A 102,253-nucleotide genomic window follows, 5' to 3' on the forward strand; every position below is an offset into this window, starting at 1 on the left:
TGGATTAAAGCATTTCTTCACCAATGCCAGAAGTCTGCCAATCAAAACAGGTGAGTTGGAAGCTCTGGTGCATGAAGAGAACTATGATTTAATTGGTATTGCTGAATCTTGGCTTCATTCTTCACATGACTGGGCCATTAATATTCCTGGCTATGTTCTCTTTCGGAGCGACAGGGTAAATAGGAAAGGTGGTCGTGTCTGTATCTATGTGAGAAGTGATCTCAGAGTGAGTGTGAAAGAGGACCCAGTTGATGAGGCTGAAGTATTATGGGTGGAACTGCACATGGGGGTGCGTACTACAAAGGTAAACATTGGAGTTTGTTATAGGCCTCCCAGTGTTAATGAGGAGGTGGAAACTCAGCTCCTTGCACAGATCGAAAGGGCTGCAAGGGCTGGGACAGTGATAATAATGGGGGATTTTAACCACCTGGAAATTGACTGGAGTAATGGTACTGCAGGAACAGTTAAAGGGCAAACATTTTAAAACCTACTACAGGACAATTTTATGGTACAGTTCAGAGGCCCCAGCTAGAAATGATGCTCTGCTGGACCTGGTAATCTCAAACCATGCAGAGCTTATTACAAATGTCCACATAAAAGAACATCTGGGTAGCAGAGTCAATAACATGATTTCATTTATTGTTAGCTGTAAACAGCAAGCACATATGGGAAAAATAAAAATGCTCAATTTTAAGAGAGCTAATTTTCCAAGGCTGAGAGCTGCTCTCCAAGACTTAGACTGGGAGGGAATATTGGCATAAATGAACACAAAACAGAAATGGGAGTTCTTCAAAAAGACTGTATGTGAACACACTGCAAAATATATTCCCATGGGCAATAAGTTTAAAAGGCTAAAAAAATAAAACCTATGTGGCTTATGGTTAAAAAAATCTATAGAGAATAAGAAAAGAGCTTTATTAAATATAAAAATGAAGGAATGCTATAATTGTTTAACCATTACAAAGAATATAACAGAATATGCAAAAAGGAAATAAAGGCCACAAAAATTGAAAACGAACGACAGATTGCAAAAGATAGCAGAACCAACCCTAAAAAATTCTTCAAATATATTAATAGTAAAAAGGTCCGGTCCGAGCATGTAGGCCCTCTACAAGATAATCTAGAGTGGGTGACTGGGGACAAAGAGAAGGCACATTTATTAAATACCTTCTTCAGCTCTGTGTATAGAAAGGAGCACAAGGGAGGTCTTGTCCATAATGGGCGTGGTATTGACACAGCTCCAGATGATCCACATTGGCTCAATTGATATGCAAAAATATTTAGACAGAATAAAGGTGAATAAAGCACCTGGACCGGATGGCATACACCCACGGGGCCTTAAAGAATTGAGCTTTGTCATTTCAAAGCCATTGTTTTTCATTTTTAAGGTCTCTTTAATGACTGGCATAGTACCACTGGATTGGCATAAGGCCAATGTGGTGCCAATACTTAAAAAGGGGTCAAAATCTTTACCAAGTAATTATAGACCTATTAGTTAAACTTCTATAGTTGGGAAGATACTGGAGAGTTTAATAAAAGATCACATAGATGAGTTCTTGCTGGAAAAAAATATTTTAAGCAACAGACAGCATGGATTCATGAAAGACAAATGTTGTCAAACAAATTTGATTTCGTTTTATGAGGTGAGCAAAATCTTGGACAGAGGGGTGGCGGTGGACGTGGTATACTTGGACAGAGGGGTGGCGGTGGACGTGGTATACTTGGACAGAGGGGTGGCGGTGGACGTGATATACTTGGACAGAGGGGTGGCGGTGGACGTGGTATAATTGGACAGAGGGGTGGCGGTGGACGTGGTATACTTGGATTTTGCAAAAGCATTTGACACAGTTCCCCACACACAGCTAATGTGTAAGGTAAAGTCTACAGGTTTGGAAAAATCAGTATGTAAATGGATAGAAAACTGGCTAAAAGATTGTATTCAGAGAGTAGTGGTTAATGATTCATACTCTGAATGGTCTAGGGCTGTCAGTGGTGTACCCCAAGGTTCAGTGTTGGGACCCTTACTTATTAATACATTTATAAACGATATAAAGTCTGGGATTGAAAATCCCATTTCAGTCTTTGCAGATGACCCCAAGCTGTGCAGTGGAATAACGTCCTTACAGGATGTCTCCAATTTACAAGCCGACCTCAATGCACTGTGTATTTGGGCTACTATGAGGCAAATGAGGTTTAATATTGATAAATGTAAGGTTATGCACTTCGGGGCTAAGAATATGCATGCATCATACATACTAGGGGGGGTACAACTGGGGGAGTCAATGGTGGAGAAGGATCTGGGGGTTCTGGTAGATCACAAGCTTAATAATGACATGCAATGCCAAGCTGAGGTTTCTAAAGCAAGCAAAATCCTCTCTTGTATTAAAAGAGGTATAGACTCCAGAGAGAGAGATATCATATTACCCCGGTACAAATCATTAGTAAGACCTCATCTGGAATATGCATTTTGGGCACCAATTCACAAAAAGAACATTGGGGAACTGGAGAAAGTACAGAGAAGGGCAACCAAACTGAGAAGAGGCATGGAGGAGCTCAGCTATGAGGAAAGATTAGAGGAACTGAATTTATTCTCTCTTGAGAAGAGGAGATTAAGGAGGGATATGATCACCATGTACAGTCATGGCCGAAATTGTTGGCACCCTTGATATTTCTCCAGGAAATCATGTATTTCTCACGAAACGTATTGCATTAACACATGTTTTGCTATACACATGTTTATTCCCTTTGTGTGTATTGGGACAAAACAAAAAAAGGGAGGAAAGAAAGCAAATTCGACATAATGTCACACAAACCTCCAAAAATGGGCTGGACAAAAGTATTGGCACCCTTTCACAACTGCGGATAAATAAGAATGTTACAAGCATGTGATGCTCCTGTAAACTCACCTGGGGCAAGTAACAGGTGTGGGCAATATAGAAATCACACCTGAAAGCAGATAAAAAGGAGAGACGTTCACTTAACCTTTGCATTGTGTGTCTGTCTGTGCCACACTAAGCATGGACAACAGAAAGAGGAGACGAGAACTGTCTGAGGACCTGAGAACCAAAATTGTGGCAAAATATCAACAATCTCAAGGTTACAAGTCCATCTCCAGAGAACTAGATTTGCCTTTGTCCACAGTGCGCAACATTATCAAGAAGTTTGCAACCCATGGCACTGTAGCTAATCTCCCTGGTCGTGGACGGATGAGGAAAATTGATGAAAGATTGCAACGCAGAATAGTCCGGATGGTGGATAAGCAGCCCCAAACATGTTCCAAAGACATTCAAGCTGTCCTGCAGGCTCAGGGAGCATCAGTGTCAGCGCGAACTATCCGTCGACATTTAAATGAAATGAAACGCTATGGCAGGAGACCCAGGAGGACCCCACTGCTGACACAGAGACATAAAAAAGCAAGACTACAGTTTGCCAAAATGTACTTGAGTAAGCCAAAAGCCTTCTGGGAAAACGTCTTGTGGACAGATGAGACCAAGATAGAGCTTTTCGGTAAAGCACATCATTCTACTGTTTACCGAAAACGGAATGAGGCCTACAAAGAACAAAACACAGTACCTACGGTAAAATATGGTGGAGGTTCAATGATGTTTTGGGGTTGTTTTGCTGCCTCTGGCACTGGGTGCCTTGACTGTGTGCAAGGCATCATGAAATCTGAGGATTACCAAAGGATTTTGGGTCGCACTGTAGGGCCCAGTGTCAGAAAGCTGGGTTTGCGTCCAAGATCCTGGGTCTTCCAGCAGGACAATGACCCCAAACATACGTCAAAAAGCACTCAGAAATGGATGGCAAAGAAGCGCTGGAGAGTTCTGAAGTGGCCAGCAATGAGCCCAGATCTAAATCCCATTGAACACCTGTGGAGAGATCTTAAAATTGCTGTTGGGAAAAGGTGTCCTTCCAATAAGAGAGACCTGGAGCTGTTTGCAAAGGAAGAGTGGTCCAAAATTCCGGGTGAGAGGTGTCAGAAGCTTATTGATGGTTATAGGAAGCGACTGATTTCAGTTATGTTTTCCAAAGGGTGTGCAACCAAATATTAAGTTAAGGGTGCCAATACTTTTGTCCAGCCCATTTTTGGGGTTTTGTGTGACATTATGTCATATTTGCTTTTCTGCCTCTGTTTTATATTTGTTCCAATACATACAAAGGGAATAAACATGTGTATAGCAAAACATGTGTTAATGCAATACCTTTTTTGTGTGAAATACTTGATTTTCAGGAAAAATATCAAGGGTGCCAACAATTTCGGCCATGACTGTATAATACATAAGGGGGGATATGATCTCCATGTATAATACATAAGGGGGGATATGATCTCCATGTATAATACATAAGGGGGGGATATGATCACCATGTATAATACATAAGGGGGGATATGATCTCCATGTATAATACATAAGGGGGGATATGATCTCCATGTATAATACATAAGGGGGGATATGATCTCCATGTATAATACATAAGGGGGGATATGATCATCATGTATAATACATAAGGGGGGATATGATCTCCATGTATAATACATAAGGGGGGATATGATCTCCATGTATAATACATAAGGGGGGATATGATCTCCATGTATAATACATAAGGGGGGATATGATCACCATGTATAATACATAAGGGAGGATATGATCTCCATGTATAATACATAAGGGGGGATATGATCACCATGTATAATACATAAGGGGGGATATGATCACCATGTATAATACATAAGGGGGGATATGATCACCATGTATAATACATAAGGGGGGATATGATCTCCATGTATAATACATAAGGGGGGATATGATCACCATGTATAATACATAAGGGGGATATGATCTCCATGTATAATACATAAGGGGGGATATGATCTCCATGTATAAATACATCAGTGGTTCATATAGTGAACTCGGTGTAGAGTTATTCACCCTGAGATCATCACAGAGGACAAGAGGGAACGCTTTACATCTGGAGGAAAAGAAATTTAATCTCCAAATACAGAAAGGTATCTTCACAGTAAGAGCTGTGAAAATGTGGAATAGACTCCCTCAAGAGTTACTTCTGGCCAGCTCAGTGGATTGCTTTAAAAAAGTCCTGGATTCTTTCTTAGATACACAGAATATAACTGGATACTAACATTTAGAGGTAAAGTTGATCCAGGGAATATCCGATTGCCTGTCGGGGGATCAGGAAGGAATTTTGTTTCCCTGCAGAAGCAAACTGGATCATGCTTTTCTGGGTTTTTTGCCTTCCTCTAGATCAACTGTGGGTATAGGATTATGACTTTTTTTTTTTTAATGGTTGAACTGGATGGACTTTTGTCTTATTTCAGCCAGACTAACTATGTAACTATGTGGAGTAATACCAACTGCACTCCACCTCTTATTACGGTTAGCAGTCTCCAGGAGTGGTGCCATGAGAAAAAAAACAAGGGAGGCGCCACTAAGTGTAGTATTAATTTGCGGTTTATAAGCAAAGGTGTTTCACACACAAGAGGGTAGAGCTGTGATCGCTTGTCATCAGAGATGCACAGGTACTTTGCAGCCCAATGTCCAGGGAAGGAGTCCCATTGTAACGGATGATGAGATACGCCGTCACCGCAGTCCCAGCAAGGAAACGCCAACCGGAAGTGGAGGAACCAGCATGGAACACATCTGGGGGGAGAAAGTGATGTCACCGAACGAGGACCAGTACTAATTGAAATATCAAGAGAAAACAAGCGCTAGATCTATGTGACAGGAGAAGCTGGGATGAAAGGTAATAACCTCAAAAACCTTCTGTAACACACAAATATCCTACACCATGCAGCGCTTAAATGGATCAACAATGTCCTTAATGAATATCAGTATAGCGTCTTTGTTTAAAAGAAGAAACAGGTATTCCACAATATTACAGATAAGTGAAGAATCGTGATGATATAATAGATAATAGTATGGTGACTTCGGTGGTAAATATAGCTGTAGAATGCACTAACCAGATCGTGCTTAATATCGCACATATAATTGATGGGATGAGGTCATCTAAGGTTGGACATCTAGAGCTCGGATCCGTTGTTAAACACCACCAGGAATATTAGTATTTCAGCCAGTGTATAGGAGTGATGCGATCCAAATCCACCAGGGGGAGCCGGCAGTCAAGGTGTTATCCAAGATCCACAGCTCAAAATCACAAATGTGTGTGATGTAGATGGAATCTCCCAGAGGGTGCCAGTGGTTAGCATGTCATCCCAAGGGCTCTTAAAAAGGTGGGCTCAAAGAAAAAAGAGCCCAAGCACAAAAAGTTCCATAGTGCAACACTGCTTTATTTAAATTGTGTATAAAATATATATTATAGTAACACTTACACTTTAAATAGCCTATTGGCACCTGGCCAGGTGCAGTATCCACGTGGTCGAGTCACAGAGAGCAACTTCCTGACATGTTTCGTCATGATTCTTCACCTATCTGTAATATTGAGGAATACCGGTTTCTTCTTTTAAACAAAGACGCTATACTGATATTCATTACGGACATTGTTGATCCATTTAAGCGCTGCATGGTATAGGATATTTGTGAGGACCAGTACTAGCAAAGGCAGGCTACGTGCTCAGAACTTGTCCCATCATTTGTAGCTCCATTTGTACATGCGATGAATGGATGACTGCCGTTCAAAAATTTCACTTGTTTTTAATGGATAAGTTCACCTTTTGACCCAAAATAATAAATGCACATTTTTTGCAGGTAAAAAAAAGTACATTTATTATTTTTGGTTGCAGGAGCATTGTACCAGCTAACAGCAGATCACTGATGCTAGGCAGGCCCGTACGGGCAAACAGATATGCAGGAATATTCATTGAACTATCACAGTTCTCCACAGCACCGTGGTAGTTCAGTTAGAACTACAAGACGACAGCCACTAAGGCGGGCAGGACTTGTGTCATTCATTCACAGTGTTCTGTGATTGAATGAACTACAACAGAGTGGGCGGAGCCCCATGCGTCCTTTAAAAAGTGACAGCTTGCACGGGGAACTCTTCCATGTACTTCATGCATTTTCAAATTAATGTAATTTCTGAAAGAAAACCACTGTCCGAAATTGGTTCAATCAAGAAATGTTTTTTTATTCTGCCCCTTCGAATTTTCCTGTCAATGTGGAAGAAAACGAACTTCAAATTTGACCCCACTAATGATTAGAAAAAACATTCTTAAAACGATAATTTTCAAATGAAAATTAATTTGTGTATGGCCATCATAAGTGACAGCAGGCGCAGGTTGTATCAAGCTATCTGCCTATGACAAGGGAGTATGCCATGCATAATATTACATTACAGTCCTGTCGGAAATCTGTAAAACAGCGTTTTAGGTCTTTTAAAACATTTTTTTACTTTCAATCAAAATTTTGATCTCTGAGTCTAATATGTACCAGATTCAACCTCTAAAAGTAAATACAGTATATTTCTCCTGTCTGTTATCCTCGGGGTGGATTAGACAGTTTGTTCCCTAACCATACAGCTGGTTATTTGTATTTAGCATTGCATATAGATATTCAAGAATAAATTTTCTTTTTAAATTTTACATATTAAATAAATTATATACCACATTTTTTTTTTTTAGGATTTTATTCGATTAATCGAAACAATAAATTGGCCAGCTAATAGATTATGGAAATAATTGTTATTTGCAGCCCTAAATTAAACAAATAACAATAGCCATTTAAAAACACAGTTTGCACATAGTAATCATTTCAGTGACTTGTACATTACATATTTAACCCCATTTATATGCTCAACTACGCATTCTTTGCATCTAAAAATGGTCCCATTAAATTATGCCAATGACATTGTAAAAAAATATATATAAATTTTAGAGAAGACAAGTACAAGATCTCTGCACCGAGGGGGAAACAACAACAGGCTTTGAACTCCACACCCCCTATCTCCAAATCTTCAGCTGCAACCTCAAAACTGGCCAGCTGCTGCATGGGACACAGAGAACTGAAGATTGCTGGGATCTGAACCCTACAGCTGAATTATTGCAAAGCCAATCGCTTGTCCCATCTAGATATCTTGCAGCTCAAAGGTTCTTCTTTATAGCATACAGAAAATAAAGCTTCTCAGCTGAGGGAGGACACTGCCCACTGCCGGACATCAGTTGGACAATTGGGATACTTCTGAAGAGCTTCCAGTATTTGGCTGTTATCAAGAAGTAGTTTCATCAGCCTATATTCTTTTTGAGTCCGAACGGAAAGGCCTTCCATGGGCTTGATCAGTTCCAGCTGGTGCAAATGTTCAAAAGCCTAAAAGTGAAAGGAAATGCATCTAACCAAAGCTTGGCAAAAACACAAAGGTTTATTATTAGAGAGCAAACTATGCTGCTTAATAAATATAGGATCAGTATGCACATCGAAGACATGCAATAAGATGCAAAGAAAGTAAAAAGAATTGCTGATAAATTATAGCCTTTATGTGTTTTCTCCCTGCAGAGAGATCAGTCTAGTGACTGACAGGTACAGAAAACAATGCAAAAACACTTTAAATTAGAACACAGCAATAATGTTAACCATCACTGATCCACAGAAAGGCTCTATGTATCTTACCTACACAGCCCGCTTTTTCATTTCACAATCTCATGACCTCTGTGTCCAATGGACACAGCCAATCACGGTGCTTGGAACGGCCATGGTATCAAGCGATCACTATGATTGGTCATGTAAACAAACAGGCATGAATGGTTTTCATTCATGACTGCTTGCTTAGTGTTGTAACCCTGCGATTGATTCACAGCCATCACATGGTACCAGACTCCCTGTACCATGTGATAAACTGTAGCCAATCACAACATATCAACAGAAAGCAAGATGTCATGAATAGAAAGCCATTCATGACAGTTAACTATTGCTTATAACATTGAACATCACTGTTAAAAACTAGGACAGTGGTAAAAAAAAAAAAAAAAAAAAAAAGGTTTTCTTTAAAAAAAAAAATTTAACATACTGTAACCAGTCAGTGTTCCTGATAACCACCACACCAGTTATATGATGATGCTGTACTGCACTGTTGACAGTATGTAATAAAAAAAAAAAAAATAGTAAAAAAATAAAATCACAACTTCAAAAAAAAAAAAAAAAAACAACTCACCGTTGCTCTTACTAAATACCTTGGTCTACTTTCCAAAAAGGGGTAATTTGGGGGGGTATGTGTTCTGTCCTGGCATTTAAAGGCCCCAAAAAATGAAATAGGCAGTCTGTACATCTGGACTAATCCAGTTTCAAATACAAATACCATAGTTTACAGACACTATAATTTTCACACAGACTAAATAATATACACTGATTTGAGTTAATTTTTAACCAAAGAAATGTAGTAAAATACATTTTGGCCTATATTTATGAAGAATGATTATTCATTTGCAAAATTTTAAAACAAACTAACTTTTTTTTTTATTTTTTAAGTATTTGTTTATAAAGCAAAAAATAAAAAACCCAGTGGTGATTAAATACCACTAAAAGAAAGCTCTATTTGTGTGAAAAAAATCATATAAAAGTTCATTTGTGCTCAGTGTTGCATGACTAAGCAATTGCCAGTTAAGATAGTACAGTGCTAAAATCGCAAAAAATGCCCTGGTCCTGAAGGGGGCAAAACCTTCCGGAGGTCAAATTGTGAAAGCACAAGTTTCCTTTTGTTTTTAAATAAATAGCATAGCAATTCTAAAAATGAAAGATGTAACTCCCATTACAATACTCCTGCCCTTTCTCTCTGGTGCTACCTACCGCAGATTCAGTGCCAGTTCTCTTGAGTTTCATTCAACCCACTTTCTGTGAGTGCAGGGCACCATGGATGTGTCTCCTGGTGGGGAGGATCACTAAGGCGCCCTGTACTCAGTACAATGATGCCGAGAACAGTGCATCCCCATATCAGTTAAGATAGATGCTGGGGTGTGCACTTTATAGTGGTTTTTTACAAGTTTTCTTTTCTATACATGCATGTGTGATCGTCTTAGAGTTAATACAGTGTTTCAGGGTTTAAAAGCTGTGTCTGAGTACATACTGTTTAAACATATTTAATAATGAAAATAAACAACAGCAAGAGAGATGTGAGATTCACATCCAAAACAACTTTAACCACTTGCCGTCCACCTGCTGTTTATAAACGGCAGGTCGGTGGCAGTCCAGGGGCGGGTTGCCATTCATAAACGGCACCCGCCTTTTCTAGCTGTGCGCACTCCCTGGGAGCGCGCAGCACCGCGATCCAGTGCCCGCTGTGTCCTCCGGACACAGTGAAACACTGATCATCGGACGGGACCTCTGTACGAGGTCCCGATCATGTGATCACTGATTGGCCAATCAGTGATCACATGCAAAGTAGTAAGCAAGATGTCACTTGTGACATCATTGCTTACTACGTGTGAAATCTGTGAATGATCACAGAGGTCACATGGTACAAGGCTATTCACAACAGCCTTGTACCATGTGACAAGCTGTTACCAATCACAGCTCACTCAGTATTTCTCAATGACTGCAAGAATGCAGACAGAGAGAAAGAGAAATGATTGCTTTTACATCCTATATGGGTGTAAAAGCAATCAGTGTAAAAAAAAAAAAAAAAAAATCTTCATCACCCCCTACAAGTAGTAGTGTCACCATGGTGACACTGTACTGCTAGGGTGACAGTATGTAAAAAAAAAAATAAAAAAAAAATATAAAAAAATAAAATAAAAATGTAAAAAAAATGTTTAAAAATTATGATTTTTGGTTATAAACTAATTTGGATTTTTTTTTTTTTTACTAAAAAAATAACGGAATAAATTTTGGCCAAGATTTATGATGAAATATTTATTTGCAAAATTTTTATTAAAAAAACACTTTTTCAAAATGTTTGGACTTTTTCATTTACATAGTAAAAAAAAATAAAAATCCCAGTGGTGAATAAATACCACCAAAATAAAGCTTTATCTGTCTCAAAAAAATTATAAAAAATTCATATGAGTACAGTATTGCATGACCGCGCAATTGTCATTCAAAGTGTGATAGCGCTGAAAGCTGAAAATTGCCCTGGACAGGAAGGGGGTGAAAGTGTCCGGACTTGAAGTGGTTAAGAAAAAGGTTACTCACATCATTTTTTAACTATGCATCACAAAAAAACTAAAGCTATGCAGTCTATAATGTTTCCACTAGATGGCGATGTGTCCATACAGCTCAGGACTCATCTGCATGAACTACAAGGCAGCCCACCATCCTCAGTAGCCCAATCTTATCACAAATACAAAGAATGCTGGAAACATCCTACCTTCAGCACTACAGCCTTCTCAAAGTTATACACGGAATGTGCCTTCCTCTGAACAAACTTCTGGAATTCTGCAGCAACAGAAATGAATACAAATGAACATTCCAATACAAAACATGTCACATGGGACACAACCACTTTTTGTACTGTACTGAGAGACTAAATAAACTACAATGGTTGTCCTATCCTTATGACATACTAGTTGCCAGGCGATCATATTGAGCTGATAATATCAATATTTAAGTGATAAAGGACAAAAAAAAAAAAAAAAACCCAACAGATTTACAGCTGAAGAGTCTTCACTTTTAGTTTGTTGCTGGATGCCACTTCCCAGACTGTAGTTTAAAGCAGAGCTTCACCCAAAATAGGAAATTCCGCTTCAGGTCCTCCTCCCCAGCTCACATTTATGAAATGGCACGTTTGGGGAGGCTGTACCTGATTTTGACATGTCACAGGTCCCAGAAGACTGCAGGACCGTTCAGCATGCGCAGTGGGACCCAGGCTGTGAAGCCACAAGATGTGGACAAAAGACAGGAGGTGAAAGCAGCTGGGTTGATGCATGCTAACACATTATGACATTGCCTTGCAGGGGAAAAGTTTTTTTTTTTTTTTGATCATCAAATTTAATACCACTTTAACTGTAAACCCCATGGTTGCATCTACCACAGAAAAACAGATCTCACCATTGTGGACCATCTGGAAATTGAAAGGCTCCCCTTGGTAGGTATCTTGTAAGTGCTTCATAGCGATTACTAAACACATCTCCAAAACAGACAGCCCTGCAGACAAGACAGACCAGAGAAAAACACCATAATAAAAGGAATAAACCAGCAGTCAACCATTCACAAGCAGCTTTGTTTAATACATTTTCCAGTACGCAGTTCACCAGATAGCGAGGAGACCTCAATTAAAACCTGCTGCTAAAATCACAATAAAAACAGAAGTCTCTGGTGCTAAACGCTCTCAATTAGCATGAAGTATTTTGAATCCTTGTGCTTCCAGCATTAGTATATAGAAAGGAAGGTATATTATGTTTACTGATTTTAAACTTTTGTTTTTTTTACAGATGCTTCCTTTAAAGTGATACTAAAGGATACTACTTATACAGTACATTGCTCTGTATGCACATACACTCCCCCTCCAGTATTTATTATTTATTTCAGGTACTTCTATAGCGCCATCAATTTACGCAGCGCTTTACATATATATTGTACATTCACATCAGTCCCTAACCCTCAAGTAAGCCATGATCCCACTTCCTCTTCACAGGAGTTTGACTAACAGCTGCAGGAGTGTATGGCTTTGCTTTCAGTGTCTCCTGTGAAAGGAGGGAGTGAAGGGAGCACCTACATTTAGCCAGATAAGTGTTTAGGGCAGGGCTTGATAAATTTGCTTTGAATCTAGAAGCCAGTTAAAAAAAAGTTAGGAGCCAGATTTTTTTGTTTTTTTTTTTGTGTTGCGTAGTTGTCAGTGCCTGGGGCAAGGCAACCTTTGAGTGAGAAGCTTCACGCGATGTGATCTGCTGTGCGACAATCACGGCACCACGTTTTAAGTGCCATTAAAAATGATGGCTCCTGAACCTGCATTTTGCGATCACAGCGATTCTGCCACAATCCCAAAATGTCCAGGTGTGAATTTAGTCGTCCTGATTCACACATATACTATTCTGGATTTGTTTTCAAACTCACAGATTCACATGACAGGCTAGATATTACTGACACTGCTCAATCGACCCCAGGAGTCCAGAGCTCTGTGACCAAGCCCCCCCGGTGGGCGGGGTGAAAAGCATCAGAGGGCCCAGTACAGTGGCTGGGGCCATTCCTCAACATTGTACTCATGGGGTCGGTCGAGCAGTGTCCATCCCTTCACTTGTATTGACTGACACTGGAATCGCTCAGACTTGTATTTGACTATTTTTAGGCTGTGGCTCCCATCCTTCAACCCTCCTACCATCAATTGCATGGGAGCCACAGGTGATCGGTGTTGGTGGGGGGAGAATAGGGTTGGAGATGAGTGCTGCAGAGGAAGGGGACAGAGGGGGGAGTGGCGAACATTAAAACTGGAGAGTGTGTGCTAGAGAAGAGATACATAAGAAAGATAGGTGTGTGTTAGAGGTGGAATCCCACTAGGGAATGACCATTAAATGACCATTCTGTGTGCTGGAGCACAGATCTCATTGGGAAAGGACCAGAAAGAGGTTGATTTGCACAGAGGCAACGTGAACGTGAAACTTAGAAATTACTGTATTTAATATAGGAAGCTGAACATAACTTGATTTATGTTTTATAAATTAGCATTGGTCTGTTTTTGCTCAGAGATGTGAACATCCAAAACAAGGGGTTCATTTTATATAAGGGAGGGTTTAATCAGGGGGGGGCATTATGGTAGAGCATCACACGTATCACCAATATGAGATGCTATAGTGCATAGAACACTAACTGAAAAAGCAAAGAACAACATGTCAAGTGCTGTATCATAAGACAGCCGAGTGCACTTCTTAAGTGGTTCAACAACCCAGAAACTAATTTGTTGCCGTGGGTCACCACACACTGTGCATTTTCTCTACTCTTCGTAGAACAGAACTATCAAATGTTCAATAGTTCCAGATTCACATATCCTATATGTAGAGCTGTGAGGGAGAAGCTGTATTGTCTCCATCATGGTAGAACATGGCTTCATAATACCATAACTCTGCCCATACATAAAAAGTCATTTCTGTTGTGTCAAACCAGGGCAGTCGCACTATGATAGCCCTTGCCACCCACCATGACACCACAGTATGAAAGGAAGGGCTAAGTGGGATGATGCTTTTAAATGCTGTAAATTGGCTTACATATGAAAATGTCCAATACATCAAGTGTGCAAAGGTGTAGCAGTTCAGAGAAGCAAGAATGAAAGGTCACATGACATGTCACACATACACCATATGACCAAACATTAGTGGACACCTGACTATCAGGCCTACTATATGGCCAAATGTATGTGGAACCCTCCGAACTAATGAATTCAGTTGACTGGGTACTGCTAATGCTACAGCATACAAAGACATTTCATCTTTACAGATAATTCTAATGTTTTGGAAAGCAATTGGCAAAACCTCATATACGTGTGATGGCCAGGTGTCCACAAACTTTGGTAATAAAGTGTACCTACAGTATGTGTTTAACTGTATTGCAGGTACTGCAAGTGGAAATCATATTGGATGCATTCATACTTATTCCTCACTAAATATAAAGCTGCAATGTCTCTACATGTTCCCAACACAATCCATCAGAGAGCAGTATAAGCTCATTTTTGCAGTGCTGCAAGAGTCAGGAAATATTGCTCTTACCCAAGCAGCAATAGTCTATGCCAGCCTTTCTCAAAATTTTACCTTGGGAAACCTTTGAAATAATTTTCAGGTCTCTGGAAACCATTGCTAAAAACAATCCAATGGAGGTCAGTGGGAAGAATGCACCCTTAGATAGGTCATCAGAATGTCACCCTTAAAGATAGTTAAAAAGATCATTGGTATCATGCCGCTGATTCTGCCAGGTAGCGTTGGCCCTGGAAATTTATAGGCACCATCAAATGGGAGGTCATTTAGCCACAGCTCAAGGAAACCCCTAGTAACCTCTGGAGGAGTCCTAGGGTTCCATGGTACCCTGGCTGAGAATGCCTAGTCTATACAGATCCTCCTCACCATGCAGAATATTGGCTTTTGAGTCCACACTGCGAAGTCTGTTGGCCTCTACAAAGTCCACTGCATTCAGATGAGGGTGAGACACGCATACTCTACATACAGCCAGCAGCTGAATAAAAAAAAAAAAAAGCAGAAGTTAAACACTTTTAAAATTTACAGAAACAAAGAAAAAAAAAACACACACACAAAAATCTTAGAGAGGATCTGTGGTAAAGCTATGTATATCAAATAATTTATACAGTAATGTTATACATGGAAATACCTTTTGAATGAAGTATTGCTTGCTTACTAATCCAGAAGTTCAACTACACACATTTAATAATATGCTACTACTTTCTATATAAAATAGTCAGCTTACCCCCCCTTCCCTTCTCTACCCGCTACTTTCCCTGCGGATGTGGTGCTGGTACTAAAAAAAGAGTACACATACACAGTGAAACAGTTAAGGGCACTGCATCCTAATACTGATGTGGCATTAGTTTTATTACAGCAGTTACTATTCACCGTGCCCGTTTCACCTATTTATGGGCGATATAGAATATAGAACATCAATCTATCACAATGAATAGGTGAAACGGTGAACAGTCAGGACCAGTGCCAGCAACCAGGGCATCCTAATGTGTTTTTTTTTCTTCTCTCTCTCATACACACACATCTTTATCTATCTATCTTTTGTTTTTTTTGTAATGATAGGCCATAATTCTATTTTGATTACAACTTGTATACCAACTTACCAATAGCATGTGCAGCGATCGCAGATCCTTTGAAGAATTGAACTGTTTCTGCAGGATGTCTTCCACAGTCTTATTTTCATGGAGACTCTATAAAAAAAAGAGAAATTTGAAATATTAAATTTGAAATCAAAACATGCTAGGGCTGTAAGGGCCATCTGCCTCGATATTTATGCTGAATTCTAGACAAACAACTAAATACACATTAAAAATATATAAAGAAGCAGCATAGCCTGAAAACATTTGTATTTGTTCACCTATTCCTGAATTTTGCACAGCATTCCACATAACACAGTTCTGTCTAGCAGGGTGTGGGGCATGATTTTTTTTTCTGCTGAAGTTTCACTTTCACAAAGTATAGCTAAAGGCAAAACATTTCTTACGTTGGGTTTCTATTGCTTTCTGTGCCCCCAATAGGGAGAATCATCCTCTCTATTTGTCCTGTTTACCATCATCACTCACTGTATAGCTGAAAGAAGATTCCAAATTTTTAGTTGTCAACAGAACAGGAATAGAGAGGATATCTTCCAATGGGGACACTAGTTCTGGTAAACTTGGTGACAACCAGGGGTTCTTTAACTTTGGAGGGATTTCCTCTCACTTCCCGATTTGACAATAGGACAGGAGTGAAGAGAAATGGTTAAAAAAAAAAAACCCTGATATTTAAAAATGACTGATTACAGAGCTGGATTCAGTTGTGCCTATTAGCTTTTCATGATGTTCTGGTTTAAATGAAACAGGTTGCCTGGCTGTTAGACTGAGCCTGTCATGTCATATCTTTATCATCTCAAATCTAAGTTGTTGGCGCAACAAGGATGCATAAAGTAAAGTAAGACCAAAATCTGGTCTACTGATTTTCATGCTTGTTTTTAGGACAAAAGCATTAAAGCCATAATATCAGCACGGAAGACAGGCAACTAACAAAGAAATATGGAAGTTACCATTGCTGACTACTTATTAAAGCACAGCTTTCCTTATAAAGATATATGATCAAGAATGACATTCTGTTAGATATCTGACCTTGGGTTGCTGGGAACTACCATAGTCAGGGTTAATGTGGAGTAGATGTGTATTCATGGCCAATGCTGCCTGCTGTTCTCTACATTTTCCCACCACCAAAGCACCATGAAAAATTCCCCTGCTTTAAATATTACAGACTGGCAGAAAGCTTGTCACATACCATACCTGGATATACCAAGTTTGTATGGGGGTCCTGCTTTGGGGAGCCACTGAATTAAGGGCATATACCTGATGGTGCCTGCTACCAAAACGACGGCCTTTCTTTCTATAGTTGTACTTTGGTATACAATTGCTTTAAGAAGGCTCCATGGATTTGTGTGCTCACAATAAAATCCTTTTCTTGGATTCCATCAAGGGACACAAAGTCTTAAACCTTTGGAACATGCAAAAGCAGTCCAACGGAAGGGTATAAAACAAAGCAAACAACCTCTAACAACCCCAACATGAACAAAAGAAAAATTACCTTCAGCTCAAAATTCACCTGAATAACCTTAGTCCCGAAGCTGGCATGATAAAAGGATGAAAATGTCCACCTAATACATCTTAGAGAATGGGTGAACAGAAGACTAAGTAGCACCCTTGAAACAGGCCTGATGCTGAAAAGTCTAAGAGATGCTCACAGCCCACGTGGAGCAAGTCTTAACTGGAAAAGGGTGAACCTGACCCTTAAGACCAGAAAGCCTGAACAACGGGTCTGTCTTAGCCAACTAGAGATTGTTGATTAAGAAGAAACGGTGCGTTTCCTGCGCCAGTGAAGGATGACAAAATGGGAATCAGTTTTCGTGAAAGAAACCGTGACTGATAGATTTGTGCATTTCCTTTTGGTGAACAAGAGCCAGACAGAGATACAGAAGAACACCCTGATTAAGGTGGAAAATAGAGATCATCTTGACCTGGGTCCTCAATAACATCTTGTACTTGTGCAGGCCCAAGAAGGGTCCTTTGCAGCATAAAGCCGCTAGCCTAGTCACTTGCCTAACCAAGGTGATGGCCCACAAAAACACCCTGTGGGTCAGGACAGGGAGCTGAATGTCTCCAACAGGTTTAAAGCAGCAGTTTCTAAAGCAATAAAAGAACCAAAATTTAAATCCTATTAAAACCAAAGGGGATTGAACTGCACAAGGGTTTCTGCAACTGGCCTTTGACGATACTAAGAGCTAAAATGTTGGTCAACAAGGATATAAGCTACAAAGAAAACCAGGGTGAAAGTTCTTTGACTCATACCACATACTACGGTAAACCATGCTGGAAGTAGAGATTCCAGCCCTGAATATTGTAGTAATCCAACATATATATATCCCTATCCATTAGAACCTGGTCTTCAACAACCATGTCGTTAAAGCCAGCGGCCAATAAGCAAGGTGTTAAATCTGTCCTAACAACAGATTTGTTGGTCTGGCAATGCCCACATTATGTCAGAAATAAAGGAAAAATAAAAATAAAAAAAGGGTTCAAAAATCAACTCGCCAGCCAGCTTGCCAACAACCAAATTAACCTGTCTAACAGTATGCATTAAAAACAGGGGTTTAGTTAGCACACATTTGCAAATACATAAAGCCACATCACGGCACCCTGATATTCTGTGGTCCTAACTCTACAAATTTGAGAGTCCCCATAGTAGAGGCACATGCATTTAAAGGATAGACCAAGGGCAGGTGCACATAAAGGGAGCCCACCCCTCTTAAAAGGTATAGGAGTGCAAAAAACACCCAGCATTTTGTCTGCAAGAAGTCTTTCCAGGTCGTACCATATCCTCCCAGGACAATCTTGAACAATTAAGATAACCGAATGCCTTCCATTTCAAACCAGCAAAGCAGACAAGAAAAGTTTGAGAAAAAAAAAAGCATAGGGCCTCATACAGACAAAAAAGGTAAGGTGGCTTCTAGAATGAGGAACCCTGACCTGGGATTTTGACATTTCTCCAAGGGAAGGAATACATTGGCTTGAAAAGTGTCCAGCCCCAGCCCCAGATATCCCAAAGACAGCACGTCCCTGAACTCTCTGAAGACATTCAAGACACCATTAAAGCCCTCCTTGGCAGCAATTCTTCAGGCCCGGATGGTTTTACATACTACTACAAAACATTTCAACATATCTAAACCCCACCCCACATATGTGCAGCATTTTTAACAGCTTCTTACAAGGAATCTCTCCATCTATGAAACATTCATATCTTATGGCTATCCAAAAATTAAAAAAAGGGAAAAGATACCTTCAACTGTGCCAACTTCCTTGTCAACAGGCTCGTCCAGATTCTTCTAGCCCTAATCCACAAAGATCAAGTGGAAATCCTATCCTTTTGTCAGTTAGGAGACAACACTTGCAGAGCCATCAAACTAATGCACATTATCCAAAACAAGGAGGAAAAGGCGGTGTTGTCCTCAGCTAAGAAGCTGAAAGAGTGTTTAACTGCTTTAGATGGCCTTGTCTCTGTGACCCTAGAACATATAGGTGTCAAGTACTAACTTAACAGCTATTCAAGCCTTATACACTGTATTCTCCTCTTACAGTTGTGTTCAAAATAATAGCAGTCAGACATCACTAACCTGATCAATCACTGTTTTTGGTAGAAATGATATTTCTACATGGCAAATAATTTACTAGCAGGTGTAGTAGAGTAATAGAAATCCAACAGACCCAACAGTCATGACATGCATGCTGCTGATTCTGTGTAATTGAATCACTCATTGAAAGGGGCATGTTCAAAATAATAGTAGTGTGGAGTTCTATTAGTGAGGTCATTCATTCTTTGAAAAACAGGTGGCAATTATTGCCCTTATTTAAGGAAGGAAGGCAGCAAATGTTGTACATGCTGGTTACAGTGCATTTCTCTCTGAAATTCTGAGGAAAATGGGTCATTCCAGACATTGTTTAGAAGAACAGCGTACCTTGATTAAAAAGTTGATTGGAGAGGGGAAAACATATAAAGAAGTGCAGAAAATGATAGGCTGCTCAGCTAAAATGATCGCAAATGCTTTAAAATGGCAACCAAAACCTGAAAGACGTGGAAGAAAGCGAAAAACTACCATTCGAATGGAAAGAATAGCCAAAATGGCAAGGACTCAGCCAACAATCAGCTCCAGGAAGATCAAAGAAGATGTAAAGTTCCCTGTGAGTACTGTTACAATTAGAAGACGCCTATGTGAAGCCAAGCTATCTGCAAGAAGCCCCCGCAAAGTCCCACTGTTGAAAAAAAGACGTGCTGAAGAGGTTACAATTTGCCAAAGAGCACATTGACTGGCCAAAAGAGAAATGGCGCAACATTTTGTGGACTGATGAAAGTAAGATTGTTCTTTTTGGGTCTAGTGGCCGGAGACAGTTTGTCAGACGACCCCCAAACACTGAATTCAAGCCACAGGACACTGTGAAGACAGTGAAGCATGGTTGTGCAAGCATCATGATATGGGGATGTTTCTCATACTACGGTGTTGGGCATATTTATCGCATACCAGGGATCATGGATCAGTTTGAATACATCAGAATACTTGAAGAGGTCATGCTGCCTTATGCTGAAGAGGAAATGCCCTTGAAATGGGTGTTCCAACAAGACAACGACCCCAAACACATCAGTAAAACGTGCAACATCTTGGTTCCAGACCAACAAGATTGATGTTATGGAGTGGCCAGCCCAATACCCGGATCTTAATCCAATAGAAAACTTGTGGGGTGACATCAAAAATGCAGTTTCTGAGGCAAAACCAAGAAGAATAGTAAATAGCAAGAATAGTAAGAATAATGTAAAGAAGAATACAAACACCGCTATTTTTTTGAACAGTCTAATATTCACTTTTCTTAAATTTTTTTTAGAGGAACAACACAAATTTGATATATTTATCATCAGGTTTTGATTTGGAATAGAATGTGTAGTGTTCCCAATGCATTTGTGTGTATGGAAATAAAAGCTATTAGAAGGATTTTGAGCTTTATTCACTTTTTTCAAACACACTGCTATTATTTTGAACACAACTCTATGTGAACCTACCCTCGGCCACATCCACCTTATTTCTCTCTTATTTGTATCATACATAGAACCTTTGCAACTACAATTTGCAGCTTCTCAGATTGGAATATCTCCACGCAGATCATTTAAGCCTTCCCTTATCGCAGATAATATAATCCTCACACTTACCCAACAGTTGATTACTCTTGCAAACCTACATACCCCATTATAGAATTTACAGCTCTTCTGGGGTACAACATCAGCGACTTTAAATCAGAAGTTCTACCTATGAATTTAAAAATCACAAACCTTAGGCCTCTCTCCTCTTCATATCGCTACTCTTGGAACACCCAAGACAATTCACTATTTAGGCATCAACTTGACGCCCAACTCCAAAACTGTACGATGCCAACTATCCCCACTTGCAGGAAATAAGACAACTTTTACACTACTAGGTACTACATAACATCAAAATGATTATACCATCTAAGCTACTTTCCTATGTCACAAATGTCAGAGCTCCTAAGTCAAAACTCAAAATTTCCAACAAGATCTACTTTGTCACCTGGGAAGAATGCAGAAGGCAGCAACACTAAAGCAATTCTCACAGCACCTAAAACTTGTAGGGGACTAGCATTCCCTAACTGCATAAACTACTAGTACTACTCATCTTCCCTAAGATAAGTGATTCTCTGGTCATTTTTATACTCCAACAAGAAATGTTCTGAGCCTGAAAAATTAATAATTACCACAGGGCACAGCAGCACTTTACTTCAGGGCCCAGCTATCAACCTAAAGAACCTAGACCTCCTTTGCACAATGAAATTCACAAAAAGGATCTGGAACATATGCAAAATCAAATTCCATTTGACGACTACTACTTTCCCTATGATTTCCTCTCTCTATACACCAGTTATACCAGATAGTCACACTCATCACATGGTATTGCCATGGAAACTGAAACCTCTCTTTCACATAAGCGATGTCACAGACATGAGGACTAAAACTTTTACCAGTCTATACTCTTCAGGAACGATATCAATTAAACACCCAGATCCCTTTGAATTATGTCCAAATAAAACACTGTGCACATTCCATCGCGCCTATTTCTGTCCCCACACCTTTTAAAACCCTTTGCAACATGTAGAGCAGGGGTGTCAAACTGGCGGTTCTCCAGCTGTTGTGAAACTACAAGTCCCATCATGCCTCTGCATTTGGGAGTCATGCTTCTGTCAATCTTGCAATGCCTCATGGGACTTGTAGTTTGGCAACAGCTGGAGGGCCGCCAGTTTGACACCCGTGATGTAGAGAGCTAATTTCAAATATCTACAAAAATCCTAAAATTATCCATCATACATCCCCACCCTCGAAACAACTCAATGCCTAAATGGGAACACATATTAAACAGAGAATTTACTATGGCAGAGCGGGGTACATTCTGGGCCATAGCATGCAAAACTTCTGTAAACCCAGTTTAAAAGCCTCTACTGTTGCTACCATAGACCTCTTACAGACGTGCTGGCCACCGGAAAGGCTACTTTGCTGGCAAAAATCTCTAAGGGAATACACTTAATGGGTTCAAAGGGTGCTTTCTGCAACACAGAGAAAACATGTTAAGGTTCCAGGGAAGCACTGGGTACTGCAAAGGGGGCCTGATACAAGAAACACCTTGAATAAAAGGTTTTTATAATAGAATAGGAAGTCAAAGGCCTTTAGAAAAGGTTGTATAAGTCTGAAAATCCAGCGCTGGGCCGGATGGCAGCGTCTCTCCGCTGTCTTCCTCCTCACAGGGTGGACGGATAGCAGTGGGAGCCATTGACTACTGCTGCTGTCAATCAAATCCTGTAATGCTGCCAGTATCTATAGAGAAATCGCGCCCAAGCGAGTGCCCCCATAAAAAGCGGCTTCCTATTGGGGCACGCACCGAACAGGCAGAGCCAGAAGCACCAGAGGGGGACCACAGAAGAGAAATATCGGGGCTGCTCTGTGCAAAGACATTGCACACAGGAGGTAAGAATAACATGTTTAATGTTGAAAAAAATTTGAAAGTTTACAATAATTTTAAATAGACTGTGCTCACAAAAGGTGAAGTAAGATTTCCAGATATGACAATAAATCTTCCTGGAAGTATCCAACAGCCATAGGTTACATACAGTAGTCAGACAAAAAAAAAAAAATTAGAAACACTACATTATTTGCAGGTGTGAAAGTGACAACATGTTTTGCACTGAAAGCGGAAGTGATGCAACATTCTTTTGCTTTCCCTGTGTGGTGAGACACCTAGCTAACAGGTGGGAAGCCTCAATTTCGTCACTCAATGAGTGCGCTACTAGTAATACAGAGCCATGTCAGAGCTTACTGAGCTTCAGAGATGGCAAACTGTTGGTGCCCGCTTAGCTGGTGCCTCTGTAGCCAATTAATCTGTGGTGTCACGAGGTAGAGTATCAAAGTTTATGACGACATATACAGTTTCCAGGAAAACGTCGCCTGATTAGCAAAAGCGCAGTCGCAATGGTCAACTGACCGAAGGAGACAAAAAAGGACACTGCACAAGATTGTTACCCGGAATAATAAAACAACTTCTGCAAAAGTGACTGCAGAGCTCAATATCAGACTTCATGGTACGGAGATTGAGCTCTGCAGTTACTATATGGAACACTTACGTATTTATACATGTTGGTCATATACCTCCTTAATCTCTTTTCAAGAGAGAAGAAATTCAGCCGTTTCCTCACAGTTGATTTCTTCCGTGCCTCATTTTGGTTGCCCTTCTCAGCACTTTCTCCAGTTCTCTGATATCCTTTTTGTGAACTGGTGCCTAAAATTGAACTGCATATTTACAGTATCTCACAGAAGTGAGTACACCCCTCACATTTTTGTAAATATTTTATTCTATCTTTTCATGTGACAATACTGAAGAAATGACACTTTGCTACAATGTAAAGTATTGAGTGTACAGCTTTTATAACAGTGTAAATTTGCTGTCCCCTCAATATAACCCAACACACAGCCATGTCTAAACCGCTGGCAACAAAAGTGAGTACACCCCTAAGTGAAAATGTCCAAATTGGGCCCAATTAGCCATTTTCACAATGTGTCAATATTTTGTGTGGCCACCATTATGCTCCAGAACTGCCTTAACCCTCTTGGGCATGAGGTTTACCAGGGCTTCACAGGTTGCCACTGGAGTCCTCTTCCACTCCATGATGACATCACGGAGCTTGTGTATGTTAGAGACCTTGTGCTCCTCCACCTTCCCTTTCAGGATGCCCCACAGATGCTCAATAGGGTTTAGGTCTGGAGACATGCTTGGCCAGTCCATCACCTTTACCCTCAGCTTCTTTAGCAAGGCAGTGGTCGTCTTGGAGGTGTGTTTGGGGTCAGTATGTTGGAATACTGCCCTGCGGTCCAGTCTCCAAAGGGAGGCGATCATGCTCTGCTTCAGTATATCACAGTACATGTTGGCATTCATGGTTCCCTCAATGAACTGTAGCTCCCCAGTGCCGGTGGCACTCATGCAGCCCCAGACCATGACACTCCCTCCACCATGTTTGACTGGAGGAAGACGAACTTGTCATTGTACTCTTCACCTGGTTGCCGCCACACACTTGACACCATCTGAACCAAATCAGTCTATCTTGGTCTCATCAGACCACAGGACATGGTTCCAGTAACCCCATGTCTTTAGTCTGCTTGTCTGCAGCAAACTGTTTGCGGGCTTTCTTGTGCATCATCTTTAGAAGAGGCTTCCTTCTGGGACGACAGTCATGCAGACCAATTTGATGCAGTGTGCGGCGTATGGTCTGAGCACTGACAGGCTGAACCCCCACCCCTTCAACCTCTGCAGCAATCATACGTCTATTTATCAAAGACAACCTCTGGATATGACGCTGAGCACGTGCACTCAACTTCTTTGGTAGACCATGGCGAGGCCTGTTCTGAGTGGAACCCGTCTTGTTAAACCGCTGTATGGTCTTGGCCATCTTTATGTAGAGCAACAATTCTTTTTTTCAGATCCTCAGAGAGTTCTTTGCCATGACCAGTGACCAGTATGAAAGAGCGAGAGCAAAAACACCAAATTTAACACACCTGCTCCCCATTCACACCTGAGACCTTGTAACACTAATGAGTAACATGACACCGGGGAGGGGAGGGAAAATGGCTAATTGGGCCCAATTTGGACAATTTCACTTAGGGGTGTACTCATTTTTGTTGCCAGCGGTTTAGACATTAATGGCTGTGTGTTGAGTTATTTTGAGGGGACAGCAAATTTACACTGTTATACAAGCTGTACACTCACTACTTTACATTGTAGCAAAGTGTAATTTCTTCAGTGTCCTCGTGAATGGTACCGTGACATCACATGACGACATTGCGCATGTATGTGGCAGTTCCGTTCCTCTCGGCATGGCCGGCGACAGGTGTGATGACACCATCATGCCGCACGTGACATACAGGTACCGTGAGCATGGGTAATGGACCACAGCCATAGAGGACACAACCAATGTGGACGTCCACCTCACCTCACACACTGGACTGCCCAAGATTGTGCGGGAAGGCCAAAAAGGGGAAATCAACCGAAAATTACCAGAAGTTCCCCCATGTCTGCACTGGAGGGGACATATGGCCTAACCAAAAAGGAGAAAGGAAACCAGCAAGATAGTCTGCAAAGACCAGAGGACAAAAACAAAAAAGAAAAGGAGCAAATCAAAACATATTATACAATATTCATACAAATTTTTGACCCTATAACATACCAATTATTGTTACACTAACAAAATGCTAAACAATAAAGGATCAAAATATTCATAGAATCAAACTAACTAAACAAACGAAAATATATATTGATAGTACAAACAAAAAAACATGGCAGGGAGGGAGAAGTGTTGGGAAGAATAAAATTAATGATTTAATCTGTCTTCCCTAATAAAAAACCTTTTAAAATAATATCAACTGGTTCACTCTCTTGTAATTACATTCTTAATGACATTGAAAACAGACATCAAGGTCCCCCTTAAAGTAAAAAATCATTTCAGTAATTTTCTTCCACCAAGCACCAATCCTAACGTCTCTCTTTTCCTGAAACGTGTAAATCAGGATATTGAGAAACTACCTATAACAACTCCTTTACATACTGATCTGTCCAACATTGAGAAACAAGCACTACTCTCCCTTCAAAACAATAAATGTATCACAATAAAACCTTCCGATAAAGGAGGGAACGTAGTTATTATGGACAACACTCAGTACAAAACCATGTGCTAAAATATTCTAAAGAATAGACAATGGCATCAACCCATACCATATCCTGGAGTGGAAAAATTAAATCTCAAGTTTTACAAATTAGTTGACATGTCATTGGAGGCTGGTGCTATTCCTTAAGAGCTTTGGTAATGCATCAGAACGCCTCATCCAAGAACTCCCAACTTTTATAGTCTGCTTAAGCTACATAAGAAATCTGCCAATATCACTGGTAGACCCATTGTAACAGGCAAAGGTAGCTTAACAGAATATCTTAGTCCAGTTATGCCTACCTCCAACCTCATCTTAATGCTTTGCAATCCTTTGTGAAAGGCACAATCCATTTTTTTACAACTAATAGGAAATCTAATGGTTTCTGCTGATGATTTTTTAATAACTATCGATGTTGAAGTATTGTATAGTTCAGAGTTGGCTACCATTAAAAAGATACTTACTCAAAGAGGTACTCAGGATTGGCTTTTCAACTATTTCATTCTTTCAGGTCTAGAATTTATCCTCAACCACAACTTTTTCTTATTTGACGGCTCCCACTTTCTCCAGGTACAGGGCGTAGTGATGGGGACATGTTGTACCCCATCCTACTCCAATCTGTACCTGGGGGAGTGGGAGCGGTCTCTCCTCTCGTGAGAGCCTCTCAATGTACACCTGCCATATTTCTACCTAGCAGAGGTACATTGACATTTTTCTTGTGTGGGAGGAGCCAGAGGATTTGCTACTTCAGTAGTTCAAGACTCTAAACAAAAATTATTTGAACCTAAAATTGTCCCACAAATCCAAAATAGTAACCTTTTTGGATACTACTATATCTAAGGAGTCTGATGGATGCCTTATAAGTATTCTGTATCGCAAAAGTACATCTGGCAATACAATCCTCCAGGCAAACAGTTTTCATCCTCAGCCTCATATTAATTCGATTCCATATAGCCAATACCTTAGACTGCGGCGCAATTGCTCCCAGGAATTTACCTTTAAAGTAGAGGCAAATAGTCTGAGAAATAGACTATTACAAAGAGGCTACAGCAAGACATGTCTTCAAAAAGCTTATAATAGGGCCATCAAATCTTCTAGGGATCAACTACTAGGGATCAAAAAGCAAAATCCAATAAAGAAGGACCCACGCAAATTGTTTTACACTATACTAATCACCAATTAAACATTACAAAAATTCTTAAAAAACACTGGTCTTTCTTACCACAAGATCATTCAACTATTAACAAAACACCAGCTATAACATTTAGAAGAGCCACCTCTTTGAGGGACAGATTTGTAAAGAGTGGATTTAGAGGGGACAATCAAGGTGACCCCTGCCACTATCTTGGGACCTTTGCCTGCAGTAGATGTTCCTACCGCCCATACATGTTAGGCAAAAACAATATTGTGCTGCCAAATGGAGAACACCTTCAATTACAATATTTTGCAAACTGCCAGACGAAGGGGGTAGTATACATGCTCACATGTGAATGTGGAGCTATTTATATAGGAAAAATCAGGCAAGAATTTTGACGTCGTATGTACAGACATAGTACAGACATAGTCACAGTATGAAGGTCTGCAATCCAGATCTCCCTGTGGGAAGACATGCACCTCTTTTACTGTGCCTTGAAAAAGTATTCAAATCCCTTGAAATTTTCCACATTTTCCACATTTTGTCATGTTACAACCAAAAACATAAAATTAATTTTATTGGGATTTTATTTGATAGACCAACACAAAGTTGCACATAATTGTGAAGTGGAAGGAAAATGATAAATGGTTTTCAAAATGTTTTACAAAGAAATATCTGAAAACTGTGGTGTGTGTTTGTATTAAGCCCCCCTGAGTCAATACTTTGTAGAACCACCTTTCTCTGCAATTACAGCTGTAAGTCTTCTTGAGTATGTCTCTACCAGCTTTGCACATCTAGAGATTTAAATTTTTGCCCATTCTTCTTTTTGAAATAGCTCAAGCTCTGCCAGATTGGATGCAGAATGGCTGTGAACAGCAATTTTCAAGTCTTGCCACAGATTCTCAATTGGATTTAGGTCTGGACTTTGACTGGGGCCTTCCAACACATGAATATGCATTGATCTAAACCATTCCATTGTAGCTCTGGCTGTTTGTTTACAGTCTTCAATGTCGTTCTTTTTAATGCACACATGCTATGTAAATCATGCAATGTACTGCTCAAACAGATGATACATTATAATGGTATGATGCAAACAATGAAGAACAAAAAGTCTCAGGGGGAGTTTTTTTTTTTGTTTACTGTGGGGGTGGGGGTGATGTGAAGGGCAGTAGAGGACACGGATATGGGGGTAGAGAGGACACTGATATGGGTAGGCCTGGTGCCAGCACGGGGCTGCTTAGGCAGCTGCCTTAGGGCACCAGGGTGGGGGTGGTGGGGGGATGGGGCGTAAAACCCGAATCCCCAGCCACTTGCTGGAAATTCAGATTTTTAAAATGCCTGTCTTCTGACGATCCCCTGTATTTTCCTACTGCAGAAGCTGACAGCCAGCTTCTCCTCCTTTACCTCCCACCAGCATACATTGGTTGCAGTAAATGCCCCCCCTTCCTCGCTGCCCCTCCTGTCCTGGTTCCTCTCTTTTCTGCTGCCTATTTTTTGCCCCCCCCCCACCCCTTGTGCTCCCCTTTTCACCAAAGCCCTCTAACAGGGCTTCTAAAATTAAACTATAAAAATAAATATAAAAACTACTGACACCATCAACTGCCCTCCTGGCACTGTCCACACACTGTTCACTGCCCTGCTGACTGACACGGTCCACTTTGGGGGTAAGTCAAATTTATATTTTTACAGGGACATTTGTTTTATTATATTTATCTAGGTTTGCCTTACTATTTAGTTAGGCCTTGCTAGTTAATTTCTTTAAAAAAAGAAAAAGAAAAAAAAAAAAAAAAAAAAGACAATTTACCCCCTGATTATCTTTGATCTCTTCCATGTTGTTCAGGCAGATCACGTCTTAAAAGGCTGCCTACCCCTGATCTATCAGAACACCCACATGTTCTTAGCTCCTCAGTGTGTAACTTTACATTTATCAATATTTACCCTCATTTTCCACTTAGATGTCCAATTAAATAGTGCATTGATATTGGCTTGCAAGTTGGAGACAACAGCCATGCCATTAAAGAAACTGTGAAGCAGGGTGGAACAGGGGGCCTTGAGATAGTAGATCTGGCCTGTTGGGAAGAGGCCAGTGGTTTTCTTCAAGAAGTCAGTATGTATTTTCCAGGTTCTTCCATGCCAATTCAGTGCCAGAAGAATCATCTTCCTCTCTTGCTCTATTTTGTGGAGCAGGCAAGGCAGAGCGTACAGAGGACAGGAGGCATAGATTAGCCTGAACTGAGTCTAGGTGATAACTAGGGCATCCGGGACCAGAGCTGGAGGATTCCTGGTTTTGGATAAAGAGGTAGTTTGTTGTATTTGGTGGATTGATGACTACATCCAGAGGCCCTCATTTTTCACGTATCGTATTGAAAATATCTGGATGAAGAGACCATTCCCTTTGGTCCAAAGGTGGCAGCTAAGATAATCTGCCTGCCTGTCATCCACTCCTGGGATGTGGACAGCAGGAAATCTCAGGCCAGCAAGTTTCTGTCCACAAGAGGATTTGCTTTGCTTCGTTCGAGGAAGTAAGGCTCTTTGTGCCTCTTTGATGGTACATATAGACTACTGTGGTGGCATTGGCTGACGGTTCTTAAATTGGGTGTCTCTAGAAGGGGGGGGGGGTCTAGTGCTGGAGGGACACACTGATAGCTATTATTTCCAAGATGTTGATGGGGAGTTTTGCTTCTTGATATGTACATATTCTCTGAACTGTAAAGGATTGGAATACCCCTCTCCAACCTCACACATTTGTGTTTGTCTTAGGAACCTTCCAACTGTGGGGAAGGAAGGATTTGCCCACTGTTAAGAATTGAAGTGGTAACCCAGTAGAACAAGGAAGAGGGGGAGAGAGAAGGGGGAGAACAGATCCAGTGAGAAAGCCAGAGGTAACCATTAGATCCAGGACTCTGATGGCAAATCTCACTGTGTTATCTCACTTATTGAGCATGAGCACTTTTCCTGGTAGAAAAGACCTTTGCCTGTGACGCATCCAGGTCCAGACCTAGATAGATAGTCTAGGCACATGGAAGGCTGCAGATTTTTTTTTTAACCACTCAAAAGGTCTGACAAAGCTGAATTGTCTTTTGGACATTCACCGAGCACTTTAAGGGAGATTATGCTTCAGAAGAAGATAGCCAATCACCTGGATGCCCTGAGTTCTGAGAGTGGAAAGCAAGGGTGCCAAGATCTTTGTGAACACCCTGGAAGCAGAGGACAGGCCAAAGGCAAATGCAACAAACTGGTAGTGTTTGCCTGCTACTGCAACCTAAAAACTGCTGATGAGGAGGGCATAGGGAACATGATTGAAATCTTGTAGATCTATGGTTGCCATGTGTTTTCCTCATCTCAGAGAGGCAATTAGTGACCCTGCAGATTCCATTTGAAACTTTGGAATGTAAAAGAATGGGATAACTCCATTGGACTTTGGTACTGTGAACAGGTTTGAGTAGAATTCCTCAAACTTGTCTCTTGGTGGTACTGGTACAATGGCTTCCTGGGATAAGAGGTGGTTAAGGGCATTCAGAAAATCGGACTGTGTGTGTTTGGATGAAATGAGGGAAGAACAGAATGAAACAGTAGAGTTTTGAACTAATTCTCGTATCCTTTTGAAACCACTAATTGAACCCACAGGTCTGGGACATCCGTGACCCAAAAGAGATGCAAACTGCAACTGCTTCTTCATTGTGCAGAGGGGTTTGGGGAGGGTATGGTTGCCTTTTTTGGCCAAGCATTGTGCCTAAGAGAAGGGCTGAACTTACATTTTGAAGTTGAAGCCTGGGAAGAGCGTGACGGAGCGCTACATTAAGAAAGCTAGAAGTTAATTTGGGGGGGGGGGGGGGGAATAGGGCTTGGCACCTTTGGCAACTCTGAGGAAGCAAAACTATCCCACCTGTGTCCTCTTTTATGAATTGGTCAAGTGCTTCACCAAATAGGCATCTTATTTGAAAAGGCATATGTGTGAGGTAGCTCTTACTGGCAGCTTTTGCTGTCCAAGCCTTTAGCTAGAGGATTCTGTGCATATGAACAGAGGTTAGAGCCATTTTGGATATCTCTCTCATGGTGTGATTCAGGGCATCTACACAAAAGAAGAACAGAGAGAAGCTGTTGTAATTGCTCTATGACCCACCACACAATCCTGAAAAGCAGGGTCATGCTGGTTGTTCATTGTTCTAGTCCAGTTAGCTGTGGTCTGACATACAGAAATAGCAACAAGAGCTGGAAGGGCTGGGCCTGCCAGGTTGAAGAGCGCTTTCAAGAGTGTCTTGTATTTCCAGAAAACTCTTTAAAAGATGGAACAGTGAGATATTTGTTTAGGACAGAGATGGCAGGGTCAACAGCAGGAATAGCCCACTTGTTTGTGATCACTTTCCCCAGTGGGAAGAGTTCAGCTAATGCAGCCATAGATGGGACGTTTATCGGCCATTTTTTTGTCTGATAAACGAAACATCGTTTGTTTGTTAAACCGACATATCCACCAATGATTACGAAAATCGGCCGACCAAGTCATAAAAATCATGACATATAAAAGGAAATTATGTCATTTTTTTTACCTTTCAGACCCTCCCCCACTATACAGAGAGCCTGACGGAACGAATATCACAATCGTTTTGTACACACGAAAAATCTGTACATCTTGTAAGAAAATGCCTGGCAACATCTCAAAAAGAAAAATTGCAAATGCATGTGCTGTACATCACACACAGGAAGCTGTACATTTATTCACACACAGGAAGCCATCTAATAATGTTTTGTTGACATTAAACAGCTTTGAATTTTGTCTCGGAAAATAATTTTCGTACAGGCGAAACTTTTCCTTCCAGGTCACGGCTCATGCGCATATTCCTCTCGTAAAAACGAACAATTTCACCATCAGTGCCACGAAAATCAGTCGTTTTCCAACATGACTGATAATCCAAGAGAGGACAAATCGCGAAAACGGCCGACAATATTAAACACACAAAAAGTGCGAAAATCGGCTGATTATTCTTTCGGCCGAAGAATCGGCCGATTTTCGACCCATTTATGGCCGGCATAAGAGTAAAAATCCTTTCAGGTGTGACCCCCATTGTCTTAGATCATTGTAAGTCTCTTGTGCACAAAGTGGCCTGGGGAGACTGAGGGAGTCAATCTGAACAATGCCAGGGCTTTATCAGACAATGAGCTTTGCAACATTCGCATGCATGTTGCCTTGAAGCTCCCTCTTCAATATAGTGACAGTCCAGGGGACATTTATCTACTGCAGCTTCCACCAACATTACCTTTAACATCCTCTTCATTCCTTTCTGATTCAGCGTCCTCTAGGACAGGGGTGTCAAACTGGCGGCCCTCCAGCTGTTGCTAAACGACAAGCCCCATTATGCCTCTGCCTTTGGGAGTCACGCTTGTAACTGTCAGCCTTGCAAAGCCTCATGGGACTTGTAGTTTGGCAACAGCTGGAGGGCCGCCAGTTTGACACCCCTGCTCTAGGACCAGTTTATCAGGGTTCAAATCCGCTCAAGAAATGACAATGGGAGAAGAGGTGGGCTGTTTTTGAGCTCTGGATACAGAGGATGTAATCTGTCCAAAGAATCAAATTTTGATACCAGTATTAAGACCAATTCCTAGCCCAGTGCAAGGGATACATCATCACATTGAGGCAGAATGTTGCACAGGCTCTTGGCAGAGCAACAGCCTGTGCAACATGTTTGCTTGCTGTTCAGAGTTGGCTCCCTTTCACCTGGTCTCCATCAAAACTACAAGTGAGGGTATTTCCCTGTGGGGTACTCACAGAGCAGGGTGGATAAAAATCAATGATTTTTAAAAAAAATAAAAAATAAAAAAAAAAAAAAAAAAAAAAAAATCAGATTTTTTTTATTTAAATCGGATTTTTTTTAATAAAATGCTTTTTGAGGAAAATATATTACCATCCAAAGGTTATTCCATCATGAAATAAAGATTAGATTTTTAATTCTGTAGAATAAGGCTGTATATGTTTAATTGTTTTGGTAAATAAATTCCATGAATCCATTCACAATTTCATGCTCTTCCAGAGGTTTTTGTAAGATTATTGGGCAGTTTCTCTGCCTACAAGATATTATCACAGATGCTCGGTTTACTTTTGCAGTTCTCAAAACTGAATTTGACTCAGCGGAGATCACATGCCTCTTCTTCACAGCAAAAATGTTATAACATGAACAGAGTTAAGAAAAAGACCTTCATCCTAACTTCTACAAACCTATGAATACAGAATCAACCCCTTCAGTGCTAAGTTTCAAGAGGTTCAGTGAATAGAATAGAAACAATATTTTTCTGATTGTTTGGAGTGGAATAGATCTGCACTAGAAGAAAGTGAAACTAAGTGTGAGGAGGAGGGGCTGACAGTCTAAGTTTCTTAAAATATATATATTTTGTTTAGCCAAATTAGTTAACAAACATGGATGTTTAAGCAAATCACATATGCTGGAATGTTATTGTTTCAGTTGAATAAATCTATTTACATTGTTATTATTAAGGTAATGATTATTTTTCTCCTTCCTAAGTACAACAGAAAAGTTGTCCAAATATGAATGATTAACCTATTAAACTGGGGATAAAAAAACTAATATGAAGAGTTGTTATTCTAAAAATCTTCATCTACTTGCATATTAAAGTTATACCAGCAAGAATTAGTCTTTATGTAGAAAACTAGGATTTAAATCAAGCCTTACTGACTAGGGATTTAAATCAAATCCACCCTGTCACAGAGTAGAACTCGGGAGATAGGATAGGCGAGTCCGGTAGAAGTAACCTGTAACCCAGGTGTAGACTGTCCTGCAATGAATCCTTGTGAAGAAAGGGTGGGAGGAAGCACCTGAATACTTTATAAAGACTCTAGGCAGAAGTGGCATTAAAGTCTGAAAAGCTCACTGTGAAGTAAATACATCCCAAACATAGCCACATTTACACAGTAAATGGTCAGAGATACAGGGTGTCCCTGTCTTACCTGCTCACAATACTGTACTTTATATATAGTCCAGGCTTCCACCATCGGTGGGTATACCCTCAAGGGGGTTTTCAAGGATTGGATTCCACAGCAATGGAACATGACCCTGACATGTATAGCACCCTGCGGCTAACAACAAGTTTTACAAAGTGTCAAGGTGAGAACCCCTGCAAGATCCAGTGTCCAAAGCAATAATACAGGCAGATAGACTGCTTCTGTGTAGACATTAGAACACAGTGATGTTGTCTGACAAATTCTTAAAGTGTTACTAAACCCAGGACCCTGCATTCACTCTATCTGGTCTCCCACAGTACAGAGATGTGCAATTATTTTAGTAAATATAAACTGCTAAATACTTTTTTTCATCAGAAGTTAGAGCAGTCTTGTGGCTTCTATCAGTGTTCAGCCAAGCACTAGCTAAAGCTTGTAGGAGTTTTCTTTCTGCTCTAGGAGGATGCAAAACCCCTGACATCTGTGATGATTGGCCCTGTGCTGATCACATGAATTTAGAATGAAAAAAAAAAAAAAAAAAACTTCTTTAGCAATACATACCAAACTGAGCATGCGTAAAATGCCTACCGTTCAGTCTGTCTTATCAGGAAATAAGAGGTGGTCGCTTAAACAAGAGGAGGAACAGAGCAATCAGGAACAAACGGCCTATTTACACAATGCAGGGGTTTAACCCCTTAGGTTCCACAGTGAGTATAACAAGCATGCTTTACTACATATACAGACTGATTTTACTGTTGTGGGTTTAGTAACACTTTAAGCAAATAACAAAAGAAAAATAATAAAACAAGTCAAGTAGATTTATCTGGGAAGGAGATGATGTCCAATGCCTACAGATAACAGCAAAAAGCTGAGGACTCATGGAGTGAGGTAGGGATATAGTGGAGGCACCTTAGGCATGTCCTCAAAAGTATATAATATACAGTACTGCAAACACAGTTGAGTAGCATGGAGGATAACATATGTAGTCCAATGCATACAGCCAAGCAGGAAAAATATAAAAATGTACAGCGCAGTGCACACATCTGGGTAGTGCAAAGTATATATCATGCAGCCCAATGCATTTAGTCATGCTCTGTGAAGTATAAAATGTATAGCCCAATTTATACAGCCCTGGCCAAATGTTTTGAGAATGACACAAATATTAATTTGCCTGCAAGGAAATGTGCAGTCATCATTGCTTTGCACAAAAAAGGATTCGCAGGCAAGGATATTGCTGCTACTAAGATTGCACCATTTATCGGATCATCAAGAACTTCAAAGAGAGGTTTAATTGTTGTGAAGAAGGCTTCAGGGCATCTGAGAAAGTCCAGCAAGAACCAGGACTGTCTCAAAGTTGATTCATCGGTGTGATCTGGGCACCACCAGTACAGAGCTTGTTCAAGAACGGCAACAGGCGGGTGTGAGTGCATCTACATGCAAAGTGAGGCGAAGACATTTGGAGGATGTCCTGGTGTCAAGAAGGGCAGCAAAGAAGTCACATCTCTCCAGGAAAAACATCATCAGGGACAGACTGATATTCTGCAAAAGGTACAGGGATTGGACTGCTGAGGACTGGGGTAAAGTCATTTTTTCTGATGAATCCCCTTTCCAATTGTTTGGAGAAACCAGAAAAAACCTTGTCTGGAGAAGAAAAGGTGAACGCTACCATCAGTCCCGTGTCATGCCAACAGTAAGGCATCCTGAGACCATTCATGTGTGGGTTTGCGTCTCATCTCAAATTTTGCCTAAGAACACAGCCATGAATAAAGAATGGTACAAAAACATCCTCCAAAAGCAACTTGTCCTGACCAACCAAGAACAGTTTGGTGACAAACAATGCCTTTTCCAGCATGATGGAGGACCTTGCCATAAGGCAAAAGTGACACTAAGGGGTTTATTTACTAAAGCTGGAGAGTCCAAAAGCAGACTCCCTTCTGCACAGAAACCAATCAGCTTCTAACCTCAGCTTGTTCAATGAAGCTTTGGCAATGAAACCTGGAAGCTGATTGGTTTCTATGCAGAAGTGAGTCTGATTTTGCACTCTCCAGCTTTAGTAAATAAACCCCTAAGTGGCTTGGAAAACAAAACATTGAAATTTTGGGTCCAAGGTCAGCAAACTCCCCAGACCTTACTCCCATTAAGAACTGGCCAATCTTCAAGAGGAGGGTGAACAAAAAAATAACAAAAATACCCACAAATTCTGACAAACTCCAAGCATTGATTATGCAAGAATGGGCTGCCATCAGTAAGGATGTGCCCCAGAAGTTGATTGAGAACATGCCAGGGCGAATTGCAGGGGTCTTGAAAAGAAGGGTCAACACTGCAAATAATGACTTTTTGTATAAACTTAATGTAGTTGTCAATAAAAGCCTTTGACAATTATGAAATGATTGTAATTATACTGTAGTAACATCTGACAAAAAGATCTGAAAACAATGAAGCAGCAGACTTTGTGAAAATTAATATTTGTGTAATTCTCAAAACTTCTGGATAGGGCTGTACGGTCAAGTGGTGCAGAATATATATTTAACAGTCCAGCACATACAGTGCTGTGAAAAAGAAGTATCTGGCCCTTTCCTGATTTTTTTTTTTGCATATGTCACAATTAAAAGATTCAGATCATAAAACAACTTTTAATATTTACACAAAGATAACCCAATTAAATACAAATTGCAAATGATGCATTAAAAATTTCCACGGTGCCGTACCACCGGCTGGAACATGGTGATGTCATATAGGACTCTGGAGTCTTCTGTGACATCACCATGTTCCGACCGGTGGTATGACACCGCGGGAATTTTGAATTTGTATACTACCTTTATGCACCTTATCTATGTAAGTGCAATATTTTACTGAATAAAATTTTGAGTTTTATCGGGTTGCACTATGAAGTCTTTTCTGTTTTAATCCCTCTTTACATTGTATGGAGAGTGGTTCGATGTAAGAAATTTGTTTGGGTGAGCCCACAGCCGTCCATCCATCTCCTTGGATATTGCTAGCATGGGTGTCAGTGTGGAATCTGAACACCGTCTGCTCATTTGATCTCTTGATTGGAGATCAATGTGTCTGGTAAAAGGCTGATCTGTCTGTTGTGGCGAGCACTTACGGACACCATAGCACTTTGTTGGATTGGATTTTTTTCAGCACACAGCACTTTCACATTGGATTTGGGACTTTTTGATAATTTAGATCATGCACATGGACTATTAAGCACTTTAGATGCATTTTATTTGCACATTTTGTAAATGCACATTTATGGTCTGTTTTTGGTATTTTGTGCTTAGTTCTTGTTTTAGATAGGTTTGTTGTACAGAGCACTCATTTATATTTTATTTTTTTGTTCAGGCAGTCATTGCCAGTAAAGGACTCTCAACAAAATATTAACATTTTAGGTTATATTCATTTGTCGAATTATATCTGAGCTCCTGAAAATGGAGGGTCTGTGTATAAAAATGGTTGCAGTTCCTAAAATTTGTACATGATATTTATGTTCAACATCTTGAATTAAAACTGAAAGTCTGCACTTCAAATTAATTTGGATTGTTTTTGTTTTAATTTATTCTGGTGGCATACAGAGCCAAAAGTATGAAAATTGTGCCTGTGTCTAAATATATATGGACCTGTGTGTATCTCTATCTCTATATCTATCTACAGTCAGGTCCATAAATATTGGGACATTGACACAATTCTAACATTTTTGGCTCTATACACCACCACAATGGATTTGAAATGAAACAAACTAGATGTGCTTTAACTGCAGACTGTCAGCTTTCATTTGAGGGTATTTACATCCAAATCAGGTGAACAGTGTAGGAATTACAACAGTTTGCATATGTGCCTCCCACTTGTTAAGGGACCAAAAGTAATGGGACAATTGGCTTCTCAGCTGTTCCATGGCCAGGTGTGTGTTATTCCCTCATTAGCCCAATTACAATGAGCAGATAAAAGGTCCAGAGTTCATTTCAAGTGTGCTATTTGCAATTGGAATCTGTTGCTGTCAACTCTCAAGATGAGATCCAAAGAGCTGTCACTATCAGTGAAGCAAGCCATCATTAGGCTGAAAAACAAAACAAACCCATCAGAGAGATAGCAAAAACATTAGGCGTGGCTAAAACAACTGTTTGGAACATTCTTAAAAAGAAGGAACGCACCAGTGAGCTCAGCAACACCAAAAGACCCGGAAGACCACGGAAAACAACTGTGGTGGATGACCGAAGAATTCTTTCCCTGGTGAAGAAAACACCCCTCACAACAGTTGGCCAGATCAAGAACACTCTCCAGGAGGTAGGTGTATGTGTGTCAAAGTCAACAATCAAGAGAAGACTTCACCAGAGTGAATACAGAGGGTTCACCACAAGATGTAAACCATTGGTGAGCCTCAAAAACAGGAAGGCCAGATTTGAGTTTGCCAAACGACATCTAAAAAAACCTTCACAGTTCTGGAACAACATCCTATGGACAGATGAGACCAAGATCAACTTGTACCACAGTGATGGGAAGAGAAGAGTATGGAGAAGGAAAGGAACTGCTCATGATCCTAAGCATACCACCTCATCAGTGAAGCATGGTGGTGGTAGTGTCATGGCGTGGGCATATATGGCTGCCAATGGAACTGGTTCTCTTGTATTTATTGATTATGTGACTGCTGACAAAAGCAGCCGGATGAATTCTGAAGTGTTTCGGGCAATATTATCTGCTCATATTCAGCCAAATGCTTCACAACTCATTGGACGCCGCTTCACAGTGCAGATGGACAATGACCCAAAGCATACTGCAAAAGCTGCCAAAGAGTTTAAGGGAAAGAAGTGGAATGTTATGCAATGACCAAGTCAATCACCTGACCTGAATCCGATTGAGCATGCATTTCACTTGCTGAAGACAAAACTGAAGGGAAAATGCCCCAAGAACAAGCAGGAACTGAAGACAGTTGCAGTAGAGGCCTGGCAGAGCATCACCAGGGATGAAACCCAGCGTCTGGTGATGTCTATGCGTTCCAGACTTCAGGCTGTAATTGACTACAAAGGATTTGCAACCAAGTATTAAAAAGTGAAAGTTTGATTTATGATTATTATTCTGTCCCATTACTTTTGGTCCCTTAACAAGTGGGAGGCACATATGCAAACTGTTGTAATTCCTACACAGTTCACCTGATTTGGATGTAAATACCCTCAAATTAAAGCTGACTGTCTGCAGTTGAAGCACATCTTGTTTGTTTCATTTCAAATCCATTGTGGTGGTGTATAGAGCTAAAAATGTTAGAATTGTGTCGATGTCCCAATATTTATGGACCTGACTGTATATCAGGAAGGGAGGCAAATACATTTTCACCGCACTGTACAGCCAAGCAGAGTATATAAATGTATTGAAAACTGCCCAGTAAATGCTTAATTTACATATATTCTAAGAGCCACAGTAAAGGATTAATATACATTAAAGAAGCTCATTAAGACAGTTGATGAACAATGGCTGGAAGGGGGCACATTAAAACAGTCCTTGTATCACAGCTCTGGATATAGTATATGCTGCTGTGTCCATGGTGCTAGATATAATGTGCGCTCGTGTGGATAGATAAGCTCTTCTGAAGCAAAAGAAGGTTAAAACTCAACTGAACCTTTAGATCAGCTAAACACATCAGGTGCATCAAAACAAAAGTTGGCTTTCTTTTTAAGCAGCCACATTCAGAGTAGAAAAGCATTTCCCCTGCCAGCGGCTGCAGAGTGGAACCCTGCTCTCAGTGTGGAAGCAGTGGCCTCATTACAGAGGTTCGACTCACCCCCTACTGAGTCAGATCTATAAAAACTTGTGCTGCCTACTGATTAGAGAACTGTGGCTCAGATTCAGCAGGAATATCAGAACTCTACAAGGATATCACTTGTTCCCCAGAGACAGCAAGGGTCCTAGTCAGCAGCATGCTGCCTGGACACAGGCTTTTCAGTTTCCTGTACTTGGAATAATACATTTAGCCTATTTAAAATGAAAGTTTTATTTGGACTTTAAAATATACTCAGTAAAAGCTGTGAAATATGCTGCCATTCTCTAAATACTGCAAATAGCCATAGAGTACAATATGGTAATATACAGTATCTCCAGAAGTGAGTACACACCTCACATGTTTGTAAATATTTTATGCTATCTTTTCATGTGACAACACTGAAGAAATGACACATTGCTACAATGTGAGGTAGTCAGTGTCCAGCTTGTATAACAGTGCTATGAGGGGTGTACTCACTGCTGTGAGATCCTGTAGGGAACAAAAGGAGGAGATTACCAATGAGTGGAGTTCTGAAATACAATATGAATACCATAATCTATGGTAATGACTGTGCCCACCTGTGTTAACTCTATTACCTGAATATTTGCACTCCATTGCTCAGCAAAGGTCATATCTGGAAATCCAGAAGGTAGAGAAAGAAGCTCCTTAAACATATCCCGGTATTCAGAGAAGCTGAATGAGTTCAACAGATGGATTTGTCTGTGGGAGAAGCGAGATTTGACCCTTTTTTCCAGAAGCTCCATGACATCCTGTAACAGAGAAGGTTGCTAAACCGATGAACATGAGGGAAACCAGGAAAGTCAGGTAGATAATACAACAAAGAAGAGATCTAGAACATCAAAATCAATGCCAATGGGATTTTCCACCTCCAATAAGTGGAATAGTACCAATGTGCAGATGCCAGCTGGCCAAAATAATATTGAAGCTGCTTCTCAATGATAGACAGGGAGACTTTCGTCCTGAAGCACCACCAGTATGTCGGCAAGATTTCCATGCCTGAAAACTCCTTTAAAGCAGCACTTAACTGCTTTGAATATTACAAACATAAAAGCATTTTTAGCTTGTAGTGCTCAAATATAAACAAATCCCCTAAGCATTTCTAGCTGGGACTATCTTGAGTAAGGGTAGATGATTCATGTAGCATTAACGTTCTGAGATCCATCTGCCCTTAGCTCAGGCATGCAGGGGTGCTTAGCTGGGAAAGCCCCTTCTCCAGATGGAAGGGAAAAAATGACCACGAAGACTCCTCGGATATAGGACATCAAGTTAGCTTAGAACATACCAGGAAGCAACTTAAGAAATGAGGGGAAAAAAAGCTTAAAATAGGCAAAGTGAAAAAATATAATATACCTTCCTATCGATTTAATGAGGCTTGAAGCATAAGCAAGTTAAAGTGCTTCTAAAGACAAAAAAGGTTTTCACCTTAATGCATTCTGTGCATTAAGGTAAAACAACTTTCAACAGCACCTCCTCTATAATTACTGACCTCGATCTGACATTTACGGCGATCCCTCACATGCGTGCTGCAAACTATTTACATACCGACAAGAAACAGACACTTGCATTTGCCTTTGCATGCGAGCACGGGGAAGTGGGGATTTGGCTGATTTTTTTTTATGATTTATTTTGCTTATTTTTACACTGTCCCTTTAATTTTTTTTTTTTAGCACTTTTATTGTTAATCACAGGGAATGTAAATATCCCCTGTGATAGCAATAGGGAGTGACAGGTAGGATTTCTGAGAAATATGGGGTTTATTAGACTCTAGATCTCTTCTCTGATGTTAAAGCATCAGATCACACCAAGATCAGTGTGATCAGATGCTTTACCAAATGTAAAAATGTCGCTGTTTACATCCGGTAAAACTAATTATGAAATGCTTGTTGCTTACAGTTTCTTAGATCGTAGAGATGATTGGAGCCATTTCAGTCTCTGATCACCTTTATGGTCAGCCGGCAGATTTGCCGGCTGCATTCTCGGGTTCCCTGGTGGAACAGGAGAACCCCAAAAAACGTGGAATGTGGTGGTGGTGGGGCCTCCCTCCTGCCGCCTTCCACGGTTTTCTTGGGTTCTCCTGTCCCACCAGGAACCCGAGAATGCAGCTGGCGGTGCTGCCGGCTGACCATAAAGCTGATCAGAGACCAAAATGGCTGGGGTGATCAAAGGGTTAAATGTGCCAATCTAACATGTGTGTGTAAAATGTAGTGCTTTTACTCACAGCGTGATGTTCTCTCATCTCTCCCTGGCCTGACGGGACACACTCGGAAGAAGAAAGCAACGTAAGGGTATGCCGCTTTGCCCAAAGCCATTGCTTGCCCGCAGATTGTAGGCAGTGATTGGTAAGTAGTTAAATAAAATATTGAGAATTTTTTTTTTTTTTTATTAAAAAGTTTTTAAAGTTTTTTTTTTTTTTAAACATTTTTCATTTTTTTTTTTAAACAATTAAAATAAATAAATAATACTATCATCATTACCATAGTAACATTATACTACTTGGAGGGTGATCAGGGATTTTTTTTTTTTTTTTTACACTTTGCATTGCTGGAGCAATGAAGATTATTGCTCATGCAATGCTTGCTTTGAACCGTCATGAATGGGTTAAGTTCATGACAGTTCAAAACACTAGTGATCTGTGATTGGCTACAGCTAATCCCATAGTACAGGGTGCTGGGATTGGCCTATGTACCACGTGAGTGCTATGGACTAATGGCAGTTCATCAGGAAAAGAAGCAAAGCTGTTAAGAATCAAACTGATTCATAACCGCTTTGTTAACAACGTAGTCAAGTGATTGCATAGCGATCACATGATCCCCAGTCCTGATTACCGGGATCCACATTACGCTGTGTCCGTCTGAGCGGGCATGCGTTGCCTCCCCTGTGGTAGCACAGCCAGAGCGACGTACCAGTATGTCGCTCTACCTGTAGCTGCCACCTATACACAGTACAAGTACTGTGGGCGGTGGGCAAGTGGTTAAGAAAAAAAAAGTAAACAAAAAAAATTTCACTTCACGTGGGTAGGAGGGGTGGAAAGGTGAGAGGAGGGAACTTCACAATAAGGGTGAAGTTCTGCTTTAAACTTCCCTGGCGGTATGATTATGTCAGGAATATTGTACCAAAAGCGGTACCATTTTTTTGCATGGAAATTTGGTGTTATGTATTGTAGGCCTGCAATTCTTAGTAATTACTTACTTAATAAATACTCATAAAAAATAATAATATAGTAATAATAAATTTAATTCAATAATATAATCAAACCAAAAACACTGAAATTTGAAATAGAGCGCCAACTTCGCAAATCACTGAGCAAAGTTGCAAAATCGTTTTCAGTGTCTGATGACGAATTTCCCCACGAATCATTATCACTCAATTCTGCAAGTGGTTCTGATTTACTATCGCTGTTCTCTAGCTGGTCTAAAACCACTTTTGACCTAAAGGGACGCTTTTTGGACACCGTGGACTTTTTTAAGTTTCCAGGCAGAAAGAACAGTCAAAATGCAGGCAGGGCGCAGGACAAAGCAGTAGGGACAAAATATATGTGAAATGCTTTGATACAGGAATGTTTTGCTATGAAATAATTGTTTTAAAAAAAATTTCATTTTTTTTAAATTTTCAAATTTGCCGCCATACGTCCCGACGTCACAGGGACCGAACACGGAAGCCAGATGCCGGCATCGGCCAGAGGAGATGGCCGGGGACGCTGCAGGGGACACATCACAGGAGCAAAGGACAAAGTAAGCGCTGTAGGGAATCCCTGTGCAACACCGCATGGTAAGCCCGAGTGTAGTTCGGGGTTACCGCTTTTGGTACTGAAACTTTACCCCGAGCTACACTCGGGAATACCGCCAAGGAGGTTAAACACTTAATCCTCAATCCAGCAGCTTTTCTCCCCTCTCTCACAGGTTTGGCTGAGAGCAGCATTGGTGTGTTATGTGGACAGTCAGATGTGGAAGAGCAGAGTTCCATCGGGGGACCACAGAAGAGGACGGTTCAGGTCCGCTCTGTGCAATTCTACTACACAGAGCAGGTAAGTATGACATGTTTGTCAAAAATTGTTACCTAAATTTCGGAGATTTGTTTCCCTCCTCCTTCTACCAAACCCTGCACCCTGCCTGGCAAATATAACAAACAGCAAAAGGACCAGCCATGCTGCAGCATTCCTTACCCAATAGGGTAGGCTGCTCTGCTCAACAGATTCTAGCATTTATGATAATACAGATATAGCACTATGGGTCGCGGGAGAACAAAAGTAAATGTACTCCTGTGACCCACAAGAGAAACATAGCCTAAAAAGCTTTGGCAATACTTCCCTTTTAAAGTTCCCCAATATGTAAAAGATCTCAACCCCTTTTTTGGTAACTCAAGCAACATTATAATCTCTCCTACTTCTCTTGTGGGTCACAAAAGTACATTTTTGTTTTCCTGTGACCCAGAGTCAGTTAATGGGCTAGGGCTAGTGACCGACTCCCTGCTCTCTGCTTGAAACAGACCGGAAGCTGAACGATCAGTGGTCGTGATTGCGTAGTTCTCGAATTTAGAGTCAGCGCGAGACAGCTTCAGTTTCATGCAGCTGCTGCAGCAAGGAGGCGAGTATGTAGGTTGGTAAAAGCCCTTAAATCTCCTTTAAGATATCCATGAACTAACATACTGATGCAAATTGCAATGTAATATAGTTGTATAATAGTCTGCTAAATAACCAACGAGTGTACACAACTAAGGGTGTAAAGGTTTTCTCCCTTTCCTTATACAGTGCTGTATAATAATCCATATCAATAATAATTGGATTTCTGATTGATAGTTATGGGTCAAATCCCTTGTTCTGTCTCCATAAATAAAAGCCTCTGACTTGCAAAAGACAGTACTGCATGTCAGAAGGCCACAGTGACATGAAAGGCTTGCTGCTGCAATGGCTGGCAGGAAAAAAAAATAGTTTGACAAGTGTTTTTCACTTTGGATAAGATATTATTGTAGCACAGTTAATACAACATGGAGGTTCAAAGGTTTAGTGAAAGCAGAGGCATTCAAGAACCGAAAACATACTCACCAACCGACAAGTGAGTCCGATGACTGTGATTGGAGTCTGGGCTGATTGTGCGATATCAAAAAGATTATACAGCAACGTCTGGTTCTTATGGTGAGCAAACAGATCAAACTCATCCAGGATAAAGAGGACAGGACAGCTACTGGTGCGGTCACCTGAATACAGGATCCTATTGTTAGAACGTTTCCCACCAGTTACCTTGCAATAACTTAAAGAAAAGATCTCTTACACAAAATAAAATTCTATATAACTATAAAAAAAATGCTAAACAAGCCTTCTTTCAATGTAATGTTCTATTAAAAAAAAAAAAAAAAAATTTCCATTTCAATCTGCAGTCAGCAATAATTTTCTAAAGCTGCAAAAATTTAAATGTCACTCTCCATGGCAACACTTGGGTCATTCTATACTCTATTTGATTAAACTCAGAACTCATTTTCTGCTTGTAGGATTGGCTCTCTGCTTTTCCTATCTGTCTATTTTCATGCAGAAAAAGGACAAGTGTGAAAAGGCCCTAAATGTCTGCTAAAATCCTTGCAATGAATATAACTGGCCACGAGCCAGCAAAGTTGGAGTTCCAGTTCAAAGGTATGCCAGCTCAAAGGCAAGAAAGAAAAAAGCAAATCACTAAAGCCCAATTGAACTTTCAGTTTAAATCAGCCAAATACATGCAAGCTGCATAAGAACAAAGTGCACAGTGTAGAAAAGCTTGTCCCCTGTCAGCATGCAATAAAGAAGGGCCTTTGATTTATGTGTGGAAGCAGAGGTCTCTCTGCAGAGATATGACACACCCCCTGCAAAGTTATAGCAAACGGCAAAGTTTGTGTTCTTTGTTGATTTGGAGAAGTCTAGATCTGACTCAGCAGGGAGCATGTTGGATGTCTGCAGAGGGACCACTCTTTGCACACAGAGCGCAAGGGTCGCAGCATGTTATAGTAGTAACACACCAGTGATGTTTTCTGCAGCGTTTTCATTTACATTCTACCTACTAGGACATGCTCAGGGTAGGTACATTCTAGGCATGCCCCTGGCAATAACTGTCACAGCTACCAGTGTGCTTAAGTCAGCTCTGAAATGAACTTTGAAGTTCTAAAATAACTGGTGCCATTGCTGGTCACATGTGCTGCACAATAGCAACTGCAGACCTAAATATAGGCAAAAATTGCAGTCCATGGCCGCAAAGGAATAGGAATTTAGTTCCTCTTTAAACTGAATGTTTAGCTGCCCCAATCCCATTGCAATTTCTGAGAAAAAAAAACAATTCTACCGACTTGGGACCTTCTGTGCCGCCCCCCCCCCCCCTCAAAACAAACCAAATTAAAACAAATCACACTAGAACAGAGTGTTTCACTGCAAACATTTGCAAATATATGTGGAAGCCGCAATGTCCACATCAAGGCTCCTCTGTATACTGCAGTCCTCATATATTTTCAAATGTGTGCAGTGAAACCCTCTACTTTAACATGAATTGTTAAACAGGGTCAATCTGGCTTGTTTGCAGGCTAGCTGGTAAGTGTGCTGGGGAACTTTTGTTGGTTTGTGATGTGCATGGCACTTCCATGTGTACCTTACTACTTACCGTAAGGCTAGTTATAAATTGGGATGGTTGCCATATTTTTGTATAGCTTGCTGGCAATCACAGCCTGTGAGAATAGAGCGGGGGCAGGGCAAAGTCGCACTGTGTGTGTGTCGACAGAGCGCGGCTCGGAAGCGAGTCCGCACAAGTGACCCCATGGCAAGCGGCTTGCTATGGGGGCACTCAGAGCCAGACTACCAGTGGGGGACCCCAGAAGAGGAGGATCAGAGCTGCTCTGTGCAAAACCATTGCACAGAACAGGCAAGTGTATTTATTAAAAAAAAAAAAAAGAAAAAAAAAAAAAAAACACACTTTACCATCACTTTAAGAGTTTAATTGGTCAATTTAAAGAATATTATAAACAAGCATGCAATATAAGGAAATCCTGTTGGCCTAGACGTGTTAGCACAGGGACCAAGGAATTGGTTAAACAAAATCTTACTTACATGCATTGATCCTGCAAGTGTGACTGAGCTTTCTCTGACTGAACTCAAGACTCTCTTTGAAGTGGACCTTTTTCCACAATATAATTAATCATTTTAAAGTTACACTGTACTGCCCAATACTGTATACAAGTGTACAGTGCTCTGCCCCATCAAGTCAGCTACATCACTTATTCACTGCTGAGATTGGGGGGGGGGGGGTTGAACCTTTTTCTTTGATCAGACATCAGATATTACTCTAATAAGAGGAAGATGCTCTGTGCATTAGAATAGCTCAAACTCACACAAGCAGTCTCCCTGTCAAAGAGATACTAGATTACCTGTTTTTAAAGCTTCTAGAAGGAAAGACAGGTTTTCTGAAAAGCTGCCCTGTGAAAAAAAAAAATTAAAATCTGAGCACAATATACAAACCATTAAACACCAGTAAGCTAAATATTTGAATATTACTGAAACAAGTAACATTTATGCAACTGGATCTTTACTTTTCTTCTGCCTTTCTACTGGCATCGTAATGTTTTGAGCAGTCTTGATGCCCCCCCAAAAAAAGGGTTGGGGATGATGGGGGGTGAAATTTAGATTGGAAAAAAACAAAACTATTTTAGTTGTTTAGGTTTCTGGATCTGATTGATTTGGCATAGGCATTTTATAGTGAAGCCAACTTCGGTTTATATATTTCACATATACGTTTGTCCATGTTCATTCATGTTAATAATGCATCTCTAAAGCCAAAACTATTTTTTAGTTTTAGATATTGTACAGAATGGTTATTATCCATCAGTTTTTTCCCCATCTATGTCCCATTCGGGATATTTTCCTACAATTCCGGTCTTTGATATGCAGCATGAAATATAGGGAAATCTCTCTAAAGTGAAGGAAGTCCATCCTTAGACAGGTGTCAGCAGAACTATGCCCCCCCCCCTCCATTGGAGGTCTCCCCTCTATTCTTGCTCCGACAACTCAGTGTTGTATTTTTTTTTACTTTCAGTTTGAGGACAAATTTAGAGAGCAGGGCACTGACCGCAACAACTACCTAAAAACAGAAGCACCAACAGAATCCATTCAGCACCATACTGCCAAAGAAGTAGGGTTGTTGACTTACAGGGACACCGTATTACACCTCAGATCAAGAAACAGCCATTACACTGCCAATGAATATCAAAAAGTATACAAAATGCAAAAACAGTTAAACTTTTTAAAGCATATGTAATCCCAACATTTCTTATTCCTTGTACAGTTGTGTTCAAAATAATAGCAGTGTGTTGAAAAAAGTGAATAAAGCTCAAAATCCTTCTAATAGCTTTTATTTCCATACACACAAATGCATTGGGAACACTACACATTCTATTCCAAATCAAAACATGAAGAAAAATAGATCAAATTTGTGTTTCCTCTAAAAAAAATTGAAGAAAAGTGAATATTAGACTATTCAAAAAAAAAAAAAAGCAGTGTTTGTATTCTTTCTATACAAACTCAAACATTCACTATATAAACTGAAAAATGTTTGAAGGTTTTGCTTTCCTTTGAATCAATATTTAGTTGTATAAGCACTGTTTCTGAGAACTGCTGTACATCTGTGTTGCATGGAGTCAACCAACTTCTGGCACCTGTGAACAGGTATTCCAGCCCAGGATGATTGGACTACATTCCACAGTTCTTCTCTATTTCTTGGTTTTGCCTCAGAAACTGCATTTTTGATGTCACCCCACAAGTTTTCTATTGGATTAAGATCCGGGGATTGGGCTGGCCACTCCATAACGTCAATCTTGTTGGTCTGGAACCAAGATGTTGCACGTTTACTGGTGTGTTTGGGGTCGTTGTCTTGTTGGAACACCCATTTCAAGGGCATTTCCTCCTCAGCATAAAGCAGCATGACCTCTTCAAGTATTCTGATGTATTCAAACTGATCCATGATCTCTGGTATGCGATAAATAGGCCCAACACCGTAGTATGAGAAACATCCCCATATCATGATGCTTGCACCACCATGCTTCACTGTCTTCACAGTGTACTGTGGCTTGAATTCAGTGTTTGGGGGTCGTCTGACAAACTGTCTCCGGCCACTAGACCCAAAAAGAACAATCTTACTTTCATCAGTCCACAAAATGTTGCGCCATTTTTCTTTAGGCCAATGTGCTCTTTGGCAAATTGTAACCTCTTCAGCACGTCTTTTTTTCAACAGTGGGACTTTGCGGGGCTTCTTGCAGATAGCTTGGCTTCACATAGGCGTCTAATTGTAACAGTACTTACAGGGAACTTTAGACCTTCTTTGATCTTCCTGGAGCTAATTGTTGGCTGAGTCCTTGTCATTTTGGCTATTCTTCTATCCATTTGAATAGTAGTTTTTCGCTTTCTTCCACATCTTTCAGGTTTTGGTTGCCATTTTAAAGCATTTGCGATCATTTTAGCTGAGCAGCCTATCATTTCCTGCACTTCTTTATATGTTTTCCCCTCTCCAAATCAACTTTTTAATCAAGGTACGCTGTTCTTCTGAACAATGTCTGGAATGACCCATTTTCCTCAGAATTTCAGAGAGAAATGCACTGTAACCAGCATGTACAACATTTGCTGCCTTCCTTCCTTAAATAAGGGCAATAGCTGCCACCTGTTTTTCAAAGAATGAATGACCTCACTAATAGAACTCCACACTGCTATTATTTTGAACATGCCCCTTTCAATTAGCGATTCGATTACACAGAATCAGCAGCATGCATGTCATAACTGTTGGGTCTGTTGGATTTCTATTACTCTACTACACCTGCTAGTAAATTATTTGCCATGTAGAGATATCATTTCTACCAAAAACAGTGATTGATCAGGTTAGTGATGTCTGACTGCTATTATTTTGAACACAACTGTATGTGCCTGCTGTACCATGTACTTGTATGAAAAAGTATCCTGTTTGCTTTGTATTGCTTCCTTTGTGTAAAATCCCTGGCTTTCCTGCCAGTCACTGCTTTCTTATTAAAAAAAACTGACCACACTACGCATGAGAGCACAATGTGGTGAGTTCTCTGGCTGTGCTGGGAGCTAATTCAATGATTCAGCCTATGCTGACATCCCCCCACCCCTTACCCCTACACAGCCATTCACTGAAAAGATCAGCATACTGCTGTTTCTCCTCCTCTAACTCCTTATGCAGCTAAAAACAAAATATGTGATGATAAAAAGGGGAAAAGGGCATTAATAATGTTTTTATATGCATACACAAATGTTTTGCCTTTCATTTTAAAAATAGGTTATTTTACAAGGTGGGGGGTGTGCATATACTTTAACTACTGGCCCTGTTCAACAAACCTGGTCCAAGGCTAAAAGGGCCAATTATAAAACCAAAATATCACTGTGCTACCCACATTGCTTTTCTTACATTACTGCTCAACTATTATACATTTTTCACTTTTGAACACGTGTCCTCCGTTCTTTGTCTGGTTTCCAATATTTTGGTGGTTTTTCCAATTTTTTTTTTATTTCTAAATGCAGCATTACAAATTCCATGTGACATTTTACAAACCAGAAGGAAATGCAGCAGCAAAAAATGCCTGAAAACCTGCAATATCTGGTGACATAAAAATGCCAGTTCTTGCAAATATTCTACAAATATCACCCACCCAAAAAACACACCTCATGCAGAAGGAAAGCCTGACAATATACAGTAGCGGTATGCATACAACCTACTGAAAACAGTTATGAAAAGGCTAATGAGTACTACCAGTTTATGGGGGTAAGCAATAACAGCTCAAGTTTCCTTTCAATTGTCGCAAGTGCATTCGTTAATGATTCATAAAAAAAAAAAAAAAACACATGCTGAATAGAAACCATGGACATTCAAATCCATAAATATTCTTAACACTGCAAGGGTTAAAGTGATATTAAACCCTTAAAAACATTTATTATACTGCAACCTAACAATTCTTAGATGTGGTGCCTGCATTAGAGTTCTTTTTTAGTTTTTTTTTTACTTTATTTTCTAAAATTCTAAAAGCGGTTGCTGTAACTGCTTAAAAAGAATTAGCTGCACTTTATCTTCAATTTGTTAGTGTATCTAAATCTACTAGTACTTCTAACACTCCCCTCCTCCCAGGTTAACAATGCCACTGTCCAAACATGTCTCTGTTGCTCCTTCATTCAGAGTGGAGGCACTCTAATACAGGAGGTGTGTTACTGTCCAGATCACCAGGTGAAAACAGAGCAAAACAAGACTAAAAAGTAAACTAATGCAGCCACCACATCTAGTGATTGGTAAGCTGCAATACATTACATTTTTGGTTTGGGGTTTAATACTGCTTTAAATGTTTAAGGGACAGAGAAAGGTAAATTTACTTACTCGATCCTCCGCTCTCAAACCAGCACCCTACTCCCATATGTTACTGGGGTGTACTGTTCCTCTGTGTCCTCATGTCCAACACAGGACTATAGACTCTGCATTGAACCTGATGACATCAGAGGACCTGAGACCGCCAGAACGAACAGAAGAAGAAGAGGTAGCCGAGAGGCCAGTCTAGTACTATGGAGGGAGCAGGGAAACAGGTAAATAAAAAATGTGCTCATTTTTCCCAGACCTCATGCCTAAAACAGGCATTCAACCCTGAATCCTTCTATTCTCTAAAGTAAGTAGATACACAGGATGTAGGGGGACTGTAGAGTGCAGACAACCTACTTGAACATTGTTGCTTTGTCTTGTGGACACTGAAGATGAATTCCACCATGGTGTCCGTAGATTGAGAAGTCAGTGAGGGTTTTTTAATGTAACAATATATTTTTTTTTAAAGATTATTAACCACTAGCCTACTGGGCACTTTTATCCCCTTCCTGCCCAGGCCAATTTTCAGCTTTCAGTGCTCTCACACTTTGAATGACAATTGCACGGACATGCAACATTGTACTCATATGAAATTTTTATATTTTTTTTTTTAGACAGAGCTTTCATTTGGTGGTATTTAATCACCTCTGGGTTTTTTATTTTTTGCTAAACAAAACAAAAACAACTGAGAATTTAAACAAAAAAACTTTTTTTCTTAGTTTCTGTTATAAAATTTTGTAAAAGTGATTCTTCTCCTTCACTGATGTGCGCTAATGAGGCTGCAGTGATGGGCACTGGTAGGTGGCATTGATAGGCATCACTGATGAGTAGTGAAAGGCAGCACTCATATATGGCACGGATAGGCAACACTGACTGGCACTGATAGGCGGCATTGATGTGCACTGGTAGGCACTGATATGTGGCATTGATGGGCACTGAAAGGTGGCACTGATGGGGCTACACTGATCATCAGGGCACTGATCATCAGTGTAGATCTCCCCTCTGAGTAATGCCGATTACCGGCTCTCCTCTCCTCACGAGCTGTCAGCATGACAGCTCGTGAGAAGGATGCCAATAACAGGCATTTCCTTATTTACATGCAAACAGCTGTGATCACGACAGAGCTGACGTCATCGGCTCTTTCCGCTGATCGGTGATCCACTGTGTCCCAGGGACACAGCGCACCACCGATCGCCGCGCTGCTCGCCCCCGGGAGTGCACACGCACAGTTAGAAAGGGAGGACATCATATGACGTCCTCCCAGAATGAGAGAACCACCTGGTGCCCATCATTTTCTTATATGTTGGGCGGGAGGCGGTTAATTGAATGCCCATAGCCTTACCAATGTTCAGCTTTAAACATCCAAACAAATGACATTTGCCAGAATTTGTGGTAATATTTTTATGGTAATCTGTAGAAGGCCAGGTCGAGCAAGCCAGTCTCTTCAATCTTCTTTGCTGAAATTTTACAGTCAGAAAAATCTCAGTGATCATAATCCTACCCGTCACAAGCAATAAATCAGGTTTGCTAGTCGGAGATTGACTCTTGAAATTTTGAAAGATGTTGGGGTGGGAGATAGAAGTGCAAGGCAGAAAGTAATTTGAAAAAGGTTCCTGGTATAAAATGTATATATGTCTCTAACGCTTTATCTGCCTAAAAAGTAAATCCATCTCGCATAAACAAAAATTACAGCAGTGGTGTTTAGACAAACAGTGCAGAAATCAGTTTTGTTAGCAGGACAGGTGGTGAGGGTAAACCTGCCCAAAATGGCAGTAATAACCAACAAGAGTTCTAATCCTTTCCCACTATATCCAAAAAACACACAGCAAAAAAAAAAAACAAAACAATTTGTTGGTTTTGATACACAATGCAGCTGGGTTCACACCTGTGTGGTGATTGCGGCTGCAGGATTGCACCCGTTCCCGCAGCCACAACCACCCACACAGAAAAACACGCTGCCACTCAGGAGATGCATGGGGGTGCCATTAATTATAATGGCACCCCCACCCACTGGAAACCGCAGCGTAGTCCAGTGCTGCCCATACTGAAAGTCGCATTGCACTTGCTGTTTCTGAGCGGGCAGATTTAAATAAAATGGTGCAGGGACCTTTTACCTGCGTTTCCAGGAGGCACAGCAGCCCATTCAAATGAATGGGCTACCATGTCTGTGGAAAACACAGCTTGCAGAGTAGCAGAAGTGAACCTAGCCTTAAAGTTATTCTTAAAAAAATACTTATTCAAGTTTAATAAAAGATGCTTTATTCCTTTTCTAAAGCCGTCCTCTTTGTATGTTGTGTCATTCTTATGAAGCTGTGATATACATTTCACAGTAGCTTTGGTGCTGTCAAGTGCCATATGTTGCATGACATGAGAGAACACATGTGGAGTCCCATATGTGCAAAAGGACAAGACTAAGAAAGTTATACAGTTAGGCTGAAAAAAAAATTATTCATCGTCCATTCTAAACCTAGAGCCAATCTAAAGAAAGTCAAAAAACATTTTTAAAATGTGGCTTGATTGGATCCAGCAGGGCAAAACAAAATTCCTTTCCAAAAGACATCAGACAGTCCCTGAATCAACATTGTATAACATTATCCCTCATAAATATTGATTGCCAGTTATATTTTGTGCTTGCAAAAAAACATCCAGCCCTATACAGAAGCAATCTACTGAGTTGGATAGAATGAGATTCAGTGGAAGGCTATTCCACATTGACACAGCTCTCTCTATATGTGGGGATTAAGCCTCTCTTTCTCCAGTTGAAAAGTGTGCCCACCCCCCCAATGTCACAACATACCGTATACATCAAAATGTACAAAAACAATGACGGAGGTTTACAGGCTCTCTAAATGGGTGATATCAATAACTTTATGTCAAATGAATGTAGTTTCAATAAATAGATAAGTAAAATTCTATAAACCCGATACAAAAGCCACCATGATGAAGAAAATGTACTTACAAATACTCTATCCCCAACCACATTCTCCAAATGTAATTGCCTAGTAATCTCTTTCAAAGCAACCTTGTCGTTTGTTTGCAGCAAACCTAAAACAAAAAAACAAAAAAAACAGTTTGCATTATAAAAAAAACTTACATCATTGCAACATGTAGCTTGTGCCTTATGGTCACCTTCACATCTTTTCCATACCATTCAGATGGACTGTTAAGGCATTCTCCTTTAGCTCTTTTACTGCCAGGATCTCCTTCAGAGCATCGTGCAACAACTGTAAGATTAAAAAAATACAGAGGGAAATTTGTAACAAAATTAGTTGCAAATTAGGCTGCCCCTCAGCAAAGTTTGTGCAACAGTATGTTTGTGTACTTGCACCTCCTGCACCTGCAATCCTGAATAGCTGAGAGATCTGCAGGTCGGCAACAGAATAAGCACTAGAGAAGAGATTTGACTCCAAACACAGGCAGTGTCAAGAAGTGGTCAGGGGCAGGTTTTACTATATCTTATAGTGGGTCAATTTATTGCATACCTATAGCCAAATGTTTTAGGTTACCTGACCATTACAGTACATCTACATGGGCTTGTTGGATATCCCATTCCTAAACCATGGACGATAGCATGGAGTTAGCCCTACTTTGCAGCTAGAACAGCCTCTGCTCATCTGGGAAGTCTTTCGAGAGATTTTGGAGAGTATATAGAGATGTGCATACATTCAGCCAAAAGAGTTTTTGTAAGGGTCATGTAACAATGTTAAATGAGAAGACATGGCTGGCAGTCAATGTTCCAGTTTATCCCAAAGGTGTTCAGTTGGGTTGAGGTCAGGGCTCTGTGCAGGCCACTCACGTTCCTCTACTTCAGAAAGATATCAAACCATGTTCTTTTGCAGCTGGCATTGTAAACAGTCAAACTAGAACGAATAGGGGCCTTTCCCAAACCATTGTCACAAGCATGAATGCACATAATTATCTAAAAAGTCTTTGTATGCTGGAAATACATGAACTGTATAATGTGGAGGGGTGTCCACATATAGTAGGTATGAGTCTCATATTCTTGTAGTCTGGGTAAGAATTGTCCACGAACGTTTGGCCATACAGCTCTACGTACATGTCAATTATTAGACAAAACAATGCCTAAAGATCTCCAATCAATTATATTAGTATGTGAAGTTTAAGAGAAACCCATTAATAAAAACTGAAAATACGTTCTCAGGAACTGCTGTAGGTAGTACATATGAGGGCAAGTCGGCAAGTCTACAACTCACTAAAGCTGGCATAGATGGTTTGGTTTTTTTCCCCCCATTCAGTCAGCGGGCTGCTGCAGCTGCTAATCTACAGTTTTTCAGCTTGTGTGGTTCTCAGAAGTCAATCTAATGATCAACTTCTGTCGAAAGGGAATGGCCACACACAGATCAAAATTCACCCAGTCCCTGTTAAATGAGACAAATTTTGATCCGCCTATGACCAGCTTAACACTGCTACACGTTTAAGGAGCATTTTGACTAAGAGGCAGAAAACTACTTCCAGTAGCTCACAGCTGGCTTGCATACAGTGCATTGAAAAAGTATTCATAGCCCTTGAAATTTTCCACATTTTGTCATGTTACAACCAAAAACGTAAGTGTATTTCATTTGGATTTTATGTGATAGACCAACACAAAGTGGCACATAATTGTGAAGTAGAAGGAAAATGATAAATGGTTTTAAACATTTTTTACAAATAAATATGTGAAAAGTGTGGCGTGCATTTGTATTCAGCCCCCGGGAGTCAATACTTTGTAGAAGCACATTTCGCTGCAATTACAGCTGCAAGTCTTTTTGGGGATTTCTCTACCAGCTTTGCACATCTAGAGATTGAAAATTTTGCCCATTCTTGTTTGTAAAATAGCTCAGGCTCTGTCAGATTGGAGTCTGAACAGCAATTTTCAAGTCTTGCCACAGATTCTCATTTGGATTTAGGTCTGGAATTTGATGGGCCATTCTAACACGTGAATATGCTTTGATCTAAACCATTCTATTGTAGTTCTGGCTGTATGTTTAGGGTCGGTGATCTGCTGGAAGGTGAACCTCTGCCCCAGTCTCAAGTCCTTTGCATATTCTAACAGGTTTTCTTCTAAGATTGCCCTGTATTTGGCTCCATCCATCTTCCCATCAAGTCTGAGCAGCTTCCATGTCCCTGCTGAAGAAAAGCATCCCCATAACATGATGCTGCCACCGCCATGTTTCACAGTGGGGATGGTGTGTTCAGTGTGATGTACAGTGTTAGTTTTCCTCCACACATAGCGTTTTGCATTTAGGCCAAAAAGTTTAATTTTGGTCTCATCTGACCAGAGCTCCTTCTTCCACATGTTTGCTGTGTCCCCCACATGGCTTCTTGCAAACTGCAAACAGGATTTCTTATGGCTTTCTTTCAACAATTACTTTTTTCTTGCCACTCTTCCATAAAGGCCAGATTTGTGGAGTGCATGACTAATAGTTGTCCTGTGGACAGATTCTCCCACCTGAGCTGTGGATCTCTGCAGCTCCTCCAGAGTTACCATGGGCCTCTTGGCGGTTTTCTTATTAATGCTCTCCTTGCCTGGCCTGTCAGTTTAGGTGGACGGCCATGTCTTGGTAGGTTTGCAGTTGTGCCATACTCTTTCCATTTTCAGATGATAGATTGATCAGTGCTCCGTGAGATGTTCAACGCTTGAGATTTTTTTTTTTTTAAAACCTAAACCTGCTTTAAACATCTCTGCAACTTAATCCCCAACCTGTCTGGTGTGTTCCTTGGCCTTATAGATGCGGTTTGTTCTCTAATGTTCTCTAACAAACCTCTGAGGGCTTCACAGAACAGCTGTGTTATACTGAGATAAAATTACACACAGGTGGACTTCATTTGCCAATTAGGGGACTTCTAAAGGCAATTGGTTCCACTAGATTTTAGTTAGAGGTATCAGAGTAAAGGGGGCTGAAAACAAATGCACGCCACACTTTTATAAATATTTATTTGTATTAAAAAAATTTTGAAAAAACCATTTATCATTTTCCTTCCACTTCACAATTATGTGCAACTTTGTGTTGGTCTATCAAATACAATCCCAATAAAATACATTTACGTTTTTGGTTGTAACATGACAAAATGTAGAAAATTTCAAAAGGGGTATGAATACTTTTTCAATGTATATCCAAATGACTTCTTTGTATGAACTGCATTATCTTTTTACAGTACCCCTTCTCTACCCCATACTTAAGTATGAGTTAAGAGCCAGCCATAGTTCAAATCTTGGTCGGTTCAGCAGGGACCAGCCAAGATTCGATGCATGTATGGGTAGGCAACTTATATCCAAGTCAATCCATCGATTGACTTGGCTACAACCAGCATGTCAGATTTTTAAGACGCGTTCATTGCCAGTGGCTATAGCCACTAGCAATAATTACCGTGTTCTGCCGGCAGGAAGGCTCTGTCACCCCCCCCCCCCCCACTGGAAGTACACAATGGAGATTATTTACTAAATCTGGAGTGCAAAATCTGGTGCAGGTCTGTATAGAAACCAATCAGCATCCATGTTTTATTGCCAAAATTTAATTGAACAAGCTGAAGTTTGAGGCTGATATGCACTATGCACAGTTGCGCCAGATTCTGAGTGCACCAGTTTTAGTAAATCTACCTCAATAGCTCCATGGGAGGAATTCCCCCATTAACACTGACTGTGTTGATGGAGGAATCTAGCGATTTTCTTTCATGCAGCCCATAGTTGCAAGACAGAAAGTCACAATCTATTGCCTGCCTTACACTGTCTCACTGCTGGAGTAGAAAAAAAAAAAAAAAAAAGATCAGCCTAGTGATTGGCAAGTATGGAAAGCTTTGCAAACAGTGTAACAAAGGGGCACTAATAAGAAGCATGTTAACCCCATCAGCAACCTTATTAGAGTGTTTTTATATTCTGCCAACACAAATCCTTCTACACAGGACCAGTATCTTGGCTCATATAAAAAATAATGAACACTCACCATACTTTTCCCTGATCCCCTGGGTCCAATGATCAGCACAGAGTTACTCTCCCCATGAATCACCGTTCTCTTCAGAAGCTCCACTAAGTGCCTGAAATTATAATAACAAAGGCTGAGCTTCTCAAAGTCTTGGAATAGCACAGAGCAGAAAGAAGGAATTAAAAAAAAAACTAGCTGAAAGGCAGTCATCTGAGAAGCTGGCTCCGTCTAACTTCTGACAGCAGCCGAGTGAGAGGCAAACAGCTGTTTGACTCATGTTGTAACTCACAAAGACACAATAGGTTTGAAGGGCCAAATCCTTACATGTTATCAATGATAATGTGTCCTTGAGAAGAAGAAAAAAAAATAAAGCTGATTTTTCTTTATTATTTCAAGAAAACTGGTCGCTATAGCACACAGCAGAGGGAAGGCACTTGTATCTAATTATCATCGTATTGACAAATATCTGAACATGGAATCCATATTTTCAGCGAGAATATTGCATTGGCAAAGCCTTTCTCACTTTCAGTATAGTAGTGCCTCCAGGCTTATTTTGCAGTAGAACTCTCGTCTGCAGTTACATATGTTTTTATATATCCACGGCATGCTGGGCAGCTTTCTTCCCATATTTTAAGGGCCCATTGCTGCTGTTGTGCTTTTAATGTATGAGTAGCAGTAGGCTAAAACGCACAAGTCCAACTTCCCAATAATAATAATAATATGCTGGTTACCATGTCAGCACTGCAGTGCAATGCGTAACTAAAAATAAGATACGTATATTTACCATGTATTAATCTGGACACACATAGATCAAAATTCAGCCAGTTCAGCAGACACCAGACAAATTTTGATCAATGGAATAGCACTGTACAATCCAACGTTCAACTGTTCACCCTGTTGGATTTTTACTGCTTATCAGCGGTGTAAGTTATAGTCTGCAACACTGATCAGTGTATTCTGATGGCAATGAAGTCTCCCCTCTAACAGAATACAAAGACACAACAGGGAGGATTCCCTCATCCACCTCAAATGTGCGAATCAGGTCAGCTTCTGGTTGGTGTGTTAGGAGGCCCACAGAAGTCATGTCAATGCACAAAGGAATTGCACATTGATGTATGACAACTTACCTGCCTAACGCTACAGAAAAATGCCCCCACTTATTGTAGATCTAAATGAACCCTAATAATTATCTGAGGTATTCTATCCTAAAAATAGAAAAAAAAAGTCATATCTTTTGTCTTCCCATTTTCATTTTGCTTTGCATTGGTCAGTGCAAGTGAGGAGTCACAGAGAGTAAGCACATCCCTGCAGTTAAAGTAGAAGTAAAGGCAAATCCTAACTAACTCTAAACCTACTCTCAGCGATATTCTAATCCTAATCTATCGATCCCTTTAGGGGAAAAAAAAAATCACTAATACTCAGCTCTTTCTGCACCAGCTCTGGTTCAGTACCGTGCCGCTGCGTATTTATCGTGAGGCAAACAAGGCATTTGCTTGTGGCGGCGATTCTCAGGGGGTTGGCGCTGCCCCTACCCACGATAAGTGCCAGGAGGGACGGGGACCTGCTGAGAAGGCTGTGCGCTGCATGAACAGCTGGCTGAGTCTTGTGCCGATAAGTTCTTGTTAGATTTAGTGGAACAGGTGGTGGCGGATTATCGGTTGTTGGTGGGGGAGAGTTGTTTGGCAGGTGGAGGAGGTGGTCCAGAAAGGCAGCTGACAAGGAATGAGCCTGGGCTGTCCCAGTGGGTGGCTCCTCAGAACCTGCTTTAACAGGGATGTCTGAGCCTGGCTGCCTACAGAGACCAGCCTGTACGTCCCACACTTCTGCCGAGAGGGGCTGGCACACTCCTAGAACTATAAGTCCCAGTATGCCCATTGGAGATCATACCAGACCTAGGAAACCTAGACTGAAAAACAGGGCTGCCGTCAATACAAGAATAAATTGCCTCTTATTCTTAAAAGTGATTGTAAAGGATATTTTTTTTTTATAAAATTTAAAAAAATTGGTATACTTGCCTACTGTGCATTGATAATACACAGAGCAGTAACTTACCTCCTCTTCTGGAGTCCCTCCTCAGCGCTCTCCTCTCCTTCTTCCAAGCAGCGGCGTATTTACTGCAAGACATTTTCCTTTGGCAACAATTTTCAGGGGGGTGGCGCACGATTCTTGGGTTGCCTAGGGCAGCACAAGAAAAGAATACATCACTGGTCCCACGCTGAACTGTCAGTGGCAGCTTCAGTGTGTAGGAGTGTGCAGGAAAGGCAGCTGACAACGGAAGCCCCACAGAAATTCTAGGGGTGACATCACTTCCCAGCCGTTGTCGGCTTTCTCCTGCACACAGAGGGTGCTGCTGGAGACCAGACTGGAGCGGCTGCAGAACAGGTAAGTATAGCGATTTTTCTTTACAGGCCAAGATACATTAGTTTTAGAATGTGGCTGAGAGCAGGTTTAGATAGGATTTGCCTTTACTTCCACTTTAAACCTAGTCAGCAGTGAATGACATCTATCGGCCATCATGCCTAAAGCTGGATTTACACTGGTAGAATTTGTAAAAATGTTTTTAATTTTAAGAACGTGTGAACGTAGTCAACTAAATTGGTTAATACTTGCTTTTCCAACGGTCCCTTGCCAGCACTGGCACCTTCCCCTGTGTGCCATTCTTTGGCCATCTTCATTGGCCAGCACGGAATGACATCACTCCTGTGCATGCAATTCCAGCACACACCTTCTCCTGTGTGCCATTCCTCAGCCATCTTCATTGGCCAGCATGGGGTGACATCACTCCTGCGTATGTGATTCCAGCACACACCTCCTTCTGCGTGCCAGTCTTCGCCCATCTTCATTGCCTAGCACAGGATGACATCACTCCTGCGCATGTGATTCCAGCACACACCTTCTCCTGTGTGCCAGTCTTCGCCCATCTTCATTGCCCAGCACAGGATGACATCACTCCTGCGCATGTGATTCCAGCACACACCTTCTCCTGCGTGCCAGTCTTCAGCCATCTTCATTGGCCAGCACGGGATGACAATCACTCCTGCGCATGTGATTCCAGCACACACCTTCTCCTGTGTGCCATTCCTCAGCCATCTTCATTGGCCAGCACAGGATGACATCACTCCTGCGCATGCAATTCCAGCACACACCTTCTGCTGTGTGCCAGTCTTCAGCCATCTTCATTGACCAGCACGGGATGACAATCACTCCTGCACGTCATTCCAGCACACACTTTCTCCCGCAAGCCAGTCTTCAGCCATCTTCATTGGCCAGCACGGGATGACATCACTCCTGCGCATGTGATTCCAGCACACACCTTCTGCTGTGTGCCAGTCTTCAGCCATCTTCATTGACCAGCATGGGTTGACAATCATTCCAGCACACAGAGACCGGCTCAATGCTGTAAGCCGAGTTGCACACAAGTAGACAGCGAGCAAGCAGGTGGGGGTATTTTATTGCAGGAGAGACATTGCACGACTCTTCTGCTATAAAAGCCTGTCTGCTTGCTATTTGTTACAGTGGAACTTTAGTTCCGCTTTAAAAACACACAGAATTTTGAAGTGCGTTTAAGCCGTAGAATGTACGAAGAACTTTCATAGGAATTTTCATACAAAAGGTTTGTATGAATGTTCATTCAAAAATCTACCAGTGTATGGCCAGCTTAATACAGCTTTATATAAATGTCAACAGTAGAAGACAGAGCACTATGTTACATGTGTTTGCAATTAGATTATACTGCTGAGCATAAGACATGAATTCTCCTTTTTTTTTCCCCCTAAGGCTGTGTAGCCTTTAAATCAGCCAGGTTGGTTCTACTGGATCGACTTTACCCTCTCCACAGATTACCAGGCCACACAATTGTCTAATGGGTAACACTCGACCCACCATCAGCACTTCAACAACTTGCTATAGGGGCACTCATACACTCGCTCCGCAGTACATGAGCGCCCTACCCCCTCCTCACTGGCTGTGATTGACAGCATCAAGAGCCAAAGGCTCCTGCTGCTGTCTCTGAGCCAATGAGGAGGGAGAAAGCCGAGACAGCCTCTGTTCACGGGCTCAGGAAAGTATAAAGGGAGCCTGGAGAATTTTTTTTACCTTAATTCACAGAAGACAAAAATATTCTGCCTTTAGAAACACTTTGAAGTGTACCTGTGCTTTACCCATGCAGATCACCTTTATTTCCCCTCTCCCCAGTAGCTACCATAGGCATGCCATGTGTCATTCAAGCTGTATGTTACACAGGGGATACTCTCCCCATGGGTAAGGCATTATGCTTGGTGATTGGTCCAGCAATGTCACAGAGTGCATCACATGCTTCTCCATTTCCAGTTAACAGGTATTTTCTTTGCTCCTGGCAGCATATAACACAACAGTGGGAGAGGAGAGGAAAGGTAGAGCATATGCTGCTGGGAAGGGGATTTGCTCTGCAAAGCACAGGTTTGCTTTAAATGTCACATGACTACCCTGGATCTAAAGTATGTGTATTTGTATGGAGAGTATCCTGTACAGAGATTAACTTACTTGTGCTGAGATTCCACCCCACATCTCTTGCCAGGGTGGGCTAACTGAAGCAGCCTCTGTCGCAGGTGAGCCTGTACCTATATGAGCAAAAAAAGGTCACATGTAACCAACAAATTTCGTAATGAAAGCACATCATCCAAGCAACCATTCACCCAGTATGACACCCGATAATGCTTTTTTGTCAAATCAAAGGGATAAAACAGCATATAGGAACAGTGATAACCGATTTGTTGTGAATGCTAATTTTCATTCATTGACATGGGGCAAATATACAGGAGAGAACTCACTCACTGAGCTTATGTCCGAGGTCAGGGACTCACTAAGTAAAGAACCCTGATCAGCCCCACACCCTGCACCTCTAAATAAATAAATCAGCAATGAGAGCCTATATTTCTGCTGAGAGAAGCATACAGATTAGAAGTTCTCGCATTCATCTGATTTTATTACTCTCACAACTAACATTGTCAACTGGTAGGGCAGCAATTGCAGCCATTGTACAGATTACCTTTAAAGCAGCTTACACCAAGTCAGAACTGAGGAAAGACTTTTTAACTACTTTAAAGAACGCCAGGTATGGAAATTGTATACATCACCGTCCGCCTCTCTGCCTTATTCAATCAGTGAATACTTTACACTCATTCTGAAAATGAATAGCACTCTGAATGGCGCCTGTGCCAAGCGACCAGCCTCGGTGTTCAGAATGCAGCAGCTCAGCGTGGGACCCAGAAGCCAATGGCGGTTACTAGAGCAGCCGTGTTTAATTCAGTGATTTCTATCTTCCAGGGGCATCGGCCAGGCTTGGCACACACATAGTAACACTGGTCCAAGCTGAATGTATAGAATATCCATATAATATTATATAATAGAATTATGCACCCTTAACCTGCTTGTTATTTCCACCTGCAGCCTCATGGTCATCCTTAGCATTACCCATATTACATGGGCTCCATAAAATCTGACATTGCTGGTGTGAAAAGGGTAGTATTGTTCTCAATGAAATGATCTGCAGTTCAACCTCAGGAATAACTGAAGAAAGAACCCTGCTGAGCAGCCCACCAAACAACATGCAGATGAAATGCATTCCCGCTTACTGCAGAAATCAATCACAACATTTCTTGTTTCAACTCACAGTAATACATCTATGCAGCAGGACAGTGATGTCACTCTATCCTATTGCAGCATTCTGTCACCTGCTGGTTCACTGGACTATGAAAAAACATGATCACACCGCGTAGGTATTTGATACAATAATGGTGTAGCGCTAAACATAAATACAAATTAATATAAATGTAATAAAAACAGACAGAAAAAAACATATATCACACAATTGTAATAAATACTGTGTAAGATCCTTCAGGATCTATAAAGGTGTCTGAAAACGTGATGAATAATATATCCTAAAGTGCAATATATAACAAATGGGTCCTATCCAGAGACCCTATAAAGTGACAGCAACCAGTCCCAGGTGGGACCAACTCCCAAAATTATAAGTGATATATATATAAAAATGTGATGTATCCCCAATAAGGGATATATATCAATAGTAACACAAATCAAGCGACTGGTGTAAATAACCATATAAATAATATACATCAATAGCCAAGTGTCCAAACAATGCAAAAAATCTCAATAACAATTGATGTGTAGCAGTGCCTTTATCTTCATTAAAGTGCTCCAGTGCTGGTGCAAATGGTGAGCATAAATCCAAGATGGCAGGCATTCCCCCCCCTCACCTCCTTGATGCGACCTACAAGGGTCAACACGTCTTTTGGATCTCCCTGGATCCTACAGTAATGACTCTCCAGGCCACTCTGGTTCCACAGCCCCTTATTGGTAATCTCCTCCAATATAAATCACTCCTCCATATGCAGGTAACCGTAGTATATATGCCAATACGTGAACACCATATTAGGACCATAAATGGATAAAAAACAGATCTCCCATAGTGCAACACTGTTTATTAGTATAAAAACATGTAAAATCGCCAAGTTCAAACTGACATATAAGAAGATCAATCAGGCTTTTACACCACTAAGCATGGGTGTACTGCACGCACTCTGGAGTAGTAAGATGGCGCTCCACCGGAAGTGCATCACCACTCCGCATCTACGCGTTACGTCACGCACATGTGACTTCCTCAGGATAACGTCATGGTGACTGAAGGCTTGTATTTATAGGAAGACTTAAATGTCAATCAGCAGTGGGAAGACCCACCGCGGCCATTTTGTAGTAGTCTACATAGAATCGTAGACACTAACGACGCGGCCATTTTCTTGAGGATCTAACTAATTGCCTTTTGATTGAATGACATATAACATGTCATTCTATCAGCGGTGGGAAGATCTGCCGTGGCCATTTTACAGTAGTCTCTACTGCATCAAGGACATTATCGACACGGCCATTTTCCAGGGGATCTAGCTGGCTGTCATATAATTATATAACAATTAGCATGTCACTTGATCCGCACCCAATCTTTAAAACAGCTGTACACAATTATATACTTGTGCAAACTATGCAGTATGTAATAATTGAATAATTGTGTAAACCAAGTGGTAAAAAACCTCGGGTATAAACTCCTGATATTAATCCCATATATAATGCCTATAACCTCATATATGACTAACAAAATGTTAAAAGGTAAAAAATGCCTACAAATTCTGGTATATCGATATGACTAAAATTATTTGAATTTTTTAATATAAAGCTATATAAAATAAGGTAATACTTATTAAAAAATATGATAATTAATGAAAAATTAATACAAAAAATAAAATGTCATAAAAAAGGAGGGGAAAGAGAGTGGTGTCACCTATATATACCAGCTCAAAATTGTTAATATTAATAATGGTACAAACATATATAGACTATAATGCCAATTAGAAATAAAAATAAAATTAATAATAATATATATGCCAACCTAAATACAAAGTTGTCAAAAACCCTCAAATCCTAAAAAACTACCACACGAGGAGGAATGAATGAACCTTAATTAAAACCGTGAAGCCAGGTTGATACAATGCACCCATGCCGAGTGTTTACAACATATAAATGCACCATAAAACCCTGATCATAAATCTAAAAATCACTGATAAAACAGTTGAGATCAAACTCAACGTTTAACCCCATAGGAACCTGGGTCTGCATTGCGTATATCCATTTTGACTCCGCCTTACTCAATGTGCGTACTTTATGGCTGCCTCTCCAATGCCTATTGTACCGTTGAATTCCCCAAAAAAGAAGGCCTGATGGGTCTTTATTGTAATGTATTGCAAAATGTTTTGACACGCTATGTCTAGAGAATCCCTTTTTTATCCTTTAAATGTGTTCACGTAAGCAGACCCACAGCGGTCTTTTGGTGCGCCCTATATACTGTAGTCCACACCCGCATTGCAGCCCATATATGACACCTTCTGTTTTACATGAGATAAATTCATTGATTTTAAACTCTTTTCCATTTGTCTCTGATCTAAACGAATATCTTTTTTTGTTCTGGCCAGTGGCTTTACACGCGTAGCATTTTCTACAGGAAAAAAAACAAACAATCTACATCTAAAAACGTGACCTTTTTTCTCATTATGGGTGGATCTAATACATTTTTAACAAGTCTATTCCTAAGGGTAGGTGCCTTTCTGTACACGAATTTAGGTTGATATTTTATTTAAGGCTGAATCAGTTTTCAAGATTGCCTAGTGTCTTCTAAAAACTCGTTCAATTTATTTATAATTTACATTAAAATCCATAATAATGGCTGGTTGTTCCATAGAATTTTCCTCTTTTTCCTTATCTTTCAAAAGCAGGGATATATTAATATTACATACTTCTTTAATTTTATCTTTAATCTGTTTGCTTTCATAGCCTTTTGCAATAAATCGTTCTTCCATTATCTTTACTTGCTCAAGATAATCTTCTTCATACGTACAATTCCGTCTGAGCCTAACAAATTGTCCTTTAGGGATGTTAAGCAGCCAAGGGGGGTGGTGACAACTACCTAAGGGAATGTACCCGTTTCTATCCACTTCTTTAAAAAAGTTTTTAGTATAAATATTCGATTCATTCGTTATGATCTCTAAATCCAGAAACTGGATACATTTATTGTTATGGTTCCATGTGAATTTGATATTTTTGCTGTTGATATTCAATATATTTAAAAACGCTATTAGATCAGCCTCTTTTCCTTCCCATACTATAAACACATTGTCTATGTATCTCTTGTACACTTTTAATTCATCAGGTGGGTGTTTGTATATCGCTTCTTCTTCCCACTGAGCCATAAACAGGTTGGCTACACTGGGAGCGAATCTCGCTCCCATTGCCACACCTCTCGTTTGTCTAAAAAATGTGTTATGCCAGAAGTAGTTATGTGCTAAACAATAGTCCAGAGCTTCAAGAATGAATTTTCTTTGCTTCCATGATAATTGGCTAAATTCCCTTAGCCCCAACTAGCTGATTGTATGTCATCCTCATGGTTAATTATTGTATAGAGTGATGATACATCTGCACTTGCTAGAATGATATTCTGGTCTAGCTTCACTTCCTCTAATATTTGGATCAGATGTTTGGTGTCCCTAAGATATGATTTTGTATTTTTCACTAGTGGCTGCAAATGGATATCTATATATTGTCCGATCCTAGCTAATATGGACTGTATTCTGTTGATTATCGGCCTACCTGGTGGATTAACTGAATCTTTGTGTACTTTGGCACCGTGTAGATCACCAGAATTCTGCACATTTTGGGTATTAAATATTTAGCCTCTTATTTAGAATCTTTGTTTCCACTCCCTTTTTGACTATTTTTTCCAATTCTTTTTTATATTTAATTGTTGGATCCCGGTGGAGCGCCATCTTACTACTCCAGAGTGCATGCAGTACACCCATGCTTAGTGGTGTTTCAACCTGATTGATCTTCTTATATTTCAGTTTGAACTTGGCGATTTTACATGTTTTTATACTAATAAACAGTGTTGCACTATGGGAGATCTGTTTTTTATCCTTTTATGGGCCTAATATGGTGTTCACGTATTGGCATATATACTACGGTTACCTGTATATGGAGGAGTGATTTATATTGGAGGAGATTACCAATAAGGGGCTGTGGAACCAGAGTGGCCTGGAGAGTCATTACCTGTAGGATCCAGGGAGATCCAAAAGGCGTGTTGACCCTTGTGGGTCGCATCAAGGAGGTGAGGGGGCATGCCTGCCATCTTGGATTTATGCTCACCATTTGCACCAGCACTGGAGCACTTTAATGAAGATAAAGGCACTGTTACACATCAATTGTTATTGAGATTTTTTGCATTGTTTGGACACTTGGCTATTGATGTATATTATTTATATGGTTATTTACACCAGTCACTTGATTTGTGTTACTATAGATATATATCCCTGATTGGGGATACATCACATTTTTATATATATATCACTTATAATTTTGGGAGTTGGTCCCACCTGGGACTGGTTGCTGTCACTTTATAGGGTCTCTGGATAGGACCCATTTGTTATATATTGCACTTTAGGATATATTATTCAGCACGTTTTCGGACACCTTTATAGATTCTGAAGGATCTTACACAGTATTTATTACAATTGTGTGATGTTTTTTTCTGTCTGTTTTTATTACATTTATATTAATTTGTATTTATGTTTAGTGCTACACCATTATTTTATCATATTCATTTGTCCACATATAGGTAGAGGATTGGGTGTGAGCAGCAATTCAATATTTAGGTTCCATAGCAGCGCAGGGGGATTTTTACATTACACCGCATAGGTATTTCCTCCTCTCTCACCTCCCAATGCCTAAGCACGTTAGATTGACAGCATTGCACAACAAATAGTTCAGTTACCTCAAAATGCATAATCCTTCACTCTCAGACTGATAATGGTTATGCTGGGCATTATGGGAACATAATAGAACAGAAGATTGCTGGTAATTAAAGCAGTATTAAACCCAAAAGAAAGCATTTTTTATAATGCAGCTTACCGATTCTTATATGTGATGGAATTAGTTTTGTTTTTTAGCTTTTTCTTTATTTTCATCTGGTGATCTTGCCAATAAGTCTGTTCTTCAACAGAACAAGCTGTCTTGCAGATGTAACAGATGGTTGAGACAATCCATTTACTACTGACAGGGGAGCTTACAATGATCAGCTTTTATGTAAAACCTTTATCCCAAAAGGAAAAATGGTTTGCTGTAACTGCTTATCTTTATATGTTAGCTGGCGTTCAGCTTCAATGTTTTTTGACAAGAACTTTGCTGCCCCCTGTGCCCATTCATCTAGAGTGGGGACATTCTAATACAGGAGGTGTGTTACCCTAGGTTCACATCTCTGCAGGTGGTGCCACTGCAAATCCGCACGAAAATCAGTGCAGCCGCACCACCCTCACAGAGAAATGTGGACCTGCGGCCGGGTGCCATTAAATCTAATGGCACGCCGCCCGCACTGGAAAACACAACCATACTGGGTACCGAGGTTCCCATGCGGGCTGCGTTTTCCAAAGAAATGTAGTGACTTCTTCCCTGCGTGTCACGGGCGTCCATTCAAATGAATGGGCTCTTGTGCCCATGCAAAACGCGGGCCGCACGGCCACATATATGTGAACCGGGGGATACTGGCCAGATCACCCTGATGAAAATAAAGGGGGGAAAAGAAAACTAATGCAGCCACCACATTTAATGATTGTTAAGCTGCAATATATCAAATTTTTGGTTTTGAATTTAATACTGCTTTTAAGGAAATGTATGGTCACAGTACACACTTTCATTTTAGAACATCAGCATTGTAATAACAATACAAACAATAGTTATATTTGACAATCCAATATAGGCTCACTTGAAATATCTCCTTTCATGCTTTGAGTGCTGCCTGTCTGCTGGCCGTCTCTTTGCACAACTTCCTGGATTGCCTGTGTAGCGGCAAGATGAGTCCCCCCATGAAGATGTGTCTCCCTGACGCATCTGCGCATGTCACGGTTTAAGAGACGATCAAGCGATCACAGAGCTACTGCATCCGACCTCTCTTCTTTCCATCATGCTTCTATCCATCTTGCGGGAGTGTCGGATATTGATCCGCGGGATCAGCTTCAGCAGTGCGTATACTCAGCGGTGCAGCCGAAAAGGGGTTAACTGTGGCAGTTCTGTGCTATGGATGGTGATCGGCGATCGGCTACTTCTGCCGAAAACCGTGATATGCACAGATGCGTCAGGGAGACACATCTTCATGGGGGGGACTCATCTTGCCGCTACACCTGCATGCTTTGCAGCTTCTCCTCTGCTGTCTACTTTCAATTTCTAAGGACTACATATCCCATGGTACCTTGCTGCCTGCAAGCACTGATTCATGTACTGACTCCGCCTCCTGAAGCTCCTCCTCTCAGCACCTCTGTCGTTCAGAAGGTAGATTCTGTGAAATTCGTGACACAGCAGTGCCTACTCACAGGGCATAGTGGCTATGTGGCATGTGCAGGATATTCACAAAGTGTACAAACTTCAAGATCCTTCAGATAAATAGGAACAGGGTAGAAATAATTAACCCCTAGGCGCCAACCACCTCCTTGCCCTTTAGAAGTTCTAAGAGACAAGAGGCGGGAATTCAGATCATGTGACCGCTGTGATTGGCTGTCACAGCAGTCACATGATCAGAAAGCTCCCAATCGCAAGTATGCATCAGGAGCTTATCCTTGCCGGCACCCGTGCTGGAAGTGTGCTCTCAGCACGGTAAGTTGTTTTAACACTCGCCACTAAGGCCCACCCGCCGAGTGGTCGCATATATGCATACAGCCGGCATCGAAAGGTTAAAATGCAGTGTAGAAACTGTGATGTTACATTAGACCATAGATACACTTTAAACGATCAATATTTCAAAATACATTTTTAGGAATTAACCACTTGCCCTCCACGGGATTTACCACCCTTCCTGACCAGGCCATTTTTTGAGATACGGCGCTGCATTACTTTGACAATTGCGCGGTCATGCAACGCTGCACCCAAATGAAATGTACGTCCTTTTTTTCCCACGAATTGAACTTTCTTGCAGTGGTATTTGATCGCCTGTGCATTTTATGTTTTGCGCTATAAAAAAAAGCAACAATTTTGAGAAAAAAAAACATTATTTTGGACTTTTTGCTATTAAACATGTCCAGTAAAAAAATTTTTAAAAATCAAATTTCATCATAAATTTATGCCGAAATGTTTTCTGTGACATGTCTTTGCTAAAAAAAAAAATCCCAATATGTGTAAATTAATTGGTTTATGTGAAAGTTATAGTGTTTACAAATGGCGCGATCTTTTTTTTCCCACAAATAGAGTTTTCTTTCAGTGGTATTTGATCACCTGTGCGTTTTTAATTTTTTGTGCTACAAACAAAAAAAGACCAACAATTTTGATAAAAAAAACAATATTTTTGACTTTTTGTTTTTAAACATATCTAGTAAAAAAAAGTTAAAAAATGTAATTTCAGCCAAATTGTATTCTGCGACATGTCTTTGCTAAAAAAAAAATCCCAATACGTGTAAGGTAATTGGTTTACATGAAAGTTATAGAGTTTACAAATGGTGGTATATACTGGAATTTTTTTTGCTAGTAATGGTGGTGATCAGTGGCTTATAGTGGGACTGCGGCGGGCATTCTGGGGGAAACTGACTTGGTGTCACTGACATCCCCAGTGACACCAATACAGTGATCAGTGCTAATAAAAATCACTGATACTGTACTAATGAAACTCGGCAGGAAGGAGTTAACATGTGGGGCAATCAAAGCGTTAACTGTGTGCAGTTTTGCTATGTGGGCCGTGTGTGTGCTTCACTGTAAGCACACTGATTTGTATGGCTCAGAACCCTGTGGAGGAGCTGACAGGGGAGAGATCTGTGTTGTTTATACACAGGTCTCTCCCCCATCGGAGATACTCAGTGATCACCGGGTGCTGGCAAGTAATCACCGTCCGGGACTCGGTGATTGACAGCCAAGGCCCCCTACCCGGAACTGCAAAATCACACACATATATATATATATAAATACATATACATATATATACATATACATACACACATACATATACATACACACACACGATTTTGCGCACCCGTACCGCCCTGTAGCAGTATTTCTGCTATAGGGTGGCCCGGAGCTGGTTAAGAAGTCCCTCTATTAGGCTCCATTTACACTTGTTCGATTCCAAAGTCATGCAGTTTCCATTGCAACTACATTGCAACTTTGATGCAACTTTAGACAGGTGTGACTTGGAATATGACTTTGGCTTTGACTGTTACACAACTGTCGCACTGATAACATTAAGACATGACTTTTGAGAGTTTACATTGCAGTCTATGGCACTTAAGTTGCATCAAAGTACTGCAAGAACCTATTTAAAGTCGCTGTGACTTTAAGGCTGCATTCACACTTTGGTTACAAAGTCGCAGCCCATGTATTTCAATGGAAACTATGCGAATTAAAGTTGCAATAGAAACTGTACGAATTTGGAGTCCTACTACAAGTGTGAATGGAGCCTAAGTTGCATAGATTTGGACAGCTGTGATTGAAATACATGGGCTGTGACTTGTCATGCAACTTTATGTGTCCAAAGTCGCACAAGTGGGAATGGAGCCTAAATCATAAAGCAGAGTTAGGTTCAGTATGGAAATTGGGTGTGCAGAAAAGGCAGGGGCTCCCCACAGCTGTAATTTTTGTACTGACCAACATAAGCTGCTCATCCCTGGAAATATGATCCCTTTACTGTACAACTGAAAATAATGACTGATGATCATACCTGAGAAACACATTCTCCTATGGGGAGACTCTTGTCCTTGCTTTTCCGTTTACTCATTACATGGAGTTTGAATCTGCTGCAAGTGAGAAAGTATAGTCAACCACATTATCAGATGCAGATTACCCATAACGCGGTACAAGAAAACAACACGCACCGGAGACCCTCTTTAAGATACCTGTACTGAGTGACTGGTGGCTGCTATTAGTCAACTCTCTTGTTGGAAAAAAAAATCAGTTGCCTGACTTCCCTGCAAACTCAATGATCCTTATTGCTTTCACTAATCCCAAACGAGTATACAAATAAATATTCCTGACTTGTCTCATAGCATGCTTGTTCCTAGCAAAAAAAAACTCAAGCTAGGCAAACGAAATTTCCAGTAGGTGGTCAGCAACAGCAACCTACATACAATATGTGTATGCAAAGAACTGTCATCTATTGCAGATTACCAATCATTAGATGTGGTGTCTGTATTTGTTTTCTTTGGCTTTTTTCACTGTTTTCACCTGGTGGTCTGGCCAGAAACAACTCCTGTATTAGAATTTCCCACTCTGGATGAAGAAGCACAGGGAGCACCTCTGGACAGCAGCATTGTCAGTCTTAGGGGAGGGGAATTTTATATGTATTAGCAGATTATTATTATTATTATTATTCAGTGTTTATATAGCGCCAAAAGGTTTGCTCAGCGCTGTACATTAAAGTGGGGGACAGAACATGTGACAATACAGTAACAATACAATACACGAGGAGTTCGAGGGCCCTGCTCTTTCGAACTTACAATCTAGGAGGGAGGGGGTAGTGGTACAGGAGGAAGAGGCTGTGGGTGATGGAGTGGTAGGAGGAGTGGAGGAGATCGGCTGTTAGGTGAGGGTGGGGTAGGCTTCCCTGAAGAGGAGGGTTTTCAGGGTGCGCCTGAAGGTGAGGAGGGTAGGTGACAGTCTGATGGATTGTGGTAGGGAGTTCCAGAGAATGGGGGAAGTCCTGGAGAAGTCCCGCAGTTGGGCGTGGGAGGAGGAGACCAGGGAGCTAGAGAGTAGGTGGTCTTGTGAGGAGCGAAGAGTACGGGTTGGGTGGTATTTGGGTATCAGGTCAGGGAGGTAGTTTGGGGCAGTGTTATGAATGGCTTTGTATGTCAGAGTTAGTAATTTGAATTGAATGCGTTGGGCAATCGGAAGCCAATGAAGGGATAGGCAGAGGAGGGTGGCAGAAGTGGAGCGGTTGGTGAGGTGGATGAGTCTGGCCGCTGAGTGCAGGATAGACTGGAGCGGGGATAGCCTGTGTTGGGGTAGGCCGGTGAGGAGGGAGTTGCAGTAGTCCAGGCGTGAGATGATGAGGGAGTGAACGAGTTGTTTAGTAGTGTCTGTGGTTAGGAACGTACATATCTTAGAGATGATGCGGAGGTGGAGCCTGCATGAGTTTGATAGTGATTGGATATGAGGTTGGAAGGAAAGGTTCGAGTCCAGGGTGACACCTAGGACTTTGGCATGTGGGGTGGGATTGATGGTGGCGTTGTTAGTCATGATGGAGAGGATGGGGGGGGCGCGGGCTGGGGGGGGGGGGGAACTTAGATAAACTTAGATTTAGATACACTAACAAATTGATGCCAAACTCCAGCGTACATTGCAGTTACAGCAACAGTTTTGTTCTTTTTGAGATATAGGTAAAAGCTGATCATTGTAAGCACCTTTCTCAGTGTTAAATGGCTAACTGCTAAATCTGCAGGAGAGCTTGTTCTGTTGAAAAACAGACTTACTGGCTGGATCACAGGTGGCAATGAAAGAAAGCTTAAAAAGAAAACTAATGCAGCTACCACAGCTAAGAGTTGGTAAACTGCAATACAAATGTTCGCTTTTGGGTTTAATACAACTTTAAGAAGGTGATTGGAGGATTGTCTGTCCACACAAAGGATCCCAGGACATGGCTCGGGCAGAGATGCAAACTAACTTGGCTTGCCAAAATAGACTCCCAGACTAGGTGTCCCAAGGTTGCCAACCACCGATCTACTCTTCTATGAACTGTAAGGCTTTACACATTTCCTAATAAAGCATATTCGCAGCATTGAGTACTTAATTATTGCCTTGATACTCGACTTTTATCACAGGCACCACCTGCACATATGTGAACCTAGCCTTAGTGAATTGTCCGCTCACAGAAGAGGTTATTTGTAAGCCAGTGTGGGATCTAATGATTTCCTGATTAGGCTCCATTCACACTTGTGCGATTTTCATTGCGATTTTACAGTGTGCAACTTGATGCGATTTTGACGTGATTTTTTCATTGCGACTTTGACTTTCATCAAGGATGATTGTTTGTACTGCAAAGTTGCACACAAGTCAATGTATATCATTCACGTGCAACTTTCATGCGACTTTGGAGGGTTTACTTTGAAGTCTATGGCCCTTAAGTTGCATTAAAGAAGTGCAGGAACGACATTCAAGTCGCTGTGAATTGAAGTTGCACATTTACAAACAGTACTCATTGGGAAACATGGGATGCAACTTGCCCTGCGACTTTGGACCCAAAAGTCGCACAAGTGTAAATGGGCTCTTAGACAATTCTGCATGAAAATAAATAACAAGGTCTAACAGGGTTTATTTATCATCATGGCTGAAAGACACTGCCCTAATTTGCTGTGTAAAGGTCTCTGGATTTCTAGAAACCTCTAATCCTGAGTCTGGGCCTCTCCTGGACCTAACCACTTCAATCAGATTCAGCAGAATTCTCATTAGTCCTCCTGTATGAAGTGTCTAAGGGCTAGTTCACACTAGATGCAGTTCAGTGCAGTTTTTTTCTGTATCAAAAATGCATGCACAGCGTTTTCCATGTATTCCAATGGCCCTGGTTCACGCTAGTGCAGTCAGTTCAAGAAGCAGAAAAAAAAAGTAGAACATACTGTATTTTCTCTGCACAGAACCATACTGGAACAGAGCAAACTGCATCAAAACTGCACCGGAACTGCGTGTGGTGTGAACTGTCAGCAAGAACGTATATGGAGCGTATCCGGAGTGCGTTTTTGTAGTGTGAACTGGGCCTAAGGTGGGAAAAGCGCTCAGCCAGTTGAACACGTCATACATGGGACTCTCACACATGGAAGTAACCTGACCTCTTCTCACTAGCTATATGCAATGTCCTCAGTGCCCAGTCAGTGCAGTTTCCCCTACGCTCTCTCAGTGACAGGAGTGTGGGGTACTCAGGCCCCAGTCAGTAGGAGTCAGTGCCCTCACGGTCGTCAGTGCCCAATCAGTGAGATGAGTGTGGACTCCTCGGGGGGGGGGTCAGCACCGGGTCCTCCATGCCAAGTCAGCAGAATGAGTGCGGGGCCCTGTGTCCAGTCACCATGAGGTCACTGGAACCCTCTGACAGGGCTCGGAGGACCCCACAGCATTGAGGCTCTGAGGACCCAGTGAGTAGGGAGTCAATGCTCGCAGGGTCCTCAGCACACAATGTCCGCCGTTCCCAGTCAGTGTCCTCATAAGTGCGGTGCATGGCACTCAGTCAGCATGGAGGGTGTATCGCTGTCAGTACAGGTGTACACATGCAGGATGTAGTGCTGTGTACTGAGGCAGCATGGAGGATGTATTCTGTTGTCAGTACTGGTGGTATAGTGTCCTCGGTCAGCATGGAGGGTGTATTGCTGTCAGTACTGGTGGTGCAGGGTCCTCGGTCAGCATTGAGGGTGTATTACTGTCAGTACTGGTGGTGAAAGGTCCTCGGCAGCATGGAGGGCGTATTACTGTCAGTACTGGTGGTGCAAGGTCCTCGGCAGCATGGAGGGCGTATTACTGTCAGTACTGGTGGTGCAAGGTCCTCGGTCAGCATGGAGGGTGTTTTGCTGTCAGTACTGGTGGTGCAGGGTCCTCGGAAAGTATGGATGTATTGCTGTCAGTACTGGTGGCGCAGGGTCCTCAGTCAGCATGGAGGGTGTATTGCTATCAGTACTGGTGGCGCAGGGTCCTCAGTCAGCATGGAGGGTGTATTGCTGTCAGTACTGGTGGCGCAGGGTCCTCAGTCAGCATGGAGGGTGTATTGCTATCAGTACTGGTGGCGCAGGGTCCTCAGTCAGCATGGAGGGTGTATTGCTGTCAGTACTGGTGGTGCGGGGTGCTCAGTCAGCATGGAGGGTGTATTACTGTCAGTACTGGTGGTGCAAGGTCCTCGGTCAGCATGGAGGGTGTTTTGCTGTCAGTACTGGTGGTGCAGGGTCCTCGGTCAGCATGGAGGGTGTATTGCTGTCAGTACTGGAGGTGCAGGGTCCTCAGTCAGCATGGAGGGTGTATTGCTGTCAGTACTGGAGGTGCAGGGTGCTCAGTCAGCATGGAGGGTGTATTACTATCAGTACTGGAGGTGCAGGGTGCTCAGTCAGCATGGAGGATGTATAGATCTCAGCCGGTCCTTGGCTCTCACCTTCTCCCCGAAGAGCCCCGTATGTGTGTATCTCCCGCTCTCCACTACTTTCCACCACGTGATTCCAGCATCCTCTAGCCCCGCCCCCAGTCTCGTTGTCTTGGAGACAGAAGACGACCTATTCCGGGCTCCCGTCACTTCCGGGAATCTCCTTACCGCGGGGCACCCTGGGTCCCCTCCCCTCCCCTTTCCCCGGCCTGGCCCGGACATGCGCAGTTGGAAAACTCCCATCTTTTTCCTGAGGAGCCAGGGAGCTGGAAGCGGCCGGGGGAGCCGCCGAGGGGTGTCGTGTTAATCCCCCGGGAGCGGGTGAGAGAGGGAGAGCTACCCTCCGGCTCCCAGCTTGATGTGGGGGGGTAGGGGAAGCGCTGACCGGGCCTGAGAGGGACAGGGGGCCCCCCCGGAGCCCAGCTCAGGGGCCACACTACTTATCTTGTGACTGCTCTGCCTGAGAGGGTCCGGAAGTGACCAGGAGACCACCCTGAGGACACGGGGTAAGAGGGGAGCCCTGCCTGGGCACTGAGGGGTCACAGCATGGCATTGTGGGTGGGAGAAGTCCCCTGGCTGGCCTTTCAGGGCCCCAACTGGGAAATGGTTGTCTGAAGTTCCCAGAGCACCGAGCCATGGAGTCTCACTCCTCCTGTTGCAGCTGACAGGCTCTGGATTGCTGTGGGAGGGGAGGGGTCCTGGGATCTGGTACACAGGGCCCTCTGACCACAGCCAGGAGCCTGGCTCCATGGGACATCTTCATATGGAGTCTTAAAGAGGACCGGTCAGAGTGGACACAACTGGAGCTGCCGCACAGTGCCAGGATTCGACTCTGCCTCCGGGTGCTGGCTCCGTGGCCCCAGCTCCGGGTGCTGACTCCGTGGTCCTGGCTCTGTGGCAGAGGACTGATGTGTCAGTGACTGGGATCCAGGAGTCAGGTCATGTCGGAGTCCAGCACTGAATGGAGCCCCATCTGACACCGCTGACACCTCATCTGACAGGTCCCCTTTAAGAGACCTCAGCAGTAATGATGTGGCTGGAAGGACACATGGCTCTTCTATTGGACTTCTCTCTGAATGTAGTCCTATTTCTGCACCAACACAGCGAAGTCCCATCCATGATACTTTCTGTATTTGCACTAAAACTGTCACTGTTAATGCAGATGGACTGTAGATGGTGGTTTTGGTGTTAAAGTGGCATAAACCCAAAACCAAAAGTTTGCTATTTTGCACTTACCAATCAGTAGATGTGGCGGTTCCCCCCCCCCCCCCCCCCTCAGCTTTCACCTGGTGATCCCCTGTATTAGAGTGCCATCACTCTAGGTGAAGGAGCACAGGGGGCACCTTTGGACAGCTGCTTTGTCAGTTTGTGACTAGATGGACTATCAGATTTAAATACACTAACAAGTTGAAGCCAATCTCCACGTCTCACTTTATAATCAGTTACTTTAAACTTTTTTTTTTTCTTTTGGGTTAAAGTTTTTACATGAAAGCTGATCATTGTAAGCACCCCTGTCAGTGGTAAATGGGTTGTCTCATTATTAGACAGGATTATTATTATACAGGCTCATCTCTGTAACTGATACATTTTCCTGGAGAGAGCATGTTCGATTTAAAAACAGATGGACTGGCCAGATCACCAGATGAAAGCAGAAGAAAGCCTAAAAAAAAGAAAACTAATGCAGCCACCACATCTAAGAATTGGTAAGATGCAATAACATCACCACCACATGTAAAGGTGCCCTATATAACTAAATCGCTGAACTGCAATAAAATCAATGTTGGCTTTTGGGTTTACTACCGCTTTACAATTGGTCAAGATTCTTATGCCAATGCTATGTGGGGGACCCAGCTCTGGTGGGTTTGCTGTTTTGCGTTTCTGGTGGCTGGCCTATGGTGGAGCTGTGATAGGAGTGCAGCTCAGGTGATGTGCACAGCTATGGAGTATAAGGGGAAGAGCCAGCAACTCGTTCTCCCGATAAAAGTACTTTATTCATAAAGGGTTCAGTATGCAAGTTACATCATCTGATGCGTTTCAGTAAGCAAACCTCATAGCTATGGGCTATGAATAAGGGGAGTCTTTTTTTACCGAAACGCGTAAGCTGCTGTAACTTGCACTCTGTACCCTTTGCACACTGTGAGCTTTGGAGCTCCGTTGGTCTACCTCCAGGGGAAATCAATTGAACGTTTTCTAATGTGCACAGCTATGCTGGCTGGGCTTTGATGATGATGCAGCTGTGGTGACTAGGCTGTGGTGGGGGTGCAGCTCTCATGGTAAATCTAGTGGTGGGGACACAATGCTGGTGATGGGTGCTTTGCCGATGATGCAGGTGTGTGGTGGGTGGGGGGACACAGCTCTAGTGGCAGTAACACTCCTCTGGTTACAGAGGTGCAGCTGTGGTGGTGGCTGGGCCATTGGGGAGTGGGGGACTTAGCCAGCAGGGGGGTTTTGGGAGCACCTCAGATGACTGTAATATGGTAAGGGGAGGGGGTGCGCAGCCTAGAGACCATAGCTGGTCTCCCCTTGCCCCCACCACACAACTGTAGCTGACCTCCCCCCAACTCAACCATGATATCATGGTTGGCTCTGTGGAAGAGGTTGTGTCCTCGAAATGCGTTAGCCAGTTGGTCATCCAGGGTGCCATCCTATGGACTCAGATGTTGTTTGGATCATGCATCTTGTTCAGTTTGACATGCCTGTGTTTATTATGTCCATTGTGAGTATGATACCTATTTTTGTTTCTTTAATAACTTTAATAAATTATTTCAAATGATAATGCACTAGGTCGGTGCGCCCTTTTTCTGTTTCTCCATTTGTATCCAGTGTATTCGGACCACCCGGTCTGTTGAGGGCAGCAAGCAGTGCATATTCCAGAACATTCCAGAACATTCCTATTGGGTCTACTGAGTCCTTTCCTAGCGCAGGAGTAAAGTGTTTGTTGTGTATGATATCATGGCAGCAAGAGGAAACCAACTACGGTAGCAAGGTTGAGTTGGGGGGTAGATCAGCTACAGTTGTGTGGTGGGGGCAAGGGGAGACCAGCTATGGTGGTGGGGAGGTGAAACCAGCTCTTTTGGTGGGTTGTTTTCATGGGGAGACCAGCTATGGTGGTGGGGAGGTGAAACCAGCTCTTTTGGTGGGTTGTTGGCATAGGGAGGCCAGCTACAGTAGAGGGTGGTGAGGGGAGAGCTGCTCTGGTGGTGGGGTGGAGGTGATGGGAGAACGTATCTGGCGGCACAGTGCAGGTAAAAAGAGAGCAGTAATTCGATTATGTAAGCAGTGCTCTTGAGCCTGGCATGATTGATTGGTCATGTGTTGGGTGGGTGTGTGCTGGGGGGGGGGAAGCTTTGAATGGTATGCACAGCGTATGTTCATTTGTGATTAGGTAAATAAGCTCAGTGTGACATTTGCTGAGGATAATTTAAGGGGATAGTATTGTCCTCTTTGGTTACTAAGATTGATAGGGGAGACTTTTGCTGCTCCTGTTTGTGTCGTTTTTGGCTATCATTTTATTTTTGAGCCTGAGCCTCTGCGCTATGACTGATGAATTCTGTATGTATTTATTTCTCTTAGTTGCTTTTAAAGAGAACTTGTAGATAAAGTGGAGCTCTAGTCAAAAAGGTAAAAAAAAAAGTCCACAGCTACAAAAACTATAGTTGCTAACTTTTAACAGACACTCATCTGTCCCTCGATCCAGCGGTGTGCTCACCGCAGCTGGTTTCACCAGCCGTCCTCTCTCCCGAACGCCAGCATCTTAAGTGTGGGCAGCCGGCTGTGACAGCTTGCGGCTTTACAGCCAGGTGCCCACTACACATGTGCGAGTAGTGCTGCGGCTTGTCAATGGTCCCGTAGTCTTCTGGGACCTGTCACATGTCCCAGAAGACTACAGGGAAGGAGGGGGGAGGACAGCTTCCGCTTTCAATCACCTAGGTGATTGAAGTGGGAGCGGGTACCTGTCAAAATTGGGTGCCCACTTTCCAAAGGTGCTAATTCTTTATGGGGAACGGGGGACCAGTACTTAGTGTTAGTAAACCCACAACAGTAAAATCAGTCTGTATATGCAGCAAAGCATGCTTGATATACTCACTGTGCAACCTAAGGGGTTAATCCTTTGCATTGTTTAAAAATGCTGTTTGATCCTGTCTTCTGATTCTTCCAGTGCCCCCCTCTTATCTCCTGATAAGACATATTGTGTGGAGACACTCTGCACGTGCTCAGTTTGGTGTGTACTGCTGTCATTGGACACAGCTGATCACGTGGTAAAAGGCTGCTGTGATTGGCCTTTTACCACACCATGTGATCAGTGGAGATCACCGGGTACATGCCCCTGGGGTGTGTGGGAGGGTGCTTTCTGGGAGAACATCATATGATTCACTCTCAGAACTGGACAACTGCGCTGTAGTAGTCATTTGGCTATAGCATGGTTGGCAACTGGTTAAAGAGCACCTGTCATCTCTGTCCCGCAGCGGCTGCTCCTCTGACCCACTGTTGACTCACCAACAGTTCCGTTCACTTTAATGGGACGGCTGGTGATGCGGCAGTGGCACAACAAGAGAGATGCGGCGGCAGCAGGTGAGTGGATGCCCGCTAACAGAAGCTGCCATGACAGATCTAAAATTTCAGGGGCTCTTTAAATGTAAGGAATCTGACTCGTACTAGCTGGTAGTTAGAATCTTTAATATTTGCAAACCAAATGAAGGTTTCCTTTTTAGAATAATATGCTGTCAGGTTAGTAAAACAGCAATATCAGAACCGATTTTAGGTTAATAGGTCAATCACGTGGTCTTTTATTTCATGTTTTTTCTCATGGTTACTGTGAAATTGTGTGAATGCATCAGTGAAGTGCATGTTATCTCCGCGTGCAGAGCTTGGATTCATTGAATGAGTTTACCAAAAATGTAAATATTGCAGAATATACAGCCTCATGCTACATAACTAAGCTCCATTTCATGCTGAATAACTACATTATTAATGTATCTTAAATAGAAAACTATCTTTTAGATAGATGTTCACTCCAAAAGCACTTTAATTAAAATCAGGGTGGATTTGATTTAAATCAAACTGATTTAAATCACGATTTAAATCCCTAGTCAGTAAGGCTTGATTTAAATCCTAGTTTTCTACATAAAGACTAATTCTTGCTGGTATAACTTTAATATGCAAGTAGATGAAGATTTTTAGAATAACAACTTTTCATATTAGTTTTTTTATCCCCAGTTTTTAATAGGTTAATCATTCATATTTGGACAACTTTTCTGTTGTACTTAAGAAGGAGAAAAATAATCATTACCTTAATAATAACAATTTAAATAGATTTATTCAACTGAAACAATAACATTCCAGCATATATTATTTGCTTAAACATCCATGTTTGTTAACTAATTTGGCTAAACAAAATATATATATTTGAAGAAACTTAGATTGTCAGCCCCTTCCTCCTCACACTTAGTTTCACTTTCTTCTTGTGCAGATCTATTCCACTCCAAACAATCAGAAAAATATTGTTTCTATTCTATTCACTGAACTTCTTGAAATTTAGCACTGAAGGGGTTGATTCTGTATTCATAGGTTTGTAGAAGTTAGGATGAAGGTCTTTTTCTTAACTCTGTTCATGTTATAACATTTTTGCTGTGAAGAAGAGGCCTGTGATCTCCGTTGAGTCAAATTCAGTTTTGAGAACTGCAAAAGTAAACCAATCATCTGTGATAGTATCTTGTAGGCAGAGAAACTGCCCAATAATCTTACAAAAACCTCTGGAAGAGCATGACATTGTGAATGGATTCATGGAATTTTATTTACCAAAAAAATTAAACATATACAGCCTTATTCTACATAATTAAAAAACAAATCTTTATTTCATGATGGAATAACCTTTGGATGGTAATATATTTTCCTCAAAAAGCATTTTATGTAAAAAAATCCGATTTAAATAAAAAAAATCCGATTCAAATAAAAAAAATCAGATTTTTTTTTTTTTTTTTTTTTTAAATCATTGATTTTTATCCACCCTAATTAAAATTAAATTTGATAAAAATCAAAAAAGTCAGATTTTAAATTTAAAAGATCTTTTTTTTTATTTTATTAAATGAAAAAATCATCGATTTTTATCCACCCTGTGCATGTGTCTTCTGCAATAAAAAAACCTGCCTACTCACAGTAAATAACAGCAGAACTTTAGTTATGCTTTGACTTACAACTGAAAGTAAAACTAAAAGCAAAACTATTTTTTTTTTTTTTTCAGTTTTGGATACAATAGAGGTGGATTAGAACACCTGTCAGGTCTTCATTGCTGTAATTTCCCCTGTTAGGGAGATTCACCTTCTATTTGTCTTGTTTACTCTTCTCAAAAGTGAAAGTAAAAGAAACCTCAAATTATGGGTTGTCTCCAGAAAAGTAATAGATGGGAGGGAATTTTCCAATGGGGGACACTAGTTCTGGTGTCCTGGGGGTCCCCAAGGAATTCCCTTAATTTGCAGAGCTTTTATCACTTCCTGCTTTGCCTATGGGACAAAAAGTGAAGGTAAATCTCCCCAATGGGATACAAATGGCAAGAAAAATGTGTTGTAATCCTCCCTTACTCTATCCAAAATGAAATAAAAATTTTTCCTGTAGTTTTACTTTAAATTTGAACTCCAGCTCACGGTGTTAAGCAGTTAAAGCATTTTTTTTCTTTTGTGATAAAGGTTTTACATAAATGAATAAAAGCTGACCTTTGCAAGCACCCCTGTCAGTGGTAAATGGTTTGTCTCATCCCTCTAATTGCCACTTTACTCTGTTAAAGGAAGTTGAAAAAATAACACGTTTACTGGCAGAATCAACTGGTAAAAAAGGAAACAAATGTAGCTACCACATCTAAGCTGTAATATGATACATTGTATGTGTCTTCTATAGGCATAGACATACGTTCCAGTATGAAGTGAATAGTGGTGCACCGAAATAAACATTTTGGTACAGAAAATTCAGGATGCACTTGTCCAAAAACAGAAATGTCTGTGTATGTGGGGGTGTAGGGTTGAAGGGGGAGGGCAGTGTGTGCAAGGAGAGGGCAAGAGAGGAGAAGTGTATACAAACAGGCTCCCTCACTTGCCGCTGCTAAATGTCATTGCTGTTTTTTAAATGCCATTGCCAGCTTTTTTTTGTTCTTCACTTTATAGCTCCAAGAAGGGGCGGGGTCACTGGGTAATGTCACTGGGTGACCCCACCCCTTTTCGGTGCATCCCTAGATGTGAAGACTTGTTCTGCCTATTAAAACTGGGTGATTTTCTACCAGTCTGCAGAAAGGCTCTTCATCATCTTTGGTTGCAAAACTTAATTTGAATTATCTTTTGGTTTCCATACATTGCACAGGAGTATCCAGCACCTATGTGACTCCCAGCAGCACTCTCCCAGTGAGCTTAAAGTGCCTCTAAAAACTGGAATATGTCTAATTGGTCTAAATATTAGTAAAACGCGCCTTGTTTTTTTTCTGTTTTTTTGTTTAAGTGCTCAAATTCCAGTCTTTTTTTGGCTGTGCTTAGACTATCTATTTAAAGTGTTACTAAACCCTGGACCCTGCATTCACTATATCTGGTCTCCCGGGACCCTGCATTCACTATATCTGGTCTCCCGGGACCCTGCATTCGCTATATCTGGTCTCCCGGGACCCTGCATTCGCTATATCTGGTCTCCCGGGACCCTGCATTCGCTATATCTGGTCTCCCGGGACCCTGCATTCGCTATATCTGGTCTCCCGGGACCCTGCATTCGCTATATCTGGTCTCCCGGGACCCTGCATTCGCTATATCTGGTCTCCCGGGACCCTGCGTTCGCTATATCTGGTCTCCCGGGACCCTGCATTCGCTATATCTGGTCTCCCGAGACCCTGCATTCGCTATATCTGGTCTCCCTGGACCCTGCATTCGCTATATCTGGTCTCCCTGGACCCTGCATTCGCTATATCTGGTCTCCCTGGACCCTGCCTTCGCTATATCTGGTCTCCCCGGACCTTGCATTTACTATATCTGGTCTCCCTGGACCCTGCATTCGCTATATCTGGTCTCCCTGGACCCTGCATTCGCTATATCTGGTCTCCCTGGACCCTACATTCGCTATATCTGGTCTCCCTGGACCCTGCCTTCACTATATCTGGTCTCCCTGGACCCTGCATTCACTATATCTGGTCTCCCCGGACCTTGCATTCGATATATCTGGTCTCCCACAGTACACAGAAAATGGAAATTCAATTATTTTAGTAACTATAAACTGCTAAATATCTTTTCTCATCAGCACTTAGAGCAGTCTTGTGACTTCTATCAGTGTCCAGCAGAGCAATGGTAAAGCTTTCATTCTCCCCTTCGAGGCTGCAGGACCCCTGACCATCTGCCTGGACAGCAGTCTCCCAAGAAAAAAAAAACACTCTTTAGCAATACACACCAAACTGAGCATGTGCAGAGTGACTTCAAGTCTCTGTTCTATCAGGAGATATATTGGGGACATTAGAAGAAAGGGAGATCAGAGAAGACAGGATCAAACATCCTTTTTACACAATGCAGATGAGTAATCCCTTAGGTTTGTTCTTCATTTTCCAAAAACACGTGACAACAAATCTGCAAAATACTCACCATGCCTCTTAGCAACTACTTTCCAAAAAGGGGTCATTTGGAGGTGTTGCTTCTACAGTCCTGGCATTTCAGGGACATTAGAAGCTTATTCCACATATTGCCCACTCTTGAAGACCAAGCTTTTTCTGACACTTTTTTTTTTTTTTTATTTGTACACATGAAAAAACAGTATATTTTTGCTAGAACATTACTTTGATCCCCCAAACATATATATTTTTTTAAAGCACAGGACCTAGAGAATACAACGCTGGGTGTTGAAATTTTTTCGTAACAGTAATTGTGCAGTGATTTTTTTTCAAATGCAAATCTTTTGGAGAAAAATACACTTTTTAGAATTTTTTTTTTTTTTTTTTTTTCAACAGTTGCGTTTATTGAAATCGTACAAAAGTATAACAAATCAAAGTACATAAGAACAAGCAAGCTTACTGCAGTCAGATATACAATACACATGAGATTCCAATACTAAAGATCCCACAGAGTCAACCGGTCATCCTGAGTCAGATCGGGAGAAACAGATATATTACACTGTAAATAGTCATCTCCCACCAAATATGATGTAGGAAAAAGATCTAATGGGATAAGCTGGAGTGCAAAAGAAAAGAGTGAGGGGGGAAAAGAAAAGATGGGGGGGTGGAAGAGAGAAAAGGGGGGAGGGAAAGGAGGGGGGAGACTTTTTAGAATTTTAATGCACAAAAACACAATATATTGCCCAATTGTTTGATAAAAGATGATGTTATGCCGATTAGATACCAAACATGACATGCTTTAAGATTGCTCATGTCCGTGCAATGGCGACAAAGTACACACATTTTTAATATCAATAGGCGATGCTTTAAAAGCCTTTACAGGTCACCAATTTATATATACACAGAAGGTCTAGTGCTAGAAATACTGCCCTCAATCTAATGTTTGCGGCGATACCTCACATGCATGGTGCAACCGCTGTTTACATACTGGCAAGTATCGGTGTGATCAGATGCTTTCCCAATTTACAAATGGCACTGTAAAGTCTGGCAAAATGGAAATGATGAAATGCTCGTAGCTTCCGGTCTCTTAGACCATAGAGATGATTGGAGCCATTCTCGTCTCTGATCAGCTCTATAGTCATCCAGCAGAACTTCCGGCTGCATTCTCGGATTCCCCTGTGGGACAGGAGAGCCCAAGAAAACTGTGTAAGGTGGTGGGGGGAATGTCCCTTCCCACTGCTTGTAAAAACGATTTTGCAGCTAATTGGCAACTAGGATTGCTTTTACTTGAAAGCCGACCACCAGCTGAAACAACAATACCAGTATAATGCCTGTAGTTGCAGGCATCATCCAGGTATAATCACTCATTTTGGGCATATATGTAAGAACATGGGCATATGATGAATTGGGTCTGTGTACAAATATGACCATAATTCATTCTTTTTTGTAATGCCTATGTTGAGGGTTAGGCCCAAAAATGTTTTTGAAATTCAGAAACCGTGATAGGTTTCCATGCGCATTGTCTGGCAAGAGCTGAATTTTGGTGGGCGACGATGTATTGTTGTGCATATAAATTGCTTTGGTCCACAATCAATTGGTACAAGTCTTCTGTGAAAAACACTGTGTTTTGGGGACACTATACAAAGGAGGCACTAGTATAGTTCTGTTCATGATCACTATATTGATCCTTACAAACACCAGTAATGGGGGTGATCAGCGACCTATAGCGTGAGTGTGATAGTGTGTGGCCAATCTAACGCTAGTTGATCCCTGGCTGGGTGGGGCGCTAACTGACCCGGAGAGTGGAGACTGACAGTCACCGCTCTCATCTCAAAGCGCCAGGGAGTAACACGTGATCAGCGGCAGGGTGGATAAAAATCAATGATTTTTTTAAAAACAATCAAAAAAATCTGATTTTTTTTTTATTTAAATCCGATTTTTTTGATTTAAATCGGATTTTTTTGAATAAAATGCTTTTTGAGGAAAATATATTACCATCCAAAGGTTATTCCATCATGAAATAAAGATTCGTTTTTTAATTATGTAGAATAAGGCTGTATATGTTTAATTTTTTTGGTAAATAAATTCCATGAATCCATTCACAATGTCATGCTCTTCCAGAGGTTTTTGTAAGATTATTGGGCAGTTTCTCTGCCTACAAGATATTATCACAGATGATTGGTTTACTTTTGCAGTTCTCAAAACTGAATTTGACTCAGCGGAGATCACATGCCTCTTCTTCACAGCAAAAATGTTATAACATGAACAGAGTTAAGAAAAAGACCTTCATCCTAACTTCTACAAACCTATGAATACAGAATCAACCCCTTCAGTGCTAAATTTCAAGAAGTTCAGTGAATAGAATAGAAACAATATTTTTCTGATTGTTTGGAGTGGAATAGATCTGCACAAGAAGAAAGTGAAACTAAGTGTGAGGAGGAAGGGGCTGACAGTCTAAGTTTCTTAAAATATATATATTTTGTTTAGCCAAATTAGTTAACAAACATGGATGTTTAAGCAAATAATATATGCTGGAATGTTATTGTTTCAGTTGAATAAATCTATTTAAATTGTTATTATTAAGGTAATGATTATTTTTCTCCTTCTTAAGTACAACAGAAAAGTTGTCCAAATATGAATGATTAACCTATTAAACTGGGGATAAAAAAACTAATATGAAAAGTTGTTATTCTAAAAATCTTCATCTACTTGCATATTAAAGTTATACCAGCAAGAATTAGTCTTTATGTAGAAAACTAGGATTTAAATCAAGCCTTACTGACTAGTGATTTAAATCGTGATTTAAATCAGTTTGATTTAAATCAAATCCACCCTGATCAGCGGTGTCTGATTGCTCAGTTATCACCTTAGAGCCGGTGGGGGACAGATGAAACTTCGGATCGATGGTGCCTCCACCTAGGTAAGTATGATTTAAAAAAAAAAAAAAAAAAATCGACTTCGCTTTTACCATTTGCAAATGAGGACCATATGCGGGAACCCCAGCATACTGTAATGAGTGTCAGAATGCCATATCGTGACACTTGTCTTGGGTCAGATAAAGCATCAGCATGACAGCCAGGGAACTAGCATTTTCAAAGTAGAGGTTAGCAGTGGTGACCCCCATACTTTTCTTATGACAGGAAAGTGAAAATATTACTTAGGCTCTGTTCACATATTATGCGTTGACAGACATCTTACTGTAAAATGCCTGTCACCCCAAAGACCCACAGAAAATAATTCTTTACTCTGTATTCCATTCACAGATATGCTGCATCTTTTTTGCAGCGCAGTGTACAGAATCGTATGGATCTGTATAGCAGCACATTGCATACAGTGCCATGAATGAAATGTACATTTTGTACACTTCAAATAAAGTTTCCCAATAAAAGGCTGTGTGATACGCTGAATTGCGTACTATACTGTCCCCTAGTGCAGTTGGGAGCAGACAGCAGGCGTACAGGTAAAGCACTCTGGCAGCTGTCTGCTCTAGTGTGAACCCAGCCTTAAAAATAGTTTTCAAGTCTACTATCTGCTTCTGTAGTTAGCCTGGGTATAGTTATCTGGAGGAATGACTGTATATTTATAGACACACTTTGTGAGAGAATATGTCCTTCCCTACTAATGAGCAGCTGATGTTATCAGAATATTGCCCATGGTGTAGTCTATGGTAAATATCTAATAACCTTTCAGAGCCTATTCAACACTAAGCACTTTTCCCCATGATGTGTTTTCTATAGAAATAAATGAAACCACATCAGATGCATGTCAGTTTGTGTCGACATGCATTACCCGGCTTCCCCCACATTGTTGTAATGCAATCTGTATTAACCATCCATGCACATCATGACACGTGTTGTTGATGCGCTTCGATTGGTTTTTAATTGGGACCCCATTAAGCAAAAATGCAAAGGTTATGAACCCCAATGCAGGAGGTAAAGTAAGAGTTCTGACTTCATTCTTTAAGAAGAAATAAAGGCAATTCCTTTTTTTTTTTTTTTTCATTTGGATAGAGTAAGGGTGGGTTATAACACCATGTAAGGTGTGTTCTGGTTTTCTGTTTTGTTTTTTTGCCATGTGTGTCCCATTGGGGAGATTTCACTTCCTGTCCCATAGCCAAAACAGGAAGTGAGAGGAAATCCCTCATAAGTGCAAAAATCCCTACTATTTTTATTTAGGGGCAGCCCAGAATTTGAGATTTTCTTTATCTTTCACTTATGGTAAACAGGACAAATAAAGAGGGTGAATCTCCCTAATGGGGACACAGACAGCAATGAAAAACATGGCAGGTGTTCTACTTCCGCTCCACCCTGTCCAAAACAAAAAAAATATGTTGCCTTTAGTTGTATTTTACAGTATAACTAAAGGCAAATTGTGTGTTTGTTTTTGTTTTGTTTTTTTACATTTTGGATAGAGTAAAGGAGGTTTATAACCCCTGTCAGGTTTTTTTTTGCAATCTGTGTCCCATTGGGGAGATTTCCCTTCACTTTCTGTCCCATAGCCAAAAGAGGAAGTGATAGGAAATCCCTCCAAAGTGAGCTCTATTTGTGAAAAAAAGGACATACATTTTGTTTGGGTACAGCATTGTATGACCGTGCAATTGCCAGTTAAAGTAGCACAGTGCTGAACAGCAAAAATGCCCTGGTCGTGAAGGGGGTAAAACCTTCTTCTGGGCAAGTGGTTAAATTGTGACTCAACTTTCAGTTTAAATCAGCTGAATATGCTTCAGGTTCTTCACAACAAAAGGTGTAGTAGAAAAGTCTGTCCTATGCAAGCATGCTGTAGAAAAGGACCATATCTGTGTGGAATCACTGGTCTTCTACTGTAACAAGTCATTGTAAAGCTTCATATTTTTTTTTAATTAAAATAATAAACATGTTCTACTTACCTGCTCTGTGTAGTGGTTTTGCACAGGGCAGCCCCGATCCTCCTGTTCTCGGGTCCCCTGATGGCACTCCTGGCTCCTCCTTCTCAGTGCCCCTGAGGGCACTCATGCTCGCACCCGAGCCCCGCTGCTTGCATCCATAGACACAGACAATGGGGCATGGCCCCACCCTCCAATCCTTCATCACAGAGTTTGATTGACAACATCGATCTTCCCTGTGAGGATGGACCGAGTCGGGAGAGCAGCAGCTCTCATGCACCGTGCTGGATCTCAATAAGGCTCAGTTAAGTATAAGGGGGGGTAGGAGATCCCAGGCACAGAAATTACCATGAGCTTTGCTAATTGAGCAGCTATAGGTCTGATTCAGCCGAGGGCATGTCTGCCCTTGTAGAGATATTACTGCTGTTTTTCATCAGTCTTTTGCACGCATTACTGTCCAGTGAAGATATGAAAATTATGGCATTTATGTGTATTTTATAGAGATGCACTGAAATTTTGTTGGCCGAAACGTTTCAGCTGAAAATACCCCTATCGGTCTTTGGCCGGTATGAAAATAGGCACCGATACAGGTATCGAAAAAAGCCCTGCCTCCACCACCCGGTGGTTCTCAGGCTTACCTGAAACCCCATTCCAATGATCCCAGTGGCTGGGCATAGAGATCAGTGAAGAAAAGATGGCCTCCACTCATCTCTATTCCCTTGGAGGACTGGAGCGATGCCATTACATCACTTCCGTTTTAGGAGCCATGTAAACAAGGCCTTTTTTTTTTTTTTTTTTTTTTTAATCTAATGCTTTACATTGTCTTATTGACCCCAGATCTCTCCATAAAGAGGACCTGTCACTGCTTATTTCTATCACAAGGGATGTTTGCATTCCATGTAATAGGCATAAAAGTAATTTAAAAAAAAAAAAATTTAATAGGACAGTGTAAAAAAAAAAACAATAAAATAATAAAAAATTTGTTAAAGTGTCCCCGTGCTCCTGCGCAGTGTTGAACGCTCACTGTAGGCTACACCCACATATGTAAACTGTGTTCCAACCACACATGTGAGATATCGTTGCGAACATCAGAGCGAGAGTAATAATTCTAGTACTAGACCTCCTCTGTGACTTGGAAATGGTAACTTGTAGACATTTTTCAAACGACACCCATGGAGATTTTTAAGTAACGTAGTTTAACGCCATTCCACGAGGGTACGCAATTTCAAAGCCTGACATGTTGGGTATCTATTTACTCGGTCTAACCTTATCTTTCATATTTGTGGATATATGTTGTATTTTGTTTTGTTTTTTATTCATTAAAGTATATTTTTTTCCAGAAAAATTGCATTTGAAAAAATATATCCATTTTTAAAAACTGTCAATTTCGGTTTTCTGCCAAGTGCATCCTGAATTTTCTATTTCAGCACCAGAATTTTCATTTCAGTGCACCACTAGTAGTTTTCCTTCCCTTGTTGGCCTGGTGATGATCCAGGCACACCGTCCACACTGAAATTTGCACCTGCACTGTGCGGGCTGCGATTTCTGGAAAGGTGCAGGGACCTTTTCCCTGTTTTTTTGCAAGGCATGGCAGCCCATTCAAATGAATGGGCTGCCTGCCTCTGCCCGCAAAACGACACTAGTGTGAATCAAGCCTTAAGGTGGACATTCATAAAAAAAAGCTTTTTTGCTCAAATCAGGACATAGATGTCTTTACCTGGGTTGTAATGGTCAATCTTGCATTAACAGGAATTTTGACTTCTGTATGTATTGCAAGACTACCACTCTACTTCTGGTAATGTTAAAGCTCCAAGGAAAACACATTTAATCCAGGTTTGCATTTAAACATACATAATATTTCATACTGCGTACATAAATACCCAGATCTTTCTTGATAATTTCCTACAGTACTAACTTGCACTGCAGCCTTGAAGCTGAGATAAGGAGGGCCAACACTCAGAGCCAGTCAGGACCTTTACTTTCCAAAGAGCTGTCAGTCTAACATTCTAAGCATACATTAGGTGAAAACAGGAGGATAAGCAGTGTATTAGTGTTTCTTCATTGGCCAGTCAGCAGGTTGGGCTTAGTCCAGAATCAGCTTTTATTGATTGAAATCTAATCTGCAATGAGGTCCTGGACCTGACTGTAGTGTCTGGATAGGGTGCTCAAATCACAAGACTGGCTGAACAAAGCCACAAATCATTTGGCAGGTAAACATTTATGTATTATAATTGGGAATTTAGCTCTTTGCCAGAATTTCAGTTAAAAATTAGAATACAATTTTTTTGCACACCATTTATAGGTATTAATAGCCCAATGGGCAGACAATGCGTTTAATGAACAGCAGGAGCAGTCATGTACATTGTAATCTGTCCTCATTGTAGTTCAGAAGTTGTCATGGCACACTAACTGTTTTCTTATTACTTTTGCAGAACACATTACGCATTGAGGCAGTGTTTACTGATGCACAAAACCTGACAGGCCCAGAACCTCCCAGTAAGCATTGTGTCATCCTTCCTTGGGGTCAGTCTCACATAGTCAGCAAATATAGATGTCTTAAGCACATTTGCAAACCGTACACAGAAAATGTTTTATAAGAGTAAGTGATAAAATTATATAAAGTGGAACTACACTGCATCTGAGTACCAAATACACTATTCATTTTTAAAATTCAAAGCCAACTCATCCATCCATGCTCCCATGCTTTATTATCTTGAAAAATCGCTTTGAAAAACATCCCCAACTTTTCTGTTTGTGGCCACCTTGAGTAAGAGCAGATTATTTGTGTCGCATGTACACTGGAATCCATCTGCCCACCTACTCGCTCCCTCTTCAGCAGCGTTCGCCTAAGCGATCAAAAGCTGAAGTCATCTCCCCCCCCCCCCCCCCCGTAGTCTTCTGGGACACGTGGCAGGTCCCAGAAGACTGCTGAACTATTCACAAAGTGCAGCACTACTTGCACATGCGCAGTGGGCACCCAGCTGTGAGGCCACAAGCTGTCGCAGCCAGGCGCCCACACTGAAGATGCCGGTGCTGGGAAGACAGGGCAGCCAGTGAAACTAGTTGCGGTGGGAACATCAAGGGATTGAAGGACAGGTAAGTGTTTGTTTTTTAAAAGTCAGCAGCTACATTTTTGTAGCTGCTGACTTTTATTTTATTTTATTTTTTTTTCACTGGAACGCCCCTTTAATGTCCAACTCTGGACACCAGAAATAAAAAATACTCTTGCAGTGGGGATCCTCCACATTCCAAGGATTAAATAAATGCTTGTTAAATCTGGGGGTAAAATAAAAAGGTGTAATACATACCTTATACCTCACTTAGGCAGGCTCCCCTCATCTGTGCAACCAGTCCCCTGCAGCCTTCTTTGTAAGGTGGTCTGGCTTCTGGTTGCATGCTTACCTCCTCACATACTAATAATCTTGCATGAGGACGTGGAAGGTTTGCCCAGAGCGACACGACAAAGAGGAGAGCTGGAGCCTGCCTGGGCAAGAAATCTAATGAGTAATACAGCCTCTTTTGTATCCCATAGAGTAGATTTGAGAAGTATTTAACCGTTCAGTGTAGCCCACTGCCAGGGCTATTTTTCTCCATTCTGGGTTTGGACATTAACCTGTTCCCACCTGGCCAATAGCAAAATGACGGCCAAGCGGGACTCTCGTCGATCCGGGTGGTCGTGATATGACGTCCTTCTTTGATCACACTGGGCCACGCTGTGGCAAGATCTGTTACCAGCTAATGACAGATCTGTGTACCCGGCCAGTACCCTGTGACCTGCTGTGACCAATCACATGACAATTGTAAACAGTGAATGGCTTCCTTTTCCTGCCATCCATTGTATACAGTTGTCACTAGCTGTCATTACAGACTGGGCCAATCACAGTCCATATGTGTTATGTGATTAGCTGTGATTTGTCACAGCTAATCACAACAAAAAAACCTGATTGAATCTATTTCATTTAGTTAAATGCATACTTAATATAAAATATGAAAAAAATATAGAAAAAAAATATATACTGATTACTTCCCTAGAGTAGTACAATATTAGAAGGAAAAAAAATGTAATAAAAAATTAATAAATAAAATTTAAAACAAAAATAACTTTTTTTTTCTGTGCTGTCACCAGTCAGTGTCCCTGATCACTGCCACACCAGTTATGTAGTGACACTGTACATCACTGGTGACTGTAAAAAAAAAAAAAAAACCATTTTTAATTTCTTAATTTTCCTAAAACTTACATCTTCAAAAAACTGGCCATGCCTCTTACTAAATACCTCGGACTGTCTACTTTGCAAAAAGGAGTCATCTGGGGGATATCTGTATTGTCTTGACATTTTTGGCCTCAAGATTGGCTGGCAGCAGTTCAAGATTAATCGATTTTCAGATTTATACCATAGGTTGTGGACTCTATAACTTTCTTACAGACTAAATAATAAATACTGATTTGGGTTAGTTTCACCCAAAAAATGTAGTAGGATACATCTTGGCCTAAGTTTATGAAGAATAATTATTAGCAAAATTTTATAACAAATGAAGAAAACGTGTTTTTTTTGTTTTGTCTTTTTCAAACTTTTCTGTCTTTTTTTTTTTCTTTTCATGAATTTAGCAAAAAATAAAAAACTCAGTGATTAAATACCACCGAAAGAAAGCTCAAATTGTGTGAATAAAAGTATAAAACTTTAGTTTGCATGACAATTGTGTGGTCATGCAATGCTGTACACAAAGTGTGAGAACGCTGAAAATTGGCCTGGACAGGAATGGGGTAGGAGTGTCCGGTATTGAAGTGGTTAAACCAAAAAAGTGAACCTATGGGCACAGCAGTATGATACCTTTTGATAGTCCTCCAACTGCTTATACTTTTTTTTTTCCCTACAGCAGGAAGAATATCCCTGTGTTTGCTCAGTCATATCTCAGACATTATACAGTTATGACTGCTTTTTCCCCATCTCCGTGTGCCAGCACTGGTACTTACTGTGCCATTTATACAGTTAGGTCCATATATATTTGGACACAGGCAAAATTTTATTTTTCCCAGGTATTTACCAAAACAAGTTCAAGCTATAGTTATATAATGGATATGGGCGGAAACTGCACACTCTCAGGTTTAATTTGAGGGTATGTACATCCAAATTGGAGGAAGGGTTTAGGAATTACAGCTCTTAAGATTAACCATCTCCTCTTTTTCAAGGGACCAAAAGTAAATAGACAGTTGAATCAAAAGCTGTTTCATGGCCAGGTGTGGACTACTCCATTATTTCTTCATCAATTAAGCAGGTAAAAGGTCTGGAGTTGATTTTAAGTGTGGGATTTGCATTTGGAATCTTGCTATGAACCTACATAATGCGTTCAAAGGAACTGTCCATGCAAGTGAAACAAGCCATTGTAAGGCTTCAAAAACTAAACAAATCCATCAGAGATAGCAGCAACATTAGGAGTTGCACTGGTGAAGCTCAGTGACATAAAAAGGCATGGACATCCATGGAAGACAACAGTGGTGGATGATTGCAGGATCCTCTCTATGGTAAAGAAAACCCCATTCACAACATCCAGACAAGTGAGGGACACACTCCAGGAGGTGAGCGTATCATTGTCGGTTTACAATCAAGAGAAGACTTCACGAAAGCAAATACAGAGGGGTCACCACAAGGTGCAAACCATTCATACGCCTGAAGAATAGAAAAGCCAGATTAGACTTTGCCGAAAACATCTAAAAAAGTCAGACTAGTTCTGGAAAAGCATTCTATGTACGGATGAAACTAAGATTAATGTGTACCAGAATGACCGGAAGAAAAAAGTGTGGAGAAGGCTTGGAACAGCTCATGATCCAAAGCACACAATGTCATCTGTAAAACATGGTGGAGACAGTGTGATGGCATGGGCATGCATGGCTTCCAGTGGCACTGGGTCATTGGTGTTTGTTGATGATGTGACAGAAGACAGAAGCAGCCGGATGAATTCTGCAGTGTTTAGAGATATACTGTCAGCCCAGATTCAGCCAAATGTAGCAAAGATGATTGGACAGCACTTCACAGTATAGACAGACAATTATCCAAAACACACTGCAAAAGAAACCCAGGAGCTTTTGAAGGAAAAGAAGTGGAATATTCTGCAATGGCCGAGTCAATCACCTGATCTAAACCCCAATGAGCATGCATTTCACTTGCTGCATACAAAACTAAAGGCAGAAAGACCCACAAACAAGAACAACTGAAGACAGCTACAGTTAGAACCTGGCAAAGCATCAGAAAGGTGGAAACCCAGTCTTTGGTGATGTCCATGGGTTCCAGACTTCAGGCAGTCATTGCCAGTAAAGGATTCTCAACAAAAATATTAAAAATGAACATTCTATTTATGATTCGTTTTTCCAAATACATTTGAGCCCCTAAAAATGGAGGGACTGTGTGTAAAAATGGTTGCAGTTCCTCATATGTGTACTTGATATTTATGTTCAACCCCTTGAATTAAAGCTGAAAGTCTGCACTTCAAAGTCATTTGGATTGTTACGTTTTAATTTATTCTAGTGGTATACAGAGCCAAAAGTATGAAAATTGTGCCTGTGTCCAAATATGTATGGACCAAACTGTATAACTTCATTTTCCTAGCACATAAAGTGATGGGAGGAGAAAGGGAATATAAAGTGAAACTAAACCTCTTGTGCAACTTACACTCAAAAAAAAATGTTGGAGAATAAGTCCACTTATGCAGTATGTGTACTGGCAGTTTTATACTAGTTGAATTTCTCCTTTTTTAAGAGGTGTGTAGTGTGACAGGCAAATGGCTAAATACACTGTTAAAATACATACAGTATATTGAAGCTGTTTTCCCTGCCAAAGCTTTTGAAGTGAGGTCCATCCAGTCCTGAGATTTGAATAGCTGTACCTGGGCATGATGCCTAATATTTCTCTGCTGCATTTAAAGTGGAACTAAACTGTATCTGAGCATCACAAACTAAAAAACTATTTAATTAATTGTTAATATTGAAAGCAAACTCATCCATCCATCCATGTCTCCATGCTTTATTTGGTTGAGAAATCACTTCGAAATACACCCCCTAGCATTTCTAGCTGCAGCCATCTTGAGTAAGTGCATATGATTCATGTAGTATTTAATTCCTGGAATCCATCTTCCCTTAGCTCAGGCACACAGGAGGGTGTGCTTACCTGAGAGAGCCCCTCCTTCCCTCCCCCAGATGAAAGGGAAACAAATGCTCATGAAGTCTTCCGGGGATGTATGACGGCATTTTGGCCCAGGTTTGAAACCAGAAAGAAGCAACTTATGAAATGTAGAAAAACAAAAAATTACTACAAGTAACTATAACATACGTTCCAATCTATTTACTAATGCTAGTACCACAAGGATTAATAATAGTTCATGTTAATTGCGTGTTTAGATTAGTAACACGTACAGGTCTTGTCCATCTTATAGCCTGTGAGTGGACTGTGAAAGAAAAAGCAGCTCACTAACAAACTCTTCTTTCTATCACTCTGCTCTCTCCTTCCATAAGCATGCTCCTTGTTAGCAAATAAGCACTACAGTGCAACAGATTAGGGGAGGGACAATGGTCAAATCTAAGCTTGGTTGTGCAGGATTTGCAAGAGGCTGATACTAAGTCAAAATCAGGTACTTGCACTGCTTGCATTTGAAAAAGTTTATTTAAAGCGGAGTTCTGCCCAAAAGGGGATGTTCCGCTTTAAGCCTTTTTTCCCCTGCACCCCATTAAGGATTTAATGATTACAGAGCTGCATTGTGTCTTTTATAGCTGCTTGGAGTTCAGCTTTTACCACTCAAAGAACGAGTACAATAAGTTGCCTATAAGTACCGCCATAATTAAGAGACCATACAGATTGGGCTTAAAAAAACAAAAAAAAAATGCCAGTTTCCTTGGCAGAAAAAAAAAATGCTCATACAGCATTTTTGTACAGGAGGTTAGAAGCCTTTAGCTACCCAAAGTAGGAGGGTTTTTTCTGCTCTAAACACTGAGCTTTCATTATGCTTCCAAACGTCCTAAGGTGTATGGACACATAGGATAACATTGAGCTTTTTCTACAAGCAAAACATTAAACTGCTGTAGAAGCACTGTTTTATTAAACCATTGTGCATGGATCCTAAAAAAGCTATACTGAGAGTAAAAAGAGAGACACAGCAAGCGCCACCACCTAAGCGTAGTATGTTAGGAATCCAAGGAAGATATGAATTAAAATATTCACTCACATTTATTAGAAGGATAAAAGTGTGTGTGTGTGTATGTGTGTGTGTATGTATATGTGTGTGTATGTATATATGTATATATACAGTCATGGCCGAAATTGTTGGCACCCTTGATATTTCTCCAGGAAATCATGTATTTCTCACGAAACGTATTGCATTAACACATGTTTTGCTATACACATGTTTATTCCCTTTGTGTGTATTGGGACAAAACAAAAAAAGGGAGGAAAGAAAGCAAATTCGACATAATGTCACACAAACCTCCAAAAATGGGCTGGACAAAAGTATTGGCACCCTTTCACAACTGCGGATAAATAAGAATGTTACAAGCATGTGATGCTCCTGTAAACTCACCTGGGGCAAGTAACAGGTGTGGGCAATATAGAAATCACACCTGAAAGCAGATAAAAAGGAGAGACGTTCACTTAACCTTTGCATTGTGTGTCTGTCTGTGCCACACTAAGCATGGACAACAGAAAGAGGAGACGAGAACTGTCTGAGGACCTGAGAACCAAAATTGTGGCAAAATATCAACAATCTCAAGGTTACAAGTCCATCTCCAGAGAACTAGATTTGCCTTTGTCCACAGTGCGCAACATTATCAAGAAGTTTGCAACCCATGGCACTGTAGCTAATCTCCCTGGTCGTGGACGGATGAGGAAAATTGATGAAAGATTGCAACGCAGAATAGTCCGGATGGTGGATAAGCAGCCCCAAACATGTTCCAAAGACATTCAAGCTGTCCTGCAGGCTCAGGGAGCATCAGTGTCAGCGCGAACTATCCGTCGACATTTAAATGAAATGAAACGCTATGGCAGGAGACCCAGGAGGACCCCACTGCTGACACAGAGACATAAAAAAGCAAGACTACAGTTTGCCAAAATGTACTTGAGTAAGCCAAAAGCCTTCTGGGAAAACGTCTTGTGGACAGATGAGACCAAGATAGAGCTTTTCGGTAAAGCACATCATTCTACTGTTTACCGAAAACGGAATGAGGCCTACAAAGAACAAAACACAGTACCTACGGTAAAATATGGTGGAGGTTCAATGATGTTTTGGGGTTGTTTTGCTGCCTCTGGCACTGGGTGCCTTGACTGTGTGCAAGGCATCATGAAATCTGAGGATTACCAAAGGATTTTGGGTCGCACTGTAGGGCCCAGTGTCAGAAAGCTGGGTTTGCGTCCAAGATCCTGGGTCTTCCAGCAGGACAATGACCCCAAACATACGTCAAAAAGCACTCAGAAATGGATGGCAAAGAAGCGCTGGAGAGTTCTGAAGTGGCCAGCAATGAGCCCAGATCTAAATCCCATTGAACACCTGTGGAGAGATCTTAAAATTGCTGTTGGGAAAAGGTGTCCTTCCAATAAGAGAGACCTGGAGCTGTTTGCAAAGGAAGAGTGGTCCAAAATTCCGGGTGAGAGGTGTCAGAAGCTTATTGATGGTTATAGGAAGCGACTGATTTCAGTTATGTTTTCCAAAGGGTGTGCAACCAAATATTAAGTTAAGGGTGCCAATACTTTTGTCCAGCCCATTTTTGGGGTTTTGTGTGACATTATGTCATATTTGCTTTTCTGCCTCTGTTTTATATTTGTTCCAATACATACAAAGGGAATAAACATGTGTATAGCAAAACATGTGTTAATGCAATACCTTTTTTGTGTGAAATACTTGATTTTCAGGAAAAATATCAAGGGTGCCAACAATTTCGGCCATGACTGTATATATATGTGTGTGTGTGTATATACAGTCAGGTCCATAAATATTGGGACATGGACACAATTCTAACATTTTTGGCTCTATACACCACCACAATGGATTTGAAATGAAACGAACAAGATGTGCTTTAACTGCAGACTGTCAGCTTTAATTTGAGGGTGTTTACATCCAAATCAGGTGAACGGTGTAGGAATTACAACAGTTTGCATATGTGCCTCCCACTTATTAAGGGACCAAAAGTAATGGGACAGAATAATAATCATAAATCAAACTTTCACTTTTTAATACTTGGTTGCAAATCCTTTGCAGTCAATGACAGCCTGAAGTGTGGAACGCATAGACACCACCAGACGCTGGGTTTCATCCCTGGTGATGCTCTGCCAGGCCTCTACTGCAACTGTCTTCAGTTCCTGCTTGTTCTTGGGGCATTTTCCGTTCAGTTTTGTCTTCAGCAAGTGAAATGCATGCTCAATCGGATTCAGGTCATGTGATTGACTTGGCCATTGCATAACATTCCACTTCTTTCCCTTCAAAAACTCTTTGGATGCTTTTGCAGTATGCTTTGGGTCATTGTCCATCTGCACTGTAAAGCGGCATCCAATGAGTTCTGAAGCATTTGGCTGAATATGAGCAGATAATATTGCCCGAAACACTTCACAGTTCATCCTGCTGCTTTTGTCAGAAGTCACATCATCAATAAATACAAGAGAACCAGTTCCATTGGCAGCCATACATGCCCACGCCATGACACTACCACCACCATGCTTCACTGATGAGGTGGTATGCTTAGGATCATGAGCAGTTCCTTTCCTTCTCCATACTCTTCTCTTCCCATCACTCTGCTACAAGTTGATCTTGGTCTCATCTGTCCATAGGATGTTGTTCCAGAACTGTGAAGGCTTTTTTAGATGTCGTTTGGTAAACTCTAATCTGGCCTTCCTGTTTTTGAGGCTCACCAATGGTTTCCATCTTGTGGTGAACCCTCTGTATTCACTCTGGTGAAGTCTTCTCTTGATTGTTGACTTTGACACACATACACCTACCTCCTGGAGAGTGTTCTTGATCTGGCCAACTGTTGTGAAGGGTGTTTTCTTCACCAGGGAAAGAATTCTTCGGTCATCCACCACAGTTGTTTTCTGTGGTCTTCCGGGTCTTTTGGTATTGCTGAGCTCATCGGTGCGTTCCTTCTTTTTAAGAATGTTCCAAACAGTTGTTTTGGTCACGCCTAATGTTTTTGCTATCTCTCTGATGGGTTTGTTTTGTTTTTTCAGCCTAATGATGGCTTGCTTCACTAATAGTGAAAGCTCTTTGGATCTCATCTTAAGAGTTGACCGCAACAGATTCCAAATGCAAATAGCACACTTGAAATGAACTCTGAACCTTTTATCTACTCATTGTAATTGGGATAATGAGGGAATAACACACACCTGGCCATGGAACAGCTGAGAAGCCAATTGTCCCATTACTTTTGGTCCCTTAACAAATGGGAGGCACATATGAAAACTGTTGTAATTCCTACACCGTTCACCTGATTTGGATGTAAATACCCTCACATTAAAGCCGACAGTCTGCAGTTAAAGCACATCTTGTTCGTTTCATTTCAAATCCATTGTGGTGGTGTATAGAGCCAAAAATGTTAGAATTGTGTCGATGTCCCAATATTTATGGACCTGACTGTATATATGTATATATACAGTTGTGGCCAAAATTATTCAACCCCCACTGAAATTGAGTGTTTTGGCCAGTTTGACATTGCTTTTGATCATTCAGTCATCTTGCTTACATTTACATTAAAGAGGCACTTGTAGGTCAGACAAATATAACATAACAGTTATAATGAAATAACCACAAATGTCTTTTCTGTGCTCACAGCATTATCAGTTTTATTCAACCCCCAAGTGACATTCAATCTTAGTACTTAGTACAGCATCCTTTTACAGTTATAACAGCTTTTAAACGTGAAGCATAGCTTGACACAAGTGTCTTGCAGCGATCTACGGGTATCTTCGCCCATTCTTCATGGGCAAAGGCCTCCAGTTCAGTCACATTCTTAGGCTTGCGCACTGCAACTGCTTTCTTTAAGTCCCACCAGAGGTTCTCAATCGGATTTAAGTCTGGTGACTGCGATGGCCACTCCAAAATGTTCCAGCCTTTCCTCTGCAACCATGCTCTAGTGGACTTGGAGGTATGCTTGGGATCATTGTCCTGTTGAAAGGTCCAACGTCTCCCAAGCCTCA

General features: G+C 41.2%; 1 protein-coding gene and 1 long non-coding RNA gene across 4 annotated transcripts; one reads left to right on the forward strand and one right to left on the reverse strand.

Annotated features, from left to right (window-relative positions):
- Window positions 1-5,443: 5,443 nt before the first annotated feature.
- On the reverse strand, window positions 5,444-76,779 carry ORC4 (origin recognition complex subunit 4). Of its 3 annotated transcripts, XM_089679040.1 has the most exons (15): window positions 76,678-76,779; window positions 72,277-72,352; window positions 62,514-62,590; window positions 58,014-58,104; window positions 54,221-54,296; window positions 54,032-54,117; window positions 47,096-47,144; window positions 44,763-44,914; window positions 40,297-40,470; window positions 15,676-15,762; window positions 14,942-15,050; window positions 11,943-12,038; window positions 11,263-11,330; window positions 8,076-8,273; window positions 5,444-5,654 (listed from the first exon to the last, which is right to left on the reverse strand). In XM_089679040.1, exons 2-14 carry the CDS (start codon window positions 72,331-72,333, stop codon window positions 8,091-8,093), a joined length of 1,305 nt encoding a protein of 434 aa, XP_089535166.1. In that variant the 5' UTR covers window positions 72,334-72,352; window positions 76,678-76,779; the 3' UTR covers window positions 5,444-5,654; window positions 8,076-8,090. The 3 variants fall into 3 exon arrangements, with proteins under 3 accessions (XP_089535166.1, XP_089535165.1, XP_089535167.1); XM_089679039.1 differs by lacking the exon at window positions 5,444-5,654 and having other exon boundaries at window positions 7,078-8,273; XM_089679041.1 differs by lacking the exon at window positions 5,444-5,654 and having other exon boundaries at window positions 7,078-8,273; window positions 72,277-72,349; window positions 76,678-76,735.
- A 105-nt stretch (window positions 76,780-76,884) lies between these two features.
- LOC149460953 (uncharacterized) lies at window positions 76,885-87,814 on the forward strand. The gene is made up of 2 exons (XR_016312983.1): window positions 76,885-77,171; window positions 87,427-87,814. It is a non-coding gene; the product is annotated as an uncharacterized LOC149460953 (long non-coding RNA).
- The last annotated feature ends 14,439 nt before the right edge of the window (window positions 87,815-102,253 follow it).

Source organism: Staurois parvus, unplaced genomic scaffold (assembly GCF_062004578.1).
Source record: "Staurois parvus isolate SC_StPar_1 unplaced genomic scaffold, SC_StPar_1.0 ptg000216l, whole genome shotgun sequence".
Taxonomy (NCBI): Eukaryota; Metazoa; Chordata; class Amphibia; order Anura; family Ranidae; genus Staurois; species Staurois parvus.

What these genes read in the sequence shown, in the direction of transcription:
- ORC4 (XM_089679040.1), bottom strand. Translation starts at nt 72,333, where the DNA reads ATGAGTAAACGGAAAAGCAAGGACAAGAGTCTCCCCATAGGAGAATGT. An exon ending in TAGGAGAATGTGTTTCTCAG is followed by an intron (nt 62,591 to 72,276) that starts GTATGATCATCA and finishes TTGCTCATATAG; the next exon opens with GTACAGGCTCACCTGCGACA. An exon ending in TTTCCAGATGGTCCACAATG is followed by an intron (nt 11,331 to 11,942) that starts GTGAGATCTGTT and finishes CTGTTGCTGCAG; the next exon opens with AATTCCAGAAGTTTGTTCAG.